General features: G+C 35.5%; 7 protein-coding genes and 1 long non-coding RNA gene across 13 annotated transcripts; 5 read left to right on the forward strand and 3 right to left on the reverse strand.

Annotated features, from left to right (window-relative positions):
* Positions 1 to 51200: 51200 nt before the first annotated feature.
* Positions 51201 to 89818, forward strand: LOC123865686 (paired box protein Pax-1-like). The gene is made up of 4 exons (XM_045906887.1): positions 51201 to 51217; positions 69917 to 70137; positions 86709 to 86910; positions 88523 to 89818. The coding sequence occupies exons 1-4, from the start codon at positions 51205 to 51207 to the stop codon at positions 89173 to 89175; spliced, it is 1089 nt and encodes a 362-aa protein (XP_045762843.1). The 5' UTR covers positions 51201 to 51204; the 3' UTR covers positions 89176 to 89818.
* On the reverse strand, positions 63824 to 64645 carry LOC123865694. The gene is made up of 2 exons (XR_006796027.1): positions 64418 to 64645; positions 63824 to 64074 (listed from the first exon to the last, which is right to left on the reverse strand). It is a non-coding gene; the product is annotated as an uncharacterized LOC123865694 (long non-coding RNA).
* Positions 85756 to 107903, reverse strand: LOC123865685 (structure-specific endonuclease subunit SLX4). Of its 2 annotated transcripts, XM_045906886.1 has the most exons (5): positions 105275 to 107903; positions 104886 to 105199; positions 104450 to 104602; positions 103760 to 103839; positions 85756 to 85770 (listed from the first exon to the last, which is right to left on the reverse strand). In XM_045906886.1, the coding sequence occupies exons 1-4, from the start codon at positions 107901 to 107903 to the stop codon at positions 103765 to 103767; spliced, it is 3171 nt and encodes a 1056-aa protein (XP_045762842.1). In that variant the 3' UTR covers positions 85756 to 85770; positions 103760 to 103764. The 2 variants fall into 2 exon arrangements, with proteins under 2 accessions (XP_045762842.1, XP_045762841.1); XM_045906885.1 differs by lacking the exon at positions 85756 to 85770 and having other exon boundaries at positions 103504 to 103839.
* On the forward strand, positions 94352 to 96991 carry LOC123865691. 3 transcript variants are annotated; one of them, XM_045906896.1, is made up of 4 exons: positions 94352 to 94574; positions 95238 to 95509; positions 95629 to 95886; positions 96876 to 96991. In XM_045906896.1, exons 1-3 carry the CDS (start codon positions 94477 to 94479, stop codon positions 95883 to 95885), a joined length of 627 nt encoding a protein of 208 aa, XP_045762852.1. In that variant the 5' UTR covers positions 94352 to 94476; the 3' UTR covers position 95886; positions 96876 to 96991. The 3 variants fall into 3 exon arrangements, with proteins under 3 accessions (XP_045762852.1, XP_045762853.1, XP_045762854.1); XM_045906897.1 differs by having other exon boundaries at positions 96881 to 96991; XM_045906898.1 differs by lacking the exon at positions 94352 to 94574 and adding an exon at positions 94856 to 94893.
* Positions 98066 to 102597, forward strand: LOC123865690 (protein IMPACT-like). 2 transcript variants are annotated; one of them, XM_045906895.1, is made up of 6 exons: positions 98066 to 98251; positions 98432 to 98664; positions 99415 to 99541; positions 100160 to 100263; positions 100968 to 101174; positions 101756 to 102597. In XM_045906895.1, exons 2-6 carry the CDS (start codon positions 98555 to 98557, stop codon positions 101847 to 101849), a joined length of 642 nt encoding a protein of 213 aa, XP_045762851.1. In that variant the 5' UTR covers positions 98066 to 98251; positions 98432 to 98554; the 3' UTR covers positions 101850 to 102597. The 2 variants fall into 2 exon arrangements, with proteins under 2 accessions (XP_045762851.1, XP_045762850.1); XM_045906894.1 differs by having other exon boundaries at positions 98066 to 98201.
* Positions 107904 to 107925: 22 nt separating the features above from the next.
* On the reverse strand, positions 107926 to 108458 carry LOC123865693. Its single transcript, XM_045906899.1, has 2 exons — positions 108296 to 108458; positions 107926 to 108192 (listed from the first exon to the last, which is right to left on the reverse strand). Exons 1-2 carry the CDS (start codon positions 108421 to 108423, stop codon positions 108021 to 108023), a joined length of 300 nt encoding a protein of 99 aa, XP_045762855.1. The 5' UTR covers positions 108424 to 108458; the 3' UTR covers positions 107926 to 108020.
* Positions 108459 to 109231: 773 nt separating this feature from the next.
* Positions 109232 to 114595, forward strand: LOC123865687. Of its 2 annotated transcripts, XM_045906888.1 has the most exons (7): positions 109232 to 109414; positions 109613 to 109941; positions 110429 to 110618; positions 110946 to 111214; positions 111970 to 112053; positions 112367 to 112417; positions 114478 to 114595. In XM_045906888.1, the coding sequence occupies exons 1-7, from the start codon at positions 109305 to 109307 to the stop codon at positions 114579 to 114581; spliced, it is 1137 nt and encodes a 378-aa protein (XP_045762844.1). In that variant the 5' UTR covers positions 109232 to 109304; the 3' UTR covers positions 114582 to 114595. The 2 variants fall into 2 exon arrangements, with proteins under 2 accessions (XP_045762844.1, XP_045762846.1); XM_045906890.1 differs by lacking the exon at positions 114478 to 114595 and having other exon boundaries at positions 111970 to 112057; positions 112367 to 112454.
* Positions 114596 to 115740: 1145 nt separating this feature from the next.
* Positions 115741 to 119583, forward strand: LOC123865689 (CDK-activating kinase assembly factor MAT1). The gene is made up of 5 exons (XM_045906893.1): positions 115741 to 116001; positions 116145 to 116441; positions 116565 to 116797; positions 117035 to 117210; positions 117928 to 119583. Exons 1-5 carry the CDS (start codon positions 115878 to 115880, stop codon positions 118025 to 118027), a joined length of 930 nt encoding a protein of 309 aa, XP_045762849.1. The 5' UTR covers positions 115741 to 115877; the 3' UTR covers positions 118028 to 119583.
* The last annotated feature ends 2313 nt before the right edge of the window (positions 119584 to 121896 follow it).

Below are 121896 nucleotides of genomic sequence, written 5' to 3' on the forward strand. Positions count from 1 at the left end.
TAAGGGTGTGATGTTAGTGATAGGCGGAGCGGACAATTATAGACGCTGTGCGTAAATCTGTCATTTAATAAGGACTAGCAGGTAAACGCGAATGTTTGTAAGTATGTATGGATGGATGTTTGTTACTCTTTCACGCAAAAACTACTGGACGGATTTGGCTGTTTGGAACGAAGATAGATTATACCCTAGATTAACACATAAGCTACTTTTTATCCCGGAAAATGAGTTACCACGGGATTTTTAAAAACCTATATCCACGGGAACGAAGTCGTGGGCATCAGCTAGTTATCTATATGGTAAGGAAGAGGAAACTTATGAGGGAATGCCGTGTTTGATATCTTCATATAATCATAATGGCATATTTAACCACAGTTGACGTTAACTTGAAAAGTTATACATAGGGATAAACTTGTTTTACCCGCTCCGCTTTTACAACAATAGATGCCACAAACTTTAGGCCAATTTAGGAATGAGGCGACCATGATTCTCGTTCCTTAGGATTGAATTGTTTTGTTGCATTGCGATAGGTTACTTTGTTCTGACGACTTCCCTCGCGAAGTAGTGAGCGCTGTGATCTTATAAGTGGAGGTCCCGGGTGATGCCGCGTGGAAACCGATCAGGGGTAGATATACGGGCTTAATGAAATTGTCATACCTCTTCCAAGTTAGCCCGCTTCCATCTTAGATGCATCATGACTTACCATCAGGTGAGATCGCAGCTAAGGGCTAACTTCTATCAGAATAATAAAAAAAGTTTTCTGTCAAAAAGTTCGTATTTTAAATAGGTACCTAAGTATAGTAATTTCATTAGGTACAATTTCACTTAGTTACAAATTCAATGAGTATTTTTTTTACACCAAAGGTAAGATTTTTTTATCAACAGTGAAACTTAAGAAAATAATGAAACACAACTAAGATTTTAACATGTAGTCTGAATGTATCTTATTTTAAAACTTTGCTAGAAACATGTTCTTAGCAAAAACTTGCCGATGAAGTTGAAGATTTTATAGGAACGTAAAATGTATTTATAAGTTTTTAGTATACATTTTTATCTTACAAACAATGTAACAAGTGGGCAGTCGAGTGTTTTAAGCGAATAACAAAAAATATTTTCGATTCAAATTATTTATTAGGAGTTCCTGATTCCTAAAGTCGACAATCTTTGAGGTCTGACTGAGTTGTGACTTATGTAAGTCCGACCGGAACAATTAAAGAAAATAATTAGTACCTAGGTAAGTATCTTGATTATGTCGTCGCATTGAACAACTTTTCATGTGGTAGGTTAACCAAGGTAGGTTCAAGCTCATGTAGCATCCCGGTGCAATCAAACCCTCTGGTATACGCACGATTAAAATGGAATTATACAGTTATATTTCCACCAGTGATCGAAACTATGGGTAAGTACTACAAATAAATGGTGCAAAATTATAAATTGATGTTAGGAAGCAATCAATAGGTACAGCAACACTTTGCTGGTCTTTGAAAGCACCGAGAACGACGCATGCTCTTTAGAGGTGTCACTTGCGGCTAGGCTAAGACCCTATGTCCGTGTGCACTGCACACCATGCACCATAGGTATAGCCGGCACTGTCTGAGACAGCAGATATGAAAAGAAAACACACTCCAGAATTCATAGTCAAGATAGGGGCTTCTTTAGCGGACCATTTAGACGACGTGTCATATTCAAATTGCACAAAGGTTGAATATGACACATCTCTTCTTAATGGCCTCATAATAATCTTTGTTATTTTTAAGTTATTTTAACTTTATTTTGACACCACTAAGGCCTTATTCGCACGAGAGCTTTTTTAACGTCCGTTAAAAAAGCGTTCAAATAGAACAAATGCATTCCCAAGTACCTATCTGTTCACACGTCAACGCTTTTTTAACGCGCACTTTGTATTTTCAGCGCAACGCCGCGCCGGGTTTAAACACAACGCTTTTTTAACGCTCGTGCGAATTAGGGCTAAGGGCGCTAAGGCACAGTTCGACACCGAGAGGACATAGACAAGTAGATACGTTCATAGATAATACATGGGATATGTGTGAGCATAGATTTAATTTAAATTCCATGTGTAATTCCGCGTACAAAAGTGTAGTGTAGTGTATTACAAGTCGCAAGTGTGGCAGTTCAGGCTTCAGCTGACCACCGGTAGTGCAGTTCGCATGTATGTAATTGCAGACGCGCGACGCCTGGGGGTTGCGGCGCATATTATCTGTATTAGCTATACGGGTTGCTATTACATTAGCGAAGCAATTGTTTAAAACATAATTATATGTACAACATACTTGCTCATAAATATAAACATTCAATGTCTCATAGTCGCAGAGACAAATTTCTGAAGAAACAATGAATTTCGTCATGAAAGTATAGAAAACCATAAGACAGTCCCAAAGTACCTACTTGTTCTTGGAGTGAGATTAGTTCACGTATCAGAAAATTAAAAGCCATGTTAAAATTTCAATAAATCTACACGCAAGACTAATCTTCCCAATTTCACCAACATCGGCGTTTCTCTATCCATTTTCGTCCTACCCATTAAAAATTATGCCATCGTCGCCGTGCGCGCAGTCAACCTTTTCACAACGCACATACTTAGAAAAAAAATACCTTTTGTGATTTCACTCAGTCATAAAATTTTCATAAAATAACGCTCCTTTTTAAATCTTGAAACCTTTTTAATCACGAATCAGTCATTATCTCATAAGCGATTGCTGGTCATTTAAAATTCAAATGAATCCAAAGCAAACAAAATTAATTCGGCGCCAGTATCACTTGCCCGAACTTGTTCATAACTTGACGTAATGACCACGCGCACGTCCCGTGACGTATATTGGAATCAAGTTTATTGCTCCTCTGGTTAACTGGTCGATAGTGTGCTAATTTGTCTGCAGATTATATTATTCTTCTTGCTAAAAGTTTCATCTCATTTCTTTATCTCTACTATCCCTCTATTTTTCTTGTATTGATTTTAAAACTTACTTCTTTCTTTCTGTTTTTCTTTGTACTTCTACTATTTAGTTCTGACTTAATACTATTTATTGCTATCTTTATTAAGTACGTAAGTATCTACTTGTTATGATTAGTATACTTGTATACTTAAATTATTCAGATTTAAGTATAAGAATGTTGAAGTTATTTTTAAAATTATTTTTCAATGATGCCTTGAGAAACACATTTAAAATAACTTCAAATCTGGAGTAAAATGCGAGCAACTCAAATCATAATTACCAATGTTTCTACCGTATAATGCGAGTGGAAATATTTCGGACAAATTCGTGTTCCCATAACAATCGTACAACCGGTCGCGGCGAGCTTTTTTGCCTCAGCCTCGCTGTAAATATTTTCGTTAATTTTATGTGTTCGCGACACATTGCTCCGATTTATTGGACCATTTTGTACACCTTCAACCAAACATATTATATCTAAGTAATTTTATTTAGTTAAGCATAGGTTATAGTTTGACTATAAATAAATAAATCCTGTTTCTGAGGAGGATATGAGCACTAAAACTGTGAAAATCATAGAGTTCCCATGGGATTTTAAAAAACTTACACCCACGCGAACGAAGTCGCGGGCATCAGCAAGTTGGTAATATTTTCATACTAATACACAGTTAAAATTGAACCCCAAGTACAAAGAGGGCTTATTACATTTCCATCAGTTTAGACTACTGTGTAAGTATCCCCAAATCCCCCTCAAATAATAATAATAATTGTTCAATGATAAAAAGTTGTTGTCAGTCAAATGTTTATCACGCCTACTTAAGTGCGTGTGAACTTTTAGAGATTTTCTAGTTCACTGGAAAGACAAAAGGAGGGTGCTTTACCATTTACCATATTTTTGTGATACCAAATACCTACCTACTACTGAAGTTGTGATAAGGTTAGCTAAGCACATTTATTAATCCAACTTGTGTGTTGATTTTTCATCTATAAACGGGTTGGATTTTACGCATGAAGTATTTCAAATATTATTTTGTGTTTATTCCAGTAGATGATTTATGTTTTTCTTTTGTATTCTTTCTGTTAGTAGTGGTATATTACTTAAATATATGTCGATAAGTTACAAACCAACGTTGTTATTTTGTCAAAAATTGAATGATTTTCTTTCACAAGCAAAAATGATCCCAAATAACTTATCGACGGATCGGATCTAGATTGATTTTATTAATCTCAGCCATTCATTTACATATGTTTTTGATAGAATGTGATTTTCAAGTTTTTTTTTATAGAGGGTATTCAATGGCTATGTGGTACGTTACAAAATATCAAACAAAATATTGTATGGCTTATACAAGTATGATATCTAATATAACAACTTCATCATGCCATAAATTATTAATTTAATTAAGTATAAATTATATTAATATTATCACTGATTAATAAGAAACAAATAAACATAACATTAGCAGCTTTAAAGCACAAAGTGCACCTATACAAACAGGTACCACTTCGCTTATCATATTATTGTGTATTTATGCTAATTAACCGTCTTCACCTTTCAGATTTCGACTTAATGAGCATAATCGATTGAGAATTAACGCGCCTTCTAAAACGTTAGAGTGTCGCCATGTGTATGAGAGTAATTTGTTTGGAATTATGGTTGTTTTTTCAACGCGTGCGCAAGACAGGTGCGTTTGAAACTTGTCCCACGATATTTCAAAGTTACGACTCTTTCGCTCAATACGAAAGCTCCACAACTACATTGCCGACTTTCTGAGGAACAACTCTTTAATTTGTATTATTTTTACGCATTGTTTAATGTGTAATTTAAATTTTAGTGCTGACATGCGTTTGAGTAGAAATGTGCCCGAATGTCAAAAGTGAGACAGTTAGTGCTTTCCTTTTGAATATTCACGAAAATCGAGATTTACATTTTTTTATTAAATTTAGATATGCATAGTTTTCAAATGCGTGATCAAAATAAAATTGAACGCTTGTTAATTAATTAACAAATTATGGAACAGGAAAGGGAACCCATGAATTTTCTTTTATGTTCATTAGAAACAACATCTGCAAGCATTTCTTATATTACGGACGCTTTTAATGTGTATAGATTTTGTGTAGATATTCTAATTGACACATTACAACTACTCCGAGGAGGGAAATAGCTCTTTAGAGGAACAACATCGTAATTGAAATCATGAAAAATATGGATAGTTAGGTATCGCCTACCGGGAAGAGGCTATGTGCTATGATGGTTTTATTTTATTTTTATTTTATTGAAAAGGTACACAAAACAGGTTGTTACTAAAAGAGAAGAATGTTACGAAGATGAAAAAAGTTGATGAAAAGTTGCAAATAGGCTGATTGATTGATTGCTAGGTACCTATAGTATTCTCTAATGTGATATACCTACGCAAGATTTTTTCATAAGAGTATGGCGGACTTCTTATTTTAGAAACTGCTACTCATGTCATGCCTAACCTGTTCTACGCTACTTCGCCTCATTTGACTCTTTCAAGGGTTTGCAAGTTTTTACGCACGTGCCATCGGTTTACGCAATGATACTAAAATCATTGGATCTATGCATTAGATCGATCATTCGTAAATAATAATGATGATCAATCGAATGCCATGCAATGGAATGCTTTGTGAGGCTGCCTCGTTTAATGGGAGGCTGTGGATCTAACTATTGACTAACGATACCTAGGGAGTCTAACAGGGCCTTTTTGTTATAGACGAGTTAAGTATGATTTTTTCATAGCACGATCATTTTTCACACTTACAATCCAGCCTAATAGCCTCAATAACTCAACGATTACAGAAGCGGACAGGTTCTAACCCCACCCGTTGCACTATTATCGTATCTAGTCTAGTCTAGCACAAGCTTGAAGCTTAGTTGGAAGGGAAAGGGGAATATTAGTCATGACTTATGATTACCATAGCTATGCATAACGCATATTCCTGCGGTAGAGGAGCGGTGCGTAAAGCGAGAGCTCAGTGATTCGTCAACTTCTTACAACTGCCACCCCTCTGTACTACTCCACTACCTCAGGAGCCTACTCAACTATGCGTCATAGTTACCAGTAATATTCTTCTTTTTTTTTTAAAGCTACATAAGGATCAGAATAATGAATATCGATTTCGTTCCCATCCCTATAGCCAGTCCCATCCCGATGCGTCGCGTGCGCACCACAGCCGTGGATGCTTTGAACTGATTTCGATAATATTGTATAATGTGCATATTGTGACCCTCAGGGCTATCGACGAAGTAATCTTTTCTTTCAAAAATAACACTAGTTGCACAACACGTTGGTTTAGTTTGGCTTAAGAATTTTTTGGCGACGTTAGTATTGAAAATTTCATGTTCTGTTATAATGATACTGATTACGAAAGTATCCACGAATAAATTTTAAAAATTTAAGTAGCTACTCAAATTTAATTTCAAAAATGTATTTATATCTACTTCATGGGCACAATGACCTAACTTTAATTGCAAAGCAAATATTTGGTCGTATGACTACCAATAAAAGGTTTCTATGTATGTACTCAACTCTACAGATCTTATACAGTCAGTTGACCGATTTTTTAACCTAAATTGACACAATAATAACATGTTATGCTGCAGAGAAAAATGATACGGGTGTTTTTTAATATAATTTTTATAATGATCTTCTTTTCCCTTGTTAAAATATAGGTTCCCGAACACAATGAGTAGCTATAGTCAATAGTGTCTTACATTGAGGTGTTAATATCTGAAAGAAAGCAAAGCTTACATGACGTAGCTTTTTTTATAGCCACGAAAACGATCAATTAACTTCGTCCTATATTTATAAACAAAAACTGGCGGACTATTTTAATAGAGAAACTTCATCTATAAAGTAGATCCACATTAAGAAAATCCTGTATAAGATAATATTTTATAAGCTTAGGTTAAAGTTAAACTACTTATTAGTCATAAATTAGACCAGATCGTAGTAGAATTGAGTAGATCATTAGCAATCATTAACAAGGGGGAAAAATTAAGAAAAGATTTGGCGAAATTCCAACAGGATCTTAAAAAACCTAAATCCACGCAGACGATGTCGCGAGCAAAAGCTAGTCAGTAATATTTCCACATCAATCATAATAATTATTAGCTTTGTATAATGGAACGTTAATCTAGTGCAAAAACAATTATTAAATGAGTAGATAAAATTTAAAATTTATAATTTTATAATTATGTCCCTACCTATTTTATAATGGCCAGGTGAAAACATTTATCAATTTGAATAAAAAGGTTGGTAAAATATTTGCATAGTAAATATAAAATCTATAATAATAATACCACTCAGATAAAAAAAAAATTACATATTAAAACATAATATATTTGGAAAACGTTAATACATTAACATAATATAATTTGATAAAGTAAACTTAAATTACATTTTATAAAATACTTGGATAAATAGTGGCAATTACCTTTTGTGGTATTAAAAGTAATTTCATTTAATTTTTGTGCGCCATGTAAGCTTACTCTTTTGGCTTTCGCCCGCATACATCAAGATAATGTCTCTCGTGTATGCAAATAAGCAAGTTATTAGGTCAATTTTGCTTTTGACTTACTTATATTTACTTTAAATAATTCTAATAAAATTGCACCTGGGTGTAGAGCTGAGGGACCACAGCTGAGTCAATCTTTTTGACGATGTCGATTTTCTTATCCCTATTGCTAACAGTTAATACGAATAAAAGTGACCCAAAAGTCTAATAACTCAATGTAAATAATGAGTCTTTTGAATCCTGATGTCACAGGGTAAATCGCACTAATATTATAAAGGCGAAAATTTGTGTGTATATGTGTGTGTGTGTGTGTGTGTGTGTGTGTGTGTGTGTGTGTGTGTGTGTGTGTGTGTGTGTGTGTATGTTTGTTACTCCTTCACGCAAAAACTACTGGACGGATTTGGCTGAAATTTGGAATAGAGATAGATAATATCCAGGATTAGCACAAAGGAGACTTTTTATCCCAGAAAATCAAAGAGTTCCCACGGGATATCGAAAAACCTAAATCCACGCGGACGAAGTCGTGGGCATCATCTGGTAGATAATAATTTTCAAAAATCCGCAAGTGAAAAACCGCTTATAAGATAGGCATGTAATTCGTTACACAAATAATACCGAATACAATGATAAAAGTATATAATTTAGTCGAATAAATCATTCATCATCAAACGTCATCTAAGTAAAAAAGACATCTAAAAAACTAATATAGAATCACAAGTACGTAACGCGAACGCAAGTAGATACGTTATTCTAACAGAAAATAAGATTTAAATTATACCTACTTGAGGCTCCAAAACTATGCTTTATTAAATTGAAGAAAAGAATTAAGACAAATACAAGTGTAAATTGTGTAAATTAAAAATTTATAACACCCCCGACAAGTGAAGGTTACATACAGTAACTAGAAAAGAGCTGATGACTTCCAAACGGCTGAACCGATTTTCTTGGATTATACCTCTAGCTAAGAACACTCTCGATCAAAGCCACCTTTCAAACAAATAAACTAAATTAAAATCGGTTCATAGTTTAGGAGCTACGATGCCACAGACAGATACACAGATACACACGTCAAACTTATAACACCCCTCTTTTTGGGTCGGGGGTTAATAACAGGAAGTGCGACTTCAAATATAAATGTAAGAGAGGAACTAAATCCCCTAATTTGGAGTCATAAAATTTGCGAAGAAGGCTAATCGCTCAACAATAATCATGTACTGGCACATCCTTTCAAAGACAAATTACGAGATATAAAAACATATTACAATCGCATAAGCTACACATAAAAACACACGCATGTGTTTTATTGTTATTTCAATTGCAGCAGTAATCCGTCGATACATATATGTATACAGCTTTGCTGAATGCTTCCTACGTGTCATTAGCATTGGTAGCATTCGTCTCCAGTACGACATTTCGAATACGTCTATTCGTCGTTCTATATTTCCAATGGTCCATGTTTTGTTTCCAATATAAAAGAAAAGCTGACTGACTGACTTGACTGCTCAAACTACTAAACGGATCAGGCTGTGGCCTGCAGATTGCTCTTATGACGTAGACATCCACTAAGAAAGGATTTTTGAAAATTCAACCCTGATTCAACGCCTAAGGGCGTAAAATAGGGGGTTGAAATTTGTGTAGTCCACGCGGACCATCATGGTAGAATGATTGTATTTCAATAAAATGCTGTTGCTCCATTTTTTCCATTGTTCCATGAAAATTCCTTTTATTTCATTTTTTCCATAAGGAATAATGACTATTTCGTGTCCTAAATTCTGTACTTCAAATATCTGATATACCCATCATGGTAGAGTGTTGTTATATGGCATTATCACGAAAGCTAAATGCCGAACAAAGACAGTACCTGTCATCTGTCATCCTTCACCTGTCTAAAGGGAATGATCGTCATTCTAAAGACTATGGTACACTTGAGATCATTTAATAATTTAATTTTTAAGCTCATATTTCTAACTAGCTGATGCCCGCGACTTCGTTCGTGTGGATGTAGGTTTTCAAAATTCCCGTGGGAACTCTTTGATTTTCCGGGATAAAAAGTAGCCTATGTGCTAATCCAGGGTATAATCTATCTCCATTCCAAATTTCAGCCCAATCCGTCCAGTAGTTTTTGCGTGAAGGAGTAACAAACACACACACACACATACACACACACACACACACACACACACACACACACACACACACACACACACAAACTTTCTCCTTTATAATATTAGTGTGATGAGCCTATAATCAACTATTCCTTTGAACAAAACTTATTGTAGACTCTATAGGATTTTGCCAATTTTCTAAGCTGAAAAACTGTTTGCGTTAATCTTACGAGAATAAAATAATAACAATTGATAAGCTTTATTTCATCTCAGGGTTAAAACTTTAGAGTAATTCTAAAGTGAAAGAAAAAAGAGGGGTGTTATAAGTTTGACGTGTGTATCTGTTTGTGACATCGTAGCTCCTAAACTAATGAACCGATTTTAATTTAGTTTTTTTTTTGTTTAAAAGGTGGCATGATCGAGAGTGTTCTTAGCTATAATCCAAGAAAATCGGTTATACATTTTTAATTTACACTTGTATATATTTAGATAGATAAAATATAAATAACGGGCTACAGTGTATATTCCACTTTATAATAAGCTTAAACTTCGGCGCGTGCCTTAAATCCTTCTTTTATTGCACAAAAGATATTCTCAATTAGTTCTGGAATGATAATTCCGCACACCTGATAATTATTATTACTGCATGGATGCAATCTCGGTGATTTGTATTCAACTAATTAGACGGCTACTAAGAAAAATGTCAGTGTGTCCAGTCCAGTGCACTTGAGCAAATTGAGATAAAAGCTTTTTTGTTTCGAAGGATCGATTAACAGGGCTCTCTTCTTCACTTACTCCATACAATCGTAGCCCCAATTTCATTTGAATATTAAGCAACCAAAGTCCATGTTTTGCAAACATATTCTAGAAACTAATATCTGTGCCTGTGGTGTTTAAGATTTTTTTTTAAATATGTAGTTTTAAAATTACAGGGGCTCAAAGATTTGTATGTGGATTTTTAAGACCACGTAACTTTGAAACCGAATATTTTAACGGAAATCTGGAAAACCACAGGCATAGATATTAGTTACCGGAACGTTTCAACAAAATTCCATTGAGTATGATTGGTTAGTATTCCAATGAGAGACGAACTACGTTTGTATGGAGCGAGTGACGGAGACACCCCTCTTAAGGTTTTGTGTGGATGTGTGGCCTAGTTGACTGATAAAAATGATTTTACAGATGATTAGTATTCCGAAGTGGTTATAATGGTGGTAAATTAAATAAACACTTTTAAGGACCATTTTTCAGACATGTGATCATTTTGAGAAGCTCAGTAAGTAGATAGGTATGTGATGTAGGGAAAGTTATGCGTTTTTGGGAACAATTACAATAACTTTGCAACTAGTTGATAGTTGGTAGGTTTTTCTGATCCCTAGTGGACTGGACTGATTTGATTTCAAGTGACCACTCCTAGAAATAGAGAAAGAAAGACTTTTGGATCGTCAGATGCGGAACCACTGGTCGGGAATGTCTTCCTACCGAGATAAACCAGCAAGAAATACGGCGGTTGATCTTTCCAAAGATACGAGTATGATTTACAACATTATACTACTTAATATTATAAACGCAAAAGTTAATATTGACAGCTGTTGTTTTCTCCAAAGATACGAGTAGGATTTACAATATTATACTACTATTTTTTAAACGCGAAAGTTTGTATGTATAGATAGATGTATGGATGTTTTTTACTCTTTCACGCAAAAACTACTGGACTGATTCGGGTGAAATTTGGAATGGAGATAGATTATACCCTGGATTAACACATAGGCTACTTTTTATCCCGGAAAATCAATGAGTTCCTTTTAAAAACTTATATCAACGGGAACGAAGTCGCTTAGTGCAAAATAAAAGTAAATAATTGCAGTTCTGCGCATTGTTGGAGCGAGCTGTAAGTCGAATCCACGCTTTACCTATAGGTCTCTATAAGTATGATAAAGACTCATAAAATTGAGTAAATATCATCATATTTAAACTTGACAATATTTGTCAAGTAGGCATGTACATATATTATAATCTACCTAGTAACTGATCTATAGAAAATACTTAGACGTGAAAGCGGTAATAATGGGCCATGTTATTCTCGTGTAAAGCGGGTATAACTGTTGGTGACAATTTGATCTGTTGTGCAAAGTGTCTATGTAGTTGGTATACGTAGGATTTCCATTTGTCTACCTAATTCTTGTACTAAAAATAACTGATTTTCCAAGACGATTCATGTATTCAAAGTCAAAGTCAAATCATTTATTTAAAGTTGGTATACCTACTATTGCACACTTTTTGATTGTCAATTATAATTGTTGAATTTGTAAGATAATAATAGGTAATTAATTAATCCGTAATCCATCTTATCATCGTAAGCTTAAAACTAAAACATCCAAACCCTTTTTATTACTTATTTGTAAAAATTATATTCTCCTTGTCCTATTTTTCAATCTTAGGATGTGGCTACTGCCATATAGGTAGTTTAGTTTGCCGATACGGTATTCTTACGGTGTACAATATAGTTGATCGTAAATACCACCTAGTGATACAACAAACAGTTAAACTTGTAGTAAACTTATGTAACTACTAGGTACTTGTACTTGTATGTAATTATTATAAGCGGCAGTAAAAAAGTGATTAGTATATCGGCCTCCTGTTCGGGAGACCTCTCAGGATGAGAAGGGTTTGGCCATAGTCTACTGGCTACTTACCCAGTACAGAGTAGGTAGGCTTACCTACTTAAGTATCTATTAAGCACTTGTAAAAGTTTAATTGAATAAAAATACTTATTTTGAATTTGAATTATTTATCGTTCTTTACCTAGCTGTACCTACATTCTAATACTTAATTCCTTCTCGTATTTAGCATGTTTTTTTATTCCACTAATAAAATTATGGCTCCTGAATTAATTATACATTTTGTGATCTCACATTCCATTTATACACCTTATCATCTTGAGAGGAGAACGTAATAATTATGTCTATCAAATAAGAAAAACTGTACTTTTTCAGCAGGTGATAATAAATTACAATAGGAAATGCCTGATCATGTCAAATTTTATAATACGACACAAAACACGAACTGATTTTAGCAAGATACTTATCTCTTATAAATTCATTACGATCCGATCGTTGGTAAATTAATAAGTGCTCTTGTCTTTGCATCGTAATAAATTGTTACTAATAATATTCACCTGATGTTCGTCGCCCAATTTTATAATTTGACGTAATGTTGTCTCGTAAATTCTTATCGCTTGGAAGGTGGTAGCGGGCGCGAACTTAGTGAGGATGGTCCTTAAATGAATAGAAACCATAATTCAAAGATGTTGATTTTCTCATTGTAAGTACTTAACTACCTTCTGAATTGGTTGCAATTTCTAATTTCTTCAATTTTTTTTATTGTTAGATAGTATTGCGCTTGACGCCGTTACTGTCGTTTGGCTATGTTTGTGTGAGTGCACAACTGCACACGTAGGTACACATTGTTATAGTGTGCGTGGCTCTTAGGTGAAAAGCCGATTGACACGCGCGCACGTACACGTGACACTTGCTTGTTTCGCGCTTGAATCCGTAGACATAACTGCACGCATTACGTATACGCGAACGTTCAAGCCACGCAAGCGGTATGCCATGTCTCATACAGTTCCATGCATTACAACGCAATGGTACGCGCTACGGATACGCTTACGTGACGCATACGCGGCCTGTGTGGCCGGCGCTATAATCTATATAACGTAGGTACTTTGACTTTGCTTAGACAGCTCTATAGACACCAGCCTCAGTCTTGACCGCGACGTGGTTTATGTTACGCATACAAATGCGTTAACCAAGTTCAAGCCGCGGTTTTCGTGAAATAGAGCAACAGCTAAGTATATAGGTACCTACTACCTACTTATGAGATCACACGTGGATAACACTTAAGGACTAATTATTAGCATCGCAAAAAGGCGCAGCCAAAAATTATGCATGGCGTATCCTGTTAGGTATAACGTGAGATGGCGCGTGGCGCACGCGTGATGGGCTGTTTCAAATATAATAGGTGCATTACGGAGCCGACGCGACGCGCGACGCAGCGACCTGCAGTACTCTCAGTATGAGATTTTACTTTTCACCAATTTTGATAGTATTCGAGAGAAGAAACTTCAAAGTATAATGGACCGAAAGATCATTGATTCAAAGATCACAATTCAGTACCTACTTGGAGCGCTGACTGTAAATATTATATGTATGTACTTTGAGCATTTAGGGCTATTTTACTTTAACGGTAAAGTTTTTCGACTCTCAATTACTATCAACGTTGGCGAGAAGTAAAATCTCATACTAAGGATACTGGCTCCCGACGATTACTCGCGAGAAAAATTACTCACGACATTGTTTGCATGCCGTAAAACCTAATGATAAAAGTGATAGGTATGAACATGCTTTTTGAAGTTTGATACCAGGTGCACCGAGCACGTTTTAAACTTCTGGGCTTGGGCGTCAAGAAATTAAAGTAAAATAATATTTTATTTTATCTACACCATAAAAAGTTCCAGAAATAAAGAAAAAGGGCCAAGTAATATTGGGAAGACGAGACGAAGCAGAGGACTTCCGAAGTGATTTTAAAAGGATGAGGCACCAGCCAATCCGCTATTTCGGCCGAAACTTGTATAGGTACATAGGTATAGTACTTTTCTCCCAATTGCGAGGAAATAATACCTAAACAAATGAATTGAAGAAAACCCCACAGTGCAGTAAGACATTTGTAATAAGTAAAATAATTGGACACTTTTTCCGAGTAAAACGTAAATTCTTATTTCTTAGAAAAAAAAAGGAACCTTTATAGGCTCACTTCGTTGTGTGTCTGTCTGCCAGTCTGTCCGTCCGTCCGCCTGCTTGTCCGCTAAGTAAATCTGGTAAGTACTTATAGGTAAATAGATTCATGCTTTTTAATGACTGAAATAGATAAAATTATAGATGAATAGATACGCTGGAAGAGGTGTACCTTTAGGTATACTAAGAATTAGGTATTACTTCCTACGTCCATACTTAGGTGTGTCCCTTGGATGAATTTTCATCCATGCTGTGTGCCCATACAAAATGACAGTTATTTTTTGTGCCGATTCGAAGCGTCCACCAAGCTTACCTACCGGACCTACCGAGGATTAAAATTGACACTTTTTATTTTCAATTGGTTTTCGTATATTGATAGTGATGTTTTATCAAGTGATCACTAACATTTAGTTTCGAGTAGGTTACTAGGTACCCTACGCCTATGGCGCTCGCTGCAGCACCAAAATGGCAAAAATCGAGTTTTTTCAAAAACAGGTTAGCAATCGCACAATCGCAGGTTCAGCGTAGGTACTTGTAAAGGTAGGTAAAGCTAGGTAAGTAGTTAAAAATAATGATTGCGTAAAAATGTTATACTCAATAGGTACATGATATTAATAAACAACCGGTAAACACCTCCATCACTCACAGACGTAAAACCGTCACTAATATCTATTCGTCTCAGAAAATACAGTAATCACTCCTCACAACGTCCCAGTTATGATTGTGCGTAATTTATAATCAATTAGATGCACCGGTATCGAAAGGTGTCCCTACGGTTAATGTGTTTTTTTAACAACTGAGCTACGATAAAAAAAATGCCTACTAGAAAAATTATGTCAACGAATGATTAATTATTTTGTGTTGACATTAGGTAACTTTTACTCTCCATAGCTTTTGGATTAACATAAAAGTAAGGGTTTTCCCGCCGTCATCAACATCGTCATGATCAATCCATTGCCACTACTGAGCACCAGTCTCCTCTCAGAATGAGACTGATTTAGGCTGAGTAAGAAATATGTCTTATGTTCTAACTCTATGGGTTTAGGTGATTGGCAAACTTCACACACCTTTGAGAATATTATGGAGAGTTCTCATCAGGCATGCAGGTTCCTCACAGTGTTATCCTTCTCCGTTTGATCCCCTACCTTCATGATCAAATGGAAGGGGTTACGATCCACAGGAATGAGGAATACAATGCAGAGAGCTGGTTACCCAAAGGCCTAAATAAAGAACAGGGTAAAAAGTATTGGTAAGTAGATATTATCTACTTACTTTAAAAAAATTAAACAATACTTATTTAAAAATAAGGGAAGGAAATAATTAATGGGAATAATTCACGCAATTTTTATTTAGAATATAATCTCTAGTAACTTTAAACAGTATACCTACCTCACTTAATTAAGAAATTATAGATTAATTAATTATTCAGCTATGCTGCTAATAACTTTATGTTACCTTCAATAAATATTTATGAGTGTTAATTTACTTTAATATTGCCAATACAATAGGTATCAATACTTAATTATTATATCATTAACATTCATTTCTTTAAGCATATCCTAAATAGGTAGGTAGGTTTGATAGATAAAGTAAAAACCGGCTGGGCGCCAGTCGAGCCCAGATCATTTAGGGTTCCGTACATAAAATAATTACCTATGAAAAAATTAATTATAAATTATGAACAGTATAATTATTCTGGGTGTATGAAATATTTCATTTTCGAGCTTGACATTGCAACAAACTGTGAAAGAAAACCCCGAAAAATGTGCATTTGTTTTGGTCACGCTTCATTCCTAACAACTGGTTTAGTTTTTGAGATAGACCCGTAACAAAAACGGTTTGATATCAACAACTTTTACAGCCCCCCTCAACCATTTCTTTAATTATTGATACAAAAATAGAATAAAAATACATTTGTACTCTATTCAGTTAGTTCGAAACAATTATACCCCACATGCTAGGGTAAGAAAGAAATAAAAAAAAAATTATTGAATTTTGAAGTAAATGATCGGATTTGGGTCGACGTTTTACACCAAATACCAAAAGTTCAGGTTAGTATCTCATTTCGCTTATGAGCTAGAGACCAGACAGACAGACAGCAGAGTGATATTAATTGGGTTCCGTTTTTACCCTTTGAGTGCGGAACTCTAAAAACGAACCATTCAGGCCAGTTCCATCTCATAAGTGCACAATAAAGTTGGAAATAATAACTCAATAACTAAATAATGCAAGCAAGAATCCAGCCACCAATTAAGAAAACTTTTTCAATGAACAGAAATAAATGAAAAAAGCTAATGGGATGCGAATTGGAACCGCCAGGAAGTTATCTATTCGTGCACGCCCCTCGCCATGTGACACTCACAAAAGTATACCGGTCCCTTTTGCACCTATCTGTTTCGACTCCTCCATCCTCCTTGAATGACCTACTAGATATTTTGTAGTAAAAACCGCTGGTAGCTAAATTAATGTTCTAGATAAAAAGTTGTTAATAGTGTCATAAGCTTGTAAGCTTTGTAAAGCCTGCCGTGCACAATAGGCACATATTGTGACATGATATGTCCAGCAGGATGGCGTTAAATTACACGCAAAATATAATGTTTCGCAGGCTTTACATCATCTCTCATATTAGCTGCCATGTTTGAAAGTTATTACGATATGAAGAGACGTTATAAAACAATAACTCATTGGGGGTAATTTCTTGGACGTTAATTCGGACAAGTGGCCCGGCAAAAGAAAGTTAAAAATGGCTATATTTTTGTTATTCCCTTGTGTAATTGCTACGTGCGTTAAGACGGGAGGCAGATGCGTGTGACTTTTTTTTTCAAATTTTACGTGTACAATTAGTGTGACCACGAAAACTACAACCAAACATGGTTTAGAGTTCTTTAGATTTTGTTCTCAGATTAGGGTAGTTTTAGCCCTTGTAGTTTCAGTTTTAGCAATGTACTTAGGTAGTTAAGTAATCATAATCATAATCATTTATTCCGCTAGAATATGATACATGCATATTATTAACATTGCATTGGTCTTAAAAAGATTAGGTAAAATCACATATCCTGCCAAGCATGGCGTGCAAAATTTATTGAAATTAAGTATGTATTTATTGGTATAGAGTTGGTATATAGACTAGGTATACTAGGTATACTAGGTATACTTTCGACTATGCTTGAGTAGTGGACGTCTGTCGGTAGATAATGATGAGGATGTGGATATTCGTATTAGGTACTTCGTCTGTTTGAGACTACAACGTGTTATTTCGAAAATGTGTTATGTTTGACTAAGCTATTTATCCTACATAAAATAATAAAAATTTCATTCAATTCATATTCATTGCTAATCTGCGATAGGTACATGACTAAACTTGGTAGAAACGTGACAGCCATTTCAAATCTTTCTTTCTCAAAAAATCAAGTTTTTGAACTCTCCAAAAAATTGACTCAAAAAATATTATTAAGAACTACTTGCCAAATATGATTCTAGGTCAACGGGAAGTAGCCTATAGGTTTTCTTGACAGACACGACGGACGGACAGACAGACAGACAGACAACAAAGTGATCCTATAAGGGTTCCGTTTTTCGTTTACGGAACCCTAAAAATACAGTTGAATTGAGAACCTCCTGTTTTGAAATTGGTAAAAACAGAATTTATACCAAGTCCACACTGTCAGTGGTACGCAGCCCAACGTCCAGTAATTCCCCCATAATTCGAGGGTGCCCGCTCGGGTGCAAACGCTGATTGTAGCACAGATAGCACGGCGCGCGACATTTCGTTTTATATGATCCTTTTACAATTTAGCTCCTTTCACAACTAACCGCCGCACCACGGTAATATTATCTATACAGTATTCTAACTCGGCCGTTTCTTTGAAATAAATACCTACAGCTGCGCGGTACGTAAACATGCGATAGGGCTGCCTGCCGCCAGCATTTTAATTTTTGCCTACTTTGTGTTTTCATCTAGTTTTGTGATTGTAAATATACTTTTTTATATAAACAAATAAAATACTTTGTGAATTGCATAGGAAATGTCCAATAAAAATGCATGTTTTTTTTGATTGGTAGATTTAATTAAAAAATCATGTTTATGATTGAATAACAAATCGGTCTTATACATTCGAGACCGAAAAATATTTGCGCCTCGACTGAGACGTAGGAAATTAAACGAACGTTACGAATTATTAAATTTTAAAGTTTCCGCATTTTCTAAAAAAAAATCCGCATTTTCTAGTATAAAGCTTTAATTAAAAATTGTTTTGGGAAACATGGACAAGATGGAGAAAAAGGAATATCTTTTACTTGGTTATAGATAGATACCTGCAGCTACTTTACAATTTATATATTTGGTTTTAATTGAAGTTCGGAATATTTTCTCCATTTTTTCTATATACTCCACAAAATCATCGCTGGGTACAATCAAAAAAGTTTGCGAATTAATCTTATTGCAGTCCCGGTAACTTAAATACCGACATTCGGAGCTGAAATTGTGACTTCTTTAATCGGGTTTCACATACAACGAAAAAATCGCGCGGTTATTGTTAGAAAAACAAAACACCGCCCGTTCGTCACTGCGGCACAGTCGCGACTGTCTGCGTGTCGAGCGCCTGCCGACATCGAGGTGCGTAGGTATAGCTCGCGTTTCGTCCGTTTCTATGAAGTTGGAATACTGATACATAATATTACCGTGGCCCGCCCGGCGACGCGACGGTTTCAGCGCCAAATGATTCATCATCATCTGTTCTGTACTTTCGTTAAGCTTTTATATCAGGTACTGTACTTAAGTAAGAAAGAAAGAAGAAAGAAAATGCATTTATTTGTTGTTGGTGTCACAGATAAGAACAAAGTATACAAATATACATTTTCATCTGTGATACCACCCCAAATGGGTGTACAGCTCAGCATTATGTCCTGCATTATATGCATTAAATGCAGGACGCTGATTTTCAGCTGTGACCCGGGTGATGCCACAGTCACAACAGTAAGTAAATTAAAAAATAATTAAAAATAACTTTAACCACATGTGTAGTAGGTATACGCGTATACACATAAATAAGTATGCTGAAAATAGTAATCTAAATAATGGATATTTCTATGATAGATATGGATATTTGGAAGTAGTTAATTTCCCTAGAACAAAACAGCTCCTTCTTCTAATTTTTTTAGTATAATAATATACCTACTTACTTATATTTAATTAACTGTCATTCGCAATTCGACTTAGTTCACTTAGAAAACGCTACACGCACAAACGAAAAGTTAGCCCCTAACGGCATCTCAATAGGTACTTACTTACCTACTTACAAAAAAAATTATAGACATGACATTCTATAGGTAATCTGGAACCAGAAACATCTACCTTGGACCATGCCGCCGCATCCAGGGACCCCTGGCTCGCGTGTCTAACTTTTTATGCCTTAGCAGGAGGTACCCTAAACGCTGAAAAATCTATTTAAAAAATTTAATTTATGCCTCTGTGTAGCGGTAACTCGTTTTTAGGGTTCCGTACCTCAAAAGGAAAAAGGGACCCCTTACCTATAGGATCACTTTTTTATAATCATGTTAAGCAACTTTACAGCACTAAGTAGGTAGGTACCTACTTAGGTACTTATAGATTACTAGATGATGCCCGCGACTTCGTGCGCGTGGATTTGATTTTTTTTTTAATCACGGAGGAACTTTTTGATTTTTCAGGATAAGTTCAGTTTCCGGAATGCAAGCTACCTCTGTACCTTTCATATAAATCGGTTAAAAGGATTGGCTTTTAGTAATAATCCCATGGGAACTCTTTGATTTTCCGGGATAAAAAGTAGCCTATGTCCTTTCCTGGGATGTACCTAAGCTAACTCTGTATCTTTAATCAAAATCGGTTAAGTTGTTGGGCCGTGAAAAGCTTTTATAATATTATACTTAATACCTAAGCATGGATTTTTAAAATGGCTGTATCACACAGACAGACGGACAGATGATCTGAATGATATCAACTATAAGTAGGTAAGTATGTAGGTACTTAGTTACCTACATTAAGAGATCCCCGTTTTACATAATTAAGTACTTACCTACGGATATTTGAAAAGGACTTAAAAAATGTTTCTACGAGTAGATGCTGATTCTGATCTGATTTATAATTCAAAATGGCGGTTACTTCCTAAAAAACTACTTTTAATAAATACCGAACCTAACACTTACGGCTAATTAGGTACAGAAGAATGTACAGATAATATCAGAAGCACATAGGTAATGTCCAAATAGCCATGTACACCGAGAAATAGGTGCGTAATCACCTTTGTTTAAGAGGAAAGCCAATGCGAATGACATAGACGATTTCACCTTCAAACTAGCAATTTTGACATGTCATGACCCTCTATTGACAATTAATCAAGCAGACATTTCAATCTGCGAAATTTACGCGGACTTTTAGTATTTTGACGTAGGAGGGTAAAAGATCCAGTAAATGAACGAATAAGGACTACCCTGACATTGACCTAAAATTAAGGTATATGAGAATCGTTCTATATATAATTTTTATGTTTTGTGTGTCTGTACACAGTAGGTATACACTCTTAAATTATTTAAATATTAAAAAATCAAATAAAATGCGTGGTATTAATTATTATAACTTATTTTATTTAACAAAAGGATAAATTGCCAGTAAATGAACTGGGAATTTCAGTGAATGAACGAACTCTATCTAGTGCATAAACTCTCGATTCCTATTAATAAATAAATTCTTAAATATATTTTCGGCTTGGAATTCAAAAAAAATTGTCAGATTTTCACAGTTTTTGACTTATTGTATATTTTTTTCTACATTTTGCGCGATAAATCAAAAACTATTTTACATAATAATAATAAATAAAACCTGTTTTAGAATGTATAATAGAGCCCTTTCTGTATAATAGAGAAAAACTTAATGCCCATGTTGCACCCAAGTCGCTGGAAGTGCAACATCAGCTGCTGAATGTTTTGAGAGTAGTGAGAACAATATACCGTAACACATGTTATCAGATTTGTTCCTTTGAGCCGAGAAGCCACATGTTCTGATGCTTTTTAGACAATCTAAGATCTCTCATTAAGTGGTCCAAATCATTTTGATTGAATAGTCTAAGTTGAGATGTAAAAGTCACTACATCGTCACTACCTTCTGAAAGTTCTTGAAGTAGATTGGAGGTACTGGGTTGGGGCTGAGGTACAGATTTATCACCAGAAGTCAGAATCGTTCTAATTGTAGACTGCAAGTTACAATAGAGTCGCTTGGAACAATTTTTTTGCTGTTTCTTCTGGTTATATTCACAATGCAGAAATAATAATCATCATGGTGTTTAGATGGTTCGCGCCAAATTATAATACTTTTTTTTAGTAAAAGTAGGGTCTATTCTTATTTGCTCATAAACGCAATGAGGAAATACAGCTTCCACATATAAAAATTTGGAGTCCAGGCCTTGCTGTTAGCTGCTAATGGGTTCTCAAAGTAGCCCGAGTATGCTTGTTTTACAAAGTTAGACACACTTGCACGACATTCTTTAATACGTACTCGCCACCAAATGGTACAAAAATGATTGGAATAACTTGCAGATGTTCTTCTTGATGTTAACACCTCGATAAATTTCGGAAATTACTTGTCTGATCTTAATAAAGTGTGAACATACAAAGTGTGAGTATAGTGCAAAATATGGGGGTACCTGTATCTCAAAAACTAGAGCTGCTGTGTAAAAAATTAAAGTAGATCTGAAATCAGCGACGTCAAATTAGTAAGAAACAGTTTCAAAACCTAATAAAACAAAAAAGTTGAATTTTGTATGCCAGTGAAATGATTCGGAATCGGAAGCCACTTTATATATCGCGAAATTTGGAAATGTGGTCAAATTTTCGAAATCCATATTTATCAATGAAAAGCGACATAATTTTGTAAGTAGTACTTACTTACTTCAGTTTACTATTTTTGAACAGTTTCGCAGAGGTACCTACAACAATCGGCTTCATTCAATCAGCCGCCATATTTATAGTAACAGGCAAATAAATACAATTAAGTATTGGAACTACAATACCTATGCTCCTAAATGTATCTTAAAAAACAAGTCTCATTCAGCGTTACAAGTGCAGAAGAGGAAGTAGACAGACGGATTAACATCAGTTCGAACAAGTACTGGGCACAAAAGGAAAGAATGAAAGGAGCTTACCCAGTACATCTTAAAAGATCCGTTACAGATACATGCATCCTGTCATGCCTCACCTATGCCAGCCAAACATGGGTCCAGACAAAGAATATAAAAAGAATAATAGTGACTTGCTAAAGGGCGATGGCAAGGAGCATAACTTAAGGAAAAAATATTCAAAGTGAGAATTGAAGACATAAGAAAAAAGACAAAGCCTACAGACACCTTGAGACATGCCCTAAAACTGAAATGCAAATGGTCATATTGTATCGATTTTTACAGATGAAAGAAGGACAGGAAAAATCTCCCCTTGGCCGTGTCCAGCAGGCAAAAGAAAAATAGGTAGACCGAAGACGCGTTGGTCTAATGCTATTGTGCAAATCGCGAGAGAAAATTAGCTTGATAGTACCAAAGACAGAGAGAAATGGGGATACCCAAGAGGGATCCTTATCCAAGAAAGAAGAATACCAGAATAAATATTTTTAAAAAAATCTAAAGAAAAATTAAACCGACTTCAAAAACCACAAACACTAAAAAGTAAAAATAACTTTAGTGATTGTGGTTTTTGAAGTCGGTTTTATTTTTCTTTTGAAATTTTTTTATTTCACAATTTTTAGTGGCCCCACTGTACTATAATATGCCATACCCAGTTAAAACCCTACTGTTTACTAAGATATTACACTGATCGCGAGCAATTTGCTCTTATCCATTGAGGAGTTCCGTTCTCCATCTCGGAAGATATTCATCAGATCTTCATCAAATTTATATGGGACCACCTGCGAAGTATACCCTATCAAACAAAAAAAAAATCCAAATCGGTCCAGGCGTCTTTGAGTAATCGGGGAACATACGTTAAAAAAAAAAGATACCGAGGAATTCAGAACCTCTTCCTTTTTTTGAAGTCGGTTAAAAATATTTTTTAAATTTTGGTAACAGTTTCCTTTTTGTGATCCCAGGGAGCTTTAAATATCGATTTTGAACCAAATCGGTCAATTAACAAAGAATTTCAAAATGGCGTCGACTTTTTTAAATTTTGGTAACAGTTTCTTATTTTGTGATGCCAGGGAGCTCTAAATATCGATTTTGAACGAAATCGGTCAATTAACAAAGAATTTCAAAATGGCGTCGACTTTTTTAAATTTTGGTAACAGTTTCCTTTTTTGTGATGCCAGGGAGCTCTAAATATCGATTTTGAACGAAATCGGTCAATTAACAAAGAATTTCAAAATGGCGTCGACTTTTTTAAATTTTGGTAACAGTTTCCTTTTTTGTGATCCCAGGGAGCTCTAAATATCGATTTTGAACGAAATCGGTCAATTAACAAAGACTTTTCAAAATGGCGTCGACTTTTTTAAATTTTGGTAACAGTTTCCTGTTTTGTGATCCCAGGGAGCTCTAAATATCGATTTTGAACGAAATCGGTCAATTAACAAAGAATTTCAAAATGGCGTCGACTTTTTTAAATTTTGGTAACAGTTTCTTATTTTGTGATCCCAGGGAGCTCTAAATATCGATTTTGAACGAAATCGGTCAATTAACAAAGACTTTTCAAAATGGCGTTGACTTTTTTAAATTTTGGTAACAGTTTCCTTTTTTGTGATGCCAGGGAGCTCTAAATATCGATTTTGAACGAAATCGGTCAATTAACAAAGAATTTCAAAATGGCGTCGAATTTTTTAAATTTTGGTAACAGTTTCTTATTTTGTGATCCCAGGGAGCTCTAAATATCGATTTTGAACGAAATCGGTCAATTAACAAAGAATTTCAAAATGGCGTCGACTTTTTTAAATTTTGGTAACAGTTTCCTTTTTTGTGATCCCAGGGAGCTCTAAATATCGATTTTGAACGAAATCGGTCAATTAACAATGAATTTCAAAATGGCGTCGACTTTTTTAAATTTTGGTAACAGTTTCTTATTTTGTGATCCCAGGGAGCTCTAAATATCGATTTTGAACGAAATCGGTCAATTAACAAAGAATTTCAAAATGGCGTCGACTTTTTTAAATTTTGGTAACAGTTTCTTATTTTGTGATCCCAGGGAGCTCTAAATATCGATTTTCAACGAAATCGGTCAATTAACAAAGAATTACAAAATGGCGTCGACTTTTTTAAATTTTGGTAACAGTTTCTTATTTTGTGATCCCAGGGATCCTCAGATATTGATTTTGAACAAAATCTATGACAGTTCAAGAAAATAGATTGTAAACACTATTTTAATTATTATCATTAACATTAAATTAAATGAAAACACGACGCGCGACGTGTACTGCAGCCCCTGAGCTTGAGCACAGGCCGAGCCGGTATAAACCGATTTCTCTCCGTACGCGACGTAGCGCCTGTGCTCACGCACACACGCGCCTCAAGCTTGTAGTAGTGTACCTATCGTAGCGCGCTTGTATGAAGCTTTGACTCTGTTCGCTACTCATGTGGTTATACAACGCAATACCAAACTCACAAACACTCGTACAAACATACAGACAAGTATATACTCACACACTCACACACACACACATGGACGCACGCACACGCACTTTTGAACGGTTTAAACGGAACACGGTTTTGAAATTGAAATTGAAAAAAGTGTAAGAATTTGTAAGAAAATATTTAAAAAAGGTATATCAGCCGGTTTTTTATTCCAGCTCTTAATACATGTAAAAACGTCCAATCTGTTCATTTACTTGAGCCTTTACCCTAGTACCTAATTATATCGACCGCCCCATATCAAAACAAAGTAAATGTCATTTTTCCGAAAATCGTTTTATGTCATAAGCCTAACTTTCATAGTATGTCCCGTTGTATTGTAAGGACACCCACATTAAAGTAAAATTAAAAGCTAGTAAGTCGCTTTGACCATTTTAAAACATAGTAAGTCTATGAACTCGCTAGGTTTTTTATAGATTAATGCGCCTTACTAAGTTTTTCAAAGGAATTAGATTAAATAAAATAAATATCACCCATTATCTAAATACCATGTCAAAACAGTAAATACTTAATAATGCATTAAAACTTAAAAGTAAGATAGGAAAAGTCAAAAGGAGTTCTGACCTCTACATGTCAACTGTTAAATATGGTTTGCAAGGGAAATACTTTGCATACTTACATAATGTTTTTAGGGTTCCATATCTCAAAAGGAAACACGGGACCCTTATAGGATCACTTTGTTGTCTGTCTTTCTGTCCGTCTGTCCGTCTGTCGTGTCTGTCAAGGAAACCGATAGGGTATTTCCCGTTAACCTAGAATTATGGGCAGGTAGAGAGGTCTCAACTCTCATAGCCCAAGTAAAGGAATAAATCCGAGAACAAATTTCGTGATTCTAGATCAACGGGAAGTACTGTATAGGTTTTCTTGACGGACGGACGGACAAATGGACAGACAACAAAGTGATCCTTTAAGAGCTCCGTTTTTCATTTTGAGGTACGGAACCCTAAAAAAGAAAATGATGCACATGTAATGAATAAATGTGTAGGCCAGTCTTCACACTAAAATATTTAAACCCCTTTAATTTAAAAACTGTCATAGCCTAGTGGTTAGAACGTCCGCCTCCTAATCGAAGGTCGGGGCTTCGATCCTGGAATCACGTTCTACTAACTTTTCAGTTATGTGCGTTTTAAGCAATTTAATATCACTTGCTTTAACGGCGAAGGAAAACATCGTGAGGAAACCTGCATACCTGCAAGTTTTCCATGTTCTCAAAGGTGTGTTCCTAAACTTGTCTTGAATTTAAACCACTTACTAGGTTTTGATCTGAGAAAGAAATTTGACATTAATTGACATAATTGAGAGACCTAAGCTTGTATAAGAACACAGAAGTGTCATAATTCGTGTTCACTTTGCCTAACGTCTCTCGGAGAGCAGAGAGAGAGATTTAAACTGTTTCTTATAATCATTGGCCATATTTCAAATGCGAAAGTGTGTTTGTTGGTTTAATATTCAATCACGCTGCAACGGAGCAACCAGTCGACGTGGTTTTTTGCATGGATACATTTAAAGACCTTGAGAGTGACATCTCTCTCCGCATCGTATTCTTTATTGCTGAGGGTTGTGACCTCTTTCCATTATTCCTACATCTAATGGTAGGTTTTCTTGGGATGCGGTGAGTTCAAAGAGCCTACGGAACTCGACTAGAAAAACGAGATTTTGACTCTTAGGTTTAACGGTTATGAATTAGTTATTATTATCAGTGATAAAATTGATTAGGGCTGCCAGGTAAAATGACATTTATCTCGGAAAATCAAAGAGATTTTTTCCAAGTTTGCGCTACTAAGTACATATATTATGAAGAGGAAAGGTTTGTTTGTTTGTTATTGATAAACTCTGAAACTACTGAACTACTTGCACTAAAGACATAATCATCAACATCAACCGACAGACGTCCACAGTGAACATAGGTCTTTAATAGGGTCTTCCACATGCTACGGGTTTGCGTCGCCTGAATCTTTGCGCTTGCGCTTGACGACAATCATGCTTTAAAGAAAGCAATGATGAGGTCCAAGTTGGAGCACGCTTACCTAGAAGATGCCTATTCACTCTTGGCTTGCAGGTATCTAAGGTATATATGGCAGGAAACACGGCCGCCGAAATGGCGTTCCAACCTTTAGGCTCTCCCCATTGCCCGCAGCATGAATCTGAGCTTTCTTATGATGGTTATATTATTATGTACATATAATATCTCATAAGAAATCTCTAACACACAATCCAGCTAAGTAGGTCCAATTTCAAAAAAAGCTAGGCTAGCCGACAAATCTAACTCAGTTAGGCAGCCTTCGGGAACCTTCGAGATGTCTCTCGTCCAAAATTCCTCAATGCTTGAAGACCAGTCTTTGAATAGTGCATGATGTCAGTGATGAAAAATGGATCCGAAATATAGGTCTTTTTTGTACACAGGAAATGCCTGACGCATACCCCTCCGTCATGTGGGGCTTGCACCAAACTTGCACTACTACGAAATCCATTTCGGAACACGGCACCCGGAACGAGGCGCGCTATCTCCTAAAAAACATAGGTATAATACCTATTTAGAACACTTACTATCTGTCATCATAATCTATGACAACCTCCGAGTATTTACCTGGTAAAACCGTGACTTTAGAATAAATTTTAGTATATAAGCAGGCTTCATTTAGAAATGAAAAAATCCCTATTTTATTTTTCAACGATTATAAACACAACTTTCATTCAAAAATAATAAGCTTAAATTCATTTTAAATAATATTTTGCGACGAAATGACGCGCACAGCCCTTCCGCCATGACAGTCCAGTGGACACTGAATTCCATAGAGCGCCTGCAAGAAAATAAATAGCACAGGAAGTTTTTTGGTTAGTTTTAGATTATTTAAGAAATGAAAAACATTTAGTATAAAACTAACAGTTCGAATTGATTGCTAAACCTAAACATATCATTTTCTGGAGGTTGGCTTCAAAGTATCAAGATGTTAGAGAAAATTTTTACAGAACAAGTTGCGAACAGCAATGTTTTCAACTTGTTTTTTTATTTTATTGGGATAATGTATACTAAATTAAAAGAGGCACTTATAATCTTCACAAACTGAAGTTTTTAATTGCATGTATTTAATAGCTGTTAATGCTTTAGAAAAATAAACAATTTACTTCAAAGTACAGCATTTTTGCGATTTGTCAAATAGCAATTACCTTAAACACCATGACTGTCGCCTGGTCGTCACTAGTTTAACGCACAAGAGAGAGCGGGCAAACATGACTGAAAATGTTGTCCTTTTAATTAATCTCATCACTATCATCGATGTCAACCGATAGACGCTTACCTACTGCTGAACATGGGTCTTTTATAGGGCCTTCCATACACCACGCCCGAATCCAGCAGCTCTTTGTCGGTCTTACGCCTGATCTCTTTCCGTTCGTGTCAGATTTCCGTCCCATCGGGTTATGAGAGTGATAGAATAGAGAGTGTACTTATCTGTGTTTGCGCACACACTGATTGTACAGTAAGTATAATATTTCCCACACAGTTGGCTAATCTCTATGGAGATTGGCCATCCGGTGGCCAAAATTTAATCGGGAGGACATTAGAAGTTACTTAATTACTTAAATTCAAATTCAAAATATGTTTATTTAATTAAACTTTTACAAGTGCTTTTGAATCGTCAAAATAATCTAGGTACCACTGGTTCGGAATGCTTATACTTAGGTATATAACTTATAAGTAAACTTAAAACTTCTGCTACGAGGGTTCCGAACGTACCCAGTCTAGAGTATTCTCAGACCTGGGCACGTTTAGAACTCTCACAGCTCAAAAAAAAATCAGCCGAGTAAAATTAAGAGTCGGGTATGCCTACTTAAATACTTACTAGGTACTTAGCGTACTTACTTACCTACTTAGCGTTTTATAGGAAGTCTTCTGTACCTTTTACCACAGCACATTAAACAACCAGACAGCGTAGCCTCCCATGACGTGAGCCAATCTTCGTTACAGCTATTACCTACCTTTATATGAAAAATATATAAAACACTAGAGGATGCCTGCGGCTTCGCCCGCATGGATTTCGGTTTTTAAAATCCCGCAGGAACTCTTTGATTTTCCGGGATAAAAAGTAGCCTATGTCCTTCCCCGGGATATGTAGCCCATGTCTGTACCAAATTTCATCAAAATCGGTTCAGCGGTTGGGCCGTGTAAACGTAGCAGACAGACAGACAGACAGACAGACAGACAGACAGACAGACACACTTTCGCATTTATAATATTATTAGTATATTAGTAGGTATGGATTAAAAATAGAATAGAAAAAAAAACCAATTATAGAGTCCTGGAAAGTCAATAAAAATATTTTAATGAGTGATACAAGTATGTAGGTAGGTACGAGTACCTATTTAAGTACCTACATAAGACTGGCTAGAATTTATTGAAGCCATAGAATGCTCTTGATTTTAAAATATTTATGTACCTACTTACCAAGTCTTTTTTTAATTAAAAAATATTTTATACTGAGATAAGTAGGTAAACTGTGCCTTATTCATGTAGGTAGGTATCTATATCTATCTAATTTGTCGATATGTTAGCTATGTATTTAGGTACTATTTAACAATGATGTTATTTGTCAAAAGTTGTATGGTTTCTTTTGGCAAATAAATAACGTTCTTGATGTGATTTTATCGATAGAATTCCAACGTGAATTACCAATTAGGAAAAATCAGTAGGTTTAGGTACGACGACGTTAGAAAAATTCAAATGTCTATTGTATCTCACAGATAATATCTATTTAGAATCAATGAGAATATAATCCTACTAAAGCTCTATTAAAAGGTCCAGACACATTTTCCAATCTCAAAGAACCCCTTAAATGTAATCATACTTGACTACGGCATAAACGCGCTAAATCCTCTAAGATCATAAATAGCACCCTCCTAATAGAAACCGTTTATATCTACTTATACCTACTGGTATTAAATTTTACAAACGTTTATCTTCCCGCCCAGATGCGCCGAATACTAACTATAGTTTACCATCAACCTCAGTTTTATTACAAGGACATAAAAGCTACAATCGTGTACCAGGATTGATCAATAAGCTTTGAATGACAACCAAATAAGTTTGACCTTTGATATGTGTTAAATTCTCCCCGCGCGTCACTGATATATTTAGCATTGATAGGAGAGGGGGAGGTCATATCTGTTGGTTAAGCTAGTAGGTACGGCAAGTGTGAAGAAGCTAAGAGGTGTATCGTTCCCCTCCGTTCCGTTCCGTGGTAGGCGGGGCTCCGGACACGGTCCCACCGTTACAAGTGCTCCGTACATCGTGACGAGCTTACGTGTGAAGGGACGCTCTCAATGCCCCGAATCGAACTTCCAAATCCTAATACTTTATGTGTCAGTGTTATGCCTATTTTTTAAAATTTTAATCTGTGACTGGACTCGTGAGAAAGGTTTAAAATTTTAAGTTTAGTTTTAAAAGGACTTTATTTTAACGAGATTCTGGACTTTTATTTAGATTATGATTAATTTTAAAGTTATACCGTTTTAAATTATGTAAATATTCCATAAAAGAAAAGTTTCTTCACAAGAGAAAAAAATCCACCGTGTCAACTAAGCGTGGTAAGTGCTACTTTTCTTATCATATTATTGTTATTCTATTATTTATTTATATTAATTCATGTCCCTGATAATAATTGAATTTATTTGAATACACCTACATTTTATTCAAATAAATTACTTGAATTTCAACACATCCTTTTATAATTTAGATAAGTATTCCTATATGTTCTAATTCTAACGCTAGGGGTTCATCTACGAGCTACGACTCTGCTACGAACATCTCCCTTAAGAAAAGACATCAACGCGAGCCACCTTATCGCATTCAGATAAGAAAAGTAAATATAGTTTGTGGATTCAAATGTAGAGATCAACGGCACGGTAGGTATTTTATAACTCTTACAAGTATCAAACTTTTACTAGGTACTTGTAGCAATTATTGCTTTCGTTTGGTTTCATTTTAGCTACCTATATTTTTAAGGAAAATCTATAAAAATATTGGATAGAGCAGATGTTAGATAGGTACTTAGGTACTTTGCGGAAGTCGAAGAACCCAAGGAATAACAAGCTTAATTTGGTAATCCACCAAAACAGAAAATCTTCATGGCACATCATGTGATAGGTACTTACCTAATAGGTATGCACCGTCTGCCCTGCCACTACTAAGCATGCAGAAAAAGCAAGTATTGTACATTATGGAGTCGACATCTAAGGATACTTTAAGAAGATTTAAGAGGCGTTATGAAATGGATGCCTACCTATTGCTTGCTAGGTCGCTTACTTTTCCTGCAAGTTTAATGCTTAGTGGCAGAGCGGTTGATGCATACCTATCGCATGCTGCACTTTGTAGCTACCATACAGATTTGTCGGTTTTAGTAGATTAAGTATAGCGAATAAGCGAATTTAAAATAACTATTTAATCCATACTATAATATTATAAATGCGAAAGTGTGTCTTTCTGTCTGTCTGTCTGCTACCTTTTCACGGTCCAACAGCTTAACCGATTCTGACGAAATTTGGTACAGGGTTAGCTTATATTATATCCCGGGGTTAGGTTAGGCTGCTTTTTATCCCGGAAAATCAAAGAGTTCCCATGGGATTCCTGAAAACCCATCCTCTTAACCGATTTGTGTGAAAGGTAATGAGGTAGCTTTGCTCCCTGTTATTGACATAGGGAACTTTTTATCCTGGAAAATCAAACAGTTCCCACGGGATCTTTAAAACCCTAAATCCGCGCGGATGAAGTCGCAGGCATCCTCTAGTAATAAATATTTAGACATTTCAAATATTATGCTGATCCTGATGGTCTTCACAGTTGAAACGAATAGCATCCTAATTTAAAGATACTTCAACCATCGACTTCAACTAGGCCCCAACTCGTTTAAGTAACAGCCCGTGTAAAATTAATATAGATAGTAGGTAAACCTACCTAGTGCTAATTATTTAGCAGGCAAGTTTGTTACACTACCTATTAGGTAATTAAATAGATTAAATGTTATTTTAATGTAATTTGAATCGTTAATATGCAAGCTATGCAAGTTAAAATTTAAATTCGACGATTGTTTAATCTAACAAAAACATTAATAAAATTACAAGGTTATCAACCTTACCTACTAAATGAATTAATTTTATGAATTTTTCACTTCTACTCGTTACAAAAATATTATAGAAATTAGTTTTATAAATGTCAAGTTTATAGTAAGCTCCTAAACGTCTGTTGGATTGAAAAAATCCTGTCTCATCATATTATACCTACCTATATTAAATAAGTAGGTAATAACTAAATAAACTAAAAAAATAAAAAAAATAAAAAAAAAAAAACTATATTAAATAGCAAGTAAATACAGGTATGTAGGCACATACCTATTATTTAAAAAAGGTGTATGATAGGCAAATAAAATTATTCATATCATTTAATTTCCTGACTTTATTGTTTTTCGGAAAAATAAAATTTTCCTTATTTTCTTTGTACATATTCCGTATTTCTTTTTCCTTTTGGCTCTACATCTCTACCTATGTTTAGCGTGACCGTAACCAACCTAACCTTGGCCTAGTAAGTATAAAGTTTTTTAAAATAATCTAATTTATTAGGACTAACGGTCAAAATTAATAAAATCAATCCTAATTTGAATTAATAAAGTCAAAAACTGTATGGTCTTTTTTTGTCAATCGACGGATTACAGATATATTCATTTTATTAATGTCGGCTGTTAGCCAATAGGTACCTACTTCTTATAAGTACGTACTTCATTATAATCCAGCTTTACTAGACTAGTTTACATACCAGTTTACGGATGAAACACGTCCTTTAGTGAAAAAATATTATTTTTAAGTATTCCGATACAAATTGAGAATAATGTCAAGTTATAATTGTTTATATTTAAATACAAAGATATAATTATAAAACAGCTGTTATTGATATCCAATTATTTCATAAAGGTGTACCTACCTAAGTATTTTAATAGACACGTTGTTTCTTAATTTATGCCTTGTCTATGGTACCTAATTTTATTACAATAGCTTTCCTATATGGATGGTGGCATGTAAGTCATTATCAAGGTTTTTATGGCATACCTACGTCTATTTTTATGTATACATGTATGTTTATATGTCAAATTAAAAATAATCACTGAAAAAACTCGGGTTGTTTTCATACTTATGTAGGTACCTAGGTGTTGCATATTATAATAGGTATACCTACCTAATTCATCATCATTTTTAGGGTTCCGTAACTAAAAAGGAAAAACGGTACCCTTATAGGATCTGTCTGTCTGTAGCGCAAATAAAGGAATAAATCCGAAAACCGTGAATTTGTGATTACATCACAGAAAAAAAAATTAAAATCTGTTTCAATTTTCAAAGTAAGATAACTATACCAAGTGGGGTATAATATGAAAGGGCTTTACCTGTACATTCTAAAACAGATTTTTATTCATTTTCATCTTGTCTAATAGTTTTGATTTATCGAGCAAAATGTTGAAAAAAATACCAGAGTACGGAACCCTCGGTGCCCGAGTTCGACTCGCACTTGGCCGGTTTTTAGAGAGTCTAATAAGAGTGAAAAGGTTAGTTTTACTTCAAACCATCGAGAACTTAATAAAACTTTATCAACATCATCGTCAACCGATAGGCGTTTGCAAGACATGCCCAAGTAAGTCTTGTAGGGACTTCCACACGCCAAGGTCTTGCGCTGCTTGGATCTAGCGTCCCCCTGTGATTCGTTTGAGGTCGTCTGTCCACCTAGTGGTCCTAGTGTGAAGTCTTCCAACGCTGCGCTTGCAGCTGCATCTCATTTCAGCACCTTGGGACCCTAACATCTACCTATATCGGTTTTTTTAACTATGTTTGTGCATTTGCCCAGTCTATTACCACTTCAACTTCGTAGCCCGTTGAGCTATGCCGGTTACTCTGGTTCTCCTACGGATCTCATTTCTGATTCGATTAGCTATTAGGTACGTAGAGAAACTCCAAGCATAATCTTTTTTATGAGGTCCATAGCTAGCGAACATAATATCTCATAAAAATGCACATGCATCATGTCGTCATTGGCAACACTAGCTAAACTTAATTAAAAAAAATTAAAGTTAACAAGTGTAAATTAAAAATTTATAACACCCCCGACAAGTGAAGTTTAAAGTAACTAGAAAAGAGCTGATAACTTTCAAACGGCTGAACCGATTTTCTTGGATTAATAGCTAAGAACACTCTCGATCAAGCCACCTTTCAAACAAAAAAAACTAAATTAAAATCGGTTCATTAGTTTAGGAGCTACGATGCCACAGACAGATGCACAGATACACACGTGAAACTTATAACACCCCTCTTTTTGGGTCGAGGGTTAAAAAATTGAACCATCGGACTTTAAAGTAATAACCTAAAGACCAAAATTTTCTCAAGACACCATACCTACGATTAATCTTATAACTCCTAAAGGTAATAAAAAATAATTAATACAACCGAACTCTTCTCGGTTTTAAATGTTTTACAAAGCTGATCATACCGCTAGCATGAGTGCTACCATTCCCATGTGACTCAAGCTACAAGACGGAAAAATTCAGTACCATAACCTACGACAGGAATGTCCTAATTGCAACGGCATTTTCATTCAAATTTATGTTCTATTAGAAAGGTAAAAAGTTCATGTTTTAATGCGAGAATTGGAGATAGGCTGTATTGTTAAACATAAAACGGTGTTAAGTTAGAGCAATTTGGTTTGTCTTTGTAGCGAACAAGTTGTTTGCTATTAAAAAAATCACGATAGCTTGTAACGTTTTGACTAGATTCTAGTGCTCATTATTTTATTATTTTGAATATTTTGAATTTGCAAATTTGCCTGAACGTCGGTGACTCACTGATGACCGTGACTGCGTTCGCGTGGATTTAGGCTTTAAAAATCCTGTAGGAGTTCCTAGATTTTCCGAGATAAAAAGTATCCTATGTCCGTTTCCAGGATGCAAGCCGTGCCTTTCGTCAGTAATTGGTTCAGTGGTTGAGCTGTGAAAAGTTAATCAGAAATAGACGAACAGATGGATAGATAGACACTTTCGCGTGGAAAGGCAGACAGTTTACCTACGAGTACCTACTTGTTCTACTAAATTTCTTATCCGACATATTTCATGTAGTTTCGTAATTTGTTTTGCCAGAAAATTCGTATTACAATAATATAATGGTCTACGTAACTTCAAACTAGGTCGATGTCCAATAGGCACAATGTAAAGATGAAGTCCATGAATGGTCTATGAATAAAGTTTTACATTTTTTTAAGGTTCCTCCTAATGGGTTCCTAAAAGAGTTCCTAGAAGAGAGGTTAAATTGTCAGCAATGATTAATGAGATTTGATGATGTAAATAAAGTCTTTAGTGTACTCCTTGTCAGTCACATTCATCATATTATTGTGTGACAGCCGATATCATGATTTTAATAGCTATTTAAATAGTTGACTATGTTGTAATTTTATTTATTAATGGGAATTGTAAAGCACCTTGATGTTGGAAAACATTTTAGTGTAAATAGTGTCGAGACTCAAGTAGGTTGGTTTACTTAGGTAAGTATATCTATTTTTGTACATAGATATTTATGTAAAATTTTAATAAGGTGTTTTCGTAACCTAAACAGATAAATACCTCTTCAAAATCTTATAACTGTTCTAGCGGCATTATTTATGAGTTGAAAATAGTCTCTCAAGGTTGTAAATATTAGTCCAAGACTTTAAGTTACATATTAGCTAATTATATACAAAAGCTCCCCCATTTTTCACAAAAACTTTTCGTGCTATCGGCATATAAATTGTGGGCAGTTAAAATTTAAAGCGGTTATAATATTGCATGCCTAGTTCACCGTGTCAGTTTTAGGGCTAAAATTATTTTTGTGATTTACTTACATTGGTTTTTTTATACCGACGGCAATGCGGATTTTTGACGCACGTTTTTTGAGTTATGGAGGACTATATTTAATTTTGATAAGGATTATTATTATTAAGTATAACTGTTAACCTTCAGTTTTTAAATCGTTTTACAGCTTTGTACCTTTTGGTAGGTACTTTTTACGGGCCATGATATTTGGATACGTTTTTATGATATTTTACATACGTATTACAAAAATTACAAAAAAATACTCGGGTAAGTAGGTACCTATAGGTAAATTTTTATTTTAGGTATTTACAACCAAGTTTCTTGACTCAGAAGCGGTTTCAACAAATCAACTGAAACTGAGTTGTATGTACCTATGTTGATATCAGTGATTCACTTGATGTAAGTCATTCCGTTTTTCCTTTTTTTCTATACCTAATATAGTAAAAAAATAGTAGTAGTATAGTAAAAAAAGGAAAAACGAAATGATAGGGTATTACATATCCATAATAGATGGGCGGTACCTAGGCCTAAGTACATGATTATAAGTAACAATAAGTCGACTTCGATTTCTTCTGTTCTACAGCCGTTTCTACTGGTTTTTAGATATAAAAGCTTTATCAAAAACACGCATTATTTAAAATTTTTAACACATGCCTATTTGAATACGAATGTTAATAAAATTTTATTATATTAGCGTTATTAATAAATAAATAATTATGAACTCTCAACTTCACAGTTAGGTATATCTATTATTCCATTCCTAATTAAGCGTTCGACTTTCCGAATGATTCAAATCAATTTGCATTCAAAATCGATAAATTTTACTTCTGTTGTGATAGGAATCGGTTTCTGTTTCATTCGTTACTAAAATTAAATTAATCGAATTCCTTTAAAACAATATTATATCGAATAGATATAATCGAGTTTCAAAACATTCGGCTCTTTTTGAAATGGCAAATCTGGGAGGTTGATTGAAATCATCTAATTTGTTTATCTTTGATTAAGAAGCCTTGAATTAAACTAATAGGTAGAAAGCGGTGATATCACACTTAATATTATAAAGGCGAAAGATTGTATGTGTGTGTGTGTGTGTGTGTGTGTGTGTATGTTTGTTACTCCTTCACGCAAAAACTACTGGACGGATTTGGCTGAAATTCGGAATGGAGATAGGTAATATCCTGGATTAGCACATAGGCTACTTTTTATCCCGGAAAACCAAAGAGTTCCCACGGGATTTCGAAAAACCTAAATCCACGCGGACGAAGTCGCGGGCATCAGTTAGTATATAATATGCCCATCTAACAATCATATCGTTTCTTTTATACAAAACTATCTGATGCCCAAAGAGTTTCCACAAAATTTTTAAAACACTGAGATCCACGCGGACGAATATTATTTGAAGAATGTCACGGCAATTTTTATATTTCCGAAAACTGCTAATACATAATAAGAGCTTTCATGTGAGAGCTATTTTTACTCCCTTACGTATTTTTACTTGTCATGTTTACCACTAAAGATTTGTCTTATTTTAGCCACGGGATCACTTATATCTTTATTTTAGTATTAGTACACGCTAAGTAGTTCCACAGGGAACGCTATGACAAAGATTTGGGGCGAACCTTATCTATAGTAAATCTAATGAGAAGTTTGAGAGCTAACAGGAATGAGATAGAAGTATATAGGTACAAATATAAATCATCTAAATAAAACAAGTGCTTATATAAAAGCGGTTCAAAGTTTCAGAATAAGCTTGCCGTCGCTATATCGGAATGTGCCAGTTCACACTTCTCACCAAGCCTTTTAAGAACATTAATTTTATTAGTACATACAAGTAGGTAACATAAAAACTTTAATTTATGAACCATTTAAACTATACCATTTTCATTATATAAAATGAATATTTTATGTTTTATGACAGATCTAATTTGAAAATTTTATAAAACGCTTTCCTTTCGGTTTGATTGAATTCGTTGTACCTATTGAGATAAATATAAATCGATTTGCATACAAGTTTTTATTGATCTGTTGAGGAAATTGATCCATGATAACACACCGTGTCGAAATTATAAAATTGGACTGTCGAACCATCTCAGGTTTATTATTATTATTTGCAAATACAAACGGGAGGCAGTCAGAACAACCTTCGTTTTATACTACGTACCTAAGTATAGTTCTAAGATATTGATAAATCTCCACTTCGGATCGTCCCATAGTCAACCAAATACTTAGATATAATATTAGCAACTATGAATATGTACATATTTATGTTCCCTATATTGTATTGCCAATCCTAAAAGGCAATACGACCGAAAAAGTTACAATTATTAGCCTTTAAGCCTTGATTTTATATGAGTGAACCTAAAATTTTTAATTAGCACTTCTTATAGCATTTTACGAGTAGATAGGTACCTAATGTTTTTAATTTTGGGCTATAAATTTTTACTTTATGCTTGACAATTTGCTGCCACCGGAAATTTCGCACAGAGCACAGGCGTTAATGTTACATATAATCAAATCAAGGGTGTTAAACTCCGAACATATCGCGTGTCCTCGCTTAACCGCTTTATAATGAGATGTTGATGAGCCATTGCATTTTACACTCCATTTTCGCACCTTCGCCATCCCTGTAATTCGCGTAATTAGCTGCCAATATCACATACAATAACAGCGAATTGAAACCGTCATCTCACTCTGTTTTATGGGAAAACTTGAAAGTGTGAACAGGATAGGATTTAGGAAAATGTCATGCTTTAATTGACGAATTATTTTTGCAGCCAATAAAGCATATAGTGATCGATTTTAGCTCTTATTAACAACGTGGTTAAGGTTGGAGCAAGTTTATATAAGTGCCTAAGAGTGGTTTTCACTAAGGGGTATTTTTGTACCATCGTGTGTCAATGGAAGTGGTGCTAATTTGAATAAATGAGAAGCTGAAGAGGTGCTAAGTACGGGTACTTAAGGGTCCTTGACTGGTAAATTGTTGAAAAAAATGTAGAAATAATAAGTATGCCACGAGCGTCCTGCAGCTGCTCCGAGATTTTCCACGAAGCTTTCGCTTTGTAAATTAGCAATACTAAATAAGTGGCTATTTTAGATAATCGCGATACTTTATGGTGGTAATAAGGAGGAATTAGTTCAATTTGTGCACATGTCTTGTTTGAAAAGAATGCACTATTTTACTTAATACTTGCTTGACAGCTACTAATTGTCTCTAAACGGCCCGAGAGTCGGGGGACTAGGTACTTAGTTGTTCTAGGCTAGAAAAAGGCGAGAGCGATGTAGTGGCGTGTTGAAGGCTTCTGCAGTGGGAGTAGACGTATAAAAAATCGGTCAAGTGCGAGTCAAACTCACATACGAAATGTACCGTACCTTCTCTTATACCTTATATATATTATTTATATATATATATATACCTATATATATATCTTACAAGAAATAAATAATTATATTTTTTTGATTTTCACGGCGACCATTTTTATTAAAGCGGCAATAGAAACACTTTTTGTGAAAATTTGAACTCTCTACCTATTACGTACGGTTCGCGAGGATGGACTGACAGACAGAAAGATGGATTGACGTACAGCAGAGGCTTAGTGATGGGGTCCCGTTGGCACCGTGTGGATAGGTACGGAACCTTAAAAAGCATTTAGGTAATAATAATATGAACAGAACAACATACGAATGAAATCGTTTATTTTTCAGCCCGTAAAAACAACTAGCTATACCTACTTATACCTATCTACTACATTTAAATCGGAATGTTGGCGGCAACTTATTTCCAATATTTAGTAGTAATAATGAAAGATTTGTACTTTAATAATTGTACTTTTTTCGGTGGAGTGTTTGTGTTACAGATCATCGAAAATTAATAGACACTTAATTAAAAATACTGAAATATTACCAAAGATTTACGAATCCATACTTCCATACTAATACAAAACTAATGCGAAAATGTGTCTCTTAGTTTACTAAGTACCTATAGCTTTTCCGGCCCATCTGTTTAGTCAAATTTTGCCTTAACTTGGTACTAACAGAGATACGAGTAACTTGTATCCCATTTTTTGTCCAAAAAACTGAAGATTTAAAAAAAAGCATAAATCTCTACCTAGACGAAGTCGCGGGCATCATCCATCTATTTGTGGAAAACTCTCAGGCACGCAGGATTCGTCACGATTTTTCTTTCATCGTTAAGCAATTGATACCTATTTAACTCTTAAAACGCACATAACTTCGAAAAGTTACAGGTCCCGGGATCGAATCTCCGACCTCAAATCTGGTACAAAAGCCGACGTCTTAGCCACTAGGCTGTTTTTGCTTTTTTGTTGTCCAAGTTTTCAACAAAAAGCCGGCACATTCCACCAAAAAAACACTAATCTGTCACATTACTTGTGAGTACCCAAGTATCACATTACACACACGTCGAAAATTAAAATGGCGTCGGTTAATAGCGTCTTTATTCGTGATATCGTAATTCGATATCGCTTCAATCATTTCGTCGTAAGGCGATCTGCAATTATTGCCACGTATAAGGAGACTAATTTGTATTTAAGTTTCTGCACGTTCGAAAGGTATCTTTAAAGGTATGAGCTTTTGAGTTGTGCGCGCTCGAAGCTCGTGCCATAAAGGTACATACGAGTATGTCTTTCGGGGCTAATAATTTGGTGTCTAAATTAAAATATTTGAGTGAATTGTAGTGGGTGGTCTGTCAGAACTAGGACACACTATCATTATGATATTGCATACAGAGGTTCGACTAAGCGGTCTATACAGAGCGATCGTGCTGTAAATGCGGGACGAAGGAGTGACCCGAACAGACCCTATGTAGTCAGGGTCCTATGCTAAAGGGTCGTGGTGGTCCTCCATTTATCACGAGATCAAAAGCGTCGGTCAACTGTTCCTTTCTTTATACCTACTTTAGGTTATATATATCTGGTGGAGGCTATAGGGTATATATCTGGTGGAGGCTACAACCATGGCTGGTTACCTGCATCCTACCGGCAAAGTCATGCCGCCAAGATATATAAACTATAAAAACTGTCACGTACCTTTTCTTAGTTAGTCCGCTTCCTGCTTAGACTGTATCATCACTTATCACCAGGTGAGATCACAGTTACCGGCTAATTTGTAATGCAATAAAAATAATATTAAAAACGGGCCAGTATGAACGAGCCCGGCTCGACTGAGGCAAAAGCGCATCCCTCAACATCCTAATACAATCGCTCCTCGCTAATAGCTCATAGTGGAAATGTCCACAGTAGTCACAAAGCAAAAAATATTTTGTAAGTATAATTTCTATTTCTATTCTAATTCAAATAGCCTTTAAATTCCGAAAGTTCGCGCAATGTGGAAACAATAGTAATTTTTGTATTCATTAAAATTATAGAACCACATAACATGTGATATCAATGCCATGCGACACGAAAATGCAAATTCGACCCGTTCTGCTATTTTTTCGCTATCAAAGTAACCTGACTTTATATTTCCGAGCAATGGAGGGGAAGCAGGCATTGTTTCAGATACTTATAAACTACTTAACAAACACAATTTTGAAAACAATGCAAATCCAGAATGTGAATGTACGTAGGTATTACCCAATGCACTGAATGACCTATAGGTAATCTGAATAGGTACTATAGTTACTCGTAGCTTTGTTTAGCAGGCAAATAGATTCCCGTTATAGTGGCGATAATATTGGGCTATGTATGGGTGTGCGAAAATAGACTTTGGTCGAAGCCTGCTCATTCTGAGTGGTGATCCGTACTCAGTAGTGAGGCGGCGATGAGTTGATCATGATGATAACAAAATTCAGATACATTTATTTTCCTTGGCTGGTAGTTATCTGCCGGGGACATTATCTACACGCCCAGCCTCGTGTAGGCAGGAAACGGAATATTCAGCTGAAGTACTTAACTATTTAGAGAGAGGGCACCGTTAGCCTGTTAGGACAATTATTAAAGCTTAACTAAGGCATTTCCTTATTCACTTCACCTATTAAATATAACTGCTAATATTATACTCGTAAATGCGAAAGTGTGCTTGTTTCTTGGTTTGTCCTTCAATCACACCGCAACGGAGCAACGCACTATGTGATTTTTTTGCATAATTTAAAGTTAATAACCTCGAGCATAACATAGGCTACTTTTCATCCTTGGAAATCAAAGAGTACTTACGGAATTTTTAAAAACATAAATCCACGCAGACGACGCCGGGGGCATCATCTAGTAGGTAACTATGTATAATAGGTAATAGTCCGTCTGTCCGTGTATCCCATATTATGCATTATATTTAGAAACAATGTTAAAGTTGAAAAAGTCCATTTTTCTAAGTTACACAACTCTACACAGGCGTATTTTGAAAAAAATATAAGGTAGGGAAATCCAACCTCAAATCCGCTGGACCGACGACGACGCGTTGAAGAAGATGGTGGAAAGCGGGTGGATGAGGATGGCAGAGGACCGTATTTGGTGGAGTTTTTGAAAAGCTCGTGGAAGCATACACACTGATATGTGATTACGTTATTCCTTGATTAAACTTTATGTGTATGTTATTTATTTAAATCAGATCAACCTCTTTTTTTAAATCGGCTAAATATGTTTTCCTATTGGCCGGCCAGGCGCGGCATAGGGTGGTCTCGGTGTGTGGCGATGCAAATGCGAGGTGTCGCTGTCTTTATCTGCGGACATGCAACCCGGCCGCCGTTCACACCGAACTGTAACACCGTTTAACGATATTTCCACACCAAACAGTGCAACTAATTACACAGCTCTTTGTAAAACCAAGTAAACCAACGATTGACCTAGATTAAACATCTGCATCGTTGCTAAGAATCATAAAAAACAAGTATTCTTAACTTTGACATCAGTTTATATGGTTATTTACAGGTACGTAAATGAACATACAGTAGGTACGAATTTCATTCACTGTGGAAGATTAAAACATAATCTTAATAATCAAGAGGTGGATCAACGAATTTCTAAAAACGTGGCAACGTATTGCTAGTTACTCTGGTATTGCAAATGTTTCATGAGCAGCGGTAATCATGTCTTGCCTGTACGTTTTCTCGCTATTTATGTATATAAATAAATAATTTTACAAGTATGGGATTGGGACCAAAATGCCAAAAAAGTGAAACGAACGAACACAGCACTTCATTCGCTGGGCAGGGCAAATTGTTGCACATTATGAGTGAGTTAGATACACTTCAGCTTAGTCTTTGTCAGTGTGCCACGACAATTCACGTCGCTTTATGAACAACTTAAATAAATTGTGTAAACTGTGAGTTCAGCATTTTGATACCGCGACTGCGATACGGTGTAACAGTCGGCCGCATTAAACTCCCCGCTTGTGCAACTAGTTCGGATAAATGAAGATATATTCCGCTGCAAATGTGGTTAAATGGCGTTGCCTGGAACCTGTTATCACGGTACTGATTATTAATTAAGCTCTAAAATAACATGTTTAATATACGGATTTCTCTTCGGAAATTAAATCTGCTTCGCTTTAGGTATGTTTACGAAGAATTTCAGGACACAAAACTTTAAATAAAGACAAGTGTAAGTTAAAAATTTATAACACCCCCGACAAGTGAAGGTTACAGTAATAACTAGAAAAGAGCTGATAACTTTCAAACGACTGAACTGATTTTCTTGGATTATAGCTAAGAACACTCTCGGTCAAGCCACCTTTCAAACAATAAAAAACTAAATTAAAATCGGTTCATTAGTTTAGGAGCTACGATGCCACAGACAGATACACAGATACACACGTCAAACTTATAACACCCCTCTTTTTGGGTCGGGGGTTAAAAATAAATAGTTAGGTAGTCAAATGATAAGTAGGTAAACTAGATTTTTATTCATACCTACATGTACTTTGTGCTACTAACTTATTGACTAAATAATTCCAAGTTGTACCACCTGGTTTTTGCTGGAGAGTGAAATAGGCTGCTTTAATTACCCGGAAAATTTAAGAGTTCCCGCGGGATTTTTAAAAACCTAAAGCCACGCGGACGAAGCCGTGGGCATTAGCTATTTAAGAATACTAAGAAAACTGGTTCGACTAAGGAGATTCGCTGTTCCTATTAGGCGTAAAAAAAGGTATCTAGTATAAAATGCAGCAGAAAATAAAATGACCTAATCGCGATTAAGGCGCGCGCACACCACACAGTGTGAACAAAGATAATATCATTAAAGCGCAGGTTTACTCAGAAATAGAGAGTAGCGGGAAGCATGACGCGGAAACATATTATTCTTTATGCTTGGACTTATTTCTTATTAGAATAGAATATAATAGAATAGAATGGATTTTTATTCAAATATACTTCTACAAGTGCTTTTGAATCGTCAAAATACTAAGGGGGATAAGTTTAGAGCACGTATGCCTGCGCAACGTCCTTTAAGTACTGAGTGATGCCCGCGACTTCGTCCGCGTAGATTTAGTTTTTGTAAATTCCGTGGAAACTGAATTTTCCAGCATAAAAAGTTGCCTATGTCAATTTCCGCGATGCGAGCAACTTTTGTACCAAATTTCAATTAAAATGGGTTAAACAGATGGACCTTTAAGAATCCCCTGGGAACTCTGATTTCCCGGGATAAAAAGTAGCCTATGTCCTTCCCCGGAATGTAAGCTGACTTTATACCAAATTTCATTCAATTAAACTACTGAGCCGTGAAAAGCTAGCAGACAGACAAACAGACAGACCCACTTTCGCATTTATAATTCGAGTATGGATACATTTATTTATTTAAGAAGTGACTTGCACCCTGGCGACGCGCATAGTCTTCTCTTCCATTTTCACCCCGTAAATTAAATAACTCCCTCGAGATTTTTAGATAAGCTAAATTCACGCGGACGAAGTCGCGGACGTAATTTGGTATGAAATAATTTGGCAGCATTGGCAGACAGTGTTTTTATAATTCGGAGGCATCCCAAGTCTTCTGCCTATCAATGATACTTAGCTATAAGAGAGTAAAATGCAGCAGAAAATAAAGTCACCCACACAATCGTGATAAGGGCGCGCGCACACCGCACACGGCGCGAACAGACAAGTGGCTTAATTGAGAAACACTGGGGGGTCCGGAGGTGTCGCTTTATGCTAATCAATTCAGTAGTTTGTTTTTTATCCGCTATCGCCACTGGAATCGGGCCCTTAGCTTTTATTTGGGTACCGCGGGATGACGCTGGCTTTAGTCATCCCGGATTTTCACGGTTGCTGAATAAATTGAGAAGAATAACACTATGTCTCAATAACTCTCGGATAAGGAGAGACAGGTCTCATTCCTTATTCGTAACAAGCTAGCTGACTGCTAACTATAAGTAATATCGTACCTACTGACTTCTCACCAAAATTTCATGCTTATTAAAGGACAAAAGGGGATTTTCACATGCCTTTTAGATATGATTAATATCGTTATGGCTAAAAATATTACTGGTATAGAATATTATAGCTAAGTTATTCGTTAGTTAATACTATTAATATTTTTACTGTAAAAATATTTACCTACAATATTAGTAGAAAGGTGTTTAAAATTAGTCTGCCTTTTTTGGAGTTAACAAAGACCCCATTGGACGAATTAGATCACCAAGCTCCAATAAACCATTAATATCATTTTAAAAGGGTCATTTATTGTACGGAAGAACTTTTAATAAAACCACAACATCTATTTTACTTAGATATTCGTACTCGTAAAAAGAGAAACCTACTGATTGATATAATGTAAATGTACAGCGTAAACTACTGGGCCTAGAAACTTAAGCACGCTACAACCCCCCGCACACAGTAGATCCCAACTAATAAAGGATTTTCAAATATTGTTCACGAATACTGTTGGGGCAGTCATCTGATAACCACACAAACATACCTACTGGTCTCCTAGTAACTTACAAATCTTATAATACGTATAGTCTATAATCCTACAGAACCCTCTCAGTCTGACGGAGCCAAACAGTTTTCGGTTTATTTTTTAACCGAGCGTATAATTTAGCCCTGTCGTCGTCCAGTTAAGATATCTTAATGTGTTCTCCGTAAATTTTGTTTTGAGCATTGTTTTTCATTAGAAGCCTTATTATCGTGGCAATTTTCTTTTGTTTTTCGTCAGGAAACTCCTTATTCTAATTAGAATTACGTATATAGTTAACTTGGAATGTGGTAATTCTCGATTATGCTTGACTTCTAGGTATATCAAGTCCACGGGACTACCTACTCGTATTGAACTGTACAAAAAATATTCTGGAACTTTGTTTCCTAGGCTTAGAATTACAATTAGGACTATATTTTGGCTTGTATTCCCACCTATTATAGGTATATCTACATTGCCACTACCTTTATTGAAAACCGCATCAGGACTTTTTGAAAATCAAAAACTATAGAATGTACAAAATCCCATATTGCTAGCTTAACGTTATGAGTGGTATACAGAAATCCAAAAGGTTGTTTTTTTTTTTGTTGGACTAATTGGCGTGTCCTTCTTAGTAGAAGCTTTTAGTGGTTGAAGGGCAAAGGAAAATTAACATATTTGACATATCTTTACCTAGCTAGTATATTATGTTTCTTTCAAAATACATTTCTTCTTGGGTTCTTAGCACATAACGTCCAAGACAACTTCGTACATGCAATTGTCCACGCATTACCAAAGCATCGCAACTAATATCCATTATTAACAATATTAAGTAAGTACAACTTACTACTAGTGTGTCAAGGTCAACCATTTAAGGCGCCAACTAATTGGATGACACATATATCAATCCCTGTCATACATCTGTCATCTCGTTACAGTATTGATTGATAAGTGATAAGAGAATTATAGGTATTAGGTATAGTCAATACATACAGGCAACTTTTTAGATTTTATGCTGGTATAACTAGAAATAAAATTGTTCCAGTGTATTACAGGTACCTACAAAAAGTTTCAGATTCTGTATGACTTATTTGGCTCTAGAAATCAAGCTATAGGCAGATACATCACCGTAGTTTTTGAATCCATACCTACTAAACAGCGGAAATTATAGATCCAAAAAAAAATATTTTAGAATACTTGCCTACCTGTTTGAGGAAGACAAGGTTAATCATTAGACATTATTTTATAATGTGTAGTACAGAATGAGAATTTTAAGTGGTATCTAGGTATAGACCTATACCTACAGGCAACTCTTTAGATTTCATGGTGGTATAACTTGGAATAAAATTGTTCAAGTGTTAGTCTTGTGTTAGTATATATATTTTCGAAAAGTTGCAAACTATGAACGACTGATTTGACTCAATTATTACTAGGAATCAAATCATACAGTGGAAGTTAGATACAGCTCCAAAAATTTATAATTTAGAGTACCTACTTACTTAGTTAATAAAGATTTGAATAAAAGACCACAGAGGAAAGTGGTGGCTATTTAGATGAATTAGTTTTGAGAGGAATGAGTTTGAGTCAATTTAATTTAATTAGAGCATCTATCAACAAAACGCACCTTTTGAATTATTTATAGAAACCTACTACGAAACTTTATTAGAACTACAGAGACCTATAATTATTCGTAATAAGTTTTCTAATTTGGGTCATAAAAATCAAAGACGTCCATTTTCATCTAATCTTATTAAAATAGTAGTAGTAGTACCCAGTCGCAATGTGGCCTAAAAAGTTTAATTTGAAATTAAAATTCATAGCAATCATTTTTCTATGCTTACCAGATACTTATTTTATGGATAGGTCTCTGTAATTCTGAAATTGCGAAATATTGATAGCCTAACTCTAAATAATAATAATTTCTTCATCAAAGTTAGAATGTTTTGCCTTTTCCTTACTCGTAACTTGCGTGTTCAAGAGCCGCGATCGTAGGTAATATTGCCGTTTTGTCGTCTAATATTATGTTAATAGGGCCTGTAATAATTTTGATACGCTCGCCCTAACGCCGAATCGGTCATGGACACGGGCTTTTATAAAGTTATCGTATCGAAAGCGACAATATAAAAAGGTTTGGAACCTTTCTTTGTTCTCTAATCAGATATTTATTGTTTTAGAAAACGATCGTTCATTAAATCTTATTGGGTTCCTTTGTCATTTTCTTTTTTGAGTTCTCCACAACATAGCACTTTTGAGTTTTGAAGTCTAAACTTTTGAGGTGTCTTATGAGTAATCCTACTACCAGGGAGATAGAGTTGTGATTTCCGTGGTAGAGTTTCCCTAGGTAGAGTTGTGATTTCCGAATTCCGCGATACATTGTAATATTAGCTACCTACAAAACACAATACACTGTATGTAGTGAATACGGAACTGTTAAGAATTCTTTATGAAAAGTCTTTAATTCACCCCCTCCCCCAACAATCCTATCCCCCAAGCAGATCCTAGATGGATACCCAGTAGGTACCCGGCAAGTAGTCTGTAGTCTTAAATGTAATCAATTTACAAATAACGAGTGCAAGTGACTCAGGAAAGATTTATTGAATCGATAAACATCGATATCGATAGTCTAAGTAATTAATTAGTTGGCACAACACTGTACCATCTTGATATGCAAAACGGGCTGGTGGTTATCAGATCGGTAACGAGTAAGCGCGGTCACACTTGGTGACGAATTATTATTTTCCACTCCCTCGGTTCAGCTTTTTTCGTAAATTTCCATATTTTATGGTAATTTGTATAAATGGCTAAAATATTATCAAGGTTACGTTAAAAACGTATTCTAGGCTATTAGGTAAATAGTGAGTGTAAATTTAATATTACGTTAGGTACGCGAATAATTTAGTACTCGTAAAAGCAGATTCTAAAGATTTGACGCATCATTAAAATACTTTAGATCAACAACAGTGACAATTTGTTTTTAATTTTACAGATTTGCTCCTTTATTATATGTTGGTAGATACACGACATACTCGTAAAATGTTATGGTGACAAAGTTACTAAAATCTTTTTTCCATGCATGAAATAATTATTAGGATTCAAAAACATTAGGATTTTTTTGCGTCTTCTATTAAGCAGCGATACGTTTAATAAAGAATCAAAAATACCTGTAAAAAGCCGTTCGAAAGCTTTTATTAAAAAAACGTTCACTTTAATGTATCGATATCGACGTATTTGTCGCTCGCTATCCCTCTCTACGCTGTGGTCAAGACTTAAAAAGTGATATTCGCGTGTAACACAATTTTTTATTCATATTTTTTTGATTTTCACGGTGATCGGTCGCGTTGATACCATCGATTTTTCGCCACGTGCACGCACTGCCTCACTTAATTCCTGATTTAGTACCGCATCATATTTTGATAAGTATTTTTAATTTGAATAAATTATGTTTTAAGCGTGCTATCGGTGCGTAATGGCCGCTTAATCATAACCGTAGTTTTATGCTACAATGTCACAGTTGAGTTTCAGCCTGTGTAGTATTATACACGAAAACGTAGCGACTACAAAATATTTAGCAGTTATGCGTGTTCTACACTCATACTAGGAGGGTTCCGCTGGAGCTTTTAAATAGAAATAAAATAAATAAATATTAAATACATTTTCATTTCAGGTGTTATACAGTCCATAATATAGTGTGTTATCACTTAACCTATATTAGTAAGTACTTATTACAATTAGTTTTATTACAACCATTTAGCACCTCAAACGCCTGGTGGAATCTCCTAGCGCCGACATGTGTATCATCCCATACACACCTCCAGAGAGGACTGTCCAGCTTATTAGCCCTTGTGGTAAGGAGGATGTTGGTGCTATTCTAGCTTGAGTATTATAGACGCTTGCGTACTGTATGATCGCGTAGAAATCATTCGCAAATGTGTTGTCTTATTTTTCTTACGGCATGGGCATGGGGACGTTAAATTATTTATTAATATTTAAATACTTAGCTACTCTGTTAAACTTCCACTCTCCTACTGCTTTCAAGAGTATAGTTAGGATATTTAAAACAATTACGGTTAGATTTTTACAACCTCTTGTAAATTAAGAGTTTCTACAATTCTAACAATACTATTTTGACTACCCTTGTACGGAACCCTGCAAAAAACGATAAAGATGTCACGTGGTACTATATTTCGGCGTCGCGTCGACCCGATTGCTTTCCGAGATTGCCTTCTTTTTATGAATATAAAGAAATCTTTTATTGTTTTTTAACATTTTTCGATCCTTTTTAAACTCTTGCTACTGGTTTTAAAATGCCGCTTTATTTATAATATTGCGTTCGTGCCAAATTTATTGTGGCACATTTTAAGGCGTAGGTAGGTATTGTATTCGTGTTTAGATAAAGGGCTTTATTTTAAAGTTTTATCTGCAAATAAAATTTCTATTTTGGTTGTAGGCTCCATATTTAATTAATAAACTCTTGACACCTTTCAGTTTTTAACTTGACGCATTAAGGTTAGTCACGAAAATCCGTGAAATTCAAATAAAAATTGTAATTTTTGACAAGGTTATTTTAATTTATGAGATGAAGAAAGCAGGCAAGCATAAATTATACCTTTAATGCCTTAAAATCAATTGTGTACCTATATATTATCTAGGTATCATGGAAACATGCAAGCCTGAGAGTTCTCCATGATAATGTTCTCAAAGGTGTGTGAAGTCTGCCAATCCGCACAGGTCCAGCGTGGCAGGCTATGGCCAAAACCCTTATCGTTCTGAGAGGAGACCTGCGCTCTGTAGTGGGCCGGCAATAGGTTAGATGTTATCGTAGTCCCAACCATTTTAATTAAAAAAAATTGAATAACATATTTTTATTCAGTGTTTTTTGAAACTTATTAACATTAAAAGAGAAAATCTATACAAAATATCGTGTGTACATTCGCTTATACTTTCATTTTCTTAGTAGATTTCAAAGGGGTTTTAATGGGTTTTAACCGTCATTATATCACTTCTCGAGGAAGATTTATTTGCTATTAACATAAATTAATAGAATATTGGTGAGAATAGTACCTAATAAGCAGATTAATCATCGGTACTTAATGCGAAACTGCAGCGTATCAGCTAATTTTTAACCGACTTCAAAAAAGGAGGGGGCTCTCAATTCATCGGAATCTTTTTTTTTTTAATTTTTTTTATGTATGTTCCCCGATTACTCAAAGACGCCTGGAGTCTGGACCAATTTGAAAAATTTTTTTTTTGAAAGGTTATTTTGCAGGTGGTCCCATATAAATTTGATGAAGATCTAATGAATATCTACGGATATGGAGAACAGAACTCTTCAATGGATAAGAGCAAATTGATCGCGATCAGTGTAATAAGAAGTCGGTTTTATTTTTCTTTTGAAATTTTTTTACTATGCGTGACCGCGAAAAGGTTTGATCTTAGCAGGGTCATTAAATGAGATTTTTTTGTTTCAGGTTTCGCAGGATGCCTCATACAGGTAACCTACAGCCTTATCTCCCAAACGATCAACTTACACCTACGCACCAAAACATCGGCGAATCTGAAAGCGAACGGTCATTTTGGAAACCAAAAAGTTTATAAAGCTCAGATCTTAATTAACTTAAACGACGGGCATTAAGAGGAGCCGAATCTTATCCGGTGAACAAGAATTTACCTCACGCATTGAAATCATAAGCGTTTCAAAGAACCCTTATCGTTCGGCCCATTACGAGTAATTAAGAATCGGGACGATCTTTCCAGGGTTTTCGAATCTCGCCTCTATGTTACGTTTACTTTATAATCACCACTTCTGTTTCCTCAATAATTTTTACTGCTCACACATTATTATCTAGCCTTACCCGAACACTGGAACTGGAAAGTTTATTATAGTTCTTAAAACAGAAACGTTTCTGTGCTTTTATACAAGAGCATTTTTGTGTTCGAACGCAGCTTATTTACCTACGTACTTATTTTTTCTTTATATTTTTATAATTCATATCGAATAATAGAAAACTGTTGTTATAATATAAACTAAGTATGCAAATAACACTATTAAGCGAAAACTTATATTCAAACTAGCCGATGCCAGCGACATCGCCCGCATGGATTTAGGTTTTTTGAAATCCCGTGGGAACTCTTTGATTTTCCGTGATAAAAAGTAGCCTATGTGCTAATCCAGAATATTATCTATCTCCATTCCAAATTTCAGCCAAATCCTTCAAGTAGTTTTTGCATAAAGGAGTAACAAACATACACACACACACACACACACACACACACACACACATACACACATACTTTCGCCTGTATAATATTAGTGTGATTAGTTTCATTGAACGCAAAGGTAAATTCAATATCCAAAGCTGGTAGAAAAGGTGGGAACCCTAAATCTGGTGTAGATAGTATCGGATCCGCAGCGGCCACCCGGGCAAACGGGCAAAAGCGACTCGTTTTCTAATTCATTATACATGCTTAAGGTTACATTTATTTGAGGTGGCCATACACGCCACTTCCTTGTGGTTTCAGCGTTCATTATGGCAATGGATTTGCTGCGTTTATACTTAGCTTACATACTTAGTAAGTGATAAGTACTACATACAATATCAATATTACGGATACCCGTCGGGGTTTCGCAATTTTAGTGGGCAATACTTAATTGATATAACAAGTGTAAATTAAAAATTTATAACACCCCCGACAAGTGAAGTATTACAGTAATAACTAGAAAACAGCTGATAACTTTCAAACGGCTGAACTGATTTTCTTGGATTATAGCTAAGAACACTCTCGATCAAGCCACCTTTCAGACAAAAAAAAAACTAAATTAAAATCGGTTCATTCGTTTAGGAGCTACGATGCCACAGACAGATACAGAGATACACAGATACACAAATACACACGTCAAACTTATAACACCCTTCATTTTGGGTCGGGGGTTAAAAAAAAGTTGGTAAAATATGGGCAAGCCGTTCTTGAAAAATTTTTGCTTGTCTCGGTCTCATTTTTTTCTATACTTCATCCGATCTTCTCTCTTCTTGAAGGCTGAACGTATAAAAGAAACAGTATAACTTCACAGGACCTATATTCAAGTGACATTTTCCTATACATAGCTGGATTTGACATGTTCCTAAATAGGCTAAATTCACATGAATGACTCAATCTTATATTATCGTTTATATTTTTGCGTACAGTTTAGAATTCTAAAAATATAGAGGCCACTAGGAATTATTGCAATCGCAATGTATCTAGTAGGTATGTATCAATAAAATAACTACAAGCCCAACATATTTTATTCACAGCACAGAATACGCTTTAGTTAATTGATAGCAAAAGATTTAATCACTGCCAAACAAGTGAATCAAGCTAATCTCACTAATGAATATAGTGGAATCTGTTAAGATCTTGACATAATTTACTAAATATTTTATTTCAGATATTTTTAGTTATAAAACTGGTAGGTATGCTTTATTATGAGTAATAAAGCCTCAAGTTTATTGTAACACATCTCATATTAAAGTCGTTAAAGTGATAATATCGAAGCGTTAAAAGTTTAAGTGTTGTTGATTTGATAATATGAATATACCTAATATGGGATCTCACACGTTGCTTCCGGCTTAGCGAAAATATTATGGAACTTTGAGTTTATTCACCTTTTCAAGGGCCAAAAGATTTAAAATCTAGGCTGTGATGGTACATGGTATTTTTAATATCTATTACGCATTAAATTCAACGTTCATCATCATTATTAACCTACAGACGTCCACGGCTGGACCTAGGTCTCATCTAGGGACTTGCACACGCCACGTTCTTGCAATGCGGCGCTTTCTAGCACCTTGGAACCCCAATATGTATGGGTTTTTCGAACTATGTTATGTGACTTTCTGATCTGATCTGATCTCCTCATTTCTGATTTGATCACGTAGATAACCTCCAAGCATCATAGCTCTTTCCATCGCCCGCTGAGGGACTCTTGAGCTTTCTTATGAGGCCTATAATAGTTAGCAACCATGTGTCATCATGAGTCATGATCAATTCAACGTTAGGTCTTACTTAAAATAAGATAAAGTTCTTTAGCTTGTTTTCTCTTGCGTTTTCAAAAGAATACGTTGTTTTATTTATTCCCCTTCTCGTCAGCACCACACTTCCTCTTTCTTAAGCTTGTTTAATTTTTAAATGTAAAGTAGGTGTATCGGTTATTACCACCTAGAGGCTTATAAATATTTAGATGCATAGATGTTTTATTTTAAATCTCTACCTCCACGGCACCGTGGTATCAATGTAAGTGATCTTTAAGGTAATTGCTATTTGACAAATCGCAAAAATGCTGTACTTTGAAGTAAATTGTTTATTTTTCTAAAACATTAACATCTATTAAATACATGCAATTAAAAACTTCAGTTTGTGAAGATTATAAGGGCCTTTTTTAATTTAGTATACATTATCCCAATAATAAAAAAAAACAAGTTGAAAACATTGCTGTTCGCAACTTGTTCTGTAAAAGTTTTCTTTAACATCTTGATACTTTGAAGCCAACCTCCAGAAAATGATATGTTTAGGTTTAGCAATCAATTTGAACTGTTAGTTTTATACTAAATGTTTTTCATTTCTTAAATAATCTAAAACTAACCAAAAAACTTCCTGTGCTATTTATTTTCTTGCAGGCGCTCTATGGAATTCAGTGTCCACTGGACTGTCATGGCGGAAGGACTGTGCGCGTCATTTCGTCGCAAAATATTATTTAAAATGAATTTAAGCTTATTATTTTTGAATGAAAGTTGTGTTTATAATCGTTGAAAAATAAAATAGGGATTTTTTCATTTCTAAATGAAGCCTGCTTATATACTAAAATTTATTCGAAAGTTACGGTTTTACCAGGTAAATACTCGGAGGTTGTCATAGATTATGATGACAGATAGTAAGTGTTCTAAATAGGTATTATACCTATGTTTTTTAGGAGATAGCGCGCCTCGTTTCGGGCGCCGTGTTCCGAAATGGATTTCGTAGTAGTGCAAGTTTGGTGCAAGCCCCACATGACGGAGGGGTATGCGTCAGGCATTTCCTGTGTACAAAAAAAGACCTATATTTCGGATCCATTTTTCATCACCGACATCATGCACTATTCAAAGACTGGTCTTCAAGCATTGAGGAATTTTGGACGAGAGACATCTCGAAGGTTCCCGAAGGCTGCCTAACTGAGTTAGATTTGTCGGCTAGCTAGCTTTTTTTGAAATTGGACCTACTTAGCTGGATTGTGTGTTAGAGATTTCTTATGAGATATTATATGTACATAATATAACCATCATAAGGAAGCTCAGATTCATGCTGCGGGCAATGGGGAGAGCCTAAAGGTTGGAACGCCATTTCGGCGGCCGTGTTTCCTGCCATATATACCATAGATACCTGCAAGCCAAGAGTGAATAGGCATCTTCCAGGTAAGCGTGCTCCAACTTGGACCTCATCATTGCTTTCTTTAAAGCATGATTGTCGTCAAGCGCAAGCGCAAAGATTCAGGCGGCGCAAACCCGTAGCATGTGGAAGACCCTATTAAAGACCTATGTTCACTGTGGACGTCTGTCGGTTGATGTTGATGATTATGTCTTTAGTGCAAGTAGTTCAGTAGTTCCAGAGTTTATCGATAACAAACAAACAAACCTTTCCTCTTCATAATATATGTACTTAGTAGCGCAAACTTGGAAAAAATCTCGTGGAAACTCTTTGATTTTCCGAGATAAATGTAATTTTACCTGGCAGCCCTAATCAATTTTATCACTGATAATAATAACTAATTCATAACCGTTAAAACTAAGAGTCAAAATCTCGTTTTTCTAGTCGAGTTCCGTAGGCTCTTTGAACCCACCGCATTATTATCCCAAGAAAACCTACCATTAGATGTAGGAATAATGGAAAGAGGTCACAACCCTCAGCAATAAAGAATACGATGCGGAGAGAGATGTCACTCTCAAGGTCTTTAAATGTATCCATGCAAAAAACCACGTCGACTGGTTGCTCCGTTGCAGCGTGATTGAATATTAAACCAACAAACACACTTTCGCATTTGAAATATGGCCAGTGATTATAAGAAACAGTTTAAATCTCTCTCTGAGAGACGTTAGGCAAAGTGAACACGAATTATGACACTTCTGTGTTCAAGTGCTTAGGTCACAAGCTTAGGTCTCTCAATTTTGTCAATTAATGTCAAATTTCTTTCTCAGATCAAAACCTAGTAAGTGGTTTAAATTCAAGAGAAGTTTAGGCCGTAGTCTTCAACAAGAAACTCGGCGGTTGCTCTTTTCAAAGATTTGATGTACAATATTAAATTGCTTAAAACGCACATAACTGAAAAGTTAGTAGTGCGTGATTCCAGGATCGAACCCCCGACTTTCGATTAGGAGGCGGACGTTCTAACCACTAGGCTATGACAGTTTTTAAATTAAAGGGGTTTAAATATTTTAGTGTGAAGACTGGCCTACACATTTATTCATTAGATGTGCATCACTTTCTTTTTTAGGGTTCCGTACCTCAAAATGAAAAACGGAGCTCTTAAAGGATCACTTTGTTGTCTGTCCATTTGTCCGTCCGTCCGTCAAGAAAACCTATACAGTACTTCCCGTTGATCTAGAATCACGAAATTTGTTCTCGGATTTATTCCTTTACTTGGGCTATGAGAGTTGAGACCTATCTACCTGCCCATAATTCTAGGTTAACGGGAAATACCCTATCGGTTTTCTTGACAGACACGACAGACGGACAGACGGACAGAAAGACAGACAACAAAGTGATCCTATAAGGGTCCCGTGTTTCCTTTTGAGATATGGAACCCTAAAAACATTATGTAAGTATGCAAAGTATTTCCCTTGCAAGCCATATTTAACAGTTGACATGTAGAGGTCATTGACTTTTCCTATCTTACTTTTAAGTTTTAATGCATCATTAAGTATTTACTGTTTTGACATGGTATTTAGATAATGGGTGATATTTATTTTATTTAATTTAATTCCTTTGAAAAACTTAGTAAGGCGCATTAATCTATAAAAAACCTAGCCAGTTCATAGACTTACTATGTTTTAAAATGGTCAAAGCGACTTACTAGCTTTTAATTTTACTTTAATGTGGGTGTCCTTACAATACAACGGGACATACTATGAAAGTTAGGCTTATGACATAAAACGATTTTCGGAAAAATGACATTTACTTTGTTTTGATATGGGGCGGTCGATATAATTAGGTACTAGGGTAAAGGCTCAAGTAAATGAACAGATTGGACGTTTTTACATGTATTAAGAGCTGGAATAAAAAACCGGCTGATATACCTTTTTTAAATATTTTCTTACAAATTCTTACACTTTTTTCAATTTCAATTTCAAAACCGTGTTCCGTTCAAACCGTTCAAAAGTGTGTGTGCGTGCGTCCATGTGTGTGTGTGAGTGTGTGTGAGTATATACTTGTCTGTATGTTTGTACGAGTGTTTGTTAGTGTGGTATTGCGTTGTATAACCACATGAGTAGCGAACAGAGTCAAAGCTTCATACAAGCGCGCTACGATAGGTACACTACTACAAGCTTGAGGCGCGTGTGTGCGTGAGCACAGGCGCTACGTCGCGTACGGAGAGAAATCGGTTTATACCGGCTCGGCCTGTGCTCAAGCTCAGGGGCTGCAGTACACGTCGCGCGTCGTGTTTTCATTTAATTTAATGTTAATGATAATAATTTAAATAGTGTTTAAAATCTATTTTCTTGAACTGTCATAGATTTTGTTCAAAATCAATATTTGAGGATCCCTAGGATCACAAAACAGGATATTGTTACCAAATTTAAAAAAATCGACGCCATTTTGAAATTCTTTGTTAATTGACCGATTTCGTTCAAAATCGATATTTAGAGCTCCCTGGGATCACGAAATAAGAAACTGTTACCAAAATTTAAAAAAGTCGACGCCATTTTGAAATTCTTTGTAAATTGACCGATTTCGTTCAAAATCGATATTTAGAGCTCCCTGGGATCACGAAATAAGAAACTGTTACCAAAATTTAAAAAAGTCAACGCCATTTTGAAATTCTTTGTTAATGGACCGATTTCGTTCAAAATCGATATTTAGAGCTCCCTGGGATCACAAAATAAGAAACTGTTACCAAAATTTAAAAAAGTCGACGCCATTTTGAAATTCTTTGTTAATTGACCGATTTCGTTCAAAATCGATATTTAGAGCTCCCTGCGATCACAAAATAAGAAACTGTTACCAAAATTTAAAAAAGTCGACGCCATTTTGAAATTCTTTGTTAATTGACCGATTTCGTTCAAAATCGATATTTAGTGCTCCCTGCGATCACAAAATAAGAAACTGTTACCAAAATTTTAAAAAGTCGACGCCATTTTGAAATTCTTTGTTAATTGACCGATTTCGTTCAAAATCGATATTTAGAGCTCCCTGCGATCACAAAATAAGAAACTGTTACCAAAATTTTAAAAAGTCGACGCCATTTTGAAATTCTTTGTTAATTGACCGATTTCGTTCAAAATTGATATTTAGAGCTCCCTGCGATCACAAAATAAGAAACTGTTACCAAAATTTAAAAAAGTCGACGCCATTTTGAAATTCTTTGTTAATTGACCGATTTCGTTCAAAATCGATATTTAGAGCTCCCTGGGATCACAAAATAAGAAACTGTTACCAAAATTTAAAAAAGTTGACGCCATTTTGAAATTCTTTGTTAATTGACCGATTTTGTTCAAAATCGATATTTAGAGCTCCCTGGGATCACAAAATAGGAACCTGTAACCAAAATTTAAAAAAGTCAACGCCATTTTGAAATTCTTTGTTAATTGACCGATTTCGTTCAAAATCGATATTTAGAGCTCCCTGGGATCACAAAATAAGAAACTGTTACCAAAATTTAAAAAAGTTGACGCCATTTTGAAATTCTTTGTTAATTGACCGATTTTGTTCAAAATCGATATTTAGAGCTCCCTGGGATCACAAAATAGGAACCTGTAACCAAAATTTAAAAAAGTTGGCACCATTTATAATTCTTTCTAAATTGACTGATTTCGTTCAAAATCGATATTTAGATCTATCGATCGATATTTAAAGATCGATATTTAAACTAGGCAATCACAACAAAAACAAACTTTACCATCTTGTTGAACAAATAACTATTGTTAATTAAATTGTATCCTCCAGTGCCAGCCCTACCAAAATAGTTATAAATTTTGCTCGCTTCTTAGAAGCTTTGCCTCTGTTTGCTACTCTATGGTATAACACCATGTTAGTAAATCTTAGTATATTTTTAACCGACTTTAAAAAAAGGAAGAGGTTCTGAATTCGTTGGTATCTTTTTTTTATGTATGTTCCCCGATTACTCAAAGACGCCTGGACCGATTTGGATTTTTTTTTTGTTTGATAGGGTATACTTTGCAAGTGGTCCCATATAAATTTGGTAAAGATCTGATGAATATCTTTGAAGATGGAGAACAGAACTCCTCAATGGATAAGAGCAAATTCAATTTTTTTTTAATGTATGTTCACCGATTGCTCAAAGACGCCTGGACCGATTTGGAATATTTTTTTTTTTTGAAAAGCTAGGTATACTTTGCAGGTGGTCCCATATGAATTTGATGAAGTTCTGATGAATATCTTCTGAGATGGAGAACAGAACTCCTCAATGGATAAGAGCAAATTGCTCGCGATCAGTGTAATTGCTTAGTAAACAGTAGGGTTTTAGCTGGGCATGGCATATTATTATAGTACAGTGGGGCCACTAAAAATTTTGAAATAAAAAATTTTCAAAATAAAAATAAAACCGACTTCAAAAACCACAATAACTTAAATTATTTTTTACTTTTTAGTGTTTGTGATTTTGAAGTCGGTTTTATTTTTCTTTTGAATTTTTTTTATATTTATTCTGGTATTCTTCTTTCTTGTATATGGATCCCTCTTGGGTATCCCCATTTCTCTCTGTCTTTGGTACTATCAAGCTAATTTTCTCTCGCGATTTGCACAATAGCATTAGACCAACGCGTCTTCGGTCTACCTACCTGTCCTTCTTTCATCTGTAAAAATCGATACAATATGACCATTTGCATTTCAGTTTTAGGGCATGTCTCAAGGTGTCTGTAGGCTTTGTCTTTTTTCTTATGTCTTCAATTCTCACTTTGAATATTTTTTGCTTAATTTATGCACCTTGCCATCGCCCTTTAGCAAGTCACTATTTCTTTTTATATTCTTTGTCTGGACCCATGTTTGGCTGGCATAGGTAAGGCATGGCAGGATGCATGTATCTATAACGGATCTTTTAAGATGTACTGGGTAAGCTCCTTTCATTCTTTCCTTTTGTGCCCAGTAAAACAAGCATACTCGGGCTACTTTGAGAACCCATTAGCAGCTAACAGCAAGGCCTGGACTCCAATTTTTATATGTGGAAGCTGTATTTCCTCGTTGCGTTTATGAGCAAATAAGAATAGTTAACTACTAAAAAAAATTTATAATTTGGCGCAAACCATCTAAACACCATGATGATTATTATTTCTGCGTTGTGAATATTACCAGAAGAAACAGCAAAAAAAATTGTTCCAAGCGGCTCTATTGTAACTTGCAGTCTGCAATTTGAACGATTCTGACTTCTGGTGATAAATCTGTACCTCAGCCCCAACCCAGTACCTCTAATCTACCATTCTACTCTTAACACATTCAGTAGCTGATGTTGCACTTCCAGCGACTTGGATGCAACAAGGGCGTTAAGTTTCATTTTCTCTGTAGTCATTTGGACTGTTTTCCAGAAAATTTAGGTGACTTTCAAACTAAGATAACTATACCAAAGGGGATAATATCATATGAAAGGGCTGTATTATACATTCTAAAACAGGTTTTATTTATTATTATTATGTAAAATAGTTTTTGATTTATCGCGCAAAATGTAGAAAAAAATATACAATAAGTCAAAAACTGAAAATCTGACATTTTTTTTAAAATTCCAAGCCGAAAATATACTTAAGAATTTATTAATAGGAATCGAGAGTTTATGCACTAGATAGAGTTCGTTCATTCACTGAAATTCCCAGTTCATTTACTGGCAATTTATCCTTTTGTTAAATAAAATAATTTATAATAATTAATACCACGCATTTTTTTGCGTTTTTGATATTTAAATAATTTAAGAGTGTATACCTACTGTGTATAGACACAGATAAAAAAAAATATAAAAATTATATATAGAACGATTCTCATAAATCTTAATTTTAGGTCAAAGTCAGGGTAGTCCTTATTCGTTCATTTACTGGATCTTTTACCCTCCTACGTCAAAATACTAAAAGTCCGCGTAAATTTCGCAGATTGAAATGTCTGCTTGATTAATTGTCAATAGAGGGTCATGACATGTCAAAATTGCTAGTTTGAAGGTGAAATCGTCAATGTCATTCGCATAGGTTTTCCTCTTAACGCGTTCAGTTCGTTACAATCAATGTCTCTTGGATATTTTGACGCTAAATTAACTTTTGGTGTGCAGCTTTGCTTGACTATCTTTACATGGACGATGCGTCTATCGACATTCGATCTTCTACATTTTAAACAAATAAAAATATTTCATATAAATTATCTTATGTTAAGTATGTAAATTACACTATCTAAATTGTCAGCATGTTACCTATAAAAATTGCACTTTTTAGTTTGAAACATTTCGCAAGTTATAGGCTATATTGTTATTTAGGTAATAGTATTATTTATTTTGATTTGACTACATGTAATAAGATTTAAATAAGTTACATCAATCATCATCTACAGACAGTTTTCATAAATTTTATAAGTAATTATAGTTATGGTCTTAGACTTCATTGAAAACCTATCAAGCAGAACATGAAATAAGTAATACAAAAAATAAAGTACAAGCTATTACCATTATTATATTATTTAAGCTCTTAAATTCTTTTAAATATCGTTACAATTAAATAGGCCTAAACGTGTCCACATTATGTTAGTGTACACGTAAAAAGTGCGGTCCATATCAAATGAATCAACATCACATTCAATTTTCTAGTTCACTGTTTACAACTGTGTTACAATTTTGTATCGTAAACTTTTATATTTTATTGTCAACTAATTGAAATGGAAGAGGCGAGGTTTCCAGACCGTTGTAAAGACGGATTAGCCAATGGCGCGAAATGATTGAATTAGTTCAACTTATCCGTGACTTTGTATCTCATAAATATTAAAATATCAAATTGGATATCGTGCTTTTGTGTTACATGCCAAAATAGATAAAGTTATTTATTATTATCGCCGAACTTTCGATTGTAAACTCGAAAATTAGATTTACCAACAAAACTTCTTTATAATAAGTAGGACTAGCTTGGCTCGCGACATTGCTTGGACTACACAAATTTCAAATCCCTATTTTACCCCCTTAAAGTATTTAAGGTATTTAATCCCCTAAATCCCTTCTTAGCACATATCTACGTCATAATAATTTTATCTGTATGCCAAATTTCAGCTCGATCCGTTCAGTTGGTTGAGCTGTAGGTACGTTAGATCAGTCAGTCAGTTTTCCTTTTATATATTTAGAGATGCAAGGCATCAAACAAATCCGTTAGAAAACTTCATTAGGCATGTAAAGAATATTGTGAGAATTTACGACAGTGCAACATATAAAACAACCGATCCTTATAATCTGCGCAGCATTTTACAAAGTTCAGATAGCGCTAATGGTTGCCTGTCTCCTGGAAGAGACATCACTAAAAAACGAAAATAACATTATATTAAAACACACACTGCTTAGAGTTTACAATCGATAATTTATTGAATCACACACTGTCTGCTTTGTACAATAATTATCCAAAAGTTCCAACTGAATTTTACAAAAACAACCACAACTGCTCCTCTCGCGCGTAGCCATCTTGAGAGAGCCTAGCCAGTAGCCATCTAGATTTCCATGGCCATCTAGAGTGTGCACAGACATCTAGAGTAGGCGTAACCATCTAGAATTGCACTCACTCCCGTGTTACCCTCGTCACCACTCGCCCCGTCCGATCGCCACCGACAGCAGCCGAGACACCTTCCATTCCATAGTAGCGACGCCGCGCGTCACAATTACTTAAGTAGGTACGTTTGCACTTTGCAATATGACAATGATACCCAAAAGTTAGTTAATCAATTACGTATCTGAGTATTTATTAAACATCTAGTTATGACTAGATGTTTAATGAGTGAAGATGCTATTCGAACGCAAGAATAGAAGTCGTTGTAGAAGAAGCAGGCGTTATTTTGCGGAAGTCAATGGTATACAAGGAACCAAAACCTTAATTTACTATAATCCGCAAAACCAAACAAATCTGTATGGTGCAACATGCAGCATGCGACATGCACCACCCGCCCTCCCACTGATGAACCTGCCGGAAAAGCCAGCCACCAAGCAAGCAATACGCACCACCACCACGCAGCACCACACAAATCCCAACACCATTCGACGCACGTTACAAATTCAACGCTCGTCCTAAAAAACTCAATGATACTAATTAAACAAAAAATATTGGCCTTTATCAAACCAATCTACATATCTAGCGCACAGTGGCCGCCGATGTTATCGTTAAATCTAATCATTTTCTTATCTTTGGAAGATAGTGGACATGTCAAATGTCCAACGCAGAACTTTCTCTCGGATGCATAAACCAAGCATAAACTATGTATGTTGGAGTTATCTTTGAAGACTAATTCGAGTGACAGATTCTTTTAGATATGGGTATAGATTGAAAACGGTTCAAAATTCAGATTGCTCCTGAATTTTAAATTTTGAAGTTTATAGTATAAATTTCCATCCCATGAGATTCACATGTTCGTAGACGCCACGACATGCGCTAGGGCTAGTAGCTCAGTAACTCTAACAATATTTAAAACTTGATAGGCCAAATCTTGAATCTTTCTTGGTAAAGCTGAGCTGAAGCCGAGATAATAACTCTTATATGTATGTCCTCAGCGGATCAAAATTAGATTCCGCAAGATACTTTACGTAGGCTATCGATCGTGTCTATTAAATCTTCAAGAAGATAAGAAGAAATTCGAACAATAGTTGAGTAATTTAACATACAGCTACCTAACAGTTTGTCCTACAAAAATGCCTTACTCTATAGGAAAGTTTGTAAATTTTTATTTGTCATGTTTCGTAAAATCAAGTAAGGTGTACATCTCAGATTTATTTCCTAATCACTGGTGTCATATACGAACACCACATTCGCTCAATCTTGTTTTTCTCAAGTTTCAATTGCATTTCTTGCAGTTCTTCGGGAGTCAGCCGCCTTACCGCCCTAGGTTTTAAAAACTTCATATCTTCATAGTCAACGCCGTGTTTCACCCATGTTGTTATGAATTCCGATCCTAAAACAATGTGAAGAAACAATATTTAAAGCCTCCAAGAGAAACATGCGACTCACTATCCGCATGTTTCTTGTGGGGGTTTAGTTGTAAATCCTGTTACACTTAACAGGGTTTACTGCTTCTAAGTTCTAACCCACATTTTAATAGACTTTAGCTACGTAGGAAGAAATATGATCTTGAACCTGCGCAGGATGATTGAAGTGATGAATTGAGGATTCTCTATGCTTTTTCGGCTTCAGGCTTCATTCTTCAGGAACTGTGTTGATATAGAGTGTGTTTTCTACTAGAGTTTCTATCGAAGCCATAGTACGGATAAATGGGATCCACAAAAATAGATACTTACGGTCATAGTTATCTATAATATCAGGTCGGAATGTGCCAACAGTATAACACCGCAGTTTCTCCACGGCAGCTGCGTACTCTGCACAACGGCATCTATCCATTTCACGCGTAAGTAAAGATTGGAAAATTGTGTAAAACTTTAACATAAAATTCCTGATGAAAATATAAAACGAACAGATTCATAATATCAAAAAAAAGTCTTATGAAAAGCTTATGAAATGAATCTAGACCTAGGTTCATTTCATAAAAAAAAACAAAGAGTATGTAATCACTACGTGAAAAAAATTGACAAATATTTTTTTTAAAAGTTTAAATGTCTTTCTTACCAGTAAGACGAGTTCTACTGTTTATATATTTTTTTAATTAATAACATTTTTTTTCATATTTCAATAAGGTAGGTTACTCAAAGGCTACTACTTGACCATTAAGTAAGTATCTACTACACCTGAGCGATCGCTTCTTTTCAGCAGTTGGCGGCTAAAATACGGCTATGAAGCTAGACGCTTGGTAACTATTGAGCTGTAGCCACTAGCCAGTGTACAATCAGCTTAGGGCCATGTAAAGCCATTTACTTATTTACACATTAATTTAATTGAAATTTCCTGTGCCATTTTGTAGAGTTTTATTAGAGCATAGAAATATTGATCACTACCCGTATTATAAATGCGAGAGTGTGTTTTTTTGTTGGTTTGATGGTTTCCTTTTCAATCACGCCAGAGCGGAGCAACAGGTCGGCGTGATGTTTTGCGTGGATATAGTTAAGGACCTGGAGATTGACATACGCTATTTTTCGCCATTTTTATCTCGGAAAATCAAAGAGTTCCCACGCGGTTTTTGAAAATCTAAATCCACGCGGATAAATTCGCGGGCAACGGCTAGCTTCAATAAACTTAGTAATAATTAAGGGCTGGCGGCGAATTATCACATACGAGTACAGCTTCAGCCGATAAAGCCTTGAATTCAAAGAAAAAAACATCCCGCTCCCGTTCCCTAACACCGTAGCAATTGGCAAGGCTATAAAATCAGTCACAAGCCATAAAGATCGCCATAACTTGCGCAATATATGAGCGATATTCGCAAAAAAGACCAAAATGACATTTTACGAGCCGATTGTAAAACTGGGAGCGTATTAGTGATGATCTCGCGCAATGCACGTCTTAAGAACCCTTTCTCGAAAGTTATACCATAAAGTGTAAACATATTGTTATAGATACCTACCTAACTGTTACTGTAAGCCTATATTATATTTGCTATAAAATCCTCGGACGGCTTTGCAACACTGTTGCGAAATATTTATTAGATATCTAGTAGTTTCACACGAGCGTTAATTCTAAACTCGTAAAACTGATACTTTGCACAAGCGCTGTTTGATTAGGTCCCTTTACGGCGAGCATTTGCTATCAATGTCACCACTTAGCGGATCCTGAAATACCTAGGCAACCTAATTACTTAGTGTTTAATACGTAGGCAAGGAATCTTGATAGGAACCTTAAGATAAGTATCCTTAACGAACTCTCCACATAGTCTGTGTCCCAGCGCTTTCCATAGATCATTAGTTTGGTTCTGATTTTTTTGATAAAGAATAGCGAGCAAACGAGCAGGCGGGTCACCTGGTATTAAGTGATTACCGCCGTCCATGAACATTTGCAGCACCAGAGGTACCACCGTTTCGTTGCCAGCCTTTCAGGAATTTGTAGGTCCGCCCCTTGAATAACCCCATGTTGTAATATTTGTTGATTTGAATATTAACCAGTCAAACTCAACGAAAGTACACACGTTTCAGAAACAAATATCTGAGAATAAAATATATATACAATATCTGTGAATAAAATAATGTACATATTTTTAAAATTATACGGGCTCAAAGATTTATGTAAATCCATGTAACTTTAAAAATACACATTTTTAAATAAATCCAGCGCAACCACAGACATGAGCTTGTTTTTAAAAAATGTGTCTACAAAATTTCACTGAATTTGCTTAGTATTCAATTGAGTATGATAGCGAAATACTGTTACATGGAAAGCGCTGGGGAGCAAGCTTTGGTTACTTCTCTTAAGTTTTCAAAAGTCTATTGATAGTTGGAAAAATTAGATCAAATAGAATAATATAAGCAGCCGAACTCTAGGCACGCATAACAAGACATCCAAGAAGAAGGTAAAGATCAATATTTATAGAAATTATAGCCATAGTTACTGAGATATGTAGGTAATTGAAATGCAAGTGTGTAAGTGCAATACATGCAGATTAAAGCGCACTAATGTAAAATCATATTATAGAGTTATTGGTAAGCTTCCTTTATGACCTAAATGCCTTTATCGCGACTAGAATAGTGGTCTAGTTAGGCAAAGTGTGACTTATAGGTAGTAATATTAGGGTTCATTTTTATTGTACTTATAAGGGAATTCATCCAAGTCTCGTAAAGCGCGAAGGTAATTTGCATCCGTTTTAACCGCCTGGGGTTTAAGTATGACAATAGCCGTGAAATGGTTCAAAGGCGGCTGCAATGAAAGAAAAGACCATAAACACAAATTACATGCGAACAAATTAAAACGCTAATTTTATTACATTAAGGTCATAAATTGCGTGGTCCGCCGATTGTTTTATTACTTTACAATGGACAATTTTAACGGTAGCCGTAAAGGGGGGTGTTAAATCTAGAATGAAATTGAACGTGTGTAGAAGGGAATTGACTATTTTGGTATTAACTGTTTAATGTAGAAAGGTACATTAACAAAAGCATAAAGGAAACCATTCGATGAACCACTACCGTATACGATAATTACCTATTTATTAGCTCTCCGTCTTTCATTCCATGTGATTCCATCGATTCCATCTTGATGGTAGGTAGGTTTCAGTCAAAATTGATTTGATTAATTGATGATTGCGCTACGAGTACGTACCTAGTACCTACCTATAGTACACGACAGGTCGAGATGGCAATCAGGGTGGGGATGCCCCGCACACCTACGCAGCCCCTGCGCTAACCCGATGCGTACTATGTACCTGTCTATCATCTACGTGATAGATAGGTAGGTACGCACCGGGTTAGCAATTAGATTTGCTTACACACTTGGCAGTGTTGCTTGGAAATACCTACCTAATCCTCCATACTAATTACTAATATTACCTATAGATGCGAAAATGTGTCTGTCTGTCTGCTACCTTTTCGCGGCCCAACAGTTAAACCGATTTTGAAGAGGCACAGAGTTAGCTTATATCCCGGGGATGGACATAGGCTAATTTTTATCCCGGAAAATCAAAAAGTTCCCACGGGATTCCTAAATACCCATCTGCTTAACCGATTTGCATGAAATTTGGAACCGAGGTAGCTTGCGTCCCTGCAATTGACATAGGCAACTTTTGATCCCGGAAAATCAAATAGTTTCCATGGGATCTTTAAAAACCGAACTCCACGCGGATGAAGTCGCGGGCATCCTCTAGTGTAATTATAAAGTCATGATACATCATCACATTTCAGGAATACATAAGAATTTCTATTTACTAGATGATGCCCCTGACTTCGTTCGTGTGAGTTTCGGGTTTTTAAAAGTCTGGTGGGGTTTCTCTTTGGTTTTCCGGAATAAAAGTACCTAACCGATATCAGTCTGCGGGATGCAAGCTAGCACTGTACAAAATGGATGATGCCCGCGACGTCATCGGTGGAATTTAGATTTGATAACATCCCGTGGGAACTCTATCTTTTCTTATTTTCCAGGACAAAAGTAGCTTATGCCCTTCCTAGGGATGCAAGCTATTTCTGTACCTATACCTTTCGTTCAATCAGCTAAACAGATGGGTCGTGAAAAGCTAGCAAACAGATAGATTAGGTATAGACCCACTTTCGCATTTATAATGTTGGCAGGTATGGGAGACATTCCCCTTGTCTTATAACTGAATTTGCATCAACCTTTAAAGTAATAATTTAAATAGTTATAAGAACTTAAGTAGGAGGATATACAAGACTAAACTAACAAGTGCTTCCTTTTACTTTTTCAACAAAAGTCGAACTGATTTTATCTTTCTATCTCTGAACCCGAAGCTATTCGGGTCATAATTGGCAATATCCAGGTAGCGAGCCCTTTGTGTTTGGCAATCAAATAAATATTAGTCCAAATGAGACAGGTGTAACGCGAAATAACTCAATGTGGCCGTCCCCCCCGTTTCGACCATTCGACAGAATTACCTATATCGTATTTGTAATGAACGTAAATTATGGTTTTTTGTATTTCATTATATTGGCTAAATAGTTTCCTTTTATATTCAGATTCGTTTATCCTTTTTAATTACCTTAGATAGAAAGAATATTTTAATGTTGACTCTACATTCGCACTCGGTTCTAGTCTATTTGTTATTAATGTGCTAAACTTTCTCCTAATTCCTGGCTAGCATAGTGTTCCTAATTCTTCCTGTCCATATCCCACACTATATGGGGTCGGTACGACATGTTATTGTCTTCTTCTTCCACTCACTTCAGATCTGTCGTCCGTCAACGCTTTCCATCGCTTTTTCACGCATATCCACTTTCACGCAATCCATCCACTTTTTCTTTGGTCTTTCTCTTTTATCCTTCCACATGTTAATTAACATTTTTAACCACCTACCACTAATATCTATAGCTATGTCCTTTACACCATTTTGGTTGCCTGGAAGAGATAGCTAGGTAGCGACGTCAAACTGTACCTACCTGCCTATATTTTGTTTTGCTTTGTATATGTTTTTTCTGCACTAATTTTGTGATGTACAGTAAAAGTATATTCATTCATTCAACATTCTTCTAGTTAATATGAATTTCTTCTCTTCGCATTACATCCTACCCACATAGGTAGGTACTTACCATGCCAGCATGCTAGGTTTCTCGCTAAGTAAAACGGTGAAGGCCAAATAATTTAGATACTCGCTTTGACCTGTAAGGCCGTGGACAAATCAGGTGGGCATTGAGAAATTGATGTCTCTGTTTTTCTGGTTAGTACCTATTAATAAGGAGGAGGCTGTGATGGATGCTACGGTGTGATTTTCATACTGGGAAATTGAGGAGGTTATATCTTAAACATTCACAATATATGGGTAGGTATGTTGTTATAGTTAGTAGTTCGATTTGATGCGTCAGAAATGAAACGTTTGAGATACATACTCAGTGATCGCAAAACAAGAAGTTCAATCTAAAGTTGTAACATGGCGATTTGCGCAGATCATAAAATACACAAGCTCAGCTGAAATCTGTTTTGATACGCCTAGTCATACACCTCATGTTCAGATTGGACTACTTGTTTTGCGCGCACTATGGTTTATCAACAAACTCTGAAATCCGGACTTCGCATGCAATTATAAAAATGCCGACAATTCGATTGTTCAACTAATAAGGTAACGATTGACAATAAGAAGCCTGAATAATAAGTTTCATGGACTTAATAAGCGACATAATATCTGTCAACTTTTTCAATGCAAATGCGGACGTCTTACTTAACCTCGTCAGTAAAAAGACGATTTTCCTTTTCAGGTCAGGCAGGCGTCAACCAGCTGGGGGGCGTGTTTGTGAACGGTCGGCCCCTGCCCGACGTGGTTCGCAAAAGGATCGTGGAGTTAGCCATCTTGGGGGTGCGGCCGTGTGACATAAGCAGACAACTGCTCGTCTCCCACGGCTGCGTGTCCAAGATACTGACCAGGTTCTACGAGACCGGCTCCATTCGGCCTGGCTCCATTGGCGGGAGCAAGACTAAGGTTTGTACTGCTGAAAATGGTATACCCACCTTAGAACTCGTGATAAAACTTCAAAACTAGGTCTTAAAGTTTTTTAGAAAGAAACTCTCATAATCCCTGACGCTTTTTCACTATGTTGTTCACGGAAGTATCTTGTAGGTATTTTGGATTATTAGACCTTACCTAGGATCTGAATCACGAAATAGGTACCTAAGTAACTACATACATATAAATACTTTATACATATATTTATGCAGATCAACCAAGATCAACCTATCATTATAATATTTATCAAGATGTTATAATTGATGAACTACTTTGCTAATCCTACCAAAACTGGAACCTTAGAGAGGATATTCTATAGCAAAGTAGATTTTTGAAGATGATTATGTTAAAATGTCACTTAGAGGAAAATCACAGAGTCAAATCTTTATCTGTACATATTATATGAAACATTAAAAACCTTTGAAAAAAATCTACCCATCCATATTTGGTAGCCTCGTCAGATGAGATCACTATCCAATGCGTAGCATTTCGAGACCAAGAACGATGCAATATAGCCTCTGAGTTGATTAGTAGTCAATTAAGCATTCCCATAACAGCACCAATAAAAGTATTCGGTGATTCAAAGTATTTTGTTGTAATCAATTTTTGACGTCGGCATCCGTTTGTGGAACAACAAAATGGAGGTTTTATTGGCGTACCGAATTCACTGAGGTCGAATACGCTCACTGGATATTTTCACATATTGGATTCGGGGTGAACAATAAAGAGTAAGAGAACCGTACAGATTCATCAGTCACGTCGATTGGTTAGGAACTTTTAATCCCTTAAGATATTTTTATTTTTCTGCCTACGCACGTAGATATCTTTTTCTTTAGCCTTACCAGAGAACGACATGAATAATATTATTAATACGAGACTTGATATCATAACATGGCGATGCGTGTGATGGATTTATGGATTTTTAGCGATCGAGCGACAGCACTTTTTAGCGGCCAAAATTTGAAACTGCTACGAACTATGGCTACGAATGAGCTCAGAATCTGCACAATCTTGTGCTTGTACCCCTTTTGCTTTTTACTGGCAAGCTGCATTTCTGTTTCTTCATTGTATAAAAAGTAGAGATATTATGTTTTGGATAAGTTAAGACAGGTTTTCAGACACGTAAAAATATTCATGAAGGCAATTCGGCCGGAAACCAACAGAACATCGTCGAGTATTTTGTAATGCGTTTCTGGTTTGGGTTTCTGGTCATACAAATGATTTGATTTGAATCAACAAATTGCGTCGCGTGATGTCGAATCGGGTGCCGTATTACAAGTATGTTTCTGGCCATTGTACAACAAACAGGTCAAAACTATAAGTGTTTTTAACCCCCGACCCAAAAAGAGGGGTGTTACAAGTTTGGCGTGTGTATCTGTGTATCTGTCTGTGGCATCGTAGCGCCTAAACTAATGAACCGATTTTAATTTAGTTTTTTGTTTGAAAGGTGGTTTGATCGAGAGTGTTCTTAGCTATAATCCAAGAAAATTGGTTCAGCCGTTTGGAAGTTATCAGCTCTTTTCTAGTTACTGTAACCTTCACTTGTTGGGAGTGTTATAAATTTTTAATTTACACTTGTTACCTATATATTTTACTGTAGACACATTAGCTTTTCGTAGCGTCGTTGTGGTCGTCATCTATAGATAGCTGCAACTTGTTTGATGTCATCTGCCACCCTACCACCTAAAGAGAGAGCCAGCGGCATCGGTGTCTCCATTGACCGCTGAGCAACTCTGAGCTTGCTCATGAAGCCCATAGATCGCCTAATACTTGGATCGATATACTTATTATGTCATCAATAGTAACTAGCATCTAAGGAATTTTGTAAGAGAAGCCACAACACAGTACCTAATGTGTTGGTGCCTTTATTTAAATTGTTACATTATTATTTTGAGATGCTGAACATTTCACGTCATAGAGTTCACAACTGGATCCCAATCATTAAATACCGTTTTAAGTATTACAGCAATTAATACAGAACCCGCATTTCGATCCGACGTGCTCGTTCGGGCGTGTCGAAAGGGCACCATAAGAAGCCGAAAGCCGGGTCATTTTATAGTTTATAATTACACGTGATTGCCGGCGTGACCCGTCCGATTCGCCGCGTCCGAACCGCGCCCCACGGTTGCAATGTTTATTTTGTTTTACACACGTTTTTTTATGTTATGTAAGATTTTTTGTGGTTAAACGATTACGCAGCACGCAAATTCACTAGATCGTCTACGAATATCTGTAATTTTGTCTATTCATAAACTGTAATTATAAAATAAAATAAAAATACTATTTAGATTTTTAAAGGAGGCTTTATTTTCTCAATGTTGTAGAACACGTTGATTTTTAAAGTTTTTTTTAATATTTATATTATTACGATATCCACGACTCCCTCTACGTTTTTGTAAAACACTTTTCACCGTAAGCTTTACCGTGAAAAGTGCTTTATAGTAACCAATAACAAACAATACTTACCTACCTACTATTTTCTAATTGAATTTAGAATGTTTTTTGAAAACATTTTCGAATTTAATTTCGAATGTTTTTGAAAACATGTTTGCGATTTGTGATTGGTGTCACAAAATGGTTAACGCCCACTGAAATTTTTTGTCTCTGTCATTTGTATGGGAATACATAACAGAGAGAGCGCTGTACCTACTAACTTCTTAGGATAGAGTAGAATAAACAGAATGCCAGTATTTTAAGAACATTTTGCCAGATTGTAAGAACTTTTGTAATGGATAAAATTAGCTACGTATTTGACAAGATAAAGCTCCAGTAACTAAATGTTTCAATTATAATTAATTCTCAGCCCGCGACGAATTGCGACTGTGGGATAGCACGCTACGCGTAGGCTTGCTACAAAAATATTTAATGCTGCGTACACATTGATGTAATGTAATAAGCAATGCGAGAATTTATCACTTTGCTGCAATGAAACATGATACAAGGTGACCCACGTAAATCCGGGTTCAGATGAGTGTAACGTGTAATGTAACACGAATTCTACGTGTAGACGGCACTACGAACATTCCATGTAACGCTCGCGTCGGCGCTCGGGCTGATCCATCAGCTGTCGGTTTTTTGGGCGAACACAAAGGCGCTCGCAGTGCTCGTTTGGACTTTAATAATAGATTAGCTTTGAGTTCGTGTGCACTCGTCAGGACCCGGGTGACTTATGACTATGTGAATTGTGTGACTTGTAACAAATTCACATAGTCTGGACGTGTTGTGCGAACCGTGCCTTTTTCGTGCACTCTGCGAACATTACAATTCGTGTGCCATCTACCAATTGTCGGGTTTAAAACGAACACAAGTTGTGTGATTGTGTAGATACCTACGCGAAGGAAGTTTGAAGTAAATGCGTGCTTTGAGCGTGTGATTCGTCCAGATGGATGTTATATACCTAATCGTATGTTACATTGCATGTTACATTGCACCAGTCTATAAGCGGCTTTAGTGTAAGAGTCTGTCGAAATATTTATATTGGGCCCATTAGCGTTCTGTATCTCCAGATAAAAAATTTGATACCTTTCTGTTGTGTGATGATACCATAGATCGAAAAACTGATACTTACCCTATATAAAATTTTACCATACAATATCGTTATGCTGGCGTTCGTTGATCGTTATGCTGGCTTTCCATCACCCATGTAACATAATATTATCACCACACCGAGCAGATTTACCGAGCGGACACGTGCCACAAGCGAGCTCGGAAACCTCGAGCAGTATCTACCAGTCCTAGAGGCGCGTTTGTCTTGTGTTGGGGTATTTAGATCAGGATTCAGGAGTCTAAGGAGCCGAGCTTCCTTGGTCACGTGACCCGAGATATATATCTACGGTGTGCCTTTCGACGACACTCTCCAAGCACTTACATATTCTTATGAAATACAGGAGGTTACAATATCAAAAGTAAATTTTAGGCAGCAGTGATGTTCAAGCTGAAATGAACCGTATTTCGTCGGCACAAGAGTCGCTATTTATTTAAAGATCTTTGTGGAGTGATACTTCTATGCCTGGAAGGTGAAGTGTTTTGTAGATAGTATGTCCTCCATTATTTTCAAAATTATTATTCTATATGCCAGTTTTCTCGACATGTGTTGACATACAAATACACATTGCTCTGTTGTAGAGAGCTGGCTTAATAATATTGTACCATGATTATTGTAGGTGTGTAGAACTTCTAAAGTACCTATCCGCCTACGCATGAAATAGAACACCAAATCATGCATGTCCATCTACTTACATTAACATTGTCCGTTATTTTCAAACGATCAGTTATCTGTATCCGTATCAATAAAACCGATATGACACGCTTTTTCTCCAACAATCTTTGTCGATTACAGAAGCGTTTATAGTCTATATCGGTTGAGCTTCCATTTGTTATAATCTGTTATAATTTTTAATTGAATATGGCGGTCATCGTTCGATTTCTAAGATATAACGCACGACCGCGGCTATCTCACGAGAGATTTGATAATGTTTTTGGTTATGGTTTTTATTTACAAAATTGGGTTTCCTTTGATTATTTTTAAATAACCGATTACCACAGGATATATTTTTAAACTGTGTTATAGAGTCAAGTGATCTTTTATGCGCATGCGCTTTCCATCGGTCAGGATTGCACACAAGTATAAGAAACTTGTAACTACCCACATTCTATAAATCTACGCATTCTTAAAGCGCTTTGAGAATGTGCATAGGTGCCATATTTTGCATGTTCGAATCCTCCATAGCATCCACGTTTTACGACCAAAAGTTATGGTCTTTATGATCGATGGCCAACATTTATGGCCAAATGACCGTAATTAGAACCGACACCGCTTTATGGCGGGGCGGTTCGCATTTGACCACTTTCACACTGAATTTGTGTGTGCTCAATAGCCAGTATAAACTTTCTGTATTTTTTTAATATTTATTGTTAGTTAGTAAAAATTTATTGTATCGAAATTTTAAATATAGATAATATAATTATCTAATTGAATTATAGTCATAAAATATGTAAAATGGCAAGCAGAGCGTTTCTTCTTGTAACTTGTTTGAATTAGTTACATACCGGCCACCGGCCTATTTCTTGAATTATTTAGTAACTTACCTACCAGCGACTTTTTAGATCTAACGATTATGTCGGTTAAGAATCAAAGATGTTTGCAGTTTGCACGCTTCTGCCAACAAAGTACTTACCACTTGTTGATCAAAGTTCACACGCGGACGAAACATCGTCGCCGAAGGCTTTCTGTACCATTATGCCATGACTTTAACAGCGTAACGTTACGAGCAATTAGTAAGTTGGCATGCACTTGCGAAGTTGCCTCACCATGACTTTTACCGTGAGGTTACGAGTAAATATTGTATTAGATGCCATAAAAAATGATATGTCGTATTTTATAGTCCTTTAAAATTGTCGCTTTGGTCCAAGGACTTTAAAACTTAAGAGGATCATTAAAATTTAAAATACCTATTAGATTATTACGTACTTAACACACAACTTTAATAAAGTAAGAGATCGGTAAATAGGTACGGAACCTCTAATCAAAAAGCAAAGTTTTATCACACTTCACACTAATATTATAAAGGCGAAAGTTTGTGTGTATGTGTTTATGTGTGCGCGTGTGTGTGTATGTTTGTTACTCCTTCACGCAAAAACTACTGGACGGATTGGGCTGAAATTTAGAATGGAGATAGTTTATACCCTGGATTAGCACATTGGCTACTTTTTATACCGGAAAATCAAAGAGTTTCCACGGGATTTTTAAAAAACCTACATCCATGCGAACGAAGTCGCGGGCATCAGCTAGTAATAAATAATTTTAAAATATCACAATAGATCTAATAGGTAGGTAAACTATAAATTTATCTGTCAACAGAAAATTCTAATTTACCAGTGAAATTATGTACGAACCAGTAAATAATCAACCCTTAATTGCTTGAAAGTTGAAACAGTTCGACACCAAATTAACCCTGTACCGACCAACTGACCCATCGCACAATACCCTGATTTCCCCATACCGGATATAGCTAAATGACCTGTTAATATCGCGCGTGGGGGTTAAACTTTTTATATTCGGGGTCTTATGATATCTTTATTAGATCTCTCCTTAAGTAATATACCTACTTTCTTCCGTGCAAGAGCTGTAGATGAATAAGTGCCAGATCAAATCAAAGGATTTTATAGCTCGTAAACTTAGATTATAACAGACTAGAGACTTGTTGATGAAAGAAGTTATTGAGTGTTTGAATTAAGAGTAGACCTTGAGTAGAGTATGCCTTATTTTCCCCTTAATAAAAGCCTTAATAAATAAGGGGTAGTTTTGACATCAATGCTTATTTATATATAATTTTTTTGTATAGTAGATAAGTAGATTTGTAGTATTTTTTTGTATAGTAGTAGAGTCTATCTACACCAATTTTTTTGATTACAAATCCCCATTGAATTCAACCAAACTCAATTACAGCCGCACATCGACATTGACAAATAGTTCGATTCCCATGAATTTAAAACATATATTATTGAAAACTGATAACCATCGACCATGACATGCCAAAGTGACATTAACAGTAATGTCAAACAAAATGACGTGAATATCGGCTATTCCGCAGCTATTCGGACGCGTTGTTTAATTGCGCAAGCAACACCGACGCGGGGCGTTCGTTTGTTTTAACGCTGGCAACACTCGCGACCGCTAATTAGAGTTTTTACAACTTTAACGTTGTAATTACGAATGTTTCCGTTCTTTTTATGAATTTTCCGATACTTTAAACATACCTGACATGGATTGTTTAGTAGAGCATTTTCACGTAGAGGCGTGAATGCCTCAAAAGGATGAGGTCCAGAGTTCGACTCTCCGTTAGGTTAATTTTAGAAACCTTTTTCTCTAAATTAACTCAGAGCTTTTTGCCAAGTTACAGGCTTATAATACGGCTTCCACGTCCCAAGCCGTGTCCAGCACCACCTGGTAGATTGCAGTCAAGTTTTAGACTTCTCATCAAATAAAAAACCGGCCAAGTGCGAGTCAGACTCGCGCACTGAAGGTTCCGTACTCGGGTATTTTTTCCAATATTTTGCACGATAAAACAAAAACTATTATCCATAAAAATAAATAAAAATCTGTTTTCGGATGTACAGGTAAAGCCCTTTCATATGATACCCCATTTGGTATAGTTTTCTTATTTTGAAAATTGAAACACATTTTAATTTTTTTTTTAATGATGTAACCACAAATTCGCGGTTTTCAGATTTATTCCTGTACTTGGAATCTAGGTCAACGGGAAGTATCCTATAGGTTTCTTGACAGACAGACAGACAGACAGACAACAAAGTGATCCTATAAGGGTTCCGTTTTTCCTTTTGAGGTACGGAACCCTAAAAATACGCAGTTGCAGTTTATAAATTTAGTAGGTACTTTATGTAGGTAACTAGGATAAAATGATGATATTTATGCGTTTTAAACAATTCGCTAACTTAGGTATATAACTATAGGTACCTAGGTACTTCATGTTGTATACAATAGGTTAAACAGATATTAAACAAAAACGTTTCATGCATATCAAATCATAAATTTACCTTAGTATACCTACCTACCCACAGTAATAACATTTTAATGGAACTCCGATTAATTTATTTCTTGGGTAATTTTATAATAAAGTAGATAATCAAAACTATTGCTTGACGCTTGTTATTTACAAATCAAGTATTCACAGTAGGTATTGTTTGTGTCTTTTTGTCTTCAATTTACGCTATGCACTTAATAAAAAGTTATAGGTACCTAATGATATCCGTAGGGTTGGTCTGAGTTTGCACATATTTATTGGTGTTTAACTAACTAAAGACAAGTGTAAATTAAAAATTTATAACACCTCCGACAAGTGAAGGTTACAGTAACTAGAAAAGAGCTGATAACTTTCAAACGGCTGAACCCATTTTCTTAGATTATAGCTAAGTACACTCTCGATCAAGCCACCTTTCAAACAAAAAAAACTTAAATTAAAATCGGTTCATTAGTTTAGGTGCTACGATGCCACAGACAGATACCCAGATACACACGTCAAACTTGTAACACCCCTCTTTTTCGGTCAGGGGTTAAAAACTAAAGTAGGTATACGCGGCTTATTAATTGTTCAATCGACAATCTCAAGAATAGGAACGATTAAACCTAACTATTCGACGTAAAAGCTATGAGAAATCAGTTTAGCCGCCAATATAGTAATGTTTTGTAGTAAAAAAACGTCCTTATTCGTTGTCTAATAAATATTTAATAGCACATTTCAGTTTATTTGGCGTACCTACGTCAGGGTAATTTGTAACCGTAATGGCGCGACTGGTCAAGTCGCGCGGGTCATGGGAGCGCGCCGCGGCTGACACCTGTCAACCGCTGTCAACTATCGGCTGTGTTATCTGTAGACTGTACAGTGTAGCTACGCCTTTATGACACAGGGCTGTGAATAGAATATTCGGTAGATTATATTATTTACCTTACCTTTGTGTTTTACTTTGTACCTGTGGTATTTATTTTTTGAGTAAAAATTGATTAGGGAGATTCGAATTAGAGCTAATTTTTCAATCGTTAGATAAAACTGACTAACTGAAAGGTAGATTTTATATACTTACATAAACTGCCAAAAGTCAAACTCATTACTCAGTTAATGATTTATTTGGCGATTGAAAATTCGCGCTTTAGTCTTTTTAACTGAAAGTTCTGAAACTTGAACTTGAAAGAAACTGAAAGTATGTGTTTCAAATGTAAAGACAAAGCAAGGTACATATTTCGTAAACTTCAAACAGGAATTAACTGTAAAGGAAATTATGATAAATGTAAGTAGAAGCGAAGTTAACCCGATTTTTTTTTCATTAAGTAGGTATAGAAGTTTACAAGGTCCTGCTCCCATGTTCGCCTTGGAGCTCGGTCTAAACAGACGAATTGTCAGCGAAGTATGGTTGTGGTGTTGTTAAGATTATTATAGAAACCTACATTTTGTAGCGGTCTACCTTATGTACTTTTTAAGTGGCAATATGTTAGGTACAACACTATTTTATTTTTAAGAAATACTGAAGATACAGGTTAACGTAGGTAATAACGTAGGTACTTTTAAACCCCCGACCCAAAAAGAGGGGTGTTAGAAGTTTGACGCATGTATCTGGCTGTGGCATCGTAGCTCCTAAACTAATCAACCGATTTTAATTTAGTTTTTTTTTGTTTGAAAGGTGGCTAAATCGAGAGTGTTCTTAGCTACAATCGAAGAAAATCGGTTTAGCCGTTTGAAAGTTATCAGCTCTTTTCTAGTTACTGTAACCTTCACCTTGTCGGGGGTGTTATAAACACTTGTATTCCTGAGCACTTCTTAAATCCTCTGAAGTCTAGGCTGTGTCATAAATATTATTGTAAAATATTTTATCAAAGATGTTATTAGTGCCATAATATACCTAAGCATGATGTCTGCAGTGTACACGCACCGTTATTCCCGTAACTTAAGTCGGATTTGCCCCGATAATATTCGCTTTATGGTGGGCTCTGGTGGATTATATTGTCAATATTATTACTCGCCTCTTAATACCGTAAAGCTGCTTCATAAAACATATTGGAAATTATATGCGATATGTCGTTTATTTCGCGCCGGCAAATAGTCCTTTTGAACACTATCTATATTATTACCTTTGGTAGCCACATGGTAGCCATGTATGTCACATTTAGGACAATCCGGATATCTTTTTTCTAACTATCAGTCACTCAAATCGTCTCAAAATTGAATGCAATCGTTTTTAGGGTTCCGTACCCAAAGAGTACCAACGGAACCCTATTACTAAGCATCCGCTGTCCATCCGTCCGTCCCTCCGTCCATCTGTCTGTCAGCGGGCTGTATCTCGTAAACCGTAATAGGTAGAAATTTTCACAGAATGTGTATTTCTATTGCCGCTATAACAACAAACAATAACAGTTACTACATACCTACCTTTAAATTCTAGATTCTGTAGTCTAAAATAACTTTGCCATATTACCCAAATAATGTCAATATCTTGGCGGGATTTTGTTTGTAGCCATTTTGAAGCACAATTATTGGCTTACCGTAACGAAAACCTCCCACGGCCTACCAGAAGAACCAATTGTAAAAAAAATCCTCTAATTTACAAAAACGACATGCTCACTGTAATATCAAACTATTGTATTTATAGACATACTACGCAACATCTCACTTCTAAACGATACTAATATCATATTTTAATAATCTTCACGGGAAGTAAGGGATTATCTCAAAACTTCTCGCTTCTATAAAATATCTAAATAGGTAGGTACCTACTGCCTTAGGTAATTTGTCAGCGAATTCCTTTATTGTTTGTTAACTTTCTTTACTATCGAAAACCTTCTCACATATCGGTTTAATGTTTATTTTACAAAATATACTAGACTAGCTGATACCCGCGACTTCGTTCGCGTGGATGTAGGTTTTTTAAAATTCCCGTGGGAACTCTTTGATTTTCCGGGATAAAAAGTAGCCTATGTGCTAATCCAGAGTATAATCTATGGCCATTCTAAATTTCAGCCCAATCCGTCCAGTAGTTTTTGCGTGAAGGAGTAACAAACATACACACACACACACACACACACACACACACACACACACACACACACACACACACACACACACACACACACATACAAACTTTCTCCTTTATAATATTAGTGTGATAGTTCAGTGTATCCCTTCACTCCCATTATAAATGCGAAGGTTTGTTTGTTGGTTTGGCTTCCAATTACGTCACAAGGAACAACGGATCGATGTGATTTTTGCTAGATAAAGGCCTGGAGAGTACCATATACACTACTTTTATCCCGGAAAATCAAAGAGTTCCCAGGAGATTTTTAAAAACTTAATTCCACGCGGACAAAATTAAATGTCGCGGGCATCAGCTAGTCTATAATATTAAAATAATGCAATTCTTGCGGTTTTGTACAATGGGACACGCAGGTAATACCTAAAAACCTACTTATTTATTAAAGCTAAATAATCAAGAGCTGCAAAAAGACAATTGTGTAGACCTATCACCTCACACCTGCCAACTCAATCAGTATAATTATTCTCTGTGACATTATAAAATACCTATTATAAAACGACCTTCGTCCTTCACTAGGTAATGTCACAGTATAAGAAAAGACAGTAGACCGACGCCTTTGATCTTGTGGTAAATGACGACCACGATACGACGAGCCTTGAATATAGGTCCCGGAACTATACTGGGGACGTTTCGGATCGCTCCCTCGTCCACCCCTTATCGCACGATTGCTATTATAGCTTGCTGGACAGCTCGTCGAACCTCTGTAGGTAATAACATACTATCCTTAGAGAACTTCTTCTGTGGTGGCTTTTGCTGGCGCGCGTGTTGTGACTTTGGAGTGTTTTTTTTTTGTTAAAACTGACTGGAAAGCGCTCTAAGGGGATGCCGTGCGTATATCGGCGAGCGCCGGCACAGACGGGGTCCATACTTGTATAGTTTAGCTAACTTGTTACAAATAACTACAAACTTGACATTGGCTAATCATTGTAAAAGCCAGACGAGAGAGAAAAAAAAAATTGGTTGTCTGTAAAGTCGGTTTACTGACGATAGTTGAACGTGACAACAAAGGCTATTTTTGCTTCTTTGTCGCTCGTTCCGCGCTCTCGCTTGCACTTCAAGCCTTACATGGAACGCCTCAGAGCGAGGTAACACCGCATGAGTCATGTTTTTTCGTGCGTGCAGCCGGCTCTATCGAATTATAAGACGTTGTCACGTCAAAAAAAAACTATCCTTACTCTGTGGTAATGTTGTGTAGGTACCACCTTTCAATCGCGGAACTCGAAGTCAACGGTGTCGCATAATTCATTTCTACAAAAAAAAGAGCTACCTAGACAACCTGCAGCACCTGCGACATTAAGCCAACATCTCCCTCGAATTAATATCGAATCAATCCGTCATTAAAGCAACGGTCACACGCCCCAGCAAATTATCTTTCACCCCATCAGGAAGGTGGAAAGTCTAATAGAAATCCGTAATAAGAAACGCTAATCGTGCACGCGCTTGGACAGTTATGAGAGCCATTTTGTTGCGTAGCGGATTGTGCTCGCTAGCTAGTGATGTGAGGAAAATAACAGCCGTTCACGCTCACAAAACCAAAAGCTTCCTTTCATTCACTTTGAAGAAGCTGCATGTAATGACTGCTAACACAGTTTTACTGCCAGTGCCATGACTACGATTCTAGTTCTTATTCCACGGCAACCCTAATTGTTGGTCACGACCTTCAGCAATGAGGATCATGAAGTTAAAATTCTGATATCTAAGAAGAAATTAAAGTTACTTGGATTATGTGTCATTAATTTAAAAGACCTGCTTCTTGACCAGCCCCGGCTTCGGACGAGTAGCCTACTTATTCCATATAAATAAACAACAAAATATGGGTATAAATGTGTTATAGATACCTATTAGAATTTACCTACTTATTAACATTCCTCGTGAAATGAGATCATTTCAATTAGATAATTACAATGAAACTCGTATCAAATTGCACTGAGAAATGTAGGCACGTAAATTTTTTTTACCGGAATCAAACCTGTTACTAACAGGGAAGAAATGAAAATGTACCTATTAGGTACTTGTTGGCACGGGACTCCAAACCACAGTGTAACCGTGTTAATTATTTATACACTAGTTGACGCCCGCGACTTCGTCCGCGTGGATTTAGGTTTTTCGAAATCCCGTGGGAACTCTTTGGTTTTCCGGGATAATTCTATGTGCTAATCCAGGATATTATCTATCTACATTCCGAATTTCAGCCAATTCCGTCCAGCGGTTTTTGCGTGAAGGAGTAACAAACATACAAACATACACATACATAGTGTGAAGTGTGATAGTGTGATGTATACAGGTAGTTTTGAAAAGTGAGCTTACCAGCCTTGTGCAAAAAATTCAATAATATAGTGCCATAATTGTAAAAGTCCTTAGTCGTCGTTATAACCGAAATCCACTGTAGGACTAATTTCCAAAGTTAATCATGAATAACTAGAATTTAGTAGATACTTTGTATAAGATTAAGCTCACCGATGAACTATTCATCGGCGAACTAAAAACGCGCAGGCCTATATCGCAAAAACAGATATTGGATGTGTCAAGTGATGATTGATGCGCGCGCGCAAAAAGCGTCGCGTCCAACGGAACGGTCACGCGGGAGCTGCGCGTTACATGATCGAAGCTTCTGTTTACCGCAATTTTGATGCGTTCGATGATTATAAACCTAGAGACAAGCTTTAAAAGGTGCTTAGATATTGCGAGATTTAAGTCAGTGGCAGAGAATGGAAAATAGAAATAGTCTCTAGATATTGTTGTTTAACTTACCTTCTTTTAACTCAAAAGGTGAAACATTGCTATACACAGAAAAGCTATGCTATATAGGTACATAAAGTGACGCGCTATAGAAACTAACGAAATCGTGGAAAATCTCCAAAAAATTAATGAGAATTTAAAAAAATAAACCGTATCCAATAGCATAACTTTTTGTGCTATAAAATAGTTTAAGAACTTAGATTGAATAAATCTTGAATAATATCTAAACATACTTAATACTTGAGTGAATTACCTACGCAAAAACTGCAAAAAATAGTAAGAGCTATCGCCAAAAATTTTGCATTTTTAACCGACTTCGAAAAAAGGAGGAGGTTCTCAATTCGTCGGAATCTTTTTTTTAGAAATATCTACTGATGTTTCTATGAAAGTTTGCTACGTAGAACCAAACTAAAGCTAATTAAAAATCCTACGTGCCATTCTGTATTAGAAACATTAGTTTTTGAAAAAATTGAAATGAAAATTCACACGTTTTTTGGCGATAACTCAAATATGTAATATTTTTTGTAGTCAACGGTTTTTGAAATAGTTTGTACCTACAATTTATTTGCTGATTAATTAGTAGAGAAATAAATAGATGTAATCTTCGAGTAAAATGAAACAGTGCATCAGAACCTTAATGGAAAATATAATAAGTATCTCACCTGAATTTTATGGGTTCGTATTTTACTTACTAGGTACCTACCTAATATATTATAATCGCCCCATGGACGTATGAATGCTAATCGCTCTAATCGTCATGTAACAAGCAAGCTTCTATACTTAATATTATGTTTTGCTACAAATATTAAACCCCAAAAAACATTGCAGAGATTAAACAAGATAGTAGGTACAGTAGTTAATTTGAATCTAATCGATACCACTCGTGTAGCGACTAATGAGCAAAGCCAGTGGACTAAACAAGTCATTACAGTGCACCTGACGTTTCGCACGGCCTTTCATATTTCCCATATTGCTGTTGAAGTGTCCAAGATATTGTGTTGTAATGAATTCCTACACTAATAAAGTTTGGGTTTGGTATTGCTTTCGTCCGTCATATTATGTACCTACTTACTTTGAATGAATGATTTTGACTTTGATATACAAACTAAATAATGATACAGCGAAAATAAATAATGAACTGGTAGATAAATGATAAAAAAGTTGTGATAGCCTAGTGGCAAGAATTAGGTTTTTAGAATCAAATAGAAATAAGTGGGACGGCCGATTGACAGACAGAGCGCCAGACAGACGGACACGCAGACAGACACTTGTTCACATTTAACAGTGTCCCTTTTTTCAAAAGTTAACCGCAGAAGGCCACAAAATATTTTGACACTTAGATAACCGAACGCATCAGGTTAATTATAGTGCCCCTGTAACGGAAAGCGCGCTTACAAAAAGCATAACAAAGATGGCCGCGACGCTAAAATTAACCGTTCAATAGAATATCGATTGTAGATCTAATGGCGTAATTGCTAGTTTCCCGCCAAAATTGACGCCTTTCTATCATTGTGGGTTCTTTAAACTTGCCCGCAACCGAAAGCTACTATTTACACATTAACTTTGACAGCCTGCTTAAGCCTTATAATTATTTTTTTACGCGTGCGTGCAGAGGAAGTTAGATTTGTAATGGATTTCAGAACATATGGCTTGATAATTGTTTAATTTTAGACAATTTAAAAACTTTACAGCTGAGATGGACTTTTTTAATATAAAAAAACTGACACAAAAACTAATACATAGATATTACCTACCCTACATTACATGTATCATTCGTATCATTGTATACGAAATCAATATAACTACCTATAGGCAGGGCACTTCATACACGGTCAAGCGACTTGACGTCAAGAACGTGGAGTTGTTTTGCTTGATCAATCTTCTTGATGCGCCTGTCAAGTAGCTTGGTCAAGCAAACGGCACTTTTCTCGTAATATCTCGCACACGGTCAAAACTTCACGCCAACCAAAAATATAAAATCGCATCAATCACCGTCAAGCACGTAAATGCTTGACTCAAACATCAAGCAAACTTTGTAAACAGTCAAAATGCTTGACTCAAACAAAAATCTCTGTGCTTGACGTCAAGTCGCTTGACCGTCTCGGAACCCTTAAAGTACCTACACTTTAATTTAAGATCATTATCTTATGAAATCAGTCACAGTCAATTCGGTTCACAAGTAAATAAACAAAGACGCCGCGATGCGGTATATCTGTCCACTTAATTCATTGAAATCTTAATTTCGTCCCGACATTAAAAACAAATTACTTTTTACCGGCATGCGTAAATAAGACGTTTCTCGATAAACAAACATACGCATTAACACAGTCATTAGGCAAAATATACCTCATTGCGATCCGACATCTGCAATAATAATTGTATTTTATGACGATTTAAGCGTCGCAATTCTTGAAAATTATTATTTATCAGCCACAACACCCGTGAAGAATAAATTTTGATTGGTTTTTTTTTTGTTCCTGTAATAAGAAAATTATTATAAGTACCTACTCCTACATAACCTCGATATTGCTAGAGAAATATAATTATTATAATCAATTCTGGTCTTTACCAGATAGTACAGTCGAAAACAAAAAGGCTACTAAAACATTATTCAAAATCATCTGAGTACCTACTTAAAGATTTTTCAGGGTCATATTATATCGGATAGAGACATTTCAGCAGGGAATCCATGATAGAGATATGGAAACAATAGAAGATTAGAATCATAGAAGTAGGTAAGGTACCTGACCACACATACTTAATATCCGCAATAGCAACAAGATTAGGGAAAGTTTAAAGTTGGTAGATGATGTTCAGATCCAATCTACTTTTAGATTTTTTTCTTATATCTTCTTATATTTTATTTTTATTCTTATATTTTATATATATTGTATCTTCTTCTGGCATGTAAAGTACGAAGGTCTATGGGGTTGTTCAAAAAACCTTGGCTTCTTCATAAGATTATATATTTTTTTATAAAAAATATTAGCCATGCTAATCATGACTAGTACTCCCCTTTCCCCTCCAATTAAGCGTAACGCTTGTGCCAGGAGTGGGTACACCAAAATAGTGCAACGGCTGGGGTTTGAACCGCCGAGTTTTCGGAATTCAGTCCGCTCAACCGTTGAGCTATCGAGGCTTCTAAAATTATTTTATTGAGATCTGAGAGGATATATTTTTACTGAAATATGTTTATCTCTTTGCAGCAAGTAGCAACGCCCACAGTAGTAAAGAAGATACTGCGTCTGAAGCAAGAAAACCCAGGCATGTTCGCGTGGGAGATTCGTGAGAGGCTGCTCAGTGCGAGAGTGTGCGAACCACACTCGATCCCGTCTGTGTCGTCTGTGAACAGGATCCTGAGAAACAGTGGACTGGCGTGGAACGAAGATGAAATGCGAAGTGGACACGGTGAGTCAAATCCATCCATACTAATATTATAAATGCGAAAGTGTGTCTGTCTGTCTGCTATATTTTTTCACGGGCCAACCGCTGAACCGATTTTAATGAAAGCAGACTTGGGGTACATCCCGGGGAAGGACATTTTATCCCGGAAAATCGAAGAGTTCCTACAGGATTTTAAAAAAACCGAAATCAACGCGGACGAAGTCGCGGGCATCCTCTAGTTCAAAATATTTTTATTCAATTAGACTTTTACGAGTACTTTTGAATGGTTAAGAATATTTACCACTGGTTTGGAATGTCTTTACCTCAAATATCTAGGTACTTCCTATTGAGTATTTATCTAGCAGAAAAGAAAAGATACTTACCTATTTAAGATTCTAATTGAAATAAGTTTGAGATAATTAAGAGGTAGGTAAACTTTAACTATAGAGCAAAACACTATCTCTGTTGTTTTGTTTTCTATCCCTTAACTACTCTATTATAATATTATGTAACTATTAGTTATCACTCTCTCTCCTTTCTATTATTTTATCATTCTTCTTCTAATGACATAATGATAAAGGAATGATCTATACGAATTACGATAATATAAAATAGTTCTACCTACAATTACACAACAATACCTAAAGGTTTTTTTTATAAATTTCGTTCGTTCCACCTTCAATTGTACGAAACTATCGATCGTAGAATATTATAATATTTACTATTTAGTAATCGGCCAAACACCGTTAATTTCACGAGTGCCCTGTGGATTTGAATTTTTTTAACGAGCTTTGTCGCCCTCCTTATGGGGCAATATATTACACTCATAAGTGTTGTGTTACGAATTACAACATAATTAACGATAATTTTCACTACACTCAGGCGTGTTTTGGATTCAATGAATTTTTATTGAAATGGGAGTTTGACACGTTTAGTTGAATCAATTTATATGTAAATAGATATAGAGAATTTATATGCAAATATAGAGAAGCTTTTAATATTTTTAGTAAAGAGGTTGGTATTAATTTTTTAGCAAACTATCACTGTACCAAATACTTGATGATCCATATGATGATATAGATGATGATACATATGATGAACCCGACTCGGATTAAGTTCTTTAAAAATACTGTCAGAGTTCTTAAATGATTTTCCAGCATAAAAGTAGCTATGTCATTACCGCATGCAAGCTATCTCTGCACCAAAACGCCAAAACAAAGTTTAACAAAGATTAACAACGGTTTCTGAACAGGGCAGCAAAAATTATAATATACTTAGTGAGCATGTTTTAGTGATAGGGGGATCTCCATTATCAATTGCCCTGGGTGTACCTTAATTTGGTTCAATAAAGCCAGCTCTATCGGGACTTTAAGTTAATAATGATCTAAGATTACCTTGGGGTTGTCCAAAATCCTCTGTAGGTACACTTTATCACAGCAGACGGTTCTAATCCAGGACTTAATAATTATGTACTTAGTACTACTTAGGTATGATTTTTGACAACCTAAGGCTTGAAGATGAAAATCTTACCTACTGCTTCTACTTATAAAGAAACAATAGGTAGACGATAATCTGTCTAAAAGCTCATTTTGAGAGGATCTTACCAAAATTGTAATTAAATATTTTCTCTCCTCAGAACCGTTCCCTTCATCGGAGATACCGCCGAATATGGTAGACTACATGGCAATGAAGACAGCGCTACCCACACCAATGCCACAGCAGACCCCGCCGTACTTCGCCCACACAGCAGTCAGAGTCCCTCAAGCTGAACCACACACTTACGACCGAAGACTCGCCACGTCTTGGCTCCTTGCCAACCAAGTCCAAGCCCAAGGCCTCCTCAAACCCTACCCAATTTCCCCTTGGCAAAGAGTCATGATGCCGTATCCAGATTCAAAGAACTTCTCCCCCTACGCCCTAAGTCTACACAGCGACCTTCTAAACAGAATTAATCCCGAAGAAGTAAAATCAGAAAGCTCTGAATACATATCGGTCGAAGCCAGCGACGACAGCACCGACAGACCAGACACCGACGAACCAAAACGATTAAACGAAAAAGAGAAGAAGAAAAACCCTTATTCAATAGAAGAACTATTGAAAAAGCCGGATAAAATAGTGCATTCTAATCCAGTCGGAATCCAGAATTTTCTCCGTCAGCCCAGCGGTAGTATGATTGAATACAGCCACGAGAAAGCTTCTAGTGAACGAAGTTCGCCGGCGAGCTACTGTTCAGTGCAAAGTGTTGTGTCCAATGATTCAGTCAGTTCAGAAATTAAAGCTGGAAATTAAAAACTATTATATTTACAGTCCGGGTTTGTAGTTTCAAGAATGAACCCTTAAGTTACACAACCTGACTGTACTCTAGTCAAAATTCTATGAAATAAGTACTAATAATTTAAAAGTTAGCCATTAAAATGATATCAGCAGAAAAAATAGGTAAATAGATAAGTAATAATATGTGGTATTATAATCATTGCTCGAGATACTATAGTTTTCTTTAATAATTACCTAATTATTGAAAATTAAAAGTTATATCTGCAAATGTCTCTCCAATTCCTAAATCATCAAAAAAATGTCGCCATATTTCATAACAGATAAGTAACATAATTGGATAGGTACTTATTTAACTTATAAGTTAATTTAAAAGTAAGCAAATATTTAAATAAATTATTGTTTAGGTAGTTTATCAAATTATGTAGATTATGTAAATATTTACAATATTATCTATTAGGTATATCTACCTAGTTAATTAAGAGCGGTCAAGGGTGCAGTTGGTGTCACTTAAAAAGGCCTCTGACCTTGTATCTGCGCAGAGGGTGATTTATTAATTTAATAAATAATTGGAAGTAAGAAATGAGGAGCAACGAGAATCGCTTCTCGTTCATCCATCCATCATCCATCATCCAGTCATCGTGGAAGTCGATCCAGTCGTCTTGAGGCCTTTTTGCGTAATACCAAAAGTTATACTCTACCCACAGAAATATTAAGTAAGTATAGGGCTCTCTTTGCTACGTTATACGTAGTCCCAATACAAATGGCAGAGACAAAAATCTCAGTGGTTGTTGAGCATTTTGAGTCCATCAACCAATGACAAACGAAACTATGTTTTCGAATTGAATTTCGAATGTTTTGTGAAAACATTTTCGAATTGAATTTCGAATGTTCTATTAAAACGTGTTCACGATTGGTTGGAATGGTGACTCAAAATGTTAACGCCCACTGAGATTTTTGTCTCTGTCATTTGTATGGGATTACGTAACAGAGAGAGCCCTATACTAACTTATTTCCATGGATAGAGTACAACAGTAATATTTAAAAGTGCCCACGTGCAGATGTCTCATTGCACTGGTCTTAAACCTTATTTCAACTACCATGCAATTTGCGTTATTTGCGACTCTAAAAGCTAACGTGTTTTTTGACTGAACCTATAGAAGGGAAAAAGCTCGTTTCCTTTAGCTAAAAATTATTATGTAAGTAGATTTGTAAATTTTAGTATAAAAAAATGATAGAATAATTAGCAGTATGTAACATGATTCTGTGATATTGTACAATATTAAAAACTCAAGGAAAGTTCAAGCTTAATTGTAAATTAATGTGAACTAATTCTTAAATTCCTTGCATGATTAAAGAAAATATAAATGTATATATAACCTACAGAGTTTTGACTTTTAGCCATTCTATTTTACTTACTTCTAAAATAATGTGAACTGTACACTTAATTATTAAAAAAAAATTACATTAAGTATGATCATGTAAACGGTGTCTATCCGCCTTTTCTGCACGGACAAGGTGGATCCAGCGTATTGCACTTCAGAGGGTAGTGTTAAAAAAAGCTCGGGCCGACATTAAAAATTTTTCGACTTTTGGAAGCTAATTATTTTAAAAAAACCGGCCAAGTGCGAGTCAGACTCACGCACCGAGGGTTCCATACTACCATATACCTATCCTTCTCACATTTTTATTGCTAACAAGTATAAATTAAAAATTTATAACACCCCCGACAAAGTGAAGGTTACAGTAACTAGAAAAGAGCTGATAACTTTCAAACGGCTGAACCGATTTTCTTGGATTATAGCTAAGAACACTCTCGATTAAGCCACCTTTTAAACAAAAAATACTAAATTTTAATCGGTTCATTAGTTTAGGAGCTACGATGCCACAGACAGATACACAGATACACACGTCAAACTTATAACACCCCTCTTTTTGGGTCGAGGGTTAAAAATCAGATAAATTAAGGTCATTCAAGTGTCGATTCTATCACAAATGTCCAACTAGGAAGTCTGTTGATAAACTTCAGTAAGAAGGCTTAATTTAATCTATAGAATTTTCCCTTTAATCGATATTGGACAGATTCTGGATTCTTCGCTTCACCAAGGTATGACACGTTTACATGGTAAACTTAATTTGAAAATTCAGAGTTTCGTACACACAATAGATTGTTGTTCATTTAAACAGCACAATAAACCAAATAGCGAAAATAAAATTACTGTGTTTTATTATCTCCAATTACCTATGTAAGTAGGTACTACTCGTACTCATTTTATTATGTGAATTATTTTCCTGAAAATAGCTTACCATCTAAGCTATTTTTCAGAGCGCAGCTGTTCCCCCTCTGGATTTTGTATAGATACCTGGTACATCCAAACAAAAAGAACTTTTTGCAATACAATATACCACTTTTAAAAATCCTGCGGCGAACCCGCCATTTCCCTTAGCGAGTATTTTCATCGCTAAGGGAAATAATGTTTAGGAATTAGGCATCGCATACGTGCCCAAGTTGGATTCGTTATCATCTTCATTAGTGACGATATTCAGCAAATAGGTACCATTCACCAGCGTTTACTCTTTCATTGTTGCACCCTGCTCAGATAATTAAAATTACAATAATTCCAAAACTACAAAAACGTAAATGGAGGAAGTAGGTATCCGAATTTAATGAATAAGAAGGGATCACATCTAAAGCTGAACTATGGCGCACTTTTTAGATAAGTATAAATAAACAGCAGCAGGACTTTGAAGGTATTGGAATAACGGAGTTAATATAGGTATAGCAGATTTTTTTATCCGAAAACAGTTCTAAAAATTTTACTGGCAATGCCTTATTCCACTGCTACAATTGAGATATTCAGCACACTCAGGCAGATGCATAAAAACGTGGCTAAGATCAACTAATGATGATCGAAGATAGGAATTAAATGCTCATGAGTGTACCTACATAGAAAACTTTTAACGCTATGGGTGATTCTTTCACGTAGGACGTCAAAAACCGTTTTGCTGAAGACCTCGACAGTTACTTATAAAATAGTTGCATGATTAAAGAATTTATATAAAAATTACCTATTTTAATTTGTTATCTATTTGACTAGATGCTTATAAGAAATCTGATTTGCTCCTAAAACCTGGCCTAGAAGCTGGGTATACGCCCATGTAACTTCCTAGTAGGTAGGTAGGATGTTGAGAACGGATTTTTTGTATAATTATTTGCATAAGCGTTCCGAGAATAAATGCAACCTTGCATAGTAACTAATACACGAAAGGGTGAGCTTTGCATTAAATTGCTAACTTTCCTATCGCATATTTCCATAATGCATCTATTATTCGCGTATTTGCATACGACTCTTGCAATTACACAGTGTTATGAAGCACTTAGAATGTGCAATTGTTTGATAGCTTTTGATTTTTATTTTTGGTCCTTCCGCCTCCAAAGGTAAAATGTGTTTTTGGTAGCTTTTGAATAATTTTAATTTTGGATATTTAGGTAAGTACCACTTTTTGGACTTTTTCGGCGAAATTCATTTTTAAATGTAAATTGACACTTTTCCATACATGTACCTCTTTCCTCATACATGAATGTAGTAAAATAATTGTAGTAGGTAAATAATAATTCTTATTTTCTTTATTCAACAAAAATTAGGCATGAAAAATCACGAAAATCCCACACTTTTAGGTAAAATTTTAATAATAGTTCAGGAAATGATTTTGAAGGAGTAATTTAATTAGGAAGATATTTAAGATTACCTAATAAAACAATGCATTAATAGAAAAATAGTTTTTAATGGCATCCTGAAAACTTCCGCTACTATTTTATAGCAATGAGATGTTATCAGCGTCAGTAGACTAGACTAGAAAGTAGTCACTTTCGAGACACGTCCATCGTGCCGAGGGTGCCGAGGATCCACGGTCTGCAATTTAGTATGAAGATACGCAACACGGACGAGGCGGAACCAGTCTGTTTCCGATCTGACTCGGACGCGGCACGCATAGACCACAGAGTACTTTTTACATATGGCATAGACTATACGGTGGCACTGGTCGGGCTCAGCACGGTCTAGCATATAAAATAAATTGTCCCCTATCTCTGTGGCTATTATGATGAGTATTTGGTATTTTTTAAAGTTCGTTGCGTTTCTTCCGATCGTTGTTATTCGTTCGTGTGCAAGATATTTGAATGAAAATAAATGGAAATCACATGGTTTTTTCTTTTTTTTCAAATTTATTTTATGACTAGATATGATATGACTCCTTTAAGGCCTCACATATTATATATATTGCAGAATTAAAGAGGCTCATAAAAGCTAGAATCCAGAGCCGTATCTAAACTGGTTAAGAAATTCACGGTGTCACCTTTTTTTTTCTAGTCGGTGATGGGATGGTGATCATGGTGATGGGTGATGGCAGAAAATATACAGTCCGACAAATGCATAGATTAGACAAATGGTCCGACAAGGCTCACACCTAGTGATTATATTCTCTTCGGCTCACACAGCCTGCCTATAGGTATATGCACAAATCTATTGATCGAAGGTCTGTATCAAAGAATATACTACTCTTGGTCTGTATTATACAACCACAGACACACCACAGAGTACATTGTAAATGTAGACCACAGACCAGTAATCGGATAATCAAAGAGTATGTAATCACTCATAGTGATTATATACTCTTTGATCGGGACTTCGTCTGTGTTGGTGTTAGCTGGCGGGCGTGCTCTGCCTTTTTGGAGTGTTTTTTTTTTTTTTGTTAAAACTGACTGGAAAGCGCTCTAAGGGGGTGCCGTGCGTATGTCGGCGAGCGCCGGCACAGACGGGGTCCATACTTGTATTATGTATAGTTTATCTAACTTATTACAAAACTACAAACTTGACATTGGCTTTTTTTTTTTTTTCTTTAAATCTGGCTTTACTCTGATTAGCCAATGTCAAGTTTGTGATATTTTCAAGTTATTGAATTTATACAAGTATGGACTCCGTCTGCGCCGGCGCCCGCCGACATACGCGCGGCGCCCCCTTAGAGCGCATCCCAGTCAGTTCCACCACTAAAAAACACCAACTAACACAAAAACCAGCCACTCTTAACAAAAAAAACACTCCAAACAAGCACAGCACGCGCGCCAGCAAACGCCATCACAGACGAAGTCCTGACATTGGCTTATCATTGTCAAAGCCAGACGAGAGAGAAAAAAAAAAAACCTCACACTGATCACTCATTTGATTACTGCTCAAATCTCAATGCTATGCTCATTACGTTTTATTCACAAAGTACATTATTAAACTGGTTTTATTTAATAATATAACAACAACCACAACAATGAGCAAAAAAATGAGAACTCGTAAATGTGAAATTTGCAATATAAGAACCGGTAAAGCAGGCATGCTTATGTCAAGATTTCCCAAGGATGAAAAAATGTAAACTGTACCTCTCTTATTGTCATAATCAATACACACTACGAATTCAATCACAGTTTCTTGGCCATCGCCTGTCACTCTGATAATGTTCTAGAAATCCAAGGCTTTCTAGAAATCAGTTGTTGGCACCAGGATAAATTTTACTTTGAAAACATACTAAAGTATATAGTATCATCATCATCATGATTGATCTATCACCAGCCCTCTCCTGAGCCTGTATCTTCTCTCAGAATGAAGAGTTTAAGCCATAGTCCAGTGCGGATTGGCAGACTTCTTCACACACCTTTGAGAATGTTATGGAGAACTCTCAAGCATGCAGGTTTGCTTTCAACAAGAAAGTGATATTTAAAATCTTAAAACACACACAACTCTGAAAGTAAAGAGTTGCATCCAAGGATCGCACCTCTAACTTCCTGAATAGGAGGCAGACATCTTAACTGCTTGTATCAGGTTGTTTGTTAAAGATTTGATTCTTGAAATTGTATCATTTTCATCAATCATCCACTCGCTGATTGATCAAAATACTGTACTGTACTGTTTGGGTCATCAGGCATGAAAATAGACTATAGAACTAGAAAATAATAATAGAAATAAAAAAATACAATAGAAAGTAATATCATGAAATAAAAAATCTTACTCAAATATAACATTTTAACTTTCCAGTTGTAAAGAGTGGGTAAGAGTTACTGGAGAAGAAGACTTGGCATACATCCCTATAGAAAAACTGAATACATTAAAATTTGTATGTGAAGGTCATTTCAAGTATAAGGATTTTTGCCGTAAAAAGACAAAATTAAAAAAAAAAGCAATACCCTCATTAAACTTGACTTCTAAACCGTTAGGGGATGATATACTGGCTGATTTCCCTCTCCACATGTGGAAAAGTAATACACCAGAAAAAAAATCACAGGAGGAACATAATTATTTTGAAAAGAGTAAGTAAGTATTTAAATTTAGTAAAATTATTACAGCAGGTATGTACTTATAGTATATTTTCTAATATTTTACTGAAATTGTAGTAGTAATAAAAATTTAAGTCGCATTTGTATTTCAGTACAACCTACTAGTAGATGTGGGAGTACTCCTTTGGAGACTGGTCATGAAAGGGGAAGTCCCACTTTAGATACTGGTTGTGAAAATGGAAGTGCCACTTCAAACGCTGCGCCAACTCAAGAGAAATTAAGCAGCCCTAGTGAACCTATGCAGAACCCTCCACATGTAATATGGGATTACTCAGGCGGAATACTGCAATTAATTATGTTCCCTGTTGAGCCGGGGTGTGTCATAAAATTCGGAGCCCAAGGCCAATAAGGTTTGTTACCACATAATATTAAAGAAAAACTTGAATATATCTAAAAGAGCAGAAAATAATAATACCTATCAGAAAATACGTTTTTTTTTTTAGTTTATACAGTCAACGCTTATTTTTACCCATAACCAAAGTGAAAGTAAGCATCAGGAAATCAGCATCCAGATCAATAATTCTTACTAGATTCAAAAAAAATTGAATGTAATTGAAATTAAAATAAATGTACATCTCAATTAAAACTAAATTAAGTACTTACTTAATTAAATTAATATGAATATATTGATATTGATTCATCATTAAACACAAGCGCAGGTGAGCGAAGTGAAAGCGAAATTTTTAAAACATGATCCTGATGTTACTCTAAGCTCTTTTCAAAAATTTTGTTTAGGCCTTCAACTCTTCCTTTTTTAAATACTATTTCAAACTGATTAGGGTATTGACAAGAAAAGGAATTTTTAAGATTTGGATGCTGGAGACTAAATAAATAAAAATATTTTTTATTCAATTAAACTTATACAAGTACTTTTGAATCGTCAAAAGCATCTACCACTGGCGTCATCGTCGGGTTAATCTACCTCTGTGCATAAACAAATGAAGCTCCAGTGGAGTGCAAATAGTTTCCACCGACCACCTCGCTGTGCTTGCACCTGCCTATCTATACTTTGTTTTAATAAATAAAATTAAAGTGTCTGTCTGTTTGAACGGGCTAATCTTCGAAATGGCTAAACCTATTTTGACGGGACTTTCACAGACAAATACAGGGTTAACCAAGGAGTAACATAGGCTACTTTTTTAACCGACTTTGAAAAATGGAGGAGTCGTGATGAAGGACTCCCATAGCTGGGTGAGCCCTATGGTATACATTACTGCTGAGTGATGGGGCACAAACTCATCACAGCCAAGCATGAATTTAGTTAATACAGAACTGTACCTACTACAATTATATTAATCTTATGATAAATTAATCACCTAATCTTTGTTTGTCTATTCAGGGAAGCTACAAGCCCGGCCGGTGCATGGTGAATTCATGAAGCTTGTAATTGCTCCACACATTTAGTTGATAAAGTTTTAATAATAAGTTTTGAAAAATTAAAAGCAATTTATATGATCTCAAATTGTTTAATTCACCTACTTTAATAATATGTTTTAACTAGATGATGCCCGCTGCTTCTCCTGTGAGACTTTTAAAAATCCTGTGAGAACTTGATTTACCAGGACAAAGATAGCAGTAGCCTGTCTCTGAAATGCAAGGTATCTCTGTACCAAATTTCGTAAAAACCTTAAAATGGATGTTTCTATAAAAACCCCATTGGCTCACCATGATTTAGGAATGCAGCATCAGGATTGAGGAGTTAGAATCCGAATTTTATGGAACAATGTCGCAGTTTCTAAAAAAAAATTACGCAAATCGATTCAGAAATCTCGGAGATTTCGGTGTGCATACTACATACATACACAGGTTGAAAAACAACTGGTGACTGGTCCATTTTTGAATTTTTGGAAGGCGGTTAAACTAGTGGGAGTCGCTTCGCTCTGTTTAAAAGTAGATCGAGTGTACGTAGCATTCTCCATTGACGTTTGATACGTTTGTAAAGTTACCCGTGGCTACTGGCGTCTACAAAGTTGGTGATTCTGTCTAAGAGTTCTGAGTACAAGTACGACAAGGATCTTTTGGCGTGTGGCCAAATTGGAACTAACGCCGCCATCTTGTTAAGTATGACGCCTGCGCGTAGCGCCTGTCCCCTTATACGGTGTTGCTAAGTAAAAAATCTGAAATTCACATTTTTTTTAGCCATTCTATACCTAACGATATATCTTGATAATAGATGCAGCATAAATGTGTCTGAATCTTATAGCTATATTGAGCAATAGTTATTATAATATTTGAGCAAGTAAACATGATGGGTTACAGATCCATGACTTATTAATGGTTTTTACTATTTTTTTCGATGTGGAAACAGGGATGGCTTTCCCGGCTTCTCTTTTAGTTACAATTAGATAAAACCATGGATAAAACACTTGATTTTCAACATTGACATTTTCAACATATTCCAAGAAGATTTTATATGCTGGCAGCCTTTGTTACTACAACTACGGGGTCAACTGTCAATGTCACAAATCAAGAGCCAAAAGATCCTTGTCCATAGAGTAAAGTAATTTCATAAAAATCTGGTAACACGGGTGGAAACTTCAAAAACTTTTTTTCAGTCGGTGGTCAAAAAATAATGAAAAACAAATAAAAATATATAAATTGATACATTTGAAGTACTATCATTTAGCAAACTGCCGAAATGGAATCAGACAATTTATCGAAACAAGTATGTACTTACTTACTTAACCAACTTTGCTTTCACATGAAAGAAAATAAGTAAGTATGTACCTACCTACCCACTTCGAATTTCTTATATTCTATATTCCATATCCTAAGCTCCTTAAGGCTTCTCCAAAATAATTAGCAAAATAGTACAAAATCATAGTAGGTAATTGTGCTGAGGCAGGCGAAATGAGAAGATTAGATTGGTTCACAATTTTTTTTTTACTTTGTTAGATTGAAGAGGTTGAAGCATTAAGTTCGATTTACGGTGAAGACTGGACGATAGACAGTGAGGCTACAAAGTCGTACAATATAAAAATCAAAGATGATAAAAATGAAGTCATTTTGTATGTAACTATGCCTGAGGGCTACCCGAGTCAAAGCCCACCTAAATATGAAGTTTCAGCCCCATGGATGGATAGAAAAGTCAAAGAAAACCTTCATTATTGCCTGGATGAGATTTATTTGTAAGTGTAATATTGATACCTCTATATACTTAGGTATCTCAGACAATCATCATCGACATCCCATCACAGGCTTACTAAGCTGAACACAGGTTTCCTTTCAGAAGGAAAAGCGCTTGACAAATAATCCACCCTGCTGGCCAAGTGCAGATAGGCAAACTTAACTAATACCATAGAGAACATTTTGGAGAACTCAGACATGCAGGTTTCCTCACAATGCTGATGTTATCCTCCACAGTTAAAGTAATTGATATAATATGTATAGTAATTACTTAAAACACACAACTCCAAAAACTTAAAAGGTGGATTGAACCATGATCCCCCCTCATTAAGAGGATGAACTCTTAACCACTAGGCTATCAGTTATCACCACGTGAAACATCGTGCACAACTTTTACTTTTAATCCACAAGTTTATATTTAATTGATTTATAATTTACTAGCTAATGCCTAGCATGCCTTGTGACTTGCACACCGTCTATCATAATAATGTTGATAGAACTGTTAAAAACTTTCCAGCAAGTGCTAACAACAATTGTACAAAGTTTTAATCAGATGAATGATGCCTGAATGAATATGTAGCAAACAGACAGACAAACATTAATTTTTATATGTATAACTTTGCTTGATCACTTTTGAAACCAGAATGCAGCTCTGTTGCCATTGTTAGTTGGATTTATTCAGAACCCATTAGAGCAACTAAATTCAGATTATAATAAAATAGCTATAAGGAATTTGTTTTTATAATTTTCAGAGATAATTTAGGTGAAACAATCATATTTCAATGGGTTGAGAAAATCAGGGAAATATTACAGACTATAAGACCTGTGGAATCTGCAAAGGAAAAGATTTTGATTGAGGAAACTTTAGATCTGTCTCAGGTAAGTTATAAAATTAAATTGAATCCATTAATTTACATTAGTTAGCGACCATAGTTAGAAATTAAATCACAGACCTTTGAATTGGCCATGAGATGTGATTTCTAACAATGGGCTTCATATGAAAGCTCAGTCACTCAGGCGATGGAGAGAGCTCTGTTTGTAGTTTCTTGTGGCTGAGTTTGCTATGGGCTCTTCTCAGACTAGGGCGCGTTTGGAACCCTCGTAGCTTTAGTTTTAAGTTTACGTAATTAATTATTTATCACCACTATATCATACAGATATAACAATTCTGACCATCAAAAGTAATACAATAGTACCTACTTTGAATAAATGATTTTGACTTTAAATTAAGAGAACTAGTGTAACCAACATAGTTCAACGGGTTGCTAAGCTTACGTGGCAATGAGCGGGGCACATAGTTTGAAAAACCAAAAGACTTTGGGTGCCCTTGTAGCTTTAGTTTAAAGTTGGCGTAATTAATTATCACCATTAATTTATCAATTTTTTATTATTTTCTTGTACAAAATGTACAAACTTAGTTTAGCTATTAAATTTATTTATTTGGCCTCTCAATTCGATAAACCCATTCTATAGTGAGTATAAAATACACATTTTCAGATAGAAATCAGTTGTCCGGAGATTACTCATGGTGAAGTGATAGTTGACAGAAAGAGTTCATTTCAAGGGCATGCAGCTGAAGTTCACAGCATTGATGATATTAAGTATGTAAAAGACCTTACTAACTTACCTTATTAACTGTTATGAAAGGTTGTGGCGTCAAGTTTCACTCTGCTAAATACCTAATATTAATTCATGCTTACATAAACTATAGCATAAGACAATACAACATTGTAAAACAAATAACCTAAAGTCATACTCCTTTTTAGAGTTCTGTATCTTCAGGGGAAAAAAGAAATCCTTATAGGACCACTTCTTTGTCTGTAGAGACAGACAAAGAACTGATCCTATAAGGATCTGTTGTGTTGTGGTCTGTCAAGGGAATCAAAACCTATAAGGGTACATTACTTCCTGTTGATCATCAACATCATGAAATTTGGCAGGTAGCAATACCTTATTAGCACAAGTAAAAAGAAAAATCTGAATTTGTGGTTACATCACAAAAAGTGTTATTTTAGGTATGATGTTGGTAAGATGGAACCCTTTGTGCTGGTTTCTTAACAAATTAAAGATATTTGAAATTGTAATTTAGTGAAGTTTGCCTTAAAGGCAATATTTTATATAATTTTGTAGTTTCTTATACATGGTTTATTTACGCACAATATACCCTCAAAATTTGGCTAAAAAGAGATGTTAAACTTTATGCAGATCCTTATATTATCAGCTAAGTGTGAAGTTTACAGACTTCTGGAGTACCAAAGTTATTTTGCCCATTACAACAGCTGCAGTATTCTGTTTGTATTCACAGTGCGGTATTAGCTAAACTGAAGCAAAACAAGAAGATACGTAATGCAACACACAACATGTATGCATATCGGATAGAAAAGAAGACTGAAAAAGGCACAACCATGGTGCAAGACTGCGACGACGACGGCGAGGCACACGCGGGCGGCAGGATGCTGCATCTCTTGCAGATCTTGGACCAGAAGAATACTTTAGTAGTTGTTTCTAGATGGTAAGGTGTTTCTTTTTATTTTTATTCAGATACAAATAAGCTCTTGACTGCAGTCTCACCTGGTGGCAACTGATGATGCAGTCTAAGATGGAAGCGGGCTAATCTGGAAGGGGTATGCCAGTTTTTATTGAACCCATACCCCTTTGGTTTCTTCACAACCATAGACAAAAAGAAACCACCATAAAGCTGTAGGTATTTTTGTATTCACATAAATTGCAATTTGCCGTATTTTGTTCCATTTATTGGAAAATCTGATAGTAAATCAATCAATACATATAAAAGAGAAGTCCTGATTCACTTCAAGTTTGCCTTTTGTACAAATTTTTGTGTTGTGCAATTAAGAGTCACTATGTACTGTTAAGTCTCTAAAAATAAAATTTGCAGAAGTAAAAATGTGCCAAATCTTTGAGCCCCTGTAACTTTAAAACTACACATTTTTACAAAAATCAGGCAAACTACAGAATTATGTATTATTAGTTTCTAGAATAAGTATGTCTTAAATTTCATTGAGTTTGGTTAAAATTACCATTAAATGGAGCAACCTACGAACTCCTTTTAATATAGAATTATTTTACATTTAGGTACGGCGGCATTCAACTGGGTCCTGACAGATTTCGACACATCAACAACGCGACTCGACAAGTCATCCAACAGGCTGGGCTTTTGAAGAAATGACACAAAATGTAACATTGCGTGGCGCCTAGGACACGCCCCTAGCTAAAACTGCACGCCAAAAGGCATGAGAAAACACATTAGTTATGTGTAAAAAAAGAATGTTAATACAATATGCATGTAGCTACATCATTTTGTATATTATGTATATTAAAAGCTGATTCTCTACAGAATTTATATGAAATTAAATGAAATCTATTATTTAATTAAGTATATCTTTGTTCCTTTGCAAATTAGCGCGTGGCAGTCTATTTTTAACCCCCGACCCAAAAAGAGGGGTGTTATAAGTTTGACGTGTGTATCTGTGTATCTGTGTATCTGTCTGTGGCCTCGTAGCGCCTAAACGAATGAACCGATTTTAATTTTGTTTTTTTTTGTTTTGAAGTATATTATGAGTAATTTGAAATGTTAAAATAAACCTTATTTCAATGTCCTAAAACTCTAATTGAAATACGATTACTCTGTCCTGGTCTGTGTTAATGGACCCTAACTGTAATAAGGAACAGTTTCGTGATTTACTTTAGCTATTTATGATCTGATACTTCAGTAAGAAGCATTTAAATTAAATTAATTAATTATTTTAGTTATAAAATAGATTTTGATGTAATGATTTTGTACTAAAGAATAGTTTCAGCACACAGTGCTGAATGAAATGATTAGTAATGTTGTTTTTTTATTTAATTTATGTACCTACCAATTAAAATGCATTAATTATGGTACTGTTTTGATTATAAAATTGTTTTTAATGTTATCATATTTGTTTTATTTAATATTTACTCATTGATCTTAATTAGTACACATAGCAGGAATATTTCAGACAAAAATGATGTTCTATGAAGCTGATATGGTCACAGTACACATATAAACTCGGAAATGGAATGTCATTGTATCACTTCGCCGTCAACCTAACCCCCGTCTACATACTGCCCGTGTGGCATGGGAAGAAGCGAGGAACGGAGGCAGAGACGTAGAGTGGCCGCGTTACTCGCATACTCCTCGTTCATGCCCATCGCTCCCTATTTTGTCGGTAAGTATGCAATCGCGTTGCAACGGCAAGCGACCTACTCGTAGTGCGGCGCGTCGCGATTAATTACGCGAGTAGACCAGTGTGTGGACGGGGGGGTAAACGGATTAGCAGCTCCAGTACGTCGACTCTGCTATGGCTACTGTGACGCCGTGCTTACGGCTCGCCGACCGCACAGTTCACACAGGCAAGCGTGGAACAAGAGTGTATGCGCGAGGAACTGCAAGTTGCCGTGAGCTTGTCCCGAGGTGATTAGTGTGCTTTGCAGTAAGGAGTTTCATCCGAGAGTCCGACAAGGCTCTTTTGGCACTTGAGTGAGGGCGCAATGAGTCGCATTATGCCGACACAGCGAACTATCAAAGTGCACTTCTCTAGATGGCGGCTTTAGTTCCGATTTTGGCCACGCGCCAAAAGAGCCTTGTCGGACTGTAGCAGTCTGTTACCTAAATCAGTAATCCCCAAAGACAAACACTTCTACAAATGACAGAGCCAAAAATTTGAAATTTCACCGGACGTTAACCATTTTGAGTCGCCAAACTAAACTATGTTTTCGAATTAAATTTCGAAAGTTTTTTTTTGAAACATTGTTGAATTGAAATGTTTTTTGAAAATATGTTTGTGATTTTTGGCTCGTGTCATTTGCATGGGATTACGTAATGAAGAGAGCGCTATCCTACTAACTTCTTTCCGTGGATAGATATAGTAATATTATAATTGTTTACATTCCCTGGACTTATTTTTATTTTTTTATTTTAAGACAGACTTGCTGTGACAGTGCACTGTCGCAATACAGAAATCATGATTTGTTATAATTAAAAAAGTCATTTTTGTAAATGTTATAAAATATTATATTATTTATATTCCAAGTAGGTAGTCTAGATCTAACAATAAATGCTATGATTTTTTATTTCTTGAATTGTCAGCCGTCTTCACTGTGATACATTTTCTATCCATGAATTTTAATAGATCCTGAAAGACAAACAAATTGTTTAGTGTTTCTTGCCATAGCAGTGGAAAGGTTTCTTAAAATAAAATGTTTTAATAAGGTCTAATGAACCTATAATTATTTTTTCGAAAAAAAAAAATTAATTGGTCAGTGCAGGGTATAATTCCATGGCCATAGTTATTTCTAATTTATATTAATATACATATATAAAACTTTACTTTCCCAAACATGTGACTATAAATAAATGCAGACATAGTAATATTTACAGTTTAAGTTTATAAAACACTAGATGATGCCCACGAGTTATTCCGCGTGCGTGGATTTTTAAAAATCCTGTGGAAACTCTTTTTTCCAGGATAAAAAGTTGTCTATGTCAATTTCCGGGATGCAAGCTACGCCTGTACCAAATTTAATATAAATCGGTTAGATGGATGGGCCTTTGGTTATCCCGTGGGAACTCTTTGATTTTCCGGGGTAAAAAGTAGCCTATGTCCGTCCCTGGGGTGGAAGCTAACTCTATACCAAACATCAAAATCGGTTAAACTGCTGGACCGTGATAAGCTAGCAGACAGACAGACAGACACACTTTCGCATTTATAATATTATAGTATGGATGATAAAGCAAGTTCATACCTTAGGATTGTACCTGTATCCAGTGGCAACCAGGTCTTTATGTATGACATCAATGTTCACAGGTTCATAACGCAATATAGCCTCCCTTAGCCGCCGCCGACATGACACATAGTTGTGGAAAGCCACATGTAAAGGAACCTTACATGAATACACCTGAAATGGTTATTTAATGTTAACATATTTAATTCAATAGTGCCATAATATGCACGTATTTTCTGAAAAAAATCTTCCAACACACAATTTAGTCAAAATTGAGATTTTATGGAGAAAGATATGTCGTATCGAAAAAGGAAAATATATGGATGCTTCTTTTGCGATACAACCTGTCATTTTACTGCAATCGCTCAGCTGTAATCAATTTTTTAATATTTCAATTTTGCCTTGATTGTAGGTTAGAATGTTTTGCAGAAAATATGCCCATACAAAAATATATTACCTTAGCTTTCTCCCTTTTCTGAAAGAACCAATCTTCAGTATTACATTCAATATTTCGGATATCTGGCTGCTCGGTTGTAATAGCATATAAATCATTCTCTATATTCACTTCAGGTATGGGTTGTATAGGATTAACAGTAGCTTTAGATATCTTGTTTATAAAATGTAAAAGTTCACTTTTAGATGTCTTTTTTGGTGAACTACATTTTTTGTCTCCATCATCCCTCTTTTGCCGTTTGGATGGTGACAGACAATCGTCATGCGACTCTACTACTGGGTGAGTTTGATTGTACAGATAAGTTAGTAATTGTATAGCTGTAAGAGAAAATAGATCTGTATTTTCAATTGTTAAAATGCAATTACGATTAAATAGTTATGCAGAACTTATACCTCTTTTTCTCTTGAAAGGTTTGAGTCCATATTTTTCCAATTCCTTGTGTCTTTCAGGTGTAGACATTGATGCATAGTCCAGCATAGGAGTTACTTCATTAGTTTTTATTATGTACTCGCCATTTTTGGGCGTATTTAATATACTCTTATTATTTTCTTTTGGAATAGTTATCACATTAGATGTTTCACTATTAAAATTTAGTTTTTGTGATTGAGACTGTTCTTTATGTGGGCTAATAATATTCTCTTTAAGTAAGTTACTTTCGCTCAATGATCTTTTTTTTGATGTAGAGAAATGGCAGCTTTTTCCTATTGATTGATTTTTATAATGTGAAAAGTCATTCATAACTGAAACATCTCTGAAGTCGAAATTCTCATATTTAGACTGATGTACAGAATAATTAAATTCTTTGTCTGAAATTTCAAATACTTCTGAGCTCTTACTAGGATTTGATACAGTATCAAGGTTTGGATTAAAAGCATCCTCTTTTAGGGAACTATTTTCATCGTTCATAGCTATAGAACACCTAAAGTCAGTATTCATACAATGTTTAGATTGATGTAAATCATAGTTTGATTCATTTTCCAAACATTCAAATGCTTTTGAAGTTTTATTAGGATTTGAGGCAATGTCTTTGTTGGCGTCCTTTTCTAATGAACAACTTACATATCTGCAATCATTAGATTTCTTTATGTATTCACTGCCAATTACTTCATTGATTTCATCATAATCTATTGACATATTGTCTCTTTTACCGAGACTAGTTGAATAAGTTGAATAATTTGAAATAGGTTGATTTGTCAACATCTCGCCTTGTGATGAGTTAGAACTCTGAGTTAAGTCTAATTCACCTGGTTGATGTTCAACTAGTTCATTTACATATTCACTAACTTCACCTATATTTTGAAGAGTACTTTTATAACCATAGTTGCTTTCATAGGTATTGTTGTATAAATGATCTTTGAAACTATTTCCTGACCTTTGATCTTTACCTTTTTCACTACTGGAGTTGGCTTCATTGTTGTCAATGTCATCAGTACATATTGATTCAGGGAGATCTCTTAGAGTCAAATTTTGCTTTTGTGGTTGCATTTTCAAACTATCATACACTAGTACTGTTGTATCATCATCCACCAGTATTATTGTATCATCAAGAGAATAATTTTTTTCAGTATAAATTATTTTCGCTGGCAATGGATCATAATCTTTAACTTGAGTAAGATCCATAACTTCAATATTTTTATTTTGAGAGAGAATGTCATCATTTTGTTTATCTGACTCATTTGAGCTCTGTGTAAGGTCAATGTTTTCAACATTTATTTGTTTTGAGCTAGTAGAAGAAACACATTCAGTTATTTCCATCAAATCATTAGACTTCCTGCTAGTGATACTAATTTCATTATTAGTATGAAGCTTTGTCTTAGCATGTAAATCAGAAGAGTCAATATTTACACATTCTGTTAAATCCATACAATATGTGTGAATATTGTCACCCTTTGAAAGTGTTTGTCCAGAAAGCTGCACATCATTATCTGGAGATTCCATTACTGCAGATACTTCATCATCAAAAAGATCTGGAGAAACACATCTTATCTGTGAGACTGACATGGTATTCAAGTTTGTATAACAACTGGTTTCATTTAATGCAATATTTTCTGTGATTAATTTAATTCCATTTAAATTATCTATGTGCCCAACTTCATTTTCTAAGGGTTTAGATTCATGACATTCTAAATGGTCAGTTTTATCTATAGTAGTCCTATTATTATGTATAATATCTTGGTTTTTATTAGTAACTATCTGTTGTGCTGCAAATATTGTTCCACTTAATATGCAATCTAATTCATGTTGGTTACATATTATATCATCAAAGTTAATGTCAATAACTTCAACTGTAGGACTTAAAGGTCTACCAGGTATTTCAGACCAATTTCTTAAAAGACAATTTTTATGACATGATTTTTCAAATAAATCTGTTACATAGTAAACATCATCATTTTTTATGTGCTCGTAAGCAATATTTGTTGCTTTGTAAAAAAGCTCTTTGTCAGAATAATCACATTCAAAGACTTTTGTAGATTCAAAGATGTTTCTCGCTAATACTTCAGAATACTTATCAGAGATAATCTGTTGTCTTTCTGTTTCAGATGTCAGCAATAGTTTATACTGTTTCTTGTATCTTTTTCTTCTATTTGTCTCTGTTATTTTTGTTTTGGGAACTCTGAATCCATATTCTTCTAAAGTTGTTTTAATTTTTAGTATTCTCTGTTGAGATGTCAACTGCTCGGTGCTGTTAGATTCTATATCTGAGCTGTTCTCTTTCTTTACATCATGATGTGACTTTGATAGTGCAATAGCTAGTTGTAGTTCCTCAGAATCTACATCAACACCTACTTGCTTGCATATTTTGTTAAAATCGTTTGAATAAGCCAACACATCATTTTCTTGTTTTTTGATCAGGGCTCGTATATCTTTCTGGCCTCGTGTATGTTTTGGTTTCTTAGTATTTCTAGTTTTCTTCACATTCTTTGGACCAGTATTATACTTCTTTTTTTCCTTAAAGTCCGATAGACTATCATCCATTCCAGTTCCAGGCGAGAAATATTTGCTTACTACTTTGTTAGGCATTCACTGGCAAGCAAAAACAGTCTATTTGAATAACTAAATAATTTATTACATCTTAACACTTAAATTATTATCTGTGTATTACACTTTTATTCTACACCTATTTATGTTCACTAATCATTATTTATCTGGCCTATCTGTTCTAGCCTCTTCTTCCAATAACCGTCTTATAGTATCGCCGGATCTGTTGGGAAGTCCACCAGCAATCATAAGCTTTCTTTCCACTTCTTCTACCGGATCCTGATAAAATATCTCCAATTTTTTTCTGTAATTCTTGGTTACATCAGAGAACCTGAAATATTCATTTTAGTAAATTGAAGATAAAGATCTGTCATCTAGGGTAAACAAATGTATTTTTCTATTATATTTAATGTATATTCTTTGGACCTACTTACTGGTAAAATGCACCAATTAAAACACCGACACTCACAATACCTAAACCAACTAAATTTCTAGCTTTGCCAGCGGGAGTTCCTTTAAATTTTCTAGGTTTCCATTTCGAACTATCCACTCCAATCGCCATTTTTGAGTGGTTTTTGACATAAATTTTTCAAGCGACAACCAAATGACACTGACAAACATTTGTCCCTTGGATCATAGATAATACTCCAATTGGATATAGAATAAATTAGCCAAAAAAACCAAACAGCTATAGCTTCCTATGTCTAATTAACAAACAAAGGACTTCGTCTGTGATGGCGTTTGCTGGCGCGCGTGCTGGGCTTGTTTGGAGTGTTTTTTTTTAAGAGTGGCTGGTTTTTGTGTTAGTTGGTGTTTTTTGGTGGTGGAACTGACTGGAAAGCGCTCCAAAGGGGCGCCGCGCGTGTGTCGGCGGGCGCCGGCGCAGACGGAGTCCATACTTGTATAAATTCAATAACTTGAAAATATTCCAAACTTGACATTGGTTTATCAGAGTAAAGCCAGATTTAAAAAAAAAAAAAAAAACAAACAAAGAGTGTCCATCCTTGTGAGCAACTTATCCATATTTTATCGATAGGTAATGCATGCAATGATTTTAATTGATAGTGGGTATAGTAAGTTCATGCTACCATGTAACTAGTTACCTAGTTAGTTACTTTACTTTAGACGGATTGGACCATTGGATTGGACGGATTTAAAACCACCGACCAGAAACAAAAGTTTAAAACGGCAACCCATACATTTATTGTAACGTGCATCATGTAACTGCACCCCGACCAATGTCCAACGGGGCCATGTAGAGATCAATTAATACCAATGTACTCTGTGGTAGAGATTACGATTTGACATTAGCTATTTAAAAAAAAAAACTCGACATAGTAAACAAAACCCTGTCAAAACCGATGAAACCGACGAAACCGACTAATAATGAATGTGATGTGTTTTATATTTAATTAGATAGGGTTTATATTATTAGAATTAAAAATGTCATATCCAAAGCCCCTTTTACAAGTTTTATCTATTAAAGAACAAAAATACGCGTCTAACTTAAGTATCGAGGTTTGTGAAAGAATTGCTAAGTTAGCGAATCTAAAGTAAGCATTTTGAACTTTTTCTTGTTTTTATCGGATACATAACTATGTGCTGGGAATTACTACTAAGGAATAACCATATATCCAAAGAGTAGAGTTATATTATACAAAGTCAATATTTGGTCCAGTTTTAGAAAAGAAAGTTTTTATAAAACTAATATTATTCCTTGAAATGCTAATAATATGCTATTATATTTTTAGGATTGAATTTAAAGGTCCCAAGAGACCTGGAGAACAACTGCTCAAATTACTAGACCGTAGAGGATATACATTTGAACAATACACAAATTATGTGAACTTAGTCAACAGGTTAACTTGCTATAGCCCTCAATCAAAAGTGGCAATACTTATAGCTAACGACAAGTATGAGCATTTGTCCAAATTGGTAACCCCCTCTATAGATTGCGAGTCGCTGGGACAAATTTTAAGAAAATTAGGCTTTATTACTATCACAGTGAAAAATACCAAAAGTGGCGAGTTTAAGGATATTTTAATTAAAACTATAGGATTAATACCTGAAAACTCTTATTGTAAGTAATTACTTATTGTAAGAATAGGATAAGCATATTGAATTCTTCTTCTAGGCAAGCCTACACCATCCTGGGCTACATCTTTATCAGCTGTGATCATAGTCTCATGCTCTGTATTATATGAAAGGAAATTATTTATTTTATGTAGGACTGCCTGCACCACTTATGATAATATTATGTCAAGACTCTCCTCTTCAGACCTCTGCTTCAGAAAGCAGATTCTACTGAGAAGAAATTGGCAAGAAATTCAGCAGTTGCTCTTTTTAAAAAAAAAAAGAACAAAATGTTACTACTACCTTGTGTGCTGCTGAATGTAAAGTCGATCATTTCCATGCAACCTTGTTATTAAGAAATCCAATTGTATAATAACCACAACTTGACAAATGTTATGTGTATGACTTATTTACCTAAAACTGCTGTCAACACAGTCTCCTGTAACACCAAAGCAACTACTGGAGGAATATAGTGCTTATATCTTGTTTTCCAGGTGTTTTATTCTATGCTGGACATGGCTGTGAGCTCATCAACACAAAATGCATACTAAGCACTAATTGTCCCGCTGATAACATTGAGTTTGATCACTGTGTTACTGAGAACTGGCTACTGAGAGAATCTGCTAAATGCAAACCAGAACTATGTGTACTCATTATGGATATGTGCAGAAATAATTTAGACAGGTAAGTAATCTGCTTCAGTAAATAGTAAATTTTCAGAAATTGTATGTCAGAAGATTTTCTGTTGCATTTACACTGTGAACTGCAAAATTCTGATAGTATGAGTGGTCTTAAAATCTATGAACAGATGCTTACTGGGGAGCATCAGAAATTTTTTTAATTGTCAATTTCTGATAATATTATGTAAGTAGCTTATGGCTCCTTTTTTATAGTTAGCATTATGCATAGTTAGAATTTTTTTGTTAACATGCCCAATACCATTGGGTGCAAGCTATAAGTTAAAAAAAATATTGTAATAGGCAAGTTAAAGATCCCAAAATTTTTTTCCAGGCATGCAAATCCACAAATCTTTGCAGCCATTTCCAACATAGAAGAGTACACAATACACAGTAACCTATTAGTCAGTTATTCAACACAATCATCCAGTGCTGCGTATGAGTGTGTTCTGATAGAGAACGATGAAACTATTGGGCTGACGTCACTTTCACTGGCAACTGAAGATGTGGTGCATGGTGGAGCCAGTCTATATGTGGACGCCCTGTGCAGCAGGTTGACTGAATATGTTGATATAAGCACCATGTTGGATAAGGTTCATGGAGGTAATATTTTGATTAAAGTTTTACTTTTGAAAGAAAAAAATTATTTGAGGCTAGGTAGGTAGATGTGTTCTGAAAGAATCAGTTTATTCATAGTGCGGGCAATATCTGGCTCAGGGCGCTTAACAATTATTATTCCATGATAATTACTATTATTTAACATCATTTCACATTTTTAGGGTTCCCTACCTTAAAAGGAATAATGGAACCCTTATAGGATCACTTTGTTGTCTGTCTGTCTGTCGGTCCGTCTGTCCGTTGTGTCTGTCAAGAAAACCTATAGGGTACTTCCCGTTGACCTAGAATCATGAAATTTGGCAGGTAGGTAGGTCTTATAGCACACATACAGGAATAAATCTGAAAACCGCGAATTTGTGGTTACATCATTTAAAAAAATTAAAATGTGTTTCAATTTTCAAAGTAAGATAACTATACTAAGTGGGGTATCATATGAAAGGGCTTTACTTGTACATTCTAAAACAGATTTTAATTTATTTTTATGCATAATAGTTTTTGATTTATCGTCCAAAATGTCAAAAAAATACCCTAGTATGGAACCCTCAGTGCGCGAGTCCGACTTGCACTTGGCCAGTTTTTTAATATCATTTCACGCTCCTATCAAGAAGATAGGAGGAGTCAATATTATTTGAATTTTCAAGTTATAGTCAGTAAAATCAGTAATAATATTATGAGGGTATCAAGAAGTTTCAAGTTTATTATGATTATTAATTTGTAGTAAAATATCTTTCTATGTACAGATGTGGAGAATTCAATAAAGAACCAGAGACCTATCAAGGTGCAGTGTGGGATTTCCAAAAGATTTTTACATGATCCAGTGAAGGGTCAGTATTTGAAATAATAACCATTATTATTTTGGTCAATAGTTACTATGTAATGATATAATTTAATTAGTAGCTATAATATTATATTAAATGATGCCCTGCTGTTTCCCCTAAATAGTCCCAAGGGAACTGTTTGTGGGGAAAACTGTCTGTGTTGAGGATGCAACTATCTGTTTTCTATGTAATGTACCAAATTTCATGAAACAGATGGGCTGTGTGAAAAGGCAGCTGACAGACAGACACTTTCGCATTTATAAATATTAGTATGGATAGTAGTATGAATAATAATAATGTATTTCTTTTATTATTACAGGTGATACAAAAGAACTTTTATTGTTAATTAGGGAGGCTTTACAACAATATAGTGAGAATTGTACTGTATTCTGAGCAAGAAATTCTAAAAACATACAATTGAGCTAGATCACCCATTACAAGAAAATAGTCTGATTGATTAAAGCACTGCTACTAATTCTGAGTGCAACTAAAATTTAGAGTATTCACGTCTCTTTCTTACCAATGTAATAAAAAAGGACAGATAAACCTTATTTAATTTAGAACTGTCAAACCTCGTAACTTTGCTGCCAGTCACAAGCCTAGTAGCATTAACTAAAATTTAAAATTCATGTTCTCTCCTTTTTAGCAATATTAAAAAGAAAAAGATGCGGATACTCTAAAAGTTTAGAGAAAAACGCCAATAATCCGATAATAACGCCGTAATCGACGCCATTATCAAAATTAAAGTATTATGACATTATATTTTAACACTGGCTCTACATAATTAAGTTTAGTGTCAAGTTTGCAAAGGACTTGAAGCAGTGCCCAGCCAACTGACAGCCATACACTGTCAAGTTTGCATGACATCATGTACACTGACAGCCATACACTGTCAAGTTTGCATGACATCATGTACACTGATAGCCATACACTGTCAAGTTTGCATGACATCATGTACACTGACAGCCATACACTGTCAAGTTTGCATGACATCATGTACACTGATAGCCATACACTGTCAAGTTTGTATGACATCATGTACACTAATAGCCATACACTTTCAAGTTTGCATGACATCATGTACACTGATAGCCATGCACTGCAGTTTACAGGATGCTGCTGCTTCAACTCTACTGCAAACTTGATGGTAAACTTATTGTGTAAGGCCAGTGTAATACTCTAGCACCAGTTGGAAAAGTACTGACAAGAATTATTTTGATCAATTTTTTAATAGATAGCTATAATAAGACTTATTTTAATAATTATAAAAATATAAGCTAAGCATAGATTTTTCTGACATGATTTTTATTTTATTGTATGACAAATAGTCATAAGAACTAGCAGAGCTACAAAATTGTTAAATCTATTTTTTTTATATAATTTATCATTGATATTTTACAATAAAACAAAGATCAAACAACAACTGTATTTTAATTAGATTTTACACATTTTTTACCTAAGAATTATTATTATTACCTTCTTACTAATTATACAATATTTTAAAATGATTTCTTGAGAGAATGCGGTTGGAAATGGTTCACAATATTTACCCACCAACTGTCCTCAACGCCTTTTGTGAACTCTCTTATAAATCTATAGTTGAGAATAAATATTTTGTCTTGGTATTCTGGCTGCACACTGTAACAGGTAACAAGTGTAAATTAAAAATTTATAACACCCCCGACAAGTGAAGGTTACAGTAACTAGAAAAAAGCTGATAACTTTCAAACGGCTGAACCGATTTTCTTGGATGATAGCTAAGAACACTTTCGATCAAGCCACCTTTCAAACAAAAAAAAAAAACTAAATTAAAATCGGTTCATTCGTTTACCTACACACCTATATTACTATAATTAAAGCCCAATTTTAAGACTTATGGGATTATACTTTTTCATCATAATTGGATAAATAAGCATCTAAAAATTAATAATTTTCTTTATGTTATCAAGTCAGTACAAGTATAATTTTTTAAAGATGTACATACCCCAATGAAATTGGTGGTAGGTCTCCAGTCTCTTGCATTTGCTTGAGTCCTCTCAGCACATGATAGCACATTGTTATCTCAACCCATCTCTTATCGGATTCATCAAACATAACTCCTACCTGTAAAGTATTAAAGTAGATTTTTAACATTATTTTCAGATAAGTGTCCCAATATTAGGTTTTTTCTTCTATTTATCATGATCAATACAGGGGCCAATCACTTCAAGATTCATTCACACCAGCACGGCGCACCCTGCGTTCGTCATCTGCATTAGTGTGAGTGCTACATCCATACAAAGTACACGAGCACGTGGAACAATACCTGCGAGAGCTTGCAGTCACATTGTAGGTTGAAGATGACAATTTAACTGCCGGTAACTACCTGATAAGGAAAAGCATAGAATATATCCTCCTTATTGATTGATAGCATTTCTCTCTGTGAAACAGATAGTTTGGAGACTGCTGTCTTCAGAGTTGAGATGGCGTCCTTCTCCACGAGCCCTTCCAGTGTTTTGAAATCACTTCTTTGGAGACAATCTGAAACAACCTAACATAAAATGTTAACAACTAAATCAACAATCAAGTTGAAACATTTTCAAAAATATAATGGCCCGTTCTCCACTTATATACTTTGTAAGAGAAGATTCTCTACTGAACATTTTCATATAGTATTTTTTTTCTTGTTCTTCTAACTCAAAATCTTTTAAGCTTATTGTAAATAGAAGTCATTATACAAACCTGCACAGCATATTTAGAGGCTTCAACAAACTCACTTAAAGTGAATTCAGAGTCAAAATAGGGCCTGATAATGAAGTTTGCAAACATCCAGTTTTTAATGAACTTTATGACCGATGGCCACACTATTGGAGGGAATTCCATTAACTGTGGAAGTCTTCTACTCTCCGTCCGGTCCTCGCAGTAATTCCGACGTTGTATATTTGGGCATATTGAGGTTATCGGAACTTGTAAATATTTGTGCGGAATCCTTTCACATAACCTAAACGTCCGACTCCTAAGGACATTCCTAACAACTAAATTCATATTCGCCTATTTTAAAGAGATATTTACAAATTGCGCGTTTTTTTAGCAAATATAGACGGAAAACATGAAATGCACCACCAAACCGGCTATAAAATTAAGAAATCAAAAAATAAAAATCAACAACTTTCTGACTTCTGTCTGCTTAGTCTCTGGCACATTTGTCTGTGGTCTCCGGTTTTGTCTTTGATTTCTATCACAGAGTTGAGAGTAGGTACCTACCTAATGCATGCCCAATGCCTATTATTAGCTTGACCAAAGAGTATATAACCACTCAAAGTACACAAGCTTGACAACTAGGTACTCTGTGATCGAAGCTCTACAGTTTCAGTTTGATATGGTGGGTCCACATGCTTGCGACATTACAGCAAACAACAAGCACTGGCAAACGTTTCGGCGGGTATTTGGTTATGCTTATCATCGCTTGGGAGCGCTTGTCATTCGATTTGATTGGCTGCAAACACTAACTATAAAAAGTCGTGTTTGTAGCCAATCAGACCGTCTCGTCTGTCGTGTTTGCCGATGCTTGCTGTGTGTTGTTTGTCAAAAGCATATAGCTGCGCCAACATATTTTTCTAAGACTTTTCCATGGATACCGCATACCTCAGAATAAATACCTACTTGATGGAAACACTGTGTCACTGGTGCTGTCAACTTCAAGCATCTGTCAGGTGACAGGTGGTTAAAATAAAAAAATAAAAGTTGTTGAAAGGAGAAAAATCATTAAAAAGTTAGATTATGAATTTTTGAATAAATAGAATTGATCAATTTGTTAAATAACTTAAGTTCGTAAGCAAACACAAGGCACAATGGATGACCAAGCTTGTCCTCGTTGTAAAACTACGAAATATAGAAATCCATCTTTAAAATTGATGGTAAACATCTGTGGCCATGCTTTGTGTGAAAGTTGTGTGGATTTGTTATTTTTAAAAGGTAATGAGACTCAAGTTATAGTTCAAAGAAATAATTAAAGAAAAAATAGTTGTCATTATTTAATAATAAATACCCTGCGTATACATTGAAACTCTTAGTATTATCTGCTAACCTAAGTATCTAAAAATGAGTATTTTTTAAAGGATCTGGTTCCTGTCCTGATTGTAATGTACCTTTGCGTCGAAGTAATTTCCGAGTACAGCTCTTTGAAGACTCTATGGTAGAAAAAGAAATAGATATAAGGAAGAGGGTTCTTAAAGATTTCAACAAAAAAGAGGAAGACTTTGCAACATTACGCGAGTATAATGACTATTTGGAGGAAATAGAAACAATAATATTCAATCTAGTCAATAATATAGATATTGTTGCCACAAATAAAAGGATAGAACAATATAAGAAAGATAACAAAGAGGTTATAATGAAGAATAAAGCAAAAATTGGTGAGTATTACATTTCTGTGCTGCTTTGTTAGCAAAAAAAGCGACTTGTTGACATCTTCTTAAACTGTTTAGGTCTAGTCCTGCATCTGTAAAGGGATCACTACATCTGAAAATTGATTACAGGTAGAGAAGAACTTGAATTGGAAGAAATTCTTGAAATTGAGAAACAAATGGAAGAGCTACGGAGAGCAGAGATGCTTAAAATGGAAGAGGAAGCTAAAAAGCAAAAGATCAGAGAAAAAGAAGCCCTAATTGATGAGCTTATGTTTGCAGAGGGTGATGCAAAGGATATCCTGAATACATTTGCTGAAACAGTTGCAAATAAACAAGCAGAAATAGTGCCTGTTTTACCTAAAGTATGTTTTTAATTTTTACTAATGACCTGTCCAGGCTTCACATGGGTAGCTAAAGTAGCCACTGATTTTCAGTTGCATTTTTAATAATATTTTTGCTTATTGCATGGTCTTTGAAGATAAATATACATATAAGCATTGTAACCTCTTAAATTTTGAGTGGAGGATTTAATAAATCTAACATTTTGAGAAACATAGGATGAAGCAAAATACTTAGTGTTTCCTAAATTGGTTTCCCAGGTGACACAGTTCTCAACAGGTGTGAAGTTCACCCGAGGCTCGGGCCAACAGCCTGTGCCACTCATAGAGGAAGGTCCGCTGTACAGATATGAGCCTCCCGAGATACCAGACAGGTGTGGGCCTGACCCACCCAGTATTCAAGAGATTGTTCACAATGGATATCTGCAACATGTTAGGTAAGTAATGTTTTTTAAAACATTAGGTAGTTAATAGTGTATGTTTGAATATGCCTAAGTGAAATTTGGGTTTCCTATATGGGTCATATTTAAAAAAAAATATTGCCAATGGTCTTGTACTTTCAATAATAGATAATATAGTATATACCCAATTCCATAGATTTAGCATGGAGAATTAAGGTTGTCACAAATTATATGCAGCATTTGTGTGCATTATCATTAATCTCTAGGTATTTATATTATAAACGTAAAAATGTGTTTGTTCGTTGGTTGGTTGTTTTGTCCTTCAATCACGTCGCAACAAAGCAACCGATCGTCGTATTTTTTTTTTTGCATGGTTGTATAAAAGACATAGAGAGTGACATACTTTTTATGCTGAAAAATCGAAGAAAAAAAATAAATTATGATTAAAAAAAACTAAATCCCCTAGTTATGGCAAGTCCTCAAGTAGTAATTTATAGATTGCCATCTAAATGATGCATCAAGGTGCTATTTGACTGTTGGTCATTAGTTGGACTTAGACCTTGTTCAGGGACAGACGGCTTTCGCGGAGGTATCGTTGCGCGCGCCGCCACTCGCTTCTTCATTTCGATTCGTATTCGTTGTATGAGGCTGAAGACGCGTCAACGCCCTGAGTCTCCCTGAATGAGGTCTAAGTGATACTACATAAACTATAGAACTATACATTTTATCGTAAAGATAATAATATTATTTCAGGGCAGAGAACGAAACCGAGAAGGCGGGTGGGTACTCAGCAACGCTGCCGTGTCTACGCGCACTGCAGGACGCATTGTCTGGCCTCTACCATGCCAGCTGACACGCCGACCGGCCCGTCGTTGACACAATCATACTGGATTAGCCATTGTGTGTAGTGTGTACTGATTCTGATCGCAACTAAATTTTGGAGTGTTCACATCTTTTTCTTACCAATATAATAAGAAAACGACAGACAAAACTTAATTTAAAACTGTCAAACCTTGTGACTTTAGGTGCCAGTCTTGAACATAGTATTTATATTTGTGAAGTAAATTTAAAATTTATTTCTGTCCTTTTTTAACAACATTGAAAAGAAAAAGATGTAGATACTTTAGAAAAAGAGATCAGAATCGACGCCATTGTGATACTACATTATATATACTACACATGTGGATAGATTCGAGTTAACATTGTCTGTCGGCGTAAAACAGAGCGTCGCAAACTTTCATGACTTATACCTACCTCTTAGAGCCGATTTTCCAATCGCCAAATAAACTTTCAATCCAATTTATTCCCGAATAATGACTTAGGTAACAACTGGGCAAGAATTGTTTCACCAGTGTCGCATAGATGAAGAAAGCATGCAAGAAATAATAAATTTTGACAAATAGATATTCCTATTTCCAATACAAAATCAACCAAAAAGTAAAATTTTTATTTGTCACTTGAAAATATTGGTTGCGAATGAAAAATCGACCATTAAATTTTTTTATTAAGGATAAACCCGCACTGCAAAATTTTGCCTCGTGTTTTTTCCGTGTACCTCATATTTCTGCGGAAAAATTCGGACGTGAAATTTCGCAGTGCCGACTTACATTACTTTAGTTTCTTCTATTCTGCTCTATCCTCAATTGTAACAGTTCTTTAGTATAGTAATATCGATCTGAAAATCTTATTGAGATGCTGTTATAAATTGAGTGTGTTTATGTGTGCGTGTGTGCCGTGTGTGTGTGCGTATTGTACTTGTGTATGACATCATTTGTAAAGGGAAACTGTGCAAACTTTCAGCTTTCTAGGTCCAAGGAAACCTCTTTGCATTCCTAAATTATGACTTTTCCAGCAGTAAAATGAATTCTATTGTTTTTTTTTCTTTGAAACGAAATAATTACGACTAATGTGAAATTGTTGATTATTATAAGAGATCAGTAACAGGTAATTTTAGAGGTAAATAATAATAAATACTGCCAAATAAATGTTTGTATAGTATGTATAAATCTAAATACTAAAAGCCCTAAGCCCTAATAATGTAATAATAATTCTAGTATTTATCAATCAGTTCACTGTACAGTGTTATATCTAAGACAGGCAGTGCATTTTTGCCTCTATGAGATTAAAACTTTTGACCTGATAAATTTTTTATTAGTTATCAAAATAGGCATTTTATGTTTGAATAATTACTCTATGTACCTACATATTAAGACTTTTTTAGTTGTGTTAATTTACATTTGTCTATTCGGTGGTTATTTGAATTATGGAAATAGTGCTTATTTGTTTCTGGGAGGAACATTTTGAAAAGGATAGTAAGTACCTATTCCTTTTTAACCCCCGACCCAAAAAGAGGGGTGTTATAACTTTGACGTGTGTATCTGTCTGTGGCATCGTAGCTCCTAAACTAATGAAGCTATTTTAATTTAGTTTTTTTTGTTTGAAAGGTGGCTTGATCGAGAGTGTTCTTAGCTATAATCCAAGAAAATCGGTTCAGCCGTTTGAAAGATATCAGCTCTTTTCTAATAACTGTAACCTTCAGTTGTGGTGTTATAAATTTTTAATTTACACTTGTAAAAGTATAAATCTGGGAGTAAGTAACTATATCAAGATTTTATAAATGTTCATACAGCCGAATAGACACTAGTGCTGGGCAGGATCCTTAACGATAGAATTTGTGATCACGCTTTTAGCACGTCGATGCATTTGCACGCGATAGTGAAACGATTAGACCGCAAAACAAGTATGTAGTCCAGTTTGACGTTGCAATATGGTGATTTGCGCAGGTCATCACACTATCACACTTCACACTAATATTATAAAGGCGAAAGTTTGTCTGTATGTATGTGTGTGTGTATGTTTGTTACTCTTCACGCAAAAACTACTGAACGGATTTGGCTGAAATTTGAAACGGAGATAGATAATATCCTGGATTTGCACATAGGCTACTTTTTATCCCGGGAAATCAAAGAGTTCCCACGCGATATTGAAAAACCTAAACCCACGCGGACGAAGTCGCGGACATCAGCTAGTAGACTGTAAAATACACGAGCCCGGCTGGCATTTATTATTGGTCTATCGATAGGCAACAATAATTCAGATTGAACTTCATAATTATACTTGTTTTGCGATGCCTATAGCGTAAATGCATACTATACTGCTTACGAATGCGTCGGTGTACTTATTGCATAAGCCCTAATTCGCACGAGCGTTAAAAAAGCGTTGCGTTAAAACCAGATGTTGCGCTGAAGATACAAAGTGCGCGTTAAATAAGCGTTGACGTGTGAACAGATACTTGGAAATGCATTTGTTCTATTTGAACGCTTTTTTAACGGACGTTAAAAAAGCTCTCGTGCGAATGAGGCCGTTAAAATTTGTTCTGTAAAAAAATTAAGTTTTCTTCTACTTTAAGTTTGTATTATTAATTTGTTTCTTGTTACAATGTCATGGATGTTACATGCGAACTCGAAATTCAGTATTGATTTATTGTTGTGTGAATAAAATGGTCATGAATACCTATTATTATGGACTTTTATTTATTTGCTGTTTTACCTATTTTGCTTTGACTATAACTGAGTGGCTTCCCTTTAGCCCTCATTCGCACGAGCGTTAAAAAAGTGTTGCGCTGAAAATACAAAGTGCGCTATAAAAAAGCGTTGACGTGTGAACAGATACTTGGGAATGCATTTGTTCTATTTGAACGCTTTTTAACGGACGTTAAAAAAGCTCTCGTGCGAATGAGGCCTTAACAGGGCTCTCTCCGTCACTCGTTTCATACAATCGTAGTTCCAATTTCATTTGAATATTAAGCAACCAAAGTCCATGAAATTTTGCAGACATATTCTAGAAATTAGACATATTCTAGAACAAATGAGAATATTTTACAAGACTGTCTCATCGGATTTATTCACTAGTGGTTAGTTTATTAGGCTACTAATCAACAGGGGTGAGTTATTGGGTTTTTGAGAAATCGGCGGTGTTACAACTTACACCCTGTGCCTCAAAGAGCACGTATTGGCCACAAAATATGCACTTTTCTCATTTTGTACCCAAACTTGTAGAGACCTATCTGCCGGTGCGATGCCCCAAACTCAAAATCATTCAAAGTAGGTACTATTGTATACCTTTTGAAGGTCAGAATTGTTATTGTAAGATGATAATATAGTAGTGATAATTAATTACGTCAACTTAAAACTAAAGCTACTAGGGTTGGATACGCGCCCCTCTCGTCGCGAGATATCACGTCGGCTTAGGTATGTTAGCCCCAGGTCTGAGAGGCTCCATGCATTTACATTCCCAACAAATTTCTCTACGTTTTCGACGTAACCAGCCGTCCATATAACGTTGCTTTAGCATCAGGTATCACTAAGTATATAGAACAATATATTTGCTCTTAACTGGGCTTTGTCGGAAAGAAAAGTGGGAACAAACTAGATATTGGGCTTAATAATACAAGGTTGTGGTGTTTGTCTTAATATTTCATCATTTATATTACTTAATACATGATTTTAACCACTAGGCTACCATCACTTTCGAGTTCGATCCAGGGCACGCATCTTTAACTTATCGGAGTTATGTGCGTAAGTATTCAGCTTTTAGGGTGAAGGAAAACATCGTGAGGAAACCTGCATGCCTGCAAAATCGAAATACCAATAATGTTCTCAACAAGGGTACCTAAATTAAAAATTTATAACACCACCGACAAGCGAAGGTTGGTAACTAGAA

Source organism: Maniola jurtina, chromosome 5 (assembly GCF_905333055.1).
Source record: "Maniola jurtina chromosome 5, ilManJurt1.1, whole genome shotgun sequence".
NCBI lineage: Eukaryota > Metazoa > Arthropoda > Insecta > Lepidoptera > Nymphalidae > Maniola > Maniola jurtina.

Excerpts from the sequence above, each read along its gene's own strand:
- LOC123865686 (XM_045906887.1), top strand. Across the intron at positions 70,138-86,708 it reads TTGGCGGGAGCAAGACTAAG|CAAGTAGCAACGCCCACAGT; the intron begins GTTTGTACTGCT and ends ATCTCTTTGCAG. Across the intron at positions 86,911-88,522 it reads TGAAATGCGAAGTGGACACG|AACCGTTCCCTTCATCGGAG; the intron begins GTGAGTCAAATC and ends TTCTCTCCTCAG.
- LOC123865691 (XM_045906896.1), top strand. The coding sequence starts at position 94,477 with ATGAGCAAAAAAATGAGAACTCGTAAATGTGAAATTTGCAATATAAGA. Across the intron at positions 94,575-95,237 it reads TTTCCCAAGGATGAAAAAAT|TTGTAAAGAGTGGGTAAGAG; the intron begins GTAAACTGTACC and ends TTAACTTTCCAG. Across the intron at positions 95,510-95,628 it reads ACATAATTATTTTGAAAAGA|TACAACCTACTAGTAGATGT; the intron begins GTAAGTAAGTAT and ends TTTGTATTTCAG.
- LOC123865690 (XM_045906894.1), top strand. The coding sequence starts at position 98,175 with ATGGAATCAGACAATTTATCGAAACAA. Across the intron at positions 99,542-100,159 it reads AAACTTTAGATCTGTCTCAG|ATAGAAATCAGTTGTCCGGA; the intron begins GTAAGTTATAAA and ends ACACATTTTCAG. Across the intron at positions 100,264-100,967 it reads CACAGCATTGATGATATTAA|TGCGGTATTAGCTAAACTGA; the intron begins GTATGTAAAAGA and ends TTGTATTCACAG.
- LOC123865685 (XM_045906886.1), bottom strand. The coding sequence starts at position 107,903 with ATGCCTAACAAAGTAGTAAGCAAATATTTCTCGCCTGGAACTGGAATG. Across the intron at positions 105,200-105,274 it reads ACCTTTCAAGAGAAAAAGAG|CTATACAATTACTAACTTAT; the intron begins GTATAAGTTCTG and ends TTTCTCTTACAG. Across the intron at positions 104,603-104,885 it reads AGAAAAGGGAGAAAGCTAAG|GTGTATTCATGTAAGGTTCC; the intron begins GTAATATATTTT and ends TAACCATTTCAG.
- LOC123865693 (XM_045906899.1), bottom strand. The coding sequence starts at position 108,423 with ATGGCGATTGGAGTGGATAGTTCGAAATGGAAACCTAGAAAATTTAAA. Across the intron at positions 108,193-108,295 it reads TTAATTGGTGCATTTTACCA|GTTCTCTGATGTAACCAAGA; the intron begins GTAAGTAGGTCC and ends TGAATATTTCAG.
- LOC123865687 (XM_045906888.1), top strand. The coding sequence starts at position 109,305 with ATGTCATATCCAAAGCCCCTTTTACAAGTTTTATCTATTAAAGAACAA. Across the intron at positions 109,942-110,428 it reads AATACCTGAAAACTCTTATT|GTGTTTTATTCTATGCTGGA; the intron begins GTAAGTAATTAC and ends CTTGTTTTCCAG. Across the intron at positions 112,418-114,477 it reads GGAGGCTTTACAACAATATA|ATAGTTTGGAGACTGCTGTC; the intron begins GTGAGAATTGTA and ends TCTGTGAAACAG.
- LOC123865689 (XM_045906893.1), top strand. The coding sequence starts at position 115,878 with ATGGATGACCAAGCTTGTCCTCGTTGTAAAACTACGAAATATAGAAAT. Across the intron at positions 116,002-116,144 it reads GGATTTGTTATTTTTAAAAG|GATCTGGTTCCTGTCCTGAT; the intron begins GTAATGAGACTC and ends TATTTTTTAAAG. Across the intron at positions 116,798-117,034 it reads TAGTGCCTGTTTTACCTAAA|GTGACACAGTTCTCAACAGG; the intron begins GTATGTTTTTAA and ends TTGGTTTCCCAG.